Raw genomic sequence first — 144,179 nt, 5'->3', positions numbered from 1 at the left:
ACTTTATTTTTTTAATTATTTTTAAGTTTTTAAAAAAATGTTTATTTTTGAGAGAGAGAGAAACAGAGCGTGAGTCGGGGAGGGGCAGAGAGAGAGGGAGACACAGAATCCAAAGCAGGCCCCAGGCTCTTGAGCTGTCAGTACAGAGCCTTAACCGTGGGCTTGAACCCACGGACCACGGACCATGGGATCATGACCTGAGCTGAAGCCGGATGCTTAACCGACTGAGCCACCCAGGCGCCCCCAACAATTTTAATCAATTAGGGCTTAAAAAATGTTAATTGTCATTCATCTGAACACAGATAAGGAAGTATTTTACTTTTGTATTTTGAAATACCAATTATAGATTCTTGATCAGATGGTATATAAAAGCTGTGGGCACCCTTGTAGAAAGTAAAATACCAGACTTGGCCTGTTGCAGGCTGGCTCCATCTACTTGTCCCAGTCAAGGAGGATTGTAGAAATCCACAACAAATCCATTGTGCACTCTAAAGGCAGGCAGCTCTCTCTCATCTTCTATATGCTCTTGATCATGCTTTAAGCCAACACTTCCTTTTGTTTGGAGGATTTGAGACCTCAGTAAGGTTATAAAATATTGTGTTGTTGGGGCCAGATCTGCATGGTGATTGGAAGGTAGTGGAGGTTACTTCAGCTAGGGAGTGTATTTACACAATGTCTTTGGATTAAGCAGTATTTTCACTTGCCATTTCATTTGTTTGTGAAAAGGAAAGAAGGGAGGATTTTCCAGTGGTTTCTGTTGAGTGGTTATGTTATTATTCTCTGAATAATGTCTTTGGAAACCTAAGCCCAACTTGAAACTGGCTTTTCTCAAGAAGCTGAAATAAAAATGAGGATCATAACAATAATGATCATAATCATTAAAAGGGAGCTTCATTGTATGTGTATGTTGCGATTCAATTGATGTGCCATGTTGAAAGTATAAAAGTTGGACGGTAGGACACATCACAGGTTAAGAAGCTAAAGAAACCATTTCTCAACTTGTTAAAAATTGAACCATGGCATAAGGAGTGAAGCAACAAGAATGAACATTTATTCAAGTGGGCAATGAATTCCAAGGTTTCCATGATGTTTCCATTGCTCATTAACTATAGCAGTTCTATTATTCACCAAGTAGAGAATGTTAATGAGACTTTGCCTTCACTGGCAGGCCTTCACTGGTTTTTGTTTGTTTTGACTGGAAACATGTATGTAATATATTTTATATGTCAGACATCACTACTTTTTGATATTTAATTGTTCTTGAATATTTACAAATTCATGAATTGAGATATTAGTGCCACAAATAATGCATGAACAAAAGTATACATACATCCCGAAATGGCCTGTGGAAGTTGTGGTCTGTCACTCTTTATTGTTCAAGGTAATGCAAATCAGACCTCTTCTATTACGATCATACTTGAAGGCTTGCAGAAATGTCAGAGAATGTAATAAATGTGCATCAGTAAAGAGCGGTCTGCACTTTAAGAATTAGTGAAAATAGAACTGCTAATCCAATTTCCTATTAGATAGTGTGTAATGTGGTTCACCATGCATCTGTGATTTCCTAGAATTATTTCTTTAAAAAGATCTGTGTAATGAAAAGATGCTCAACGTCACTCCTCAGCAGGGAAATACAGATCAAAACCACAATGAGATACCACCTCCCACCTGTCAGAATGGTTAAATTAACACCACAAGAAAACAACAGGTGGTGAGGATGCTGAGAAAGGGGAACCCTCTTGCACTGTTAGTGGGTATGCAAACTGGTACGGCCACTCTGGAGAACAGTATGGGGGTTTCTAAAAAATTTAAAATAGAACTACCATACGATCCAGCAATTGCACTACTAGGTATTTACCCAAAGGACACAAAAATACAGATTTGAAGGGGTACATGCACTCCGAGGTTTACAACAGCATTATCAACAATAGCCAAACTATGGAGAGAGTCCAAATGTCCATTGACCGATGAATGGATAAAGAAGATGTAGTATGTTGGGGTGTGTGTGTGTGTGTGTGTGTGTGTGTGTGTGTGTGTGTGTAATGGAATATTAGCCATCAAAAATGAAATTTTGCCATTTGCAATGACATGGATGGAGCTAGAGTGTTTTATGCTACTTGAACTAAGTCAGTCAGAGAAAGACAAATACTACATGGTTTCACTTATATGTGGAATTTAAGAAACAAAACAGATGAATATATGGGAAGGGGAAAAAAGAAAAAAAAAGAGCAAGGGATACAAACCATAAGAGACTCTTAGCAATGGAGAACAAACTGAGGGTTGATGGGGACAGGTGGGTAGCAGATGGGCTAGATGGGTGATGGGTACTAAAGAGGGTACTTGTGATGAGCACCGAGTGTGGTATGTAAGTGCTGAATCACTGAATTCTATTCCTGAGACCAATACTGCACTCACTGTATGTTAAGTAACTAGGGTCAGCATCTTTTTGCTTTGATTTAATCTAATTAGGCAATTGCTTATTTGTGGGAATTTTCCTGTCAGGTAATAAGCCTGAAGGAGGAATCTTCCAAATGCACGGCATGCTCACTCCAACAAAGAGTTTTCTTTAGGGATAGCTTTTCTTTGGTTCCTGTGGTTTTTCCTAAAATTGAAAATATGGGATCTATTTACAAAATGCATTTGGAATCAATCTAGTTCCCACCTCTACGGTCTTCTGCACTAGCGAAATTCCTCGCATCTCTCATGTAGCTCAGGCAATGGACTGGTAACTGAGCTCTTGTTCCTTTCTTGTCTCTCACCCAATCCACCTCTCCCTTGGCTCCCTCGGCTGCTACTTGTAAAAGGATCATGGCTTCCAGTGTACTTGGAACAGAAGCAACACTGCCTGGCAAGACCTATAAGGAACTGCCTGATTGATTTTGTTTTCCCTTCCAACCACACCCCACACTCCATCCCTCTCTCTTGTGGCTTCTTTTGTTCTCCAAAAACCCTCAGTTATCTTCCTGCCTTAGGCCTTCACTCAGTTTCTTTCTCTCCTGACTGGCTTCTTCTCATTCATCAGGTGGTTGCTTATACAACCTTCTCAGAGAGGTCTTTACTTCCTACTCCCCACACTTGGGCACTCTTCTCCCATTATTATTATTATTTTTTTATCAGCCATTCCAGTTTGCTTCACGTATCGGTCTTAGCACCATATGTTAAGCTGCTTTTTATTGGTTGGATTGCTTTTATTGCCTTTCTCCACTACTTGGCTGTGAGCTCTATCAGGGAGGAATCATGTCTGTTTCATTTCATAGCATATCCCCAGGACGTTCCGGGGTGAACAAATGAATATATCTTTAAAAATTTTGTGCAAGTATACCTGCTGGATCAAAGGACACATACAATTCAAGTTTTTTAATAGATCGTCGTCCAAAACACTATACCAATTTGCATTCCTACTGACAGTGTAAGAAAATGCTGGTCCTTCCTCCCTGTCAGGCATAAAGTTTGTCACAGATAATTCTTTTCTGCTTCTTTTATGAGAAAATAGTAGTCTTATGGAAAAACATTTTTTTAAATCTCTGTTAAGATATTTAGATGTTGTTTATTTAAATTCTAATAATTTATTACATTATAATAAAATAAAGTTAAGATTCTGAATATAGCAATCTAGGGAACTGGATTCAGAGATAGGTAAGTTCTGGAGCTTGGTTAGATCCTGAGGACTTGGCATCCTTCCTGGATTTAACATCATCCTGTCTTTTCACTATCTCAAGTGATATGATGATAGGATAGGAAAGGAAATGATAAAACCAATATGCAGTCAAATATTAATTTACCATACTCTGTTGTATTGTTGTGATCACTTTATTTGTATATTTTAATCTTCCTTTTGATGATAAATAGCACATTTCACATATGTCCTCAAGTATTTTTATTTATTTATTTATTTTTGTTTTGTTTTAGAGAGAGAGAGCGGGGGAGACGGGCTAAGGGGGATGGAGAGAGAATCCTTAGCAGGCTTCATGCCTAGTGCAGAGCCCGATGTGGGACTTGATCATGACCTGAGCCAAAACCAAGAGTTGGATGCTTAACTGACTGACCCACCCAGGGTCCCTTGTCCTCAAGTATTTTTTTATTACATTTTTTTAAATGTTTATTTTTGAGAGAGAAAGACACACACAGAGTGTGAGTGGGGAAAGGGCAGAGAGAGGGAGACACAGAATCTGAAGCAGGCTCCAGGGTCCTAGCTGTCAGCACAGAGCCTGATGTGGGGCTAGAACTCATGAACCACAAGATCATGACCTGAGCTGAAGTTGGATGCCTAACCTACTGAGCCATCTAGGTGCCCCCGTCCTCAAGTATTTTTAAGTAAAATGGGAGCTGTATGTTTTGTTTTTCTAGCAATTAAATTGTACCGGTATTATTGGTAATTCCTAAGGAGGGAAAAAATTGTGATTGTTCTAACTGAAATGTCAACCCACCACTCCACCTGTGGGAAGAAATGTGGGGAATGCTCCACCAGCTTCCCGAGCCACGTGCCGCACACAGGGCGTGACTGCCAGTGGAAATGGATACACTGCATCTAAGCTCCCAGTTATGCTGCAGACACTAATCTGCAGAAAGATGGAATCTGAAAACAGCATGGAACATTTAAGAAAATGATCAAGGATTTCAGGAATGACTCTAGTTGAGAACTACTTGCTCTAGTGTGGTAAGGAAGGGAGATGCTTCTAAAAATGAGCAGCCTTGTTATTCTTCAGGGTCAGTGCATTTCTCTGCTACACTCATGTCTTACCAGCTTTTTACGTAGTGAGGCATCATGCACTGATACTTTTATGATTAGTAAGTTGCAAGTAAAGTTTGGAAAACCTGTAAAGCTTGTACAACTTCGTGTACTGTGCATTTTACAACTGGTGTCCTGATGAGCTACAAAACCTTCTGAAAAGATTAATTAAAGAGAACAGAAACTTCAAGTTTATTTTCCTGCTGCCATTTCTCCGGGGCAGAATAACTTTCGTATCATGTGGATCAGTTTTGTGTTCACATAGTACTTAGGGAAGCACTGAACTTTCAGTACAAACACATGAACATGCTTTTTCTTCAGTTTTGGGCATGTCTAATTGACCCTCCTTTGAATAAACACCATTATTCTATTCACTGATGTTAAGAAGAGGATCAGGTATTACCAGTACCTGAGCTGGTAATAAATCCATGTCTTACATAAAAATGTTTAGCCTATAGAATTTTTCCTATTTTTTTTATGTTGTATCACATTAACTTTTTTGAACATCATTTCAATTTACTTTCCTTTAGTGAATTTTCTGAAGATTCCATTGGGTTCATTTAGGCTGAACATTTCTCAAAGCATCTTTGCAGTGTGCATTTATGTTCTTTGATCCAGTGCTGGCGCAGCTGTGGTGTATGCTTATTTCTGAAAGAACACACCGAAAGACATTAAAGGTAGAGAAAACTCTGACTTATTCTATGAGTCACTTTGGGCTTCATTTTTGATGTGTTAGACACAAGGCCAATTTTATAGATGTTTGTGCATGCTGACTAACTTGTGAAACATGGTGATTTAACATTAATCTCTGATTCTCCGATGTAAAGTCGGGATTGACAGATTCTCGAAACACCTTTTGATTTCTTTAGACTTTGAAGTGATGCAATTTATAATACTTTGGGTTGGTTAGCCTACACTTGAAGGAAGTGATTTCTTCTTATGAAAATTACTCCAAGTTTCACTATATTGAAGTTCCTCAATATTCAGTTGGTCTGTTGAGGCTTTCCACTTTTGGGGGGGGGGACTGTATTTTGAGAGGGAACGGTATCTTTCAGTATTTTCAAATTTATTACCACACATTTGTCCATAGCACTTTTTTAAAAAGAAATTTTAAGGTGGGTTTTTCTAGAATAAATAAGTAACTATTCTTTACCTTAATAATAAGGATCTAGCAAGTAAAATGAGGTCAATAATCCAATCACAGTCTCAGTTAGAAACTGCAAAAACTTTCTTAAGAATGCACAAAAGAATATTAATGAAGGGCATAAAGTAAGATCTAAGAAAATAGAAAGACAGTATTATGTTCCTGGATGAAAAGAATTAGTTATAAAATGTCTTTTTCTCAAAGAAAAAAAATTAATGCAGTTCTCAGGCTTGATCCTTAGTTTATGTGACGGATAAAGACAGAGGAGTTCAGGGGCGCCTGGGTGGCGCAGTCGGTTAAGCGTCCGACTTCAGCCAGGTCACGATCTCGCGGTCCGGGAGTTCGAGCCCCGCGTCTGGGCTGATGGCTCAGAGCCTGGAGCCTGTTTCCGATTCTGTGTCTCCCTCTCTCTCTGCCCCTCCCCCGTTCATGCTCTGTCTCTCTCTGTCCCAAAAATAAATAAACGTTGAAAAAAAAAATTTAAAAAAAAAAAAAAAGACAGAGGAGTTCACAAAAAAAAATCTTAAAGTCCATATGGAAGAAAATATGTCTTCAACAGCTAATGAGAGAATGATTAGGAAGAATATTGAAGGGTCTTGTCTTATCAAATATCAAAAATAACTGTAATACTGCTTTTATTACCAAAAAAGAACTGTTAGATGCAGTTCTTGCTTCTGGACTCATGTTTTTATATGAGGGGGATTCAGCTACAGGAAAGCTGACCTTATTCTGCGTCTCTCCTATACTCCTATTTGTGGGTGCAGAACACATAATCTGATTAATGAACTTGGGAAAAGGAATTATGCACAATGGATTCAGCCTACCGCCCGCTCCTACCTCTTGACTTTCCAGCCAGGGTTTCCTGTTTTGGAGAAACTTCCAGCTATTGACAAGACACCTTTTCTGTTTTTCCTAGCTATAAGCTCACAGGAGCAGGCTCCATCCTTTGGTCCTGGTGGTGGGGGTTGTCTGTGACAGGGTGGGTAAGTTTAATTCTGGAGTAAATATTAGGGTACTCATCATGACTGCTCATTTCAACCACATCATCCACATCTACGTTGTTACAAATAATAAAACTGGTACGTATTTTTGTGTCTGTGTCTCCTCTACCTTATTTCTCAATTGCTTCTGATATAAGGAGGTGACTAAAGTTGACTCCCTAACAATTTAACAAATATGGGGTGTTCTAGGAATAGACAAATAGAATACAGAAAGTAGAATATTCTGCAGACAATAAAAAGATTAATTAAAGATATACCTATTGACTTAGAGATGTTTGTATGAGGTAAGAAAACAGCAAGATATCAAATGGTGTGTATAATATTGTTACGTGTATGTGTGTATGTCTGTGTGTATGTGTGTATATACATATTACTATAAATGATTATTTGAACATAGGGAAAAATATGACACACAAATACTACGCTGTTAGAATGGATTTTCATGCAAGAGAATACTACTACTGTTGTCCAGGAGTGGGAGGGATAATTAAGCTAAGGGAAAAATGTAAAAATCTGCACTGAAAATGTATCGTGACATCACATTTGTTAATTTGTGTCAAATTAAAAAAAATATGTAACATACTGCTTAAAAATATTTTGATTAAATATATGTTTAACATTTTTTCTTTCAAAGCATTAGCTATTAAGAAAGTAGGGATTTTACAATTTGATGTTTATACCATTTAGAAAAAAACCTGGCCAAAAACATGAGGAGTTATATATAATTAGTATTTTAGGGCTTTGTCTAGTAACAAAATTAGCATGAAATACTGAATTATTGAATTTTTTTGAGTCATGCGTTTTGCCCTAAATAAGAACAATGTGGTCTGAAAACACATGAATCAGCTATGCACATGCTGTTGAAGGTGTTGGCGAATTGACCAATTGTGTGCATTTTTTTCTGGTGTTACTGGTAGAGATGTACACTTGAATTGAAAGAGATGGGGCAAAAATAAGGAAAACCATTATTTTTAGTAGCAATTTGAAATGAAAAGCCCAGGGGTGCCTGGGTGGCGCAGTCGGTTAAGCGTCCGACTTCAGCCAGGTCACGATCTCGCGGTCCGTGAGTTCGAGCCCCGCGTCAGGCTCTGGGCTGATGGCTCGGAGCCTGGAGCCTGTTTCCGATTCTGTGTCTCCCTCTCTCTCTGCCCCTCCCCCGTTCATGCTCTGTCTCTCTCTGTCCCAAAAATAAATAAACGTTGAAAAAAAATTGAAATGAAAAGCCCAAATAGCATATTTAATTATTTTGGATATAACATTCCTAATGCTGAAGATAGAGGGAGAGCATTGCCGTTCTGGCAATGAGCATCAAAAAAAAAAAAAAAAAAAGTGACGTTACTAGTTGCACCGGGATTTATTGGCAATTTCTAGAAGCACGAATGATTTAAAAAAGTAATCCTTTGTGTCTTGGTTGGGGGGAGTCTGGCCTGGAGTAGGTGGGTAGTTCCTTGCAGATGACAGTGGGAGCAGCTGCCCTCATCACCAAGTCCAAGGGGACACTCTTGAAGCATCTAGTCAGCTGTGAGCCAGCATCTCCATTCAGTGGTTCACAAGGGTGGACAGTGGGGCCTCTAGGCGCTGGCCTCAGGTGGGTGACTCCATTGCAATTCAAGGCAGTCCTGAATTAATATAAGTAATTCAGGAAACAACACATAGCTCAAGAGAGTGGGTCTTCTTCACAAGGTCTAGACCACAAGCTTCAAGAGGGCAGGGGCTGCTTCTCCCCTGGTCTGCTGCTTGGCTCTCAATAGCCACTTGTTGAGTAAGTAAGTGGATGGATGAATGATTGGATGAGGAGGTAGAGACGAAAGGAATTGAATTGTGATTCTTTTTTTTTTTTTTTTTTTAATTTTTTTTTTTCAACATTTATTTATTTTTGGGACAGAGAGAGACAGAGCATGAACGGGGGAGGGGCAGAGAGAGAGGGAGACACAGAATCGGAAACAGGCTCCAGGCTCTGAGCCATCAGCCCAGAGCCCGACGCGGGGCTCGAACTCACTGACCGCGAGATCGTGACCTGGCTGAAGTCGGACGCTTAACCGACTGCGCCACCCAGGCGCCCTTTGAATTGTGATTCTTGAAGGGAGGGGCCAAGATGGCAGAACAGCATGGAAGTTGTTTTTGTGTCTCTCATCCCTGAAATGCAGCCAGATCAACGCTAAACCATCTTGCACTCCTGAATTGTGATTCTTAGTTTAGCTCCAGATTGAGCAGGAAAGCCAAATAAAAGCTGGAGGACCTGGTAGGGAATGAACAGCACCTAGTAGGGATCCCTAAGGAGGCTAGCTCATTGAATACCTAAACACACTTTCATTTCAGGCAGCAGGGGAATTGATATTTACTGAGTACCCTCTATGTGCTTAAATGTGGTACTATTTTCTTTATATTGTTTATTTAATTATTTTATTTACCCAAACACCCTGCAAGGAAGATATTATTAACCCCATTTTGCAGAAGAGACAACCAAAACTCAGTAAGGTTTTCAAGACCCTAAATACTATAGCTGAGATTTGAACCAGATCTGCCTGACCTCAAAGTTTATGCTTTTCCCACAACCCCAAGACTCTAAAAAGAAGGACATAAGGCGATGTGACTTCATAGAAGTTGAAAGGTACTGTACTTGCCTATTTCGTCTTCATTTTCTTCTTAATAAAAAAAACCAACTTTTTTTTTTTATTTTTTTTTTAATTTTTTTTTTTTTCAACGTTTATTTATTTTTGGGACAGAGAGAGACAGAGCATGAACGGGGGAGGGGCAGAGAGAGAGGGAGACACAGAATCGGAAACAGGCTCCAGGCTCTGAGCCATCAGCCCAGAGCCCGACGCGGGGCTCGAACTCACTGACCGCGAGATCGTGACCTGGCTGAAGTCGGACGCTTAACCGACTGCGCCACCCAGGCGCCCAAAAAAAAACTAACTTTTTATTATTATGTAAGTAGTAAACATACATTGTAGAAAGTTAGAAAATACAAGCAAGCAAAAAGAAAATCAAGTCACCAAATTTTGACCACCAAGAGATTAGTTCTATTAACAGCTTTCAAATACATGTCTCATTTGGAAAATGAGGCTAATTTCATTTTTTTTGCAGGTGTTTGGGAAAATCAAATGATGTAAACAAATTCCTAGCATAACATAGAAGTATGTAGAAGGTAAATATAAGTTTCCTTTCCTGCTTGAAATTCTTCCACTTACTTTTCTATTTACCTAAATTTGATTTTTTGTTTTAGACAAAAGGAGATTCAGCTGTACATGCTTTCTTTTTAAGTTTATTTATTTTGAGAGAGAGAGAGAGAGAGAGAGAGAGAGAAAGAGAAGGAGGGGGAGAGAGAGATGGGGAGAAAGAGACAAGCAGACTCTGCACGGTCAGAGCAGAGCCCAATGTGGGGCTCGAAATCATGAACCATGAGATCATCACCTGAGCCGAGATCAAGAGTTGGATGCTGAACCGACTGAGCCACTCACATGCCCCCACCATTTTTAAGTTTACTGTGCATGCTTTTTGTCACTTGCTTTTTGCCTATGTGTTCTCTGCCTTTCCATGTCAATAAGCATTATCTTTTCTAATACTCAGTCCATATTCAAATTTCCTCAAGTAAGCCAAAAAAAAAAGCTTTTAGAGGTGATCTTTCCAAATTAGAATCTAACTCAGGACTGCATTTCCACCTTAAGTTTATTTTACTCTAGCAGCATCCCCCACTGTTTTAAAATGGCACTAATTTGTTGAATAGGCTGAGCCAGTTATCTTATAAAATGTCCCACTTTTGGGTTGGTCTTGTGTTAAACTTGTCTCCCCATCCTTGAATTTCTAATCCCTTGTGTACTGTATCTAAAGGTTTGTCAGATTCAACCCAAACATTTTTGTCTAAAACCTGTCCTATGTATTTCAGGTACCATCTCTGACCTCCCAGACTAGCTGGGGCTCTGTGCCTGCATGCCCGTACATAGCATTTGGGTAGAGCTTTCTTAAAGATTATGTTGAAGTATTTGCTTAAGAGTTGATCCCTCTTACTATTCTGTAGCGTCCACAAGGGTGGAACTGTGTCTTGTTCCTCTTTGTAGCCCCGGTGCCTCGTCTGTTTATGGAAGATACTCAATAAATATTTGTTGAGATAAAATGAAATCAGTGGACTGAAAGTCAGCAAAATTGTGGGCTGGGAATCATGCATCTGAATGTTACCTTGAAAGGACAGATTACGGAGTCCTGGGGGATAAGCTAAGATGAGGTTCACAGATTCCAGGTCAGGCTGTGGGATGCAGGCAAGTTTCAGTGTCTGACAAAGTTCTTGTTATGTTAGCAGTCAGAAATCCAAGTCAGGTGAGAGGGACAAGCAGTCTGAATAAAAGCTGAGTTTGGCATTTAGGATTGGCATGAGAACAACACTAAGAAGAAGGAGAAGGCGATGGGGAAAGGGAAGGGGAAGAGGAGAAGGAAAAAGAAGAAGAAGGAGAAGAAGAAGAAGAAGGAGAAGAAGAAGGAGAAGAAGGAGAAGGAGAAGGAGAAGAAGAAGAGGAACAAGAATAAGAACAACAACAAGAACAACAAGAACAACAACAACAACAACAACAACAACAGGAATGGAGTAGAAAGTAGGAATAGGAATCAGATCAGGCAACTAGTCAGTTCATTGGCTCCAAACCAGGAAATGACTGTCTCTCCTAGAACAAGGGCTACCTCTGCTCTCCCTTGTGTGGGTTTCCTGGTGAGGTCAGAGATCAGGTTGGGCAGGTGTGGCAGGTTCCAGAGCACAGCGGGCATCTTAGGGCTAGTGAGCCAGGACAGGCTCCAAATCCCTTTTCAGGATATGTGCCTCCTCCAACCTGTCTCTCTGGATGCTGCCCACTCTCTCCTTTCTTGTTCCTTTCCCTCCTTCTAATCCTTCTCCCTCCTGCTTCTTTAGATTTTCCCCCTCTCTCTATCCATTCTTTCTTTTCTTTCCATTATTTCCCCCTTTTCTCTTTCCCCTCTTCTACATAACCTCTGGACAGAACGTAGCTCTGAAATGTGTGTTAGTCTGTTTATCAGAGGAAATTTTATGTTTTTTTTTCATTAGAACAAACCCCTGCATTGTTTTCTCACTCTTACAAGAAGAGCCAACTAAAGAAACAACCAAAAAGGAAGATCCAACTAATAAAATTGCTTACTGTTCCTTTTAATTTTATTAAACCCCACTCCACTACAGCATGAAGAAAAGCAAGCTATTGTGTATGTCTGGTGAGGGTGGGGGCAGTGGATGCATTGAGCCTAGTTCCCAGCCCCTAGCACATCCAGAAAGATAGCACAGGGAAAGGGAAACAAAAATCTCAAGGAATTCTGGAGGTTCTTTCAGAAAACTTATTGCTCAGGGTACAATAGTTCACTGCTCTCCAAGAGGCTTCATCCCCAACTTTCTCACTTGACCATAAGACCTCCTGGGGATTATATACATGTAGTTTTACTCACAGAGGATCCTCCAGAATTGGTTTCTTCTTGAACAGAATGCCTGGAATGCCTCAGGTCACTCTCATTTTAAGAAAGATTTAGTGTCTAATAGGGATTATCTTGTTAAGCAAGAGCAGTTAATACAATTTCATACCCAGGGACGTATGTTGTTCCAGAAACTCACATTTTGAAGGTGGTAGCCATGAAATCCAGAGAGGTAAGGGACTTGCCTACCATTGCCTACTATTAGGCAAGAAACACATCCCCAGCATCTAGGTTAGGATGATAAATTGCTACTGAGCAGAGATCATGGGCACATGTCTCAACATCTATAGAGTGCCATCTATTTCATACTCTAAAAGATGAAGATCAAAGCAAAGATTGTCAAAAGTGGGGTGTTGTAGATTCTGGGTCTGAAGTTCTCTCTTGTCCAGCAAAAGAGTGGGATGCAGGATTGAAAATGCGAGAAAGGCTAATATCCGAGAGTAGACAAGAGCCCCAAGTAAGGGTTCTTGCTTCTCCTTGCTCTGTTTTTATTAAGATCAGAAGGCTTACAAGTGTGATGGACGCGCACAAAGAGACGATGAAACCATGAACATTAACTCATGGGCATGGAAAAAGGGGGTCTTGGAGATTTACAGCTTAGGGATTTGGGTCAATACAAAACAAGATTCTGGTGCTGGGTGGAAGGTTGTTTACAGCAAACATGAGGTGCTACCTCTGTTTACCTGAACTGGTCTAGGGGATAAGAAAGAGCATGCTACCTCAGGGTCAACAAGGCACCTTTATTATGCTAATTAGATCTGCTCAGGGCAACTTTGCCCTGCTGTGGTCTAAAGTCCCATTTTCCTGTTTACCTATTTTGGTCCTTCCTTCCTGCGAAAGCAGCTTTCTGCTATTGTATTAAGTTGGGGCGCATTTCTGCCCTGAATACCTAATCTTGTTTACCTCATCTTGGATGTTTTCATCCTGAGATTCCCTATTCCTATGCCTTTGGCCTATACTGGGGGCCTTTGTGCGGTTTGCTTAATCTTGGATATTTTCATCTTGAGATTCTCTATTCCTGTATCTCTGTCCTATACTGGGGACCTTTGTCCCATTTACCCAATCTTGTTTACCCAAACATGGGTGTGTACATCCTATGGCTTTCTAATTCTTTATGCCTTGTTAACCCATCGATGCAAGCTTGGGGAATTCCTAAGCTTATTCCCCACAGTGGGGTTTGCTAGGTTCAATTTAATTGAAGATATGATGCACCAACAACCCACTGGCTTTTCTCCATGTAGACGAACTATCTTTCATTAGTAATAGTTATAATAGGTCTATGGTAGGTAAGGATCAAGTGCTCATTTTTACAAATTCTTCTGTAGTCTTCCAGGATCTGATAACTTCCTTGTTTTCCCAGTGTTTTCCAGGAAGAGGTATTCTATATAAAAGATCTACCCAGGACTTATTTTCATGTGATGCAAATAATATCAAGGGCACTAAGTTATCTCTCACTTGCACTGCTTTTGCTCTGCTCTAAGAGGCACTGCCCCTGTCCATTGCTCTGAGCTTCCTCATTTCTAGCACTAAAACCCTTCTTATTTCTCTTGCAACTTTTTCAGCATTTGAGAACCTGAGGACATTTTTTTTTTTTAATTTTTTTTTTCAACGTTTATTTATTTTTGGGACAGAGAGAGACAGAGCATGAACGGGGGAGGGGCAGAGAGAGAGGGAGACACAGAATCGGAAACAGGCTCCAGGCTCCGAGCCATCAGCCCAGAGCCTGACGCGGGGCTCGAACCCACGGACCGCGAGATCGTGACCTGGCTGAAGTCGGACGCTTAACCGACTGCGCCACCCAGGCGCCCCAAGAACCTGAGGACATTTAAGATGATCTAGTCTAGTAGTTTTCAAACGTCTTTTAACCATGGTCAAAAATATGGTGTATGTCACCAACCAATGCACATACTCTTACTATGTGTGATGTACTCTATTTCCTTTTCCTTTTTGTTCTGTTTAATTCCATTAAAGATGTTCATCTAGACAGGTATACTAAATTGACTTAATGACCCATCATTAGGGAGTATGACCCATAGTGTCATAGGGAGTATATACCATAGAAAAACAGTGGTATAATCCAATTCTCTAGTTTTACAAATAAGCCAAGTAAGGTAAACAGATTTAAGTGACTTATCCAAGAATTTGTCCTAAATGTGAATTCTCAGTACAGTTATTCAGAGCTGTAAGCCTTTATAGGTAGAAGGTGAATATCTAATTGTTTTTACCTCCTGGTAAGTTATTAATGTATGTTTTTTGATTTTATGATTTTTCTTTTAGAAAGCTGGATTCTCCTATAATCTACAGCTAGTAGAAGAGATAATTTTGAAAATAATATTAAGAATTGATTGAAGAAGGTAGTTTAATAAACAAGTATTCATTCCATGACATTATTGAGTGTGTAATATCTACCAGGCACAGTTTGAGCTTAGAGATACAAAGATGAATGAAATAGTGGTGGAATCTTGAATCAGGGTGTGCACATAGGCAAAGAAAGAAAATGACTAATTCATTTCATGTTGTGAAGGATTTTACATGACTCACTAGTTACGTGAAATTGACAAATATTTAATGAATACCTACAATGGTGACTGTATTTTCTAAAACTCAACTTGTCTAAGAAGAATGAGTATGTCAGTGGATAACAGGGAAATGATTTTAAGTTAAGACTGAAAGGGATGGTGATAATAATTGTGAACCTGTCCTGGAAATCCAGGAAGTATGGTTACTATTAATTATGCACCCAACCCTAAGAATCGCCAACTGCTTCAAATGACAAAACTCATTATAAAGCAGTTTTTATTTTGGCCAGATTTTCCAGTTGACAATGGGATGGATGTTTTTCTCTTTTATGTATTCACTGCTCATCAGTCTGTCATGGAGCTTAGTGGTTCCAACTTCAGATTTCACTTCTCAGCCTTTTTCCTGTTGAGCTACATGCTTTTCTGTCTTAGCTGAGGGCACTTAACAAATAAGTTGCCAAAACATGCAATGAACTGAACACACCCTTATTTCAGAGAAAGGACACCCCTTTTGATTCCATGTAAACCATCATACCTAAACCAGTGGGATTTTCTGTAGTCTTTTCTCCCTTCCCTTTCTTCTGCTCTCTAGGGGAAAGAGGAATCCTAGAGGAGTGTGCTGCCTTCTTGACCTTCTGGGTTTTCCTTTCTGAAGTAGCCCATGGTGTAGGGCAGAAAGGCACTGTTGACTTGGTGAGAGACTGGGAGAGGCTTGAATTACAGGAGGGTAGGTGTCCTGTTTCCTCCTGTTCCACTAAAGAACTGCTCCCTCTTTCAGATTCTCCTGCTTGCTTCCTCCCAATAGAAAGCAAGTCTACCATCAGAAAATCTGAAGATTGAGGGAAGACACTAAGTACTTAAACTAGTTGGTTACCAGAATATGGTAATGGATTTTTTCCTTTCCAATTCTTTAGATAATCACTTATTTTTCAATGATACATTTTATGAAATTGGGGTGGTGGAAAAGTGTTAAGGTTCCACTTGATTTTTTGTAGCACTTGCTGTGTGATATGGTCCTAAGGTACTGCTCAATTTTAGCAGTCAGTGGAAGCTCTTGGCTCTAGCCACGTTGTGAAGATTATGCTGTTGTTGAATAGATAACACCCATCAGCAAGAGTTCATGAATCTTATTAGCTTGTGATATATGTTTGAGAGGGAGGTTTGTTTGTAATTGTTGTTAAAGTGGTTACTGTCTAAGCTGAATGTTCCCTCCATGCCCAGATCTTCCATTTTCTCTGGTCAAGGGTTAACACAAAACATCGTATCTTAGTTTTTCAACATCGTTTGTCATGGTAGCTTCTCTCCTGCCAATATCTCAGTGCAGGTGAAACAGAGAATGTAAATTCCCTAAGTTACAGGAGGTGGGTGAGCAACATTGGTTTGAAACTATGGAAATGGAGAAGATCAGGAACAAGCTAGTACTTGAAATACACACATTGTGGAAGATTAGTCATAGTTTAATGTATTCCGGACAGTGTAAGAATCTCAATTTTTTTTGAAATTAAGAAGAAAGACAAGCATTAAGTGTCATTTCAGGATGGGATCTACAATCATCATGTCAGATCATGCTTTATCTTTGCTGGGAACAGTTTTTTTCCTCTAAAGCACATATTTAAATCTAAGGATCTTTCTTGGTGGATGGTGAACCTAGTTCTTTCAACCAGCTGACAGGTGGTACTTTGGAGATGCCAGTGTGGCATTGTAGTTTAGGTTTTCTCATACTCTTTTGGGAGGAGAGAGATTTTTTTTTCAGTGTTCAAATTGTTAGATGGTAATTTGGTACTTTCTTAGAAAATTATAGCATATAATTTTCGTTCTAGGATTACATTACACATAGATCAGGGCTGAAGACATAGATACATTGCCTTCACTCGAAAAAAATGAGTAAGTTCTAGGGCCATCAAAAGTAACCTGGTGAAATTTAAGCCTTGATAGCGGGGAGTATCTATCTAAATATTCTTCTATAATGCTGGCATCCTTACAAATGAATATGTATCATAATAATGTGATACATTTCTTGAATCCATGGTCTCTGTCACAGTACTGGAAGGGAAACTGGAACTTCAGAAGTTGAACAATATATACTATGGCTGTGATTATTGCACTTTGGTGTGTAAGGTATTTTTACAAACATTCAGGACTATCTTGTTAATGTGTTGTAATATACAGTTTCTTTAATTTTTTAAATAAAATTTTTTTAAATGTTTATTTTATTTATTTTTTTTTTTTTAGGGAAAAATAACATCTTTATTATGTTGAATCTTCCTATTCAAAAAACATAATAAGCTTTTCCTCTTGTTTAGGTTTCTTTTTTTTTTTTTTTTTTTGTTATATATGAAATTTATTGTCAAATTGGTTTCCATACAACACCCAGTGCTCATCCCAAAACGTGCCCTCCTCAGTACCCATCACCCACCCTCTCCTCCCTCCCACCCCCCTTCAACCCTTAGTTTGTTCTCAGTTCTCAACAGTCTCTTATGCTTTGGCTCTCTCCCACTCTAACCTCTTTTTTTTTTTTTTGTTCCCCTCCCCCATGGGTTTCTCTTAAGTTTCTCAGGATCCACATAAGAGTGAAACCATATGGTATCTGTCTTTCTCTGTATGGCTTATTTCACTTAGCATCACACTCTCCAGTTCCATCCACGTTGCTACAAAAGGCCATATTTCATTTTTTCTCATTGCCACGTAGTACTCCATTCTGTATATAAACCACAATTTCTTTATCCATTCATCAGTTGATGGACATTTAGGCTCTTTCCATAATTTGGCTATTGTTGAGAGTGCTGCTATGAACATTGGGGTACAAGTGCCCCTATGCATCAGTACTCCTGTGTCCCTTGGATAAATTCCTAGCAGTGCTATTGCTGGGTCATAGGGTAGGTCTATTTTTAATTTTCTGAGGAACCTCCACACTGCTTTCCAGAGCGGCTGCACCAATTTGCATTCCCACCAACAGTGCAAGAGGGTTCCCGTTTCTCCACATCCTCGCCAGCATCTATAGTCTCCTGATTTGTTCATTTTGGCCACTCTGACTGGCGTGAGGTGATACCTGAGTGTGGTTTTGATTTGTATTTCCCTGATAAGGAGCGACGCTGAACATCTTTTCATGTGCCTGTTGGCCATCCGGATGTCTTCTTTAGAGAAGTGTCTATTCATGTTTTCTGCCCATTTCTTCACTGGGTTATTTGCTTTTCGGGTGTGGAGTTTGGTGAGCTCTTTATAGATTTTGGAGACTAGCCCTTTGTCCGATATGTCATTGGCAAATATCTTTTCCCATTCCGTTGGTTGCCTTTTAGTTTTGTTGGTTGTTTCCTTTGCTCTGCAGAAGCTTTTTATCTTCATAAGGTCCCAGTAATTCACTTTTGCTTTTAATTCCTTTGCCTTTGGGGATGTGTCGAGTAAGAGATTGCTACGGCTGAGGTCAGAGAGGTCTTTTCCTGCTTTCTCCTCTAAGGTTTTGATGGTTTCCTGTCTCACATTCAGGTCCTTTATCCATTTTGAGTTTATTTTTGTGAATGGTGTGAGAAAGTGGTCTAGTTTCAACCTTCTGCATGTTGCTGTCCAGTTCTCCCAGCACCATTTGTTAAAGAGACTGTCTTTTTTCCATTGGATGTTCTTTCCTGCTTTGTCAAAGATGAGTTGGCCATACGTTTGTGGGTCTAGTTCTGGGGTTTCTATTCTATTCCATTGGTCTATGTGTCTGTTTTTGTGCCAATACCATGCTGTCTTGATGATGACAGCTTTGTAGTAGAGGCTAAAGTCTGGGATTGTGATGCCTCCTGCTTTGGTCTTCTTCTTCAAAATTCCTTTGGCTATTCGGGGCCTTTTGTGGTTCCATATGAATTTTAGGATTGCTTGTTCTAGTTTCGAGAAGAATGCTGGTGCAATTTTGATTGGGATTGCATTGAATGTGTAGATAGCTTTGGGTAGTATTGACATTTTGATAATATTTAATCTTCCAATCCATGAGCAGGGAATGTCTTTCCATTTCTTTAAATCTTCTTCAATTACCTTCATAAGCTTTCTATAGTTTTCAGCATACAGATCCTTTACATCTTTGGTTAGATTTATTCCTAGGTATTTTATGCTTCTTGGTGCAATTGTGAATGGGATCAGTTTCTTTATTTGTCTTTCTGTTGCTTCATTGTTAGTGTATAAGAATGCAACTGATTTCTGTACATTGATTTTGTATCCTGCAACTTTGCTGAATTCATGTATCAGTTCTAGCAGACTTTTGGTGGAGTCTATCGGATTTTCCATGTATAATATCATGTCATCTGCAAAGAGCGAAAGCTTGACTTCATCTTTGCCAATTTTGACGCCTTTGATTTCCTTTTGTTGTCTGATTGCTGATGCTAGAACTTCCAGCACTATGTTAAACAACAGCGGTGAGAGTGGGCATCCCTGTCATGTTCCTGATCTCAGGGAAAAAGCTCTCAGTTTTTCCCCGTTGAGGATGATGTTAGCTGTGGGCTTTTCATAAATGGCTTTTATGATCTTTAAGTATGTTCCTTCTATCCCGACTTTCTCAAGAGTTTTTATTAAGAAAGGGTGCTGGATTTTATCAAAGGCCTTTTCTGCATCGATTGACAGGATCATATGGTTCTTCTCTTTTTTTTTGTTAATGTGATGTATCACGTTGATTGATTTGCGAATGTTGAACCAGCCCCGCATCCCAGGAATGAATCCCACTTGATCATGGTGAATAATTCTTTTTATATGCCGTTGAATTCGATTTGCTAGTATCTTATTGAGAATTTTGGCATCCATATTCATCAGGGATATTGGCCTGTAGTTCTCTTTTTTTACTGGGTCTCTGTCTGGTTTAGGAATCAAAGTAATACTGGCTTCATAGAATGAGTCTGGAAGTTTTCCTTCCCTTTCTATTTCTTGGAATAGCTTGAGAAGGATAGGTATTATCTCTGCTTTAAACGTCTTGTAGAACTCCCCTGGGAAGCCATCTGGTCCTGGACTCTTATTTGTTGGGAGATTTTTGATAACCGATTCAATTTCTTCGCTGGTTATGGGTCTGTTCAAGCTTTCTATTTCCTCCTGATTGAGTTTTGGAAGAGTGTGGGTGTTCAGGAATTTGTCCATTTCTTCCAGGTTGTCCAATTTGTTGGCATATAATTTTTCATAGTATTCCCTGATAATTGTTTGTATCTCTGAGGGATTGGTTGTAATAATTCCATTTTCATTCATGATTTTATCTATTTGGGTCATCTCCCTTTTCTTTTTGAGAAGCCTGGCTAGAGGTTTGTCAATTTTGTTTATTTTTTCAAAAAACCAACTCTTGGTTTCGTTGATCTGCTCTACAGTTTTTTTAGATTCTATATTGTTTATTTCTGCTCTGATCTTTATTATTTCTCTTCTTCTGCTGGGTTTAGGCTGCCTTTGCTGTTCTGCTTCTAGTTCCTTTAGGTGTGCTGTTAGATTTTGTATTTGGGATTTTTCTTGTTTCTTGAGATAGGCCTGGATTGCAATGTATTTTCCTCTCAGGACTGCCTTTGCTGTGTCCCAAAGCGTTTGGATTGTTGTATTTTCATTTTCGTTTGTTTCCATATATTTTTTAATTTCTTCTCTAATTGCCTGGTTGACCCACTCATTCGTTAGTAGGGTGTTCTTTAACCTCCATGCTTTTGGAGGTTTTCCAGACTTTTTTCTGTGGTTGATTTCAAGCTTCATAGCATTGTGGTCTGAAAGTATGCATGGTATGATTTCAATTCTTGTAAACTTATGAAGGGCTGTTTTGTGACCCAGTATATGATCTATTTTGGAGAATGTTCCATGTGCACTCGAGAAGAAAGTATATTCTGTTGCTTTGGGATGCAGAGTTCTAAATATATCTGTCAAGTCCATCTGATCCAATGTCTCATTCAGGGCCCTTGTTTCTTTATTGACTGTGTGTCTAGATGATCTATCCATTTCTGTAAGTGGGGTGTTAAAGTCCCCTGCAATTACCACATTCTTCTCAATAAGGTTGCTTATGTTTATGAGTAATTGTTTTATATATTTGGGCGCTCCGGTATTCGGCGCATAGACATTTATAATTGTTAGCTCTTCCTGATGGATAGACCCTGTCACTATTATATAATGTCCTTCTTCATCTCTTGTTACAGCCTTTAATTTAAAGTCTAGTTTGTCTGATATAAGGATGGCTACTCCAGCTTTCTTTTGGCTTCCAGTAGCATGATAAATCGTTCTCCATCCCCTCACTCTCAATCTAAAGGTGTCCTCAGGTCTAAAATGAGTCTCTTGTAGACAGCAAATAGATGGGTCTTGTTTTTTTATCCATTCTGATACCCTATGTCTTTTGGTTGGCGCATTTAATCCATTTACATTCAGTGTTATTATAGAAAGATATGGGTTTAGAGTCATTGTGATGTCTGTATGTTTTATGCTTGTAGTGATGTCTCTGGTACTTTGTCTCACAGGGTCCCCCTTAGGATCTCTTGGAGGGCTGGTTTAGTGGTGACAAATTCCTTCAGTTTTTGTTTGTTTGGGAAGACCTTTATCTCTCCTTCTATTCTAAATGACAGACTTGCTGGATAAAGGATTCTCGGCTGCATATTTTTTCTGTCTAGCACACTGAAAATCTCGTGCCAATTCTTTCTGGCCTGCCAAGTTTCAAAAGAGAGATCAGTCACGAGTCTTATAGGTCTCCCTTTATATGTGAGGGCACGTTTACCCCTTGCTGCTTTCAGAATTTTCTCTTTATCCTTGTATTTTGCCAGTTTCACTATGATATGTCGTGCAGAAGATCGATTCAAGTTACGTCTGAAGGGAGTTCTCTGTGCCTCTTGGATTTCAATGCCTTTTTCCTTCCCCACTTCAGGGAAGTTCTCAGCTATTATTTCTTCAAGTACCCCTTCAGCACCTTTCCCTCTCTCTTCCTCCTCTGGGATACCAATTATGCGTATATTATTTCTTTTTAGTGTATCACTTAGTTCTCTAATTTTCCCCTCATATTCCTGGATTTTTTTATCTCTCTTTTTCTCAGCTTCCTCTTTTTCCATAACTTTATCTTCTAGTTCACCTATTCTCTCCTCTGCCTCTTCAATCCGGGCCGTGGTGGTTTCCATTTTGTTATGCATTTCGTTTAAAGCGTTTTTCAGCTCCTCGTGACTGTTCCTTAGGCCCTTGATCTCTGTAGCAAGAGATTCTCTGCTGTCAGCTATACTGTTTTCAAGCCCAGCGATTAATTTTATGACTATTATTCTAAATTCACTTTCTGTTATATTATTTAAATCCTTTTTGATCAGCTCATTAGCTGTTGTTATTTCCTGGAGATTCTTCTGAGGGGAATTCTTCCGCTTGGTCATTTTGGATAGTCCCTGGCGTGGTGAGGACCTGCAGGGCACTTCCCCTGTGCTGTGGTGTATAACTGGAGTTGGTGGGCGGAGCCGCAGTCAGACCTGCTGTCTGCCCCCAGCCCACCGCTGTGTCCACAGTCAGACTGGTGCGTGCCTTCTCTTCCCCTCTCCTAGGGGCGGGATTCACTGTGGGGTGGGGTGGCCTGTCTGGGCTACTTGCACACTGCCAGGCTTGTGATGCTGGGGATCTGGCGTCTTAGCTGGGGTGGGTAGGCAAGGTGCACAGGGGCAGGAGGGGCAGGCTTAGCTTGCTTCTCCTTAGGTGATCCACTTCAGGAGGGGCCCTGTGGCAGCAGGAGGGAGTCAGATCCGCTGCCGGAGGTTTGGCTCCGCAGAAGCCCAGAGTTGGGTGTTTGCGGGGAGCGAGCAAGTTCCCTGGCAGGAACTGGTTCTCTTTGGGATTTTGGCTGGGGGATGGGCGGGGGAGATGGCGCTGGCGAGCGCCTTTGTTCCCCACCAAACTGAGCTCTGTTGTCCGGGGGCTCAGCAGCTCTCCTTCCCTTTGTCCTCCAGCCTTCCCGCTTTCTGAGCAGAGCTGTTAACTTATGACCTCCCAGACGCTAAGTCGCGCTTGCTGTCGGAACACAGTCCGTCAGGCCCCTCCGCTTTTTGCAAGCCAGACTTGGGGGCTCTGCTTGGCCGGCGAGCCGCCCCTCTGCCCCGGCTCCCTCCCGCCAGTCCGTGGAGCGCGCACCGCCTCGCCGCCCTTCCTAGCCTCTTCCGTGGGCCTCTGGTCTGCACTTGGCTCCGGCGACTCCGTTCTGCTAATCCTCTGGTGGTTTTCTGGGTTATTTAGGCAGGTGTAGGTGGAATCTAAGTGATCAGCAGGACGCGCTGTGAGCCCAGCGTCTTCCTACGCCGCCATCTTCCCTAAGGCTCTTCTAAATGTTTATTTTAGAGAGAGAGAAAGAGAGAGAGAGAGAGAGACAAGAGTGTGAACAGGAGTGGGGCAGAGAGAGAGGGAGATACAGAATCTGAAGCAGGCTCCAGGCTCTGAGCTGTCAGCACAGAGTCCAATGTGGGAATGGAACCCATGAGATGGGAGATCATGACCTGAGCCGAAGTTGTCTGCTTAACCGACTGAGCCACCCAGGTGCCCCATAATATACAGTTTCTTAAGTGCATAGGTTTGTAGAAATTTAAATTCCAATGGAAATAATGTAAAATGCATGTAAAGTTCCACATCATTATTTACAATATGAAAAGAGTGGAAGAAACCTCAGCGCTCATTCATGGCATGAAATATCCCTTAAAATACTTTCATAAAGAATTTTAAATATAAAGTAGGCATGAGATTTTATATATCATAATCTCAACTTTAAAATGAGACGCAGTGGGGGCACCTGGGTGGCTCAGTCGGTTGAGCGACCGACTTCGGCTCAGGTCATGATCTCACAGCTCGTGGGTCCAAACCCTGTGTCGGGCTTTGTGCTGACAGCTCGGAGCCTGGAGCCTGCTTCTGATTCTGTGTCTCCCTCTCTCTCTGCCCTTCCCCCACTGTTGTCTCTGTCTCTCTCAAAAATAAATCAACATTAAAAAAATTAAAAAAAAATAAAATGAGACGCAGTGAGTAAGACTGTAGAGAAAGGATATAGAAGCTAGGTTTAACAGTCACGAGTTTGGGTTTCTTGGGCGTTAACCTGTCAGCTGAAGGGTAGAGCTGGGGAAACGTTAACTGAAAGGAAAACTATCATGGTGCTAGCAGAGGTTGTCTCTGGGTAATTGTATATGATTTCCGTTATCTTTTTGTATTTCCTAAATTTTCTACAATAGCTATACCCTAATTTTATCGTAGAAAATAATGAAAGCTGTACTAATAGCCAAACAAACAAACAAAAACAAGAAAAACCTTAAAATCTTAACACTGACCTATTTCAAATTTTTCATTTCTCTCCCTTATAAATGTAGAAAGCATTTTGTTCTTGAGATGAAAGTTTGGGCCTTAGTATCCATATTCTGCTCCTTTAGCAGATAGTCCTCCCGGGAGACACCTGTTTCAAGGGCATGTCCTGGGCTTGATGGCTTGAGGTTGCAGTGCCATCTTTGGGACATGGCTGGCATAGCTGGTTGTCACCATTTGTTGATGATGTGAGATACACAATTATAATATGGTTTTGTGATAGAGGCCATTAATACGGGCAGTTAATTGGTCCATTATCCCAAGGATTATGATGAGTGGATGAAACTCCAGTCATTCTCTCACTGTCTTGGTTCATTGAAATAGCTTCCTCATTGATCTCCTATTAACAGCCTCATTGTGCCCTTTGATCTGTACCAGAGCAAAGTTCACAAGTGATTTCTTTTTCTTTTTCAAAAAAAAATTATTTAAATTCAAATTAGTTAACCTACAGTGTAGTATTGGTTTCAGGAGTAGAACCCAGTGATTCATCTCTTACATAGAACACCCAGTGCTCATCCCAACAAGTGCCCTCCTTAATGCCCATCACCCATTTAGCTCATCCCCCTGCCCACCTCCCCTCCAGCAACTCTCAGTTTGTCTTCTGTGTTTAAGAGTCTCTTATGGTTTGCCTACCTCTCTGTTTTTACCTTATTTTTCCTTCCCTTCCTCTATCTTCATCTGTTGTGTTTGTTAAATTCCACATATGAGTGAAGTCATATGTTTGTCTTCCTCTGACTGACTTATTTCACTTAGCATAATACAGTCTAGTTCCATCCACATTGTTGCAAATGGCAAGATTTCATTCTTTTTGATTGCTGAGTAATATTCCTTAATGAGGAAAAACTGAGAGCTTTCTCCCTAATGTCCGGAACATGACAGGGATGTCCACTCTTACCACTATTGTTCACATAGTACTGGAAGTCCAAGCCTCAGCAATCAGACAAAAAAAGAAGAAAGAAAGAAAGAAAGAAAGAAAGAAAGAAAGAAAGAAAGAAGAAAGAAGAAAGAAAGAGAGAGAGAAAGAAAGAGAGAGAGAAAGAAAGAGAGAAAGAAAGAAAGAAAGAAAGAAAGAAAAGAAAAGAAAGAAAGAAAGAAAGAAAGAAAGAAAGAAAGAAAGAAAGAAAGAAAGAAAAGTTATCCAAATTAGCAAGGAAGAAATCAAACTTTCACTCTTCACAAATGACATGATACTCTATGTGGAAAACCTGAAAGACTCCACCAAAAAACTGCTAGAATTGATCCATGAATTCAGCAAAGTCACAGGATATAAAATCAACATACAGAAATCAGTTGTATTTCTATACACCAATAATGAAGCAGCAGAAAGAGAAATCAAGGAATCAATCTCATTTACAACAGCACTGAAACCCAAAGAATACCTAGGAATAAACCTAACCAAAGAGGTAAAAAGACCTTTATGCTTTAAACTATAGAAAGCCTATGGAAGAAATTGAAGAAAACACGAAGAAATGAAAAAACATTTCCATGCTCATGGATTGGAAGAACAAATATTGTTAAAATTTTGATAGTACCCAAAGCCATCTACACATTTAATGCAGTCTCTGTCAAAATAATACAAGCATTCTTCACAAAGCTAGAAAAAACAATTCTAAAATTTGTATGGAACCAGAAATGACCCCGAATAACCAAGGTAATGTTGAAAAAGAAAATCAAAGCTGGAGGCATCCCAATTCCAGACTTCAAACTACATTACAAAGTTTTACTCATCAAGACAATATGGTAGTGGCACGAAAACAGACACTCAGATCAGTGGAACAGAACAGAGAACCCAGAAATGGACCCACATACATATGGCCAACTAATTTTTGACAAAGCAGGAAATAGCATCCAATCAGCAAATGGTGTAGGGAAAACTGGACAGCAACATGCAGAAGAATGAACCTGGACCACTTTCTTATACCATACACAAAAATGAACTCAAAGTAGATGAAAGACATAAACATAAGACAGGAATTCGTCAAAGTCCTAGAGGAGACGACAGACAGCAATGTCTTTGACCTTGGTTGCAGCAGCTTCTTACTCAACACGTCTCCAGAGGCAAAGGAAACAAAAGCAAAAATGAACTATTGGGATCTCATCAAGATAAAGAGCTTCTTCACAGTGAAGGAAACACAAGTGATTTCAAATTCGGTGTTCTCCTTTAAATATTTCTGTGGTTTTCTTTAAGATAAAAATAAGAAATCCTTAGCATGTCATACATATTAGGCTTCTGACTTCTTGTCCGTACAAACTTCTCTCCAGCCTTACCAGATTACTTCCAGTTTTCAGAGGAGCTCATCTCTTTTTCCATGTCCCCTGTTTCTCTGTTTCTCTCCCATTCTAGCATGCCCTTCCCATTTCTTTATCTGGCTGTTTCCCATGGGTCCTTCCAGACTCAGGTGAAAGGCCACTGCTGAGAAGCTTTTCCCAGCTCCACTCAGCTGGGTGCCCCCAATCTTATTTATTCCCCTGGGTAACACTTGTCATACTGCATTTTAACTCTTTACTTCTTCCTGCATTGAATTGTGAGGTCCTTGGTGTCAAGGACCTTAGTTCACCTCTCTGCTCCTAGCAGTTAGCTCACAGGTAAATAGTGAAATGATCAAACATCATTGAATGAATGAATGAATGAGCTTTGGAATGAAGTCACGGTGTTCCTGTAACTTTTCTTTCTCTTAATTTTCTCCATCTATAAAGGAAGAACATAGGTGTATTAAATAAGAATATGTTTGAAAATCAACTAGCATAATGGCTGGCATATGATAATAAAGAAACATTTGGTTTTTTATTCTTCTCTCTTTACAACACCTCTCTAGTTTCATGTTTCTCACACCTGGTGGCTCATGTCTCACTGATACCAAAGTCCCCACCCAGTCAGTGCCTCCCGTGTATTCAAATGTGTAATGAAGTCTCCCCAGTCAACCAGTGGTTATGCTGATCACATGCATGTGCTATGACTTTTGTACCAACACCTCACCATCACTCACCACACATATTCACTGCCTCCCCGTTAAGCACACAGTCAGCATCTCTCTTACCTTTGACTTAGTCATCTTGCTAATCACAGAGAAACTCAGCTTTATGGATTCCTAACCTAAGTGTGACCCTCTTTTTGAGAAAAACTTTTCAATGCTGAGAGTTGGTCTTTTATGCCAACAACAGTAAATACAGGTTGTCCTCAGTTTTCATTTGTTCCACTTTGATTCAACCTACTTTATCCACATTATATATTGGCACCTTTATGTTGCCTTTCTGTGCACGGTTTCACCCACACAGGAGCTGATGAACAAGTACTTTGTGGTAGCACAGGATGCCTGCCTGCCTGCCGGCTGGCAGTTCAGGTCCCCACAATTGCTATCTCTGTCTGTAAAGGAGAATTTTTTATTTTTCTTTTAATTTTTTTTAACGTCTATTTATTTTTGGGACAGAGAGAGACAGAGCATGAACGGGGGAAGGGCAGAGAGAGAGGGAGACAAAGAATGTGAAACAGGCTCCAGGCTCTGAGCAGTCAGCACAGAGCCCGACGCGGGGCTCGAACTCACGGGCCGCGAGATCGTGACCTGAGCTGAAGTCGGACGCTCAACCGAGTGAGCCACCCAGGTGCCCCGTAAAGGAAAATTTATATTTGTAATTAATAGGGTTTTATTGCCTTTTCCTTTATTATTTTTTAAAATGATAAGACACTCACAGTCTTTTGTTTATTTACTTTCTTAGCAATCCACAAAAGCACCAGCACCCCCCTGCCAGGGATCCCTTCCCAATGTGAATTGTTTCTTCAGTCTTACTGTCATTTCAAACAAGTTGAAATAGAATTTAAAGAAGTTGTCTTAGCAAATTAATTTTCATTACCTGTGCTTCATATTTAGTCCATGTTTAAAATATTGTAACAACCATTTGAACATTGCAATGTTCAAGAAATTATACCATATTTAGTGACAGTAAATGAGTTTTTTTGGGAATGAGTTATTTTCCATGTAGCAAATAAGTGCAATTTTTAGGGTTCATTTATTTGATGTTCATGGTTGTTTTGATGAAAAGTTAAGAACCTTTATCTTAATACTAGGAACTCTATTTTTCTTGCTGTATACTCTATGACTTAGACACATATACACACACACACACACACACACACATTTTGTTACCAAACTTACATGGAATACATGGTTTTGAAAGAGAAAAAAACCCACAATCAATTGCTCTAATGAAGGTAACCTTATTATCAGCAGCCTCTCAAAGTTTCAGAAATTTTAACTTTCTTCTGAAGTATTTATCCTGCCTAAAATCTCTTTCTCTGTAACATTTTAACATTTATTTTATTCAGCTATAACATAGCTTCTTTCAAAAAGCACATAAGGTTTTCAATAGCTTTATTACTTTTTCTGCAAAAGGTAAATTTCTCCTGAAATTAACTGTCTTTGTGAGTTATATACTTGCATTTTCTTGCTAAGAGTGGCATTTACACAAGCATTTCAAAGATCATTCAAAGGGCTGCTATCAAGAGGCAATGTTGTTGAATTGCAGACATTTCCTTTTAGATGCCTGAGAGAATTGGACTATATTCTTCACTTCTTTTTTTTATATATATATATGAAATTTATTGTCAAATTTGTTTCCATACAACACCCAGTGCTCATCCCAAAAGATGCCCTCTTCAATGCCCCTCAGTTTGTTCTCAGTTTTTAAGAGTCTCTTATGCTTTGGCTCTCTCCCACTCTAACCTCATTTTCTTCACTTCTAAGATTAATGAGTGCATGCTGTGTCCTAGACATTCTGTTAATCCTGGAGAAAAGCAGTGCCCTTGTTCTCAAGGCGCTCATAGGCTGATAGGCATAGGGCAAATAGCGTGTTGCTGGTGGGAGTAAAGGAGACTTAGCTAAGCCAGCAGGTTGGGGCTGTGAAAGAGATATCAGGAAATGCTCCCAAGAAGTGGCAATGCTTGAGGTGAGTGTTGAAGGGTAAGGAGAAACAAGCTACTTAGATGAGGAGAGTGAAGAGGGCTCCAGGTAAAAGAACCAGGGAGGGGCAGAGTGACAGAGGTATGAAAAAGCATGCCCTATTCTAGAAACTGAAAATAGTACATGCACCTCACTTAAAGTTAAAAAAAAAAAAAAAAAAGTAAAAGGCATTCAGTGTGGAAAAACTTTGGAGTCACTTTAAATATTAACTGGGGTGCCTGGGTGGTTCAGTCAGTTAAGCCTCCGACTTCGGCTCAGGTCATGATCTCATGGCTTGTGAGTTCGAGTCCCACGTTGGGCTCTGCGCTGACAGCTTGGAGCCTGGAGCCTGCTTCAGATTCTGTGTCTCCCTCTCTTTACCCCTCCCTACTCGTGTTCTGTCTCTCCCTGTCTCAAAAATAAATAAACATTGAAAAAAAATTTTTTTAAATATTAAAAAAAAATTTTAGGTTTATTTAAAAGAGAGAGAGAGAGAGAGAGAGAGAGAGAGAGAGAGAAGCAGCATGAGCAGGGGAGGGGCAGAGAAAGAGAGAGGGAGAGAGAGAATCCCAAGCAGGTTCTACACTGTCAGCATAGAGTCTGACACAGGGCTCGATCCCACGAACTGTGAAATCATGACCTGAGCTGAAATCAAAAGTCAAATGTTCAACCGTATGAGCCACCCAGGCGCCCCTGATTGCGGTCACTTTAGACCACCCATCGTATATACCTGCTTATTGCAGTGGTCGTCCAAGAGGATCTCTGACGCGTTAGAGCCACCAGGCTCACCTTGGAATGTTGCCTTTTCATAAGATCCTAGGCTCTCTGCCTCAGTAATCTGGCCTCAAGGGCATCTCTGTAATCAACAACACACCAACTGTCATGAGGACTCCTGGTGGCTGCCCCAGTGTCATCTCATAAAATAACACCATTTGACCATTTACCAGCACACAAAATTTCGTTTGTTCCTCATTTCATACCAAGTTAAAACCAAACCCCTAATGGGATTCAAGATTCTTTACCATGTGCCTTTCTCACATATCCTTTCAGAATTAGGTCAAAAGAATTCGAAGCTTAAGAACAAGAGTAGGCCTGGGGCGCCTGGGTGGCTCAATCAGTTAAGCGTTCGACTTTAGCTCAGGTCATGATCTCGTAGTTCGTGAGTTCAAGCCCTGTGTCCGGCTTTGTGCTGACAGCTTGGATCCTGGAGACTGCTTCAGATTCTGTGTGTCCCTCTCTCTCTGCCCCTCCTGGCTCACGCTCTGTCTCCCTCTGTCAAAAATAAATAAACATTAAAAAATTAAAAAAAAATAATAAGAGTAGGCCATCCTGGGTTTGAATCTTAATCCTGCTACTCACTTAAGCTCTAACATAAAAATAGGAAATTCTTTTTGCTTTAGTGTCTTCATGTATGACGTGGACATCAGTCATACCGCGTGGTGTGGTTTTAAGAATTCAATAGGCTAGGGGCACCTGGGTGGCTCAGTCAGTTGGGCGGCCGACTTCGGCTCAGGTCATGATCTCACGGTCCGTGAGGGCTGTGAGTTCGAGCCCTGCGTTGGGCTCTGTGCTGACAGCTCGGAGCCTGGAGCCTGTTTCAGATTCTGTGTCTCCCTCTCTCTGACCCTCCCCCGTTCATGCTCTGTCTCTCTCTGTCTCAAAAATAAATAAATGGGGGCGCCTGGGTGGCGCAGTCGGTTAAGCGTCCGATTTCAGCCAGGTCACGATCTCGCGGTCCGTGGGTTCGAGCCCCGCGTCAGGCTCTGGGCTGATGACTCGGAGCCTGGAGCCTGTTTCCGATTCTGTGTCTCCTTCTCTCTCTGCCCCTCCCCTGTTCATGCTCTGTCTCTCTCTGTCCCAAAAATAAATAAAAGAAGTTGAAAAAAAAAATCAAAAATAAATAAATGTTATAAAAAAAATTAAAAAAAAAAAGAATTCAATAGGCTAATACATTTTGAGTAATTGGTATAGTAAACATCATATAAAATGGCTGACTATGAAATAATTTTATAATGCCTATTTTGTTTCAGACTTTTTTTATTATGTTTAATTTGACCACTTAATATTCTTTGAATATGCTGTTTTTAGTTTTTATGCCTTTGGAATCCCTGTCAGATGACATTCTATTTGGCCTAGCCCAGATCTCACCATCTTCAAGGAGCCTTCCTTAATTCCCCTTATTGAAATTAATTATTCTTTTCTTACTTCAACAGAAATTAGTACCTCTGGTAAAAGAGGAACAATAATGATAATTTTACTGAATTTAAATCCAGTGGGAAAAGAGGATATTTAATTCTGTAACACATACAATGTTTACAGCAATTTCTGGAATTTATTCAGTTGACTTGTTGACTAAACTAACGTTTATAGTGAGCATCTACTAAGAAAATAATGATTTTACTGAGAAATTTTACCATTGGTGAGTAAATGAATTATTCTGAATTTCATTTTACAAATGAATCCATGCTCCTGTATTATATACATCATGATAGAGATGATAATCACCTAGTAACACGATGGGAAAAAGGTTTTCTGGATGTATGTTTGCGTGTAGAACACTACATGCACCAAAGAGAAAATGAAATGTTTCTTTCCTTATCACATATTTTTTATTGAAGAAATATATAAAACACTATTACATTCAGGAATACATTGCAATCAGAAATATCTAATCCAAAAGAGGAAATTTTTTTAAATAATTTTTTTTTGGAAACAAGGTTATAAAATACTCTGTTTTCTTAATGTCTTCCTCTCCCTTCACCTAACAAGACTTTTCTGAGAGAACCCATTTATGCATTTGAATGCTTTCCCTACAGGTAATTGCATAGGGTAAGAGATATGACTGAAATTATACATTATTATATTTATTCATTAAATCTCATTTCTTGGGCTTCTGGGTTCATTTTCAAACCTTAAAATAAATGCTATATCAGCTTTATCTCCTACATAAATCAGTATCCTAGCTCTTCAGCAGTGAAGGGGAAATCTTGCTTTCCACTTTCTGTTTTGTTTGATATTTTAAAAATATACCAATTTCAGAGATTTAAGTCATATATGAGTGATACTGACCATCTTGGAATAATGGAGTTCTCCTCACTGATAATGTTAAAAGAGAAAATGAAATGGTTCTGGTCTTGTTTCCATGAATAGTATTAGGGAAAACATCCACCAGATGTACATTTTCTCTTTTGGAAGCACCCTTAAATCTTTGTGTATTGATGGAAGGAAAAGTTCACAAAGAAATTTTCTTACCCTTCTCACAAGAGATTTCGGTGAAATTCTTATGCTTAGTACTATTTTCTTAATTTCTCAGTCTTAAAGTATTTTCAGTTTTAATACTGTTAGCACCTTACATTTAATTATTCACTAGTTTTTTTCATAATTTATAAAATTATTGTCCCAATAACATGCACAGTTCAAAAGCAGAATATCCACATCAGGATATGCCACAGGACTGAGTGCATGTGAGATGTTACGTGGCTGGGAGTGTTAAAATGACCACGGTACTGATGCTCCTTGGCTACCCTATGGATTCGTCAAATTATGGAGTTATGAAATGTAGCAGAATCTTGGTTGTGAATAACTACGGTAAAGAATGACTATAACAACTGGTAACACACGTGATTTGGAAAAGATGAGAAAACATGTAAATAACCTTCTGGCATTATACCGTTCTAGCCATTCAGCATTTAAACTTCACAAAACCCATTTTTTTTTTTTTTTGAAAGATAGTTTTTCTTCCAAGTAGGAAACAGCAAAGACCCTGCAACAGACCAAACTAGATCCTCTCCGTGTCTGATGAAGTTATAACATTGAAACACTGGCCAGAATGCCCAAGCAATGGCCTCAAGGTTTTGTACCACAACCAGCAGGTTGTGGTCATTTTATCTCTCTAGTTCTAGATTCCTCTTCTGTCAAATAAGAGAATTGGGCAAGAGGTTATGTGTGATGCTCCAAATTCTACACTAGTTTTAGTTATAAAGGAACAAATCAAGAAGCAATGAGGTTATTTCCTTCCAAAAGGAATAAGCCCTGACAATAACTTTATTTCATTTACATTGTCTTACTGGTCATATTATAGTTACCACTATACAGTTTACATATTTTACAGAATTAAATAAAACTATCTTGCTAGAACCTCTCTTTCACAAGCCCACTTTATACCTACAAGGAGTAGCAATCTGTGCAAGTGTTTCCATTTCATTCATTCAGCAGAAGCAGCAATGTTAAAAAGAGAAACACAACTTGGTAGTGGACTTAAATATTTTGTTACTTATTCTTGGTAGGAACCCAAAGCTGTATCCCCAGGGTTTTAAGTCTAGAAATGAGTTAGAAGTTCTATGAAGTGAGAAATCATGTTTGTCTTCTTCCCCTATATATTCACGGAGACAAGACCAACACTCCACACATAATAGCTTCTAAGTAAATATTGTTGAATACGTGCATGACTACAGAGGTGCTTTGGAGACTATCTGATTGCCAAATGAAAGCTCTATGACTCAGGTCACTGAAACCGAGTAAACCATATTTCATATGGTTTTTTGACATAATTAGCAAGAATAGAGAAAACATTCCCCTTAAGAAGGAAATACTCTAATACTTTCCCTAAGAACTGTTTATACTCCATCATTGTCATAATTCTTTTGACTATCACAAATTATTTTACAGTTACTGATATAAATCAATAAAGTGCGATACACATTCATCCATATTGATTTATGTATATATGCATATCTATTTATATATATATAATTCTTTTCGGTGAACCATTTTCAGTGGTGCATTCAGCTGGCAAACACTCCCTGTATTATATTAACCATGCCCTAAATATTGCATATCTTGAGAAACCGAACAAATGACTTCAGATGTCTAATGATAGATGCTCTATTTTCCTCTTAAATCTTCTTTCAGAAATGTATACTTCATTCACTTTTTCAATTAAAAATTTTTAATAGAAATATTTCTCTAAAGGTATTTGCCTGGCAAATGCAGGCAATATTTCTTTTGCAACCTCTAAGAACAAGAGCATCCTGGTTCACATGACCAGTCCTATAGGGCTGAAGACCTCTAAGATTCACCTTATGAGTTATGTGCTATTTATTAGACAGTATCGAAGGATATAAAATATTTTCTTTAAGTTTTTTGGCACATTATTTAAAACCAGAAAGAATTACAAAAGGCTTATCTAAAGTGCTTAGCCATATTCTCCCCCCGCCCCAAAGATATATTCAAAGAGTGGCATTGATCTTAGAATGTTCAAATATTTGTCGGCTGCTAAAATGTTAAATATAGTACATTATACATCTTTGATGGATATGTTGGTGATCACTAGGTGCAAGGTGTCCATATAGAATACTGACCAAAAGCACTTACTGTTGGGAGTAATGTATGTTACTATATCGTGTTACTCTGTGTCGAGATGTCATTGGAGATGTGGAGCCAGTGGTTTGACTTACGTGAATGTTGGGACTCATCATTTGTGTCACTTGAATTTCTGGCCCTACCAAAATACTGCCACTCATTACAGGCCCCATACAGCCATCAGTCATGCTACCGTTGCTCGTGTCAGGCATACCAGGACTAGACAGCACTCTCTCGGCATAGATTACATTGTGCGTGTTGGCTAACTCAGCAGGTATGCAGATATTCCCTTGAACATCATAGACAGGTGCCATTACTGTTTCGGTCACTACAACATTGGGTGCAAGCTGAGGATCGAAAACAATTGTTGTGGGTTGCACACATGGGTCAGCTGTTGTGTAAGTCTCTGTCACTACGATATCCCCGTGGATCATGGGTTCCGGTATTGCCATTTCTGCCTGGAATTCAGCTTCTGAGAGGGTCATTCCTGAAGATTCATTAACAAAATAATTAGGCCCCAGCAAAGGCAGGTCAGTACTGATAGGTATACAGGCCTGCTGTGAAGGAAATGGTTCAATTTCTGTGTCTAAGCAGATTTCAGCCAGAGTCCTAAATTTTGGGTCTAAAGTTTCCATGTAGCTTTCATCTAAATCATCCACAATCCAACTGCAACAACCAATGGAGCCAACAGGAGACCCTACTCCCTCGTGGTCATAAATGAGCAAGCAGTCGTTTGCAGGCCGACATTCATCCTCATCTGCATAAGCATAGGCTTTCTAAAATTAGAGGAAAAACAGGAAGTTAAAAGTTACTTTTCCTTTAAAATAACCAAAGAATAACAACAGTGCTTTAGAGATGTCTGATCTGAGAAGATTATAATGGAATAAACTGAAAAAAACACGATTTTTCGCTGTATTTCTAAATAATTGGAATTTTTAAAGGAGATCAGAAGGCACTAATGGTGTACAGAATCTGAATCAATGTGAACTGCTCTTATTTGGAAGCTAACATTAATAGTTTCTGCACTTTATTCAGATTTTGGCAATCTGAATTTGTCAGACAATGTTTTAACTTTTTGGATTTATAGTCTTTTGTTTCTGAGGGGTCTAGAAATAACAAAATATATTTAGTTATGTTCAACATGTTATTTCTTTAAGGAGAGAGATATTTGATCAACTTGGAATAAAAGCATGTATAAAGATGTCAGTATCTTTAAGCTTCAGAGACTTATGTCCAAATGTTCAGTGGTTTTACATGACCGAAGCAAAGAGAGCCAAGATGTCTTTGGAGTTAGGTTAACAGGAAGAAGGCACTAAAGGTTATCTACTGTGATTTTCAAATTATTTTTAATGATGGACCCTTTGAATGTAATGCTAGGTAGGAGCCCTGCATATAGAACTAATGAAAGGGAACTTCTCTGTGGGAAGACGATGAGGTGGCTGCTCTCCTCCAGCTGCTATGGCTCTTGTTGGGTTCCGTGAAATCCTACGGGGCCTGACATAATCTTATCCCCTCTCTGTTTCATAAATAAGGTAACTGAAAGCCCAGAGAGAGTGAATGGCATGCCCCAGACTCAAATAATCATAGAATGCTACCTCAAATCCAACTACCCTCTTTACCCTACATCGTGCTGCTTACCCTCTGGTCTATGCGAGACTCTAAATTCTACCATTAGAAATGGATGGTTTTAAGTCTTGAAAGCAATTATTCATGAGTTTGGTATTACCATAAACATGCCGCTTAATATTTTCAAGTGACACCTCGGTAAGAGGATAATCCCCCTTGCCGGGGCACAAGTTGGCTGTGGGGGTGGAGGGTGGTGGTGTAAAACATGGCAGAAAAGAAACACTGTACATTCTGCAGAGGTTTTATCTTGTAGGGGGAGAGGCTGCATCTCACCACCTCTGAAACCTAGTGCCATTTTTTTAAAGTTTTTTGTTTGTTTGTTTTTGGGTTTTTTGTTTGTTTGTTTTGAGAGAGAGAGAGTGGGAGAGGGGCAGAGAGACAAAAGAATCCTAAGTAGACTGCTGCATTGTTAGTGCAGAGCGCAATGTGGGGTCAAACTTACAAACCCTGAGATTTAATGTATCAGGCACCAATTGTAATCAAAGGAAAAATTTTGAAAAATCAAAGGACATTAATGGTAAGGCTCTTTTAATGTTAGTGTGAATTTTATGAATGGTTCATTAAATATAATTTCTATGACATTTCTATGACACATAATTTGTGCCCATTTGTTGGATGTACTTAGTGATATCTATCACTCATCTAAATAATCAATACTGTTCATGTGATGGTATTTGTAATCACCAATTTTAAGGAATAGCTTACATTTACAACAACATCCTTAACATTTTTTGTTGTTGTTGTTAATAGCAGGTAATAACTCATGCATTACCATATACGGAATAAAATAGGCTAGTTGAAATATGAGATGAAATGGATTGCTATTAAATGAAATAAACATACTAACTAGGGATTCACAGGGGATTTATTTACCCTTTGTGCCACCCTGTCAGGCCAACCCAATGCCTATGGAGCTTTCTTCTTTGGGATGCTCAGACCCATGATCCCTTCTCTTAGTGAGGGACATGTATCCCTTGGGGATGGGGCACTGGATAGAGAATAGGAGACCAGGGTTCTAGGCCCTGATATATCACCAAGTCATGGTGATACTCTGTTTCTGAGTTATCATTCTCTTCCTTTCCCAGTCCTGGTTTTTAATTTATTTTTTTCTTCTTTCATTGGAGGTAACTGCAGGGTAGGAAGGACACCATAAAGAGAGGACATGCATACATTTTTTTTTTTTTTTTTTCTTGATCAGGATCTTCCTGTTTTGCTGCTGCTATGGGAAACAAAGTGCTAAAAGCAAGAGACAGAAGACAGAAAAATGGGAAAAAATGAAGTAGGGAATAATGAGAGATGCTAGCCTTTTCCACGATAGTAAGATGGATGTATGTCAATTGAATATGAAATGCTTTGGCAAATTGGCTTTCTGTATTCTAAGGAGAAATGAAATACTTTTTATTCAGGACTGGAATAGAGTTGAGAATAACTGAATATATTTCAGAAGAACCTATTGCCATCATTGTTATCACTCAGTCTCAAGACTATTTTGTATAACCGTGTGCAGGGGGATTACCTCAGAGAAATAACTGTCCAGGAAAGCCATGTTCAGGCCTGTGTCTGCATATTCCCACTGGGTTCCTGTTGTGGAACTCCTCCTCCGTCGAGCTCCTGCTGAACCTCCGGCCGCCATGCCAGCGGCTGTCACAAGGCCTGTGTTCAGTTCCACTCCTGACACACCCCCTTCAACCGTTCCTCCGCCCGCGTAGGTGTTAGTGTAGATTTCTGAAAGGACAGAGCATTCGTGGAACAGTGCTTGAGTGGTCCGCACTGTTCATCCACGTCAAACCCTGCTAGCCACTGTCTGCCATGTTGCACCACCACACATGTGAGTAGGTCCTGGAAAGCAAGGCCAGGAGCTATTTGAAATCTGCCCAGTCTTAGTTCCCTCATAAAATAAAAGTCAGTAAATGGTACAGAGGGAGCCAGCTTTTGGAATTGGCCTCTGATTTGCACAAAAATATCCCCTAGACTCACAGGTATGGAGCCACCCAAGGGGAGCAGGGCCTCTGCCTGTCTGCATCAGTCCTTCTGTCACTGCCTCTGGCAAGCTCCCTGGCCTGTGTGAGAGGGCTTGCACCCCCTCAGGACTGCTCCACAGCAAGGCCAGCAGAAACTGAAACAGTCCTCACTCACTCCGGTGCTGGAGGGACAGCTGGCTTTCACAGGAATGTTCAGCCACCTTAGACTCTGTATCAGAGTCTGGTTTGGAATACTGAGGAACCACTGCTGAGAAATCTCATGTTTGTTCTAGAATTGGACAACCTCTCTACTTCGTTCATTCATTGCCCACTAGTTGAGTATTTTACAGTATTCCTAGGTGTACATGGAACTGGTAAATTAGGAGAATGTAAGTCTGGTGAGGCAAATGCATGGATTGCATTGGCAGATATACTGTTTTTTTAAAGGTACTTATACATGAAATTAATCAAATGCAAATGCATGGATTTAAGAAGAATTCTTCAATGTATTATTAGAAGAGCATATTTGCTGCTTTTTCTTTTCTCTTATTATTATTATTTTTGAACAGCTTTATTACAAATAATGGCTCCGGTAGCTGTCTGTGCAAGGCATTGTTCTAATGTATATTTTTAATGTATATATACATATTTTTATGTACATGTATATGTGTATATTTTGTGATATATATTATATAAATTATTTATAGGTAACTTACATAATATATAGTAAGAACATTATATATCATACATAATATGTATATATGTCTGTGTATCGCTCTTTACAGGGACACCTTGAAGTAGGTGTTATCATAAACTAAGTCTCAAAGATAAGGAAATTAATTAATTAATTAATTAAGTGCTGGCCCAAGCACATAGCAGGGGATCAAACTCAAACACTCTGGTTCTAGAGTTTGCCTTTCAAATTGCTACGCCATACTCCACTGCCTGTAGTTTAAGAAAAGTAAAGCGATGACTTCAAACATGTTACTTGCCCTCTCATTATGCTATCATCCAAAAGTATTGGCAGATATACTGTTTTTTTAAAGGTACTTATACATGAAATTAATCAGGTTAAATAATTTTGCAAACTTTAACAAGAAACAGATTTTGGTGTCCACTGACCAGAAGAATCTATACGATCCTGGGTATTAGAGGCTGTCATTGGTACACATATATTTGACACATCCTGAAAAGAAAGAGAAACATTTTTGAAATAAATGCTTTATGTTAAACACATAACAAATGACATAGTTTTCTTTCTGTGTGTCGTACAATTATCAAGACATGCTCGCTTGCACTGAAATCCCACCCCGCTCTGGACCATGGCCATCCACTCACCCTGTCCTCCGGGCGGGCCCCTTCTATTCCCCAGGCCTGCATCACTCCATCTCCCCCCTCTGGCACGGGAGCAAACCTCGTCCCCAGGCCTTCGGGCTGTCTTCGTTTGCAGCAACACATGAGGAGCAGGAGGGGCGCCACTGCCCAAGAAAGTGGATAGAAACTTAACACATTGTTGCTCAATTTAGGAAGTCACTGAATATATCATTTTTTGAAACATGTGGAATTATATTTAGAACCAAAGGGATGAATACAAATATAAGAAAGCATCAGTTCTCCCTGAAGAGTTGAATATATAGATCCATGTTTATGAATACAAAACCACCAAATCACATAGACTTTTAGAGCTGGACTGAAGGGAATTTGGGATTATGTAACCGGAGTTCTCTACTGATAGATTAGAAAAATTAGGCCCTTTATACCCTCTATTCCAAGACTCCTAACTGGCTGCTGGCAGATCCAGGATTCTGATTCCTAGTCCCCCATGTGCATGCATGTGCATTTATATGTGCATATGCATGCACATATAGTCATCTGTATATGTATATGTATTTGCAAGCCTGTGTACACATATGAATAAATGTGTTCTTATCTCCAAGAGCATGTGTATAAGTGCAGGTGCCTATATATATATATGGACTATGTCTGTGGCTATGTATATGTGTGTGTGTATATATATATATATATATATATATATATATATATACACACATATATTTGCAAATCCATATAAAAACTGATATACACAAATCCGTGTAACCAAACATCATATATACACTATAAGTTAAATACATAATCAGTATATGTAATCAAAAGGATTGAATACAGGTTTCAGTTATAGGACCTAGAAATAGGACTCTTCCTCCACCCTTATACCAACCACATATCACCCTTAAAACCAACCACATATCACCCACCAAATTTAATTGAGCTGTTTACATTTATTTTAAGATCTTGTATACAAAATATAATGGAAACTTTACTTCAGTTCTACACTTTAATCCAGAAATTTACACATTTCTTAAGTTTTCTAAGATTCTCGAATACACTCAGTTTAGTTCTTTGGGTCCCCTCTAGTTGTTTTTTATACTTTTCAAATGCCCTAGTATAACATGCATTCCACTGAGTTAATTACAAGTATGGAAGAAAAAAATGTCAAAGCTGCTAAGTCAGCGCTTTTTACTGATTTCCCTGAAACAGTTAATCTCACTCAGAGCAAACATCAAAAGTCTTAAATGAAGGCCCTTTGAGAATATAAGTTTTGGGCAAGGACCTCTCCTCTCACTATCACACTGCACGCGCCCCCCCCCCCCCCCCCCCAAAACACAGCCTGGGCTTCTTCACTGAGAACTGATGACTTTGTCCAAAAGGGTCTTCCCCTCCTATTCTACAATCAACTTAACAACTCTTGTGCTTTCTTGGCCTGATTAAGGAACAGTCGTGAAATTTTGAGTGCTAGTCCACTGGGAATGTGGCTAATTCTGGGTGTTTATCCCTGAACTACACATTAGCTTCATTAGAAGGCTTAAACATGCCACAACTTGGGTCTCATTTTGAGTATTCCTGCTTGAACATGATTAATTAAAAGACCTCCAATGATTCTAATGTGCAGCTAGGATTGAGAACCTCTAGCTTAATTTTTTTTTAATGTTTATTTATTTTTGAGAGAGAGAGAGAGAGAGAGAGAGAGCGAGAGAGCATGAGCAGGCAGGGGCAGAGAGAAGGAGACATAGAATCTGAAGCAGGCTCCAGGCTCTGAGCTGTCAGCACAGAGTCCGATGTGGGGCTCGAACTCACAAACTGCGACATCATGCTCTGAGCAAAAGTCAGATACTTAATTGACTAAGCCACCCAGGCACCCTGAGACCTGCTGGCTTAAAGGCAAACTGATACCTCGACTCATCTGCTCTCGTCACGTTCTGGGAAAATATCTCCAGTATCATTATGATAATCACTCATGATCTTGGTATTATCTTACCAATTCATATTATTTTAAGAAATAAAGTTTGCCCAAAAGTCATTTGTTATTTTTTCATTCCTCAGAATGATAATGTTTTAGTTTGTACTTACGTATTGAAACATGTTAATGTTTTAGTTTGAAGGACTTAGTTAAATTGGATTTTAGAATCCAATTTTTGATTTCCACAAAATCTAAAGTATTGGGGCAGGGAACTAAAATGTGTTACTCCTCTGAGGGTCTACATGTTTTAAAACATGGTAGGGAGAGGAGGACACTTTTTGAAATGTTTGCATAGGGACTTAAACATCCCTGTGACCATGGTCCTACTTGCAGATACTCTTATCAAGAATCCGGAGGCTAATTCTCTCTTCTAGGCTCTTCTCCCTGCTTCCTGTTATACCAGAATGAACAGGTCACCTGATCTCACACAGCCTCACTGATTTCTCATGGCCTGTGGACCGAAGCCCAGAATGTTTGGCTTATCATGAACATTCCTGCAGACGGCTCCCAGCCTACCTTTTAGCCTGTCAACTTCCTGAGTGTTCTATGCCCTACCATCCCTCTCCCTGTTTATGATTGGGTTATTCCTTTCAGATTTCCCCAGATACCATCCTCCTTCTAAGAAAACCTTTAGCTTTTAGGGCCTGGCTTGAAGCCACCTTCTCCATAAAGACTCCCAACCTTCCCACTTGGACTTGATTGCTTCTACCTCTCTTAATGCACTTTGCTGAATTTTTCATTTTAGGATTTACTCTATGTTTTGCTATATTATACTTAGGAATTTGCTTGTGTTTTTCATCTTTATGACCCTCACTGACTCTAACTGTAACTATTGAACAAGCACATGCCCTTATTAGCCCCATTGTTTACTTCCAAATTCCCACAAGAATTGCTATAGATACCAAAAAGAAATGGCCAAATGAACCTAGGCATCCCAGTGAGCCTGGTTACATTCTTATTTTGAAGAAGTGCTGAAAAGGGAGATTCAATCCAGTACTTACAAAGCAGTAGTAAGAGTCCCAGGGCAATCATGCCAATCCCTGTTGGTCCAAGACCAACATTTGAACCCTCAATTTGGTCTTCAGTGATGGTCCCATCTATATCACTGGTAACCGAGCTGCCATCCCCTGTGTTGATGCCTGTGGTACTAGAGTACAAACATATGTGGTTGTAGTCACAATCACAGGCCTCTAACTCCACAATCTGTGGCAATTGACATGCTCTGTTAAAGCTGTCCTTCACGATGATTGGGATTTGGTAAACTGTGGCGTATAAAAGCTGCTCAGCCGTCAGGATTGCAGAAGTAGCTGAAAAGAAAGAGAGGAAAAAGAAAATAAATAGGAATTCCTTGGAATAATGCTTCCTAATACCCAAGACTAACCCAGGGCCTGAGTTTTTCATACTCTCTTAGTCATATGGCATCCTATACTTAATTTTTAAACATTTATAATGAATTGTTCAATACTTTTTGCTGCTTAATTATTTCTTTTTTTTTTTAAGTTTATTTTGAGAGAGAGAGAGGGAAAAGCAGAGAGGGAGGGATAGAGAGAATTCCAAGCAGGCTCCACACTGTCAGCAGAGAACCAGGCACGGGGGCTCAACGCTACGACCGTGAGATCAAGACCCGAGCCAAAGTCAAGAGTTGGACACTTAACTGACTGAGCCATCCAGGCATCCCTGAATTGTTATTTCTATGAAGCAGGCTGGGATCCTGTTGCTTATTTCCAAAACAACAATATTTGTCATATTATGTGTACTCAATAAATATTTGTCCAGTGAATGAAGAATAGAGTTGAAAGGAAATATTGGAAGTTTTCTATTTAGGATTACAGTTTGCAAATACCCTCCTGAAGACTATTGTTTATCTCTTATTCAAAATCGCTGTCCTATCATTTAAATTTAAATTATTCCAATAACTATTTTCCTAATTCTTTGTTACCATTGCCTATCAATTTGTATAGAAACTGTTGTTTAAAACATAGGTTGAAATTTATTTATCAACCCAAGGAGGGCTTAGAGATGATTAAGTGTACACCTAAATCATGAATATTAATTGATTAATCCATAACATGCAATAATTATAGGTATTATTATTTATTAATTTCATTTAGCTATATGATAAGCCAGCTATGTCTACCAAAATATAGCCTATGCACAAAGAGTTGAATGAGGTGATGCCATAGCACATTAAGTGAAAGTTGATTCCTTTCTTTAACACCAACATTGAAACAGGACTCTAGGAATATTCTCTCCAATGTGATTATATTTTTTTACTGGCAAATCTATTATATAATTTGAATACCTTTACAAACCTCCACATAGAACCTTTTTTTTTCTTAAATTTTTACTCATAATATCTAGGATCTTAATGAGGAAAAAGTGGTTAGTACTTGTTATTTACCAATGGGATATTGGACTTCATAGGAAGGGTGAATTCAAAGTTGTCTTGATTTTTGTTTCTTTTTTTTTTAAACTTTATTTTTTATTTTTTAAAATTTACATCCAAATTAGTTAGCATATAGTGAAGCAATGATTTTAGGAGTAGATTCCTTAGTTCACCTTACCCATTTAGCCCATCCCCCCTCCCGCCATGTTCCAGCAACCCTCAGTTTGTTCTCCATATTTATGAGTCTCTTCTGTTTTGTCCTCCTCCCTGTTTTTATATTATTTTTGTTTCCCTTCCCTTATGCTCATCTGTTTTGTCTCTTAAAGTCCTCATATGAATGAACTCATATGATTTCTGTCTTTCTCTGACTATTTCACTTAGCATAATACCCTCCAGTTTCATCCACGTAGTTGCAAATGGCAAGATTTCATTCTTTTTGATTGCCCAGTAATACTCCATTGTGTGTGTGTGTGTGTGTGTGTGTGTGTGTGTATATATATATATATATATATATATATATATATATATATATACCACATCTTCTTTATCCATTCATCCATCGATGGACATTTGGGCTCTTGCCCTACTTTGACTATTGTTAAATTTTTTTTTTTTCAACGTTTATTTATTTTTGGGACAGAGAGAGACAGAGCATGAATGGGGGAGGGGCAGAGAGAGAGGGAGACACAGAATCGGAAACAGGCTCCAGGCTCTGAGCCATCAGCCCAGAGCCCGACGCGGGGCTCGAACTCCCGGACCGCGAGATCGTGACCTGGCTGAAGTCGGACGCTTAACCGACTGCACCACCCAGGCGCCCCAACTTTGGCTATAGTTGATAGTGCTGCCATAAACACGGGGGTGCATGTGTCCCTTCGAAACAGCATACCTGTATCCCTGGGATAAATGCTTAGTAGTGCAGTTGCTGGGTCATAGGGTAGTTCTATTTTTAGTTTTTTTGAGGAACCTCCATACCGTTTTCCAGAGTGGCTGCACCAGCTTGCATTCCCACCAACAATGCAAAAGGGATCCTCTTTCTCCACATCCTCGCCAAAAGTTGTCTTGATTTTTAATGGGGTTACTTTAATGTGCTTAACTTTTTAAAATATTGAAATGATTTTGTGGAAAAGAGCCAAAAGGTTTTATTATGAAAACAAGTTGCCTAATTTCCTCTTTTGACTAAGTGCTTAATGGTGGTCTGTTTTCTGGCATCATCTTAGGGTTTCTCCATTCTACGAATGGAAAAGCTTAGTGGCCTCGGGAAATGGGACTCTCTGAGGACTGACTCCTCTAAAAATCTTTAACTGTTGCCTCAAATGAATATGAGATTAGGGAGCTATTGTAGCCCAAATGAGGTCCTCTTAATGGCATTTCATTTCTATGTATATTTAACATCTCAGGGAAATAGAACCTAAGGTATGTAAAACGTTATCTTCTCTGAAATTTACTTTCATTTTAAAAATCAATTTCAGGCATTTATTTTTACATAGCAACAGTTAGCACAAACATACATATTCCTTGGGTATCTTTACTCTTTAAGTACTTTGGTTTATGTATTTCCTTGTATCTAAATTCTCACATAATTTTTTTTTTTAATTTGCAAATTTTTTATTTTTTTAAGTTTTGTCTTTTTTTTTTTTTTTAAGTTTTTTTTTTTTTTCAACGTTTATTTATTTTTGGGACAGAGAGAGACAGAGCATGAACGGGAGAGGGGCAGAGAGAGAGGGAGACTCAGAATCGGAAACAGGCTCCAGGCTCTGAGCCATCAGCCCAGAGCATGACGCGGGGCTCGAACTCACGGACCGCGAGATCGTGACCTGGCTGAAGTCGGACGCTTAACCGACTGCGCCACCCAGGCGCCCCAAGTTTTGTCTTTTTTAAAAAAATTGTTTTTAATGCTTATTTTTGAGACAGAGAGAGACAGAGGATGAGTGGGGAAGGGGCAGAGAGAGAGACACGCACACCAGAATCTGAAGCAGGCTCCAGGCTCTGAGCTGTCAGCACGGAGCCCAATCCGGAGCTTGAGCTCAAAAACCGTGAGATCATGACCTGAGCTGAAGTCAGACACTTAACCAACTGAGCCACCCAGGCGTCCCAGTTCTCCCATAATTCTAATTTTAATTCCGTGTGTACTACACCTTAATAATATATATGTACTACTGTTTGCTTAACCATTCTTCTCATATTGAGCAATTTGGATTTAAATTTTTACCTTTACAGAGTCTGAGCTCATCATTATTTCTAAAAAAAATTTCATTGAACTTATGTGCATTGATCTTATGATATTAGAAAATATGTAATCGTATCTATGGGATACTTGAGTTGCAGAAACTTTTAAGTGATTTGCCTGAAATAATTTAGAGTAGGGAATTACGACATATGGTGAGTTAGTGAAGGACTCGATTTCAAACTGTTCAAATATTGGTTTAGCACACCATATGAAATGGCAAATAAACTGATATTTACATACTAATATTTGTAATTGCAGTATTGATAAAACATGTTTACTTTTATTTCAGTTTAAAATTTTTCCAAATATCCTAAGTGTGAATATGAAAGATTTTCTCATTTAATATGAATATGGCAAGAATCTTCGAAACAGAGATAGAAAGTATTACATAACTTGCCTAATTATTTGGTAATTGTTTTTGCTTTTGGTCTTAAAGTTTGAGCAAGTTTGGATTCCACTTACCATTTATTGATCTGATATCCCATAAGTCAGCTGTCCCTGGTGGCTGATCAGCCACACAGAAGGTAAAGGGAGCCCCGTAAGAATGATCATAAACAGAGATAAGGATCGATGGAGAGGCAATGCAGATGTATTTACTTTCAGCAAAAATGACTGGACAGTAATCATGAACATCAGGAACTTCGATACATATGGTTCCTGTTGCTGTTTTCCCAGAGCCATCTGAAATAGCAAAGCATCATGAGTATTGGGGTAAATGGTGTCAGGGAGAAAATCCTTTCTTATATTCTATGATGATGCCACAACATAGAGGAATAGCATGAATGACTCCTGAAGTGGTGCATGATGGGTTCCTGCTTACTTCAATGACCTGAAGCCACTCTTGTCTTTGCTCACTACCTTCCAGCCACACTGGTTTCTTTTTAATTCTTGAAACAAATTTCTTCCTAACCCAGGACTCTTGTGCATTCTATTCATTCTTCCCAAAATGTTTTTCACCTCCATTTCATTCAGCCAACTCCTACACATCCCAAGATGCAAAATTAAATGTCCTTCAAAACAGGCTTACAGTTTCTAGTCTCATGCTGTCCCCATAAACAAGACTCCCAGTCCAGTCTAGAGCCTTCCATTCAGGATGCTGATTGATTTCTGTATTTGTAGGAAAATAACCACAATTGAAATTAAAGAATTGTCTGTATGCTTTTTCTTTCTGTTTTACTATTTATTTTAATTCCATCCATTAGATGCTATTTCTCTCTGAAATGGCACTTCTGAAAACAAATATAAATCTATGAGGTTTTTTTCCCTCACCCATTCAAAACAAATTTTTGGTCAATATAATTAATTAGAAGGGCAGAAGAGCAAGAAATTTGAATCTGGACTTTTAGTTCACTTTTCCATCTGGATGGCTTGTGCCTATGCAGATACTCTGCTTAGGCAAGTAAACAATAGCCCTTGTTTTAGTTTTCTGTTGATACATTTTGACAGTTTTTTTCTCCCTCTTTATCACTTGATGACTAATTTTTATTCTAGTTATTGAAGATATTCACATATGACCAACATGCAAAGATAGGCTGTGATCAACATGGTTAGAGTCCTTTTAAGGAAGTGGCTTTCTAGTATGCTGATAACAAATAAGACTATAATATTTCTATAACTGACGCAGGTGTTAGAAGTGACACAGAATGAAGACCAGAATGTATGGACTATAATGACTTGGGGATTATCACGGTTTCTTTTAAAATCTTTTACTGCCCATTTATCTTTTTCTTTGGCTACTGTAGAGCTCAGACATAAACAATGCAAACCTACAGTATCTATCTTCTATTAGGTGTATATCTAGAACACCTATTTTCTTTCTTCTTTTCTAGTTACTGACCTTTTTCTGTTTTGTTCTGTAGTAGCTGGTTTCCTAGGCACTGTTCAGAGCATGATTAACTGTTGGTAAATAAATAAACTCCTGTTGCTATCACTAAAAAGGAATGCTTAATAGCTTTTCCCGTGAGAAGCAGCTCAGTTACAAGTTAGTTCAGTGCATCTGCTCTTATGACTTTTAATTTGGCTCTTCTATTTGGAATAACCTTGTGCTTTAACATCTTACTTTGGACATGTCTACTCAAGCAGCACTTACACAGGCCTCTCGTTGTAGCTCAGTTTTAGTGGTTCTAAAATAACTATACTCTGGGACACTGACTTTCTCCTAGGTCATTCCCAAATGAACTTTGCATACACCTTGTAGTGCTTCCTTTACGTAAACATTCCTAACATACTCTGAAAGTTGAATGAAGCGTCTCAAGAAATGAGGCCAGAAGCAGAAATTGAATTTTATTTATAGACTTAAACTTTTATGCTTTCTGCTGTAAGCCACATACTGTTCTTTTTTGGAAGTAGGTAAAATAAATTATGCTTAAATGTAAATAATGGTATGGGTGGACTGAATTCAGTTCTTGATCTAAGGTATTTAGAACTCTCTGTAAGTCTTGCAGACACACTAAATATGTTATTTGAGTCAATCTACTATAAATATTAGAATTACATTTATATTTAATGGAATAACAATAATTTTATTGAAATATTGAAAATAAATTTTCTTACCATCTACAGCCAGGATCTCTGCTGTGTATATCCCATTGGTAATATATTTTGACTTCTTATCAAATTCCCTAGACAACTGTAGCTCACCAGTCCTTGAATCTACTTTTAACCAGCTGCCTGCATCATGTCCTATGATATACCTGTTTTTAAATAAATAAGTTCATCATTTGCTTATGTGAAAGTTAATGATTTTAAGTCACATGCAATGCATTAAACTTAAATATAGTGTTTGTATGTTTTACAGTGATAATTGCCTTGGTTTATAAAATGTATATATATCAATAAAATTTTAGTGTTGAACATATTAATACACAGGTTCATAACAGAGTTTTAAAATTTCATACTTCTTACTCTTCTAGCTCTTAATATAATTGTTAGTAAAATGTATGAGTCTCTTTCAGGTTTGTTTATTGTAGCAATATCTACTGAGGGAATATACTTTATTCATTTTTACATGTGGTGCCCTTCGTTTTTCCTAGATTTTAAGGTGTATTAGTTTTAGGGTACCTTGCTGTTGGCCTGTTATGGGTTTTAGTATTATGTAAATAATATAATATAATAATATAATGTATTCAAAATGCTCGACCTTATTGAAAGAAGATCTGGCCTCTGTACCAGGTACAATTTCAAGTGTCCAAGGCACTTATTTGACACATCCTTTTTCTCTATCCCATACTGATAGACTTCATAATTTTTGTTGTCTATCTATTTGTTAACCTATTAAGTAATCAAATTGTTAATATCAAAGTAATTTACAAATCAATAGACTGTTGACTCCAAAAATATTAGGAGGAGGAAAGAAGAGAGACAAGGAAGGAGAATACACTTACATATTTCACTAGTCATTTTCCAGAATATCTTGTATAGATCTAATTCATGTATAATCTGTGTACCTAGTGCCTCTAATGCCTACCTTTCTACTTCTCCAGTTCTGAGTTTATACTCAATCAAATTTCTGAAACACCTGTGTTTTAGTTTCTATTATCTTTTTTCTTCCTCTTAAGCTGGTGGTTGAAATTAGTCCCAGAGTCATTAGATAACAGGTTTTAAGGAAACAAGCAGTGACTCATCTTTTATGAGGTCTTATAGTTTACAATATGGCTTACTCAGCCTGGGGCCAGGGTGGTAACAACTGGCCACAAAAAGATCAGAGAGACTCAGGGAGTCAGAATCTCCTAGTAGTTCTTTGACCTTATAGTTGCTCCCTGTACACAATTACCATTCTAACCTTTTGGAGTCCATATTGCAAAACTCAAGACGTATTTCAACCCACATACACTAGTACATTCTATATGAACTAACACTGGACAAAACCACATTTTATCACTTTGATATGAGCACAGTATTTGTGGTACCTGACATTTGTTGCAGGATTCCCCGTGTCCATATCTATAGCTGTATATGTGCCAAGCACATAATTCAATAAGGAATTTCCTTTTATTCCTTCTCGAATACTGAAGGTCATGGAATTTGGATGAAATGTGGGTCCTTCTCTCACATTAACAACCTGAATTCTCACAGGGGTTGAGTGCATTCGGAATTGAGAAGCAACTGAGTGGTGAAATTCAGCTTGGTTTTTAACTCCAATACTAAGATGAATATTAGGCATTTGTTCATAATCCAGCATCTGAAATGATAGGAAGTAAAAAACTCTGAAAAGACAAAAGAGCTCTCTTTTGGTAGAATAAGTAGCCATGATAAGAAAGCAACATGCTAGAGTGAATTCCAGGAGTTATGTTATTCAGATTTTGAATTGATAAAACTTTATTAATTACTGCATTAGACACTTCAGACATGTTATTCCCTTTATCTATTGGCATAAGCAGGTATATAGGTCATTTATACTTACACAGGTCATTTGGGCCTGTGACTTAGGTTGGACTCAGACTTCTTATATAAAAACCCTGAAGTCAAAAATGATTTCTTTCCAAATGAGAAAAATGAAAAATAAACTTAGAATGAAATAAAAAAATGTTCACAACTGGTGAATGAATAAATAGGACCCAGGTTTTCTTTGTAGAATTCACATCTAAGAAGCTCTTGAAATCAGCAGAATAAGGGAGCTTTATTAGTATAGTTGAACATGTAATTTAAAAAACAAATGAGGCAAACAACTTCTAAAGGAGAATTCATGATTATTATATGCAGCCCTAAACTATAATTTAATTGTGCTGGGTCTGGTGGACAAGAAGATTTCTTCACAGGGCACATTCAAATAAGCAAATAGCTTTCCCAGAGAAAAGTCACCTTTAAAATGGGTTGTTTGAATAAAAGGTGAATGGAATCTTTTGATCCCGAATGATTGATGTGGTGACATGAAAAGTCACCACCAACAATTCAGCATAAAGCCGACTGTGAATTGTGTACTAAAAAAATGGATTTTCAGTTGGAAGAGTTCCCTCTTATACAACAAGTGAAAAAGCAGTTGTGAAAAAGGGAGTCCTGGACAAAGACTGTTTAGAAGTGTTCCGGAAGATAACGTAGCATCCCTTATATCACATTTGCCAACAACAGTAGTTGACATAACAATGCCATCAATAAGACCCTGAGGTAAATCTCTGCTTCTCAAGGAAATTCTATGACATCATAAATATTTTCTCAGTAAATTTTAGTTAATTTCTTCACAAGAGCTAATAAGATGGAAATAGTCACAGGAATTCAGTTAGGTCCTTATTTGGGACTGGCTCACTATGGTTTACTTACATTTCAGCTCAAATCCTTCAGTTTTGGGATTTTGAGTCTTCTGTACATCTGTCCCCTCCCTGGTCCACACAATGCCTAGCACAGAGCTGACTATGAATGGTGTTCTCAAAAATAGATTTTCAACCAGAAGAGACCTGTCTTCTACAATTCAGTTTTTATTTTCTAGAATTCCACACTGTCTTTAAACAAATGAAAAATCTGAGATTCTTTTTTTCAGGTAGAGAAATCTCTTGGAGTTTTTGGTGCATACACACGTATGCGCTCTTTGTTAGAATAGTTCTCTCCCTTTTGAATAGAGGGTGGGGGAGAATATTAATATGTGTATAATGTTGTGTCAATTACAGATGTTCACAAAATATGGTGTGAGGAAATTGGTTGGGGAGCTAATCTTCCCTCCAGTAAGGAAGATAAAAAGCAGAGGAAAGACAGAAAGCCTCTCTAATATTCTTTGCAAATGGGATCTTTTATCAAGAGTTTTGCGATTGTGCAGAGGTCAGGGTTGTGCAAAAAGCAATAAAAACAACTACGAGTCTCTGCTTGGAGTTAGAAGAGAGAGGCTGGAACGAATCAAGTTTCTGTGGTTGAAGACCTGACTGAGGAATACTCATAAAGGATATGCTGATATGTGTTAAAAGGGTGGAGCTAGTCTTAGAGAGTCTACAGGGGGCTCAGGAAGGGCTCAGAATGAAGATGAGCCATCCAGAAATAGATTTGGCTTCTGGCAGGTTTTTTTGCTATTTAAAAAAAATTTTAAATTTTTAAAATTTAAAATTTTTAAATGCTTATTTATTTTTGACAGAGAGAGAGACAGAGCATGAGTTGGGGAGGGGCAGAGAGAGGAAGACACAGAATCCGAAGCAGGCTCCAGGCTCTGAGCTGTCAGCACAGAGTCCGATGCGGCTCGAACCCACGGACCATGAGGTCATGACCTGAGCCGAAGTTGGACGCTCAACCGACTGAGCCACCCAGGCGCCCCAGAGAAGTTAAGCTGTTAGAGTCTCCCATGCAATTTTGTATGTTTGGTTTTGGTTTTGGTTTAGGTCAACATGACCCTGCTATTTCCCAGAGGGGATGCCGGTTCATTTTAGAATTAAGTATGGAAAAAGGTAGATCAGCAGTGTGTATACAAAACAGGCAGTTTTTCCATGGCAATTCCCCATGAGGGAATTGTTAAATATCTGCCAGGGTGTGTATGTTCTCCTTTCTAGGAATTGACATTTTCTGGTGGAAGTGTGTCTGGGCGACATGAGCAGGGCACATGCAGTTGGGAAGGGGCACAGAGGTGAACAGAGGGAGATGTCTGAAGGTACTAGTTCTTGCTTCAAACTTGTTTGACTGGCCCCGGATTATACGGGGAGGCATGGAGGGGGCAGTTAAGTATGACTTTGGAATCAGAGAGCTCTGGTTGGATCTTGTCTTTGTCATTTGCCACCTGGCTGAACTTAAGGCAAGTTAGTTTTCCTCTTTTGATTTTGTTTCACTTTCTATAAAAAAAGAATCAAAATATTTTTCTCCCAGAGTTGTGACGGTTTTAAAACCTCTGTATACACAGTATGACTGACTAGCTGGTGTTTAGTGACTGCTTAATAAACATTAATTAAAATTATTATAAAAATAGAGAAGCAATATGTCTTTGTTAGAATTCCAATTGTAATATTTTGCTTGTCTTCTCAGTGTTGAAATGAATGTGTATACACACACACATATTATTTGTTACTTTTTCTGTATACATGTATTGATAAATAGTGAAAAGAAGTTATTGACAAGAGAAATTTTTTTTACCTTCTTAAAGATTTTCTCTTGTTAAACTACAAGTTCCTTGAGAACAAGGACCATGTCTTAGTCACCTTCATATCTCTAGCACATAGCAGTTCTCAATCCTTAGACTAAGAAAAGGGTTATAGAAAGCTCAGTCAAAAGCCCATGACTAAGAGGCCAGTTTCCATGAGGTTAAATAGCAGCTTGAGTGAAAATGGAGAGGGTACAGGACATTAGTGACCTTGTTCCAAATGCCAAATTCTGGAACTCGACACATATGTTCTCTAAATACATAGTTGTGGCTAAGTCCTGAAATACATACTGAGGCTTTAAATATCATTTTAATTAGCCTTTCCATATTATTTTGATGTTTTTAAACATACTTTTCCTGCTTTCTTTTTTTAAAATTATTTTTTAATGTTAATTTATTTTTGAGAGAGAGAGACAGAGTGGGAGCAGTGGGGAGGGGCAGAGATAGAGGCAGACACAGAATCTGAAGCAGGCTCCAGGTTCTGAGCTGTTAGCACGGAGCCCGACGCTGGGCTCAAACTCACAAACTGTGAGATCATGACCTAAGCTGAAGTCAGATGCTGAACCGACTGAGTCACCCAGGTGCCCTTCTGCTTTCTTTAATGGACTTGAGAAGTTATCATCCAGGAAAGAAAGATGGACACTGCATAACATCTAATATTGTCTTGACCAATTTTTCATGAACTTGAATTTCCCATAGTTGTGTGTGTGTGTGTGTGTGTGTGTGTGTGTGTGTGTGATGAACTGATTATATTTAAGAAACCCAAAACCCTTTAGCTCTCACAGAAGACACATTACGTAAGTAATAGTGCATTGCCCGCATTCTGAACATGTCTTCTTTTTCAGTTTTATAATTTTTTAGAAATTATGAATTATACAGTCAAGCTTGATGACTCGCATTTGGGTGAGAGCCTCACCATCCTCAATTTTTTGTGAGTTTCTACTATCTTCTGAACACTGGGCCGGATGCTAGGAATGGAAAGGTATTTAGATCAAGTTGTTTATATGCAAAGCTCTTACAATGTCTTTTAGTAGTTTCAGAGACAGACCAAAAGCAAAGAACAGTGACATGCTATAAGCTAAGAAGCTAAGTCAATGATTAAGATGGTAAGAAGATGGGTAAGAATTATCTGACATGTCTAGATCTTGATTTTTAGCTGAGATGCAAGGTTGAACAAATTCTATCCCTGAAAACAAACTTGACTAAATATTCAGAATTTGATAAGATGGTAAGTGACCTTTTGTCTCTCTTTTCCTTATCTATGTTAATTTGGCAATGGCTGTTTTTCTTGTTCCCTCATTTCCATTTTTACTGCTATTGTCTTAAATAAGGTTCTTATTACCTTAGGACTCAATTAATATAATAATTATTTTCTTAATTTTATTCTTTCCAGAGTTGAGCTCATAGTGTGACTGCTATTGAAAAAAAAAAAAATCCCAAAACTTTTCTTGGCCTATAAGTAGGGATTAGTAAAGATTTTTTGGTTAAGAGCAGAGAGTAAATAGTTTAGGTTTTGGAGGTCATTTACAGTTTTTGTCTTAAACATTCAACTCAGCCATTCGAGTGTGGAAACAGCCATAGAAAATAGTGAATGAATGAATGAGTGTGGTTGTTTTTTAATAACATTTTATGTGCAAAAAGCGACTATAGTCCATGGGCTATAGTCTGCTGACCTATGGCCTCAAGCAATGTTTCTCAAATAGGAAAGCTCTGGTATATTCTTCGAGTCCTTGTGTTCTCTTAAGAAATTTTGAAATTTTGTGGGTTCATTTGAATTACAATCTTAGAAAGTATACATAGACATTTTCCATAATTTTGATTACAACCTCATAAATTAATACACTGCATGATTTCAGTGCTAGTGTTTTGTGGTAAAGTAGTAATACTTCAGTTGCTCTAGAAAATTGCAAAGAGAACAGAAGGACTGTATAGAGAAATGATATGTTTGCATTAGAGGGAGGCTATATCAGGCTTCCTGATATACGGCAAATGGAATAAGGAAAAGTAGTAACGGAATGAAATAATTACAGGTCACTATGTACCAAATTAAATATGTGCATGTGTCTACCAGTATATACTTTCATAACTATGAGTTCTGTTTATGTTGTTTGTACTGATTTTGCTGAAGGAAAAAATTAAGTTCCCCGATCACATCAATGTTAATTTAAATCTTATTGGTTTGTAGTTTTAGTTGTTTCTTATTTGTAGTTTTAGATTTTATTGCTGTCCATAAGACAGATTAGATTTATTGCTCCATAAATCATAAAGTAGTTTAAGAAAAATTAATCGGTAGGAAAAAGTCAAGCCCTACATTCCAGTATTCAAGGTTCTCAGCAGACCCAACTCTAATCATCATCTTCGCTCTTGCATCTCATTGTTTCCCTCCATGAACATCTGATACAGCCCCCCAAATTGCTCGTGGTGTCCTGAGCATGCTTTCCTTTTCCTCCCCTCAACTTGTTTGCTCATTTCAGCTCTCACATTAGCAATCTCAGTTGTAAGGTCTTGCTTACACCGTCTTCTCTGCATGAAACCTTTTCAGACAAACCCAACTCAGAAAGACCTCACCTCTTAGAAATTATTTCATGTTTCACCCTTTCAGCCATTAATTATGTTTAACATTATAACATCTGTACAAGCACTTCTTTGTTTTTAACTCGTCTTATTATCTAATTCAGGAGTACATGCCTTGTTTTCTTAACTAGATATTGGGCACTGTGAGAACAAAACAGCCTCCTTAATTCTTACTTCTCTTGGTAACAAAGAGAGTGTTGCTGAGCTGGAAGGCTCAGACCGACATAGTGAGCTAACTTAGGGCACTAGTCATGTAAGTAGTATTCAAGGTTATAGAGTGTTTTTTTGGTAGCAAGATTCTGTCTGGAAGAGGAAATTAAAACTTCTTTAGAAGAAAATACTGCAGGGGCACCTGGGTGGCTCAGTTAGTTAACATCTGACTCTTGATCTCACGATTGGTGGGATTGGACCCCTTGTGGAGTTCATGCTGGCAGCATGAAGCCTGCTTGGGATTCTCTCTCTCCTGTGTCTCTCTGCTCCACCCCACCTCAAAGTAACTAAATAAACTTTAAAAAAAGAAGAAAATACTGCAGGTCCCAAACTGTACCTTGACGACTTTCAAAATGCCCTCATTGGTTCGTGGGTCTGTTTGAATATCGAACCAATTCCCATCATTTCCGGAGAGAATTAAATATTTTGCCAGCCAATTATCGGTGCCTTCTTCATCAAGATCAATTGCTTGTAATCGTATCAGCTCCGAATTTAGACAATTCTCTTCAATACTTGCTGAGTACTGAAAAGACATGGATCAATTTTATAATCAATAAAGTTTCAAAGGAGGAAAGATATTTACTAATACATAATTATCACTTAAGATACTAACAACAAACTATGTCAATAATTTTTGCACCATTATTAAAGGCCACACATTTCAATTAGAAATATAAGACTAGGAATATAAGATAATAAAACTGATTTTCTTGTGCTGTGTGTGAAGTCAAGGTCAAACTGGCACTTTATTTTATTTTCCTTGCTTATTTTTAATTTTCTGTAAGTTAGTCCCTCCTTTTCCTGTGAGGGGTCAGATGACATTATCTTAGGCTTTGTGGGCCAGAGAGTTCAGCTACAACTAGTCACCTCCGCTGCTGTAAGATCAAAGCAGCCGCAGACAGCATATAAAGGGATGAGTCAAGTTGTGATCCGATAAAACATTTTTTTTTAACCAAAATAGGTGGTGAGCCAGATTTGGCTTTGCTATTTTCAATGTTATGCTTCTTTGTGTCTAAAATGAAGATGAAAGTGGGAAATGTTTGGGACTCCTGTAGAATTAATTCAGCAAACATCAGGCCTATAAAGATACATCAATATTGTTACATGATTCCCAGCATTAGGTTAATAAAATCCCACATTTCTTTAAGTAGAGAGTATGGAGGAGTTGGTCTGCTGCTTTCATAGATGCAGGTTGTACAGAATAGTGACTCAAAGGCAAGCATGCACTATTAAGGTGTATTACTATTTTGTGATGAAATACGATTGAGATACAGTATCATTTTCGTTTAGCATACAACATAGTAAATCCATGTCTATATGTAATGTGACATGATCACCATAATAAGTCTAGTTACCATCTGTCACCATACAACGTGAGTACAATATTATTGACTGTATGAGGTATATTATTATTATACTTAATAAGTTCCAAGGTTTACACACAAAGCTGAGTCCATCCACACACATAACAGAACCAGGCTCACAAAGTAGCAGGAAAGCAAATCAGTTACTGACACTTAGGGGAAAAGGATTATAATAATAACAACTTACGGAAGTTTTCTCCAAAGTGGGGAAGTTATCATTGACATCTAAAACCTTGATTCTACAGTCGCACTCAGAAGACAGTCCGTCTGCAGCTCCGTCTCGATCTGAGCCCCTTACCACAAGATTATACATACTGTGTTGCTTAAAATGAAAAAGAATTGTAAGCCTTAGACCACGTGTTGAATGAAACACGACACATTCTGAAATTGTTCCCCTAATTTCCTTTTATAATTTTATGTAGTATTTTAATATAATTTTTTTCTTCTTATAATTTTCATTCAAAAGTCATGGTTAGATTATTTTTCCTTCCCTCCTTTACACTGGAGGAAAGGCATACTTGGATCATTTCATCTTTGCCTTTTGAAAATTGAGTTCTTTATTTCTTATCATTCATTCATAGAAGGCTTTACCTCTCTGTCAAGGAAACTGGACATCGTGCGGACTTCTCCAGTGTACCTGTTCAGGATGAACATTGGTGCCCCTGCTGGCTCTTGAGAGATGATCTTATAGGCTATTTTAGAATTCAGATGATTGTCTTCGTCTGCATCTGTGGCACTTAACTTTACAACCAGTGTGTCTAGAAATGAAGATGGAGGTGAAGAATGTTTGGGACTCTGCTGGGATCAGTTCAGCAAATCATCAGGCATAGGAAGAAAGAGTGGTTGGCCTTCCCTGAATTTTCTGTTTTAGTTTTCCACAAGAATGTATTACCATAATTTCAAACTACACCACTAATTGTAAAAATAATGGAATGGCGGTTTGCTCTATAAAATCCTTTAGTATATAAAGTACTTACACTCCTTAAGTGACTAAATGGTAAATCAGGAGCAAACTAGAGTAATTGTTAATGTATGAAAAAGAAGTTCCATAGCCTTTATCATAAATCTGAAAAACCGATTTTGTCAATTTGTGTTTACAGTGGTCTTGTGACATTAATTTAAAATGCTTAAGTAAGAAAGATTATAGCTTGGGATACCTGGATGTCTCAATCAGTTAAGCATTTGACTCTTGATTTCAGCTCAGGTCATGATATCACAGTTTGTGGGTTTGAGTCCCAGATTGGGCTCCGTGCTGACAATGTGGAGCCTTGGGATTTTTTTCTCTCCCTTTCTCTCTGCCCCTCCCCCACTGACTCTGTGTCTCTCAAAATAAATAAATAAACTTAAAAAATAGAAAGATTATAGCTTAATTAAATTCAATGTTAAGATTATTAATTGATCACCTATATTCTTTATTTTCATTCATCCAGAAAATGGAGAATTATTATTGGTTGCCTTGGAGGATGATAGCACTTGACTGAATAGTCAAGAACATATAACTATTGAAAAGAAGATTTGTCCACAGGAATAGAAAAAGTTGTTGATTATTCATAGGAACAAAGAACCAGCATCCTAGGCAATCCCCAAGGACATTAGCCCCTAGGACAGATTTTCCAGAGCTGGATGGTCCCTGATGTTTTTCTGCTTCCCAGCCAGTTTTCAAAGTGAAAAACTAGTACAGAGAACCAGGGACCCCTTGAATAAAAAAGCCAGGTTTCATGGAGTTCATAGTCTATGAAAATATGCCCTGGCCCTGTGGTTCACTCTCCTCACTTGAGGGAGCATTAATAAAACTGCTAATCAGCCGCCAAGTGGACGTGGACGTAGACGTGGACTTGGGTGTCGGTTTGAAGGCGGGCTTCACCTTTCCTCCCTTCACCAAGTTATGCTGAAGTATGTTAGTGATGAAACAATGATGGGCTTTGGAGACCCTCTGGGGCAAAACCTTCACTTTACTTCTGTATGTCCTCTTCTCCTATGCTATAAAGCATTTTGTGTTTCTTACTTTCCACATCATTCTTTTGGGGACTCTGAAGAAGTTCTCCAGACACCCCCTCTTGACTCCTGCCTTTTTACCTCTTCTTTCTCTCCTCCAGTACTTCTTGCCTCTTTCCTCTTTTCCTCCGAACTTCTCCATCCTTCTTTCTTTGACTGTCCATTAGTACCTCTAGTTTGCTTTCTATATGTCTTTCTTTCTGAAATTCCTTTTTTATATTCCCTTTTTCAAATTTAATCTCGAGGTACATGTGCAGACATAGATATGAAAGAAAAAGGAATATTAGAGGATTGGGGAAAGCAAGGGTCAGAAGGCAAGGGAGGGGAGAACAAAGGAAAGTACCAACATAGGAAAAGCAGAGAAAGGAAAGACATTCAGGAGAAGGGATAGAAAGAAGGAGAAGAGAGTATTGGAGCTGGAGATGGAATTAAACAGGATGGAAAAAGTGAAAAAAAAAAAAAAAAAGAGAGAGAGAGAATGTAATGTGGCTTGCCGTGTAGACTGTGAAGAACCAGAGATTACCCTTTGTGACCGACCTGATGGCTGCCGTCGGAGATGCACCCTCCGTCACTCTCTGATGTGCTTCAGCCCACAATTTGAGGGATAGATCAGCACAGAGACCTTTTCCATGCATGGAAAGCATCCATGGTTTCTTTTTCAGTTAACTCATTTGGTTTAAGTTAATCATGAACCAGTAATAATCTTTAAGGAAGGCGCTAAGCTCCTGCTAAATGACATGTACAAGGATCCTCCACAAACAAACAAGAGGATATGTAGCATTTTAGATATGATTTTTTTTCTAGGTCAGTTTTAAGTTAGAACTTGTGGGGCTTATTCAAAATACAAGTTTGACTTTTTCTGATCTTTAAATTACCTGTGTGTCAGTCTCCTACAGCTTTAGAGCAAGAGAAATCGACGTGATAATAATGCGGAGAAGTAGTGTCATCCACTTACTTGCATCACTGTTTTCTTCAATGCTGGCTGTGTACACATTTTGGGTAAAAACTGGAGGGTTATCATTTATGTCCATAACTTTGACTCTAAGCTCAAGAGGTCTTTCTAAGTCTTCACCCCGTGAATTCAGAGCCCGGCAATAGATCTGTGGAGAGTTGAGGGAAAAACTGTCTCTTTCTATCAAAGGAAATTAAGTAACATGATCAAAACCATTTCAGGAAATATGCAAAGAAACAATTTGCTTAGTGAATTCAGACAGATTAAAGTTTATTAATTTAAACATTATCAAGACATTTGATGGCATATCTATGCAACACTCTTGAACTATAAACTTATGTTTTCATACTCTTTTCATTGCTTTGGTCCCTATGTTTGGCTTCAGCTTTACTGTGTTTTAAATAGGGAAGAAAAATAATATGCATAAGTTAAAACACTACTGTGACTTACCAAGAAAAGTGGGGTTATCTCTCTGTCCACCACTGAAGTGATGTTAATTTCCCCAGTCCGAGGATTAATGGTGAACACTCCGTAAGGTGGTCGATCAATTCCTACCCCAGAGATGCGGTATGTAATCTTCTGGTTCGCTTCACAGTCTGATCGGATCTATGAGGAAAATGGTTAGGATTGTGATCTTATTTAAAGCAGATAATGAACCGTGGCGTGTAATAGAATGAGAAGGGAATAGCTTTGTAGCCAGATGGGCTTTGGATTCAAACAAGGCACCATGATTTAGGCCTGTGTGACCTTGGAAAATTCACTTAACTTTGCCAAGCACCAGCTTATAATGGGATAATACCACTTACATCCTAAGTTTGTTGTGGGGATTGTATGAGGTAGCATATATACACCATACCCCAATGCCTGGCATAAGGCACATACATGCTTGATGGGAGATTTGCTATTATTAATGGTACATTGTTCAATTCTCTGATTTTCTTTGCATATAAAGAGTTTGACAGAAGAAATCACCATCTTTAGTACTCATTGAAGGATCGTGTTATATTGATATGTACCCTGACTAGACTTTAAAGATTTAATCAAAATTATAGATAACTTAAGAAAACCACAAGAGAAATATAGTGTTTTGAGATACTGGGAATAATTTTATGAATTGAAACCTACCATATCACTCATCTGCCAAATAAAGTTTATGGCAAATATTCTGCCATGTAAGTTTTGTTTTAATAGTTTTATATCTATTGCTCATAAATTTGAACAAAGATAGTTTAAATTTTGGAATCTCACCTGTATACTAAAGATGAGAACATTCGGTAAAATACTAAGATTTGTTATCCAATACCCACAATTAAATAAAGACAACTGGAAACACAACTTGGAGTAGCTCCACTCTACTCCAGAGATCTTATTTATCTGGATGAAAATCCAGGAAATCCCCAAATGCAAATAAAAAGAAAAGAATACACCATACAGTGAAGTAACATAAAGCTATAACTGTGAGTTGAAAGGAAACAATAACAATTTAAATCTTTCCAAAAATTTCCAAAAATCGGAATACTCCTCTGACAGAATAATGTCTTCTTGAGTGGAGGTTGTATCTGTAATATCACTCACTGCTGATATTTACTATAGATAGGTAAAACTTCATATAAACATGCAAACAATATATAAATGTAAAGCTGTAAGGAGAGAATTCTGGTTGACTGCTCTGCTGTTTCACTAGTGGGGCAAGGCCAAGATGCCCCTTCCCAAGACCAAGTGAAACTGCTAACGTGGATCCCATCCTTCTTGGATCAATTTAGTACACTTTCTTCCCTTCACTCTCCTTCCTTTTTAATTACCATTATTTGGAATACTTTTTAAGACTCTACTAATTCTGGATATAGGAATCTAGTGGGAACTTTTGACACTTCCTTTCTTTCCTTTCTTGGAGAGAATTAATCAATACTGTAAACCTTTGATCTGGGGGAGGGATAGTCAGAAGATTATTACTACATGCATAAATTTTCTATAACATGTACCTATGACAGATAAGCAAGACACAAATGAACAGATAAAGCCCAGTTGTGCTGGAGATCCAGGTTTCTCTTCTAGGATCACTCAAAGACTCTGCTCTGTATCAGTTCCCACAAGGTAATATTCAAAACAGTGCCTCAGCAACATGAGCAAATGACTACCTGTCACCCCTCTTCCTAAGTCACTGTGGAGTAGTGAAGGCTGCAAATCCCCGAAATGTCTGAGGGCTTTCCTGCCCTGCAAATCATGTGTTATCAGCACCGCATACTCCTGTTCATTTCCTCACTTACTCTGGCAATCGGATTCCTCTTGGAGTTGTCCTCTCCTTCTCGACAGGCAGCAGCAAACTTGATCCACTCCCGCTTTTGTCTTCTGACTGTCTGCCATTTTGTAGTGCCATTTTCAACGTCTAATTCTTTCACCTTATGCAAAAATAGTTCACAATTTATACAGTGTTAGGACAGTTTTACTTAGTAAGGACATGTATTCAACATTGTAAGGTGCACCCAGAAGAAGCAAAGGTATTGAATTTGAGGAACAAAGAAAGTGTTCACTAATTCAAAACCCTTGGTGGATGTAGCCTGGTCACTTGCCTACCTACTTCTTTTGGAATCATCTCACTTGTAACTATATGATTCTAATGAAACAAATTTCATTAGCTATGTGTCGTGCTCATAATGTGTTTATATTGGATAATATGTTGTGTTTTTTTCTTTTTTTTTTTCAATCTTTCCTCACCCCTCTTTGGGCTCTGACCAGGCTTTCTGATCTCCAGAGTTGAAAAGATTGCTGGTGTTCCATTGAGTTCATCCTATGCAAAAGGAAAATTGTGCTGGTGGGTATGGTCACCTAAAAGAGGGAAGGGATTTTTTCTTTTCTTTTGGTAAGGACATCACTCTGGCTAAGCACCCAAATATATTATTGTAGGATTAGAAGAATATTTTAACTGAATTGATGGTACTTGCAATAATCCCATGGATAACTACGTGTCTTCTCAATGTTGTCCTTATTTATCCCTGCTTGCTATATGTTTTTCTCTTTGTGGTCTTATGTTACTATTGTTGGAGGAAGTCTAAGAATTTTAAAGTATTGAAGAGTTTAGAAATGTTACTACATGCATAAACATATTTGTATACATGCATAAATGTATGCATATATACATATATATAAATAAATTTTTAAGTGACTTACTTATTGAGGCCTAAATGATTGTAATGTTTGTTTAAGCTAATGCTTCATTTAATTACCACTTTGGGGAAGGAAACGTTCCCTGTGAATGGAGCTTATCCTTTCAAGAACCAAAGCTCATACACTTTCCCCCCATTTTGATACAACTTCCTGAAAAGTACCAGAGATCTCTTCATCAACAGGATTAGAAAAGTAATTTTATTTTCTTCAATGATTTGAGATTGATCATGATGAAAGGATCGAGGAATTTATTTCCTGAGTCCCACTCTTAATGGCACCGGATGCTCTGTTGTTCTATTGAGTTGTGTGTATATATATATATATACATATATATATATTATATATAATTTTTATATCTTTCCCTCGCTGAAAGGAGGAAATTGACCATTGGTTGTCTTTCTTAATGGTGTAACTGTCTAAAAATCTTCTTCTTATTCTAATGTATTACTGTGCTTCTTTAAGTTGAGAAATGTATGAATAAACTACTAATACAGTTTGGAAAGTAGGAGTTACTATGACATTGAGTTGTTACAAACTATGCCTGAAAACATGGATATTTAGAAGTATGGGTTTGCCATTGCTATTTTAGTTTGGCAGAAGTTCTTTCTCTTACCTTTTACTAAGTGATTATGATTTCAGTATTCTGATTTTTGATATACGATGCATTACAAAATTCCACTTTTCTTTCAATTTAAATTGAGAAAACAGTTTTAATATACATTACCTCAACAATAAATTCGCTGTTTACTTCTAGCACCACCTGTTATAGAAGGTACAACATTAGCAAAAAGTGCATAATTTAAGGGAAACTGTCATAAAACCATTGACAATCTTCTTTTGTTAATTCATTTCTTAAATCCACATTTTGTTAATAATATAGAATAAGCATGGGTAATACAAAATGAATAATACAGTCTCTTTGCCCTCCAAAGGCTTTTACACTTTTAGGGAAGAAAAAACACATAATTACAGCAAGACAGGTTAGGATATATGCTTTAGTGGAGGCACCGATGAGCTTGATGGATGGGTATAGCAGACAACTCAAGTGATCAAAGTGAATTTGGTAAGGACTTGTAGGAGACTAGGGACTGAAAGGGCTCTCAAGGATGAAGCTGCTTTGATAAGAAGAATTGATAAAAAGGAAAATTTCAGCCAGAGTAAAACATAAACACAGGACACTTTGGATGTTCCAGAAATGATAAATAATATTATTAGCTGGAAAGAAGTAGTAAAGAGACATGGGAAACAAGGTTTGGAATCTCAGTTTGGAGACATATCATGAAGTGCTTTATGTAGCAGATTAAGGAGTTTGAATTTCATTGGATAAGAGAGTAAGAGTGACAAAAGTAGTGTAATATACAGCATCGATACAAAGGGTGGAATGTAAAGGAAAAGCACTTGAAGTCAAGACATGTAGGAATTAGCAATTGCTGAGGTAAGGCATACTTAGAACACCAACATCAGTGTTGAAGTGGCACTGGAAAGGAGAGAAGATAGAAACATTCCCAAAGAACTGGTAGGGCTTATGGACCATGGGATGCCAGGAGGCGGAAGGTCAGATGGTGTAAGCTTGGCTTTCACGGACAATTGGAGTGCTAGTCATAGAAACAGAAAATTCAGCAGGAGAATGTCACTGCAGTGAGAGGGAGTCTGATGTTCGTTTTATTTTTGTAAATTTTTAATGTGATTCTAAAATTTGAGATAGAAAAGCTAAAGAAGTAGAATTTATCCAAACACGAGTGTTATTTGAAGTTAAAGGAAATGAGGCTATTACATGAGATGGTGTAAGGTAAGTGAAGTAGGCAAGGAACAGAATTTTATGGGAAGTGCTCATATCTGTGCAGGGTACAGAAGGAAGAAGTCTAAAAGTAGAGGGCTCCAAGAGCCCAAGGGAATAGAGCATCAGGGGACCAGGCTGTGGGTGCAGAGCGGATTCTCTCAGTGTCAGAATGCTACAAAGTGGTGGTGATTGTGGTGGTTGCGGTGGGTTGATGAGGAAGCTGAGTTCAGAAAGGAGAGATTGGATAACGAGGTGGAGAAGTAAGAAGAGAGGAAACAGAATCTCTGGAGTGGAATGATAAGAGGTTAGACAAAGAGGGAATATTTGATGGTTAATGTGCATAGCAAGGTGAAGGAGAATGGGAACTGAGAAGGTCATGGGTCATTGCCAACTTTTGCTGGTGACATATGCCAAATCATGGGAGTCAGGGAATGAGTTATTGAGAAAGTGGAAATAGTAATTGTAGGTTACACTTTCAGTTAGGAGATGAAGGAAATGTGGGAGGTAAGATGTAGTTTGAGGGGTTAATTAGATCAAGATATATTTTTTAAGTTTATTTATATTGAGAGAGAGAGAGAGAGATTGAGAGAGAGGGAGAGAGAGGAGGAGGGGCAGAGAGAGAAGGAGACAGAGAATCCTAAACAGAATCCGTGCTGTCAGCTGTTAGCGCAGAGCCCAATGCAGGCTCGATCCCATGAACCAAGAGATCATGACCTGAGCTGAAATCAAGAGTTGGATGCTTAACTGACTGAGCCACCTCAAGGCCTATTTTTTTAATGTTGGGAATTCATGACCAAATATACGATCTAAAGGCAGAGGAGAACGGGGGTATGGAGAAAAAGTGATAGGAGGAAAAAGGAGAAAGGGAGAGGAAAGAAATCAAGGAACAGTTACAATTGTGATTAAAAGAGAATAGGAATGGCTGGATCAAAACTGTGAATAAAAGACTTGGTAATGAATTAGATTGTTTCTTCCTTTGATACAAAAGATCAGAAGAATTCAATGAAGAGAGAAATCATTTTGAGGTGTAATTAGAGGACAATTATGCACATATCTCTTCCACAATTTTGTGGGGTTGGAGTGAGAAGAATGGGGAAGGGTGAGGGAAAGTGACAGGAAGCCAACTCATGCCATAAATGTTAGGGAACACTTGAGCACAGAAGGTTAGAAACAGAGGCAAGCAACTATTAGTCCATAGTTGATGAAGAGTTTGAAGAACAATTGAGATGAGAAAGCAAGAATATGATGTGCAGGCCATCTGTTTTGAGCATTTTTTTTTTTTAGTAGAACTTGACAGCCTAGGAACGGGGAAGAGAAGGAATGTTAGGGCTGTCCTCCGGTTGGGGATTGTTACCAAGGCTGACTGGAGATTCAGGGTGATGATAAGGTGCTATTGTGAACTCCGGTGAGTCAGGGAACAGAGTGAAACAGGGAGAGACTGGAGAGAGACTAGGACAGGTAGGCAGGGTGCAGAGCAGATCTGCAGGTATGTGTGTGTGTGTGTGTGTGTTGGGGGGGGGGGTGTATAAGAGGGAATGGGTGTGTGGTGGGGATTTGGAATGGCCCCTGAGCCCAGGAAGGGAAAAAATGCATATTAGAAATTTGGCAGTAGGGCATCGTGTTTCTTCTTAATTCACTTTCTTCCTCACGTGTACTTTTACTAGATATCAGCAAAATATCTAGATATAGAAAAGAAGTTCAGTATTTAATAGAAGATGGTTTTATTTGGGTGTGAAGGATGTTTTATTTCATACTAAATAATGTTCCTTGAGAGTCAGGTTTTTTGGTGTTAGAAAATTAGATGATTCTGGAAAGAGGGTAAGGACAAGTAAAAATCCCACTAAATCCCACTACTTGGAGATTGCCACTGCTAATATTTGGAGAATTCCTTTCAGGCTTTTTTTTTTTTCTTCCAAAAACACATACTCACATAAGTTGTAATATTTTTTTTTTGACCAAAGGAGAATTATATTATAATACACCATTTGGTAATTTGTTTTTTTCATCCGGTGATTATTGTGGTAGAGTTCCACATCAATGAATACATAAAGACATCATATATTTCGAAGGTTGCCTTATATATCACTTTAGTAGGTAGCTTCCATTCAGGTCATTGAGATGTTTGGAAAACAGAGAACGGATAGTGCTGTACTTTAAACTCTGATACGTGATTGTCAAGCACTGTCCTCCAGCGGGAGGTTAACTGGAAGCACTGCCTCGGTGGATGCCGGAAGGTTGGTGAGCCAGGCACGTGAGCCCTCATCTCATGTTAAGAGATTTTTGTTCCTCATCTTCAGCTTCCCACCTGTCTCTATTTTCTCCCTTCCCTCCACTTCTCTTCTTTCTCTCTCAAACATGGAATAGCTCTAAGGGGCGCCTGGGTGGCTCAGTCGGTTGAGCGTCCGACTTCAGCTCAGGTCATGATCTCGCGGTCCGTGAGTTCGAGCCCCGCGTCGGGCTCTGGGCTGATGGCTCAGAGCCTGGAGCCTGCTTCCATTCTGTGTCTCCCCCTCTCTCTGCCCCTCCCCCGTTCATGCTCTGTCTCTCTCTGTCTCAAAAATAAATAAAACGTTAAAAAAATAAAAAAAAAACATGGAATAGCTCTCTATTTAATTTTTCTAGAATTTCTCATGTATACCTTGTATATATTTTGTTAGATTGATACCTAACAGTTTAATTTGGGGGGGTATTAATTTAAATGTATTGTGTTTTAAATTTCAAATTCCACTTGTTCATTGCTGGTATATTAAAAAGCATTTGACTTTTGTATATTAACCTCCTATCCTGCAACCTTGTTGTAATTGCTTATTAGTTCCAGGAATTGTCTTGTCAATTCTTTTCGATTTTCTACATAGACAATCATGTCATTGCACTTGCGTTTAAAGAAAAGTTGGAAAAGCTTTCTTGCTTGCATAGAAGCTTATTTATTGTTAACTGATTAAGTGCATCTCCACTGAAAACTATTATACAAACATGTTTATTGTGGAGTATAATGTATAGCTTTTAGATATGTTCCTTAGGAGTACCAAATTTATTCTCGTTAAGGCTCTTTCCTAACTAGTTATCCCCAATTCTCTTAAGATTGGTACTACAGTTTGCAAAAGTTACCAAATACAAACCTTATTTAAATCTGATATTATGTATATAAGGTAAAATAGCTTAGGGGCCATATCACAGACTTTTTTGCAAGAGGCAAATAAAATACGACATGATAGCCAAGGCAATCTTTATAAAACACAATTTGGATTGGGGTGCCTGAGTGGTACAGTTGGTTAAGTGTCTGACTCTTGATTTCAGCTCAGGTTCGAGCCCCGCATGGGGCTCTGTGCTGATGGTCTGTCTCTCCTTCTCTCTGTGCCCGCCCCCCTCTCTCAAAATTGAAAATTAAAAAAAAAATTTAAAAATACCACAAATTGGATTGAGTCACTCCCTTGCTTCAAACTTGCAAGGCAACTTCCCATGGCCATTAGAATGGAATTTAGACTGCCTTCATAGCAAAGAGGCTCTATCTGATTTGGCCCTGCCCTTCTCCCAGCTCTGTCCTTTATCTCTGTCCCTGATGCTCTCTGTTCTAGGACTCAAGTGCTCCCTTGTCTCAGGTTACTGAATCACTGCTGGGAAAGCTCAAACTTCTGATTTTCTTTCTTTCTTTCTTTCTTTCTTTCTTTCTTTCTTTCTTTCTTTCTTTCTTTCTAATAAAAATTTTTAATGTTTATTTTTGAGAGAGCATGAGTGGGAGAAGGGCAGAGAGAGGGGGAGACACAGAATCTGAAGTAGGCTCCAGGCTCTGAGCTGTCAGCACAGAAGCCAACACGGGGCTTGAACCCACGAGCTGTGAAATCATGACCTGAGCCAAAGTCCAACGCTCAACCGACTGAGCCACCCAGGCATCCCATCAACCTTCTGATTTTCAAAACACTGGCCCTGTCTCTTTCTTAGTGAGATATACCCGAGTCCCCCATCCCCAAGCTCAGTCAGCATCCATGGCCACCCTTTGTCAATGGTTGTCAAATCCATCATTGTTACATCTTCCTCTGTAAGAGTCTTCCCAGCACTTTTTCAGTGTCTGATGTTATTTTGAAAAGTTAACCATTTACTTCTCTGTTATCTGTACCTGTCCACTACTCTACATGTTCCAAGAAAGTTGGGATTTTGGGGATCATGTTCCTACCCTCTCCTATCAGAATGCCCAGTGACTAGGCATGCAGTAAGTATTTGTTGTAGAAATGAATAGACCATCACTATAAAATTGATAAAGATACTAAGCCTTGCAAAAATCGAGGGTGGCATTACTGAAAATGTAGAAGATGTAAAGGGAAAAATATATGCAGATACACAGGTGTATGAGATAATCCACACAGTTCTTTGAGAGAAATTATTTCATGGTGGCTTTTGATATCTTTTCTTTTGGTTCATGATATGCATGTGGTCACTCACTATCCCTGCTCTTGGTTAAGCACTGAACTTGGAGCTGCCTCTGAATGGGTGGGCTGCCTTCCACGTGCACTCAGACACACTTCTGGGACTTACAGGGCTTGTTCCTTATCTTATGGAGAATTTTCTCTCCCTAATTTTAAGTGATTTCTTAGACTTTCCCATGCCTTAAATAGTAATCTTGTGAGATTTCTTTTCAACTTTTTACCTGATCTGTAAAACACTGATCTAATTATAAGTATGATAAATTTCCATGAGAAAATAACTATTTGATTAGCAGCACCCGAGAGAATGACTAAAATCATTTATGAGGCATTTGCACCATAGGACTTTTTTTTTAATGTTTACTTATTTACTTTTGAGAGAAAGAGAGAGAGAGAGTGTGTGTGTGTGAGCGGGGGAGGGGCAAAGGGAGAGTGAGACAGAGAATCTGAAGCAGGCTCTGTGCTGTTAGTGCAGCACAGAGCCCCACACGGGACTGGAACTCACAAACCATGAGATCATACCCTCAGCCGAAGTTGAACGCTTAACCGACTGAGCCACCAAGGCACCATAGGACTTTGAGCGTCAATGTGACTAAATTGTGTTTTTGTACAAATGGACAGATGATAGATTAGAAAACCAGTTGGGGAGCAGTGACTTCAACTCTACTCCTTGCAAATACATTGGCATGAGGATAAAACAGCTAGAGGGGACTGCCTCCTACAGACAGGGCCATATGCTGGATCTGTGGTATGATTAAGGTCTTATTACACTTGATTTTTGCCACAGGTCTATCTATTTAAGAAAAATGAAATAATAAGCTTTGTTTGAAACCTAGAAGTTGGTTTTGTTTGTAATCTGTGTTTACTTTGCAAATCCTTGGGTGATTTAAAAAAGGAAGACAGGGGCACCTGGGTGGCTCAGTCAGTTAAGCGTCCGACTTCGGCTCAGGTCATGATCTTGCAGTTTGTGGGTTTGAGCCCTGTGTTGGCTCTGTGCTGACAGCTCAGAGCCTGAAGGCTGTTTCGGATTCTGTGTCTCCCTTTCTCTCTGCCCCTCCCCCACTCACACTCTGTCTCTTTCCTTCAAAAACAAATAAACATTAAAAAAAATGAACATTTTCAAAAAAAAAAAGGAGGACAAAATAATATTTGTAATTTATCACTGTCTCTTATTTAATGTTTTGTGTTCATAAAATTAGTTCTACCACATATACAGACTAGATGAAAAATGTAAGATCGATCATTATGGAGCCTTTTGTGCTTCAAATTGTGCAGGTATGGAAAGTTACACGGAGATATATGTTGTAAGTGAAAGTCTTGTTCTGATCTAAAAGGAGGACACAATAGATATTTTACTTTTGCTGAGTGATGATCTGGAATTTATTGCTAATCATGAATCTGCCAGAGGCTTTAGTGTTTAAAAATATTTTAAAATCTTTGAAGAAATAGAATATATGTGTAAAATTTAAGAGAACAAAATTTTACTTTCATCTTCTTTCTTTATATTTCCAAAATAAATCTTTGGATTTAGTGCGTTCTTATAAGTGATCTTGCAATAGCAGACAATTTTGAACATTAACATTGCCACGGAGAGTAACGTTTTTACAGTATTTTGAATTTTTGAGAATGTTTAATAATGTTTCATCTATTGTTAAAAATGATTTATAATGACCTATACACTGGCAACCCTATTGGGTCCTCTTTTAATATTGTTGAAAATAAATAATTGAAGATCATATGACTTGTAAGAGGACACTATGAGTTTTAGAGTCAATTCTTTCTCAGTTCTGATATGGATATTTTGAATTATTGCTTGGCTCAGTGCCCCAGATACTTTTGCAATCCATTGCAGTGCAACTTAGCAATGTTTGCCATGTGTGAGAGGTGTGACTTTTTTTAAAGGGAGATTTGGGAGAGGTCAGCTTGATACTTCAGGTTCAGGTACATGTTCATCATGTTGACGTAAGGAAAGAATATATATGTGGAAGCTGAGTATGTAGTGAATGATTCATTTAAAACTATCTGTGCACTTATACCTCTGTATAAGTATGATCATGTGTCTCAGGGATACACGAGAAGCATGATCATGTATCTCAGGGATATGTGTACCCCAAATGAAGATTATTGTTATAGCAGCAATTAGGCTGATATCAAGTTTCTGAAATCTGTGTATATTTCTTTTTTCAATTATTTATTTATTTGTTTTTGAAAGAGAGAGAAAGAGAGAGAGAGAGAGAAAGAGGCAGAAAGAGGAGAGAGAAAATCCCAAGCAGGCTCCATGCTGTCAGTGCAGAGCCCGACACAGGGCTTGAACTCATGAGCCATGAGATCATGACCTGAGCCAAAATCAAGAGTCAGACACTCAACTGACTGAGCCACCCCGGCACCCCAAATCTGTGTATATTTCTAAGTCAAATAGTTTCTGTCTCAAAATGGATATGTAGCACTAAGTTATAGTTTAGCTTCATAAAAAGCAATGTGGTTTAGACACAATGGAGGCAGAAGAACTGAGGACGTGTCTTGACTTTGTTTACCAGCTATGTGACCTTGGATAAATCTCCTAGCCTCTCTCTGTTTCAGGTTCTGATCTAAAACGAATAAAAAGTGTGAAAGTGATAGGCACAGGAAATGCACAGTGTGTTCATAAAGAGGAAGAAAAGTGAAAGAGTTTTCTTCTGTGCTTTAGAGGGTATGTTCACAGCACACCCTGTCATATAAAAGTACTAGTCACTCATTTTTAAAGACTTGAAATTAGCCACATCAACCTGATTAGTCCTCAGTTTAAAGGGATAAAAGGAGTGTTTGGAGTTTATTTTATTTGCTCTTGTCCTCTTTACAGAACCTAGCTCAACTGAAGGATAGCAATGATCCATGGTTGCCCTGCGAATCTGTGAGTAGAAGCTCCTTTTCATCCTCTTGCTGTCCCCGACATTTTTTGTTTTTTAATTTCGGGAGGTTGCAACGTTAGATCCCGGGTTCTTATCTAGGAGAACTTATATCGTGCCTGTTGGAGGTGGTACACATCTGGTATTTCTGCTTCCTACTCAGCTGGCTCTACTGATGAGGGTCCCAATAGCCACGCTCTCCAAATCCTGTCCCTTTAAGGACAGGTGTTCTTGCAGGAACTCTGCAGGTTTTATTCTCAGGCCCTATGAAATCATGAGCCCTGTCAGGAGGCTCCTCACTTTCCATACCTGGGAATGGGTGTATTGGAAGAAACATGAAATGACATTGTCTTCCTAAGTTGCACACAGTAGCCTAACTGTGTGAACCTCAATTAAACTGTGCAGAATAGTTATGGGCTCCTGGATAATTGCAGAAATTCCTTGCCTATAAAAGTTGCCATTTTGGAGCCTATGTAGGTCACGCACCATTCTAAGGTGTGGTTTGGTCTGAGGGCCTGGCTAAAAGGCATCACAGAAAATGGAGACTGTTGGACTAGTTACCATGATGGTGGAGTACATGAAAAAGGGAGTTAGAGGCACCTGCAGTTGAGGGAGCAGAAATAACCCAGAGAGATGTTTGGTATCCTGGGTGTGCTATGCTCTCTCTGGCCTAGTTGATGAGAAGGTTTCCCATCTTCCTTTTTCCTTTGGATGTCCTTACAATAAATTGAATTAACTGAAGTAACCTGAATAGGCCTTTTTCTGGCAATATAAATGTGCCTCAGAAGCTAAAACATAGCACCCGTGCTACTTACTCTCCCAGAATGAAAACTAAGATAGAGTATCTGCCCAGAAAGGGCTCTCACGTTCAAAGAAAGAGGAAAGCAGATATAAAAAGATACTGGAATGTTACAGACCCTGTAAAAGAAGCATGGGTGGGATACAGCATTGGCCCAGTTGAGAGAAGGAGTCAAATCAGGAAGAGTGGATAAAGTTTTGGACGTGTAATATTCGGTTCAAATTACACCTGTACCACTTATGGTACATTTATGAATCATTTATGTCCTAAAGTTTATTTGTAAAATGACGTTACTTCTGTTTATCCTTTAGGACTTTTGTTATGCGTGTGAAATGACTTTGTTAACTGTAAAATGTTTTGTAGTGTAAGGGGGTGAGACGAGCATGCAGTTCCAGACCAAACCCCTGAGATCCAACTCCTTGGTTGTCTCCATTTTAAACCATCAAGCTGGCTTTATAGGTCACTAAACCACATTAAAGTTGCCTATTAGCTGATAAGTGGGAAATATGGAGAAGTGACTTGGTTAGAAAGATGCATTAGAAACAAAATCCATTCATTCATTTAAGATTTTTCATTGATACATATTATGTGACAGGTACTGTTTTTTTTTCTGTGGGAGACACATTCCAACCTGTTATGATGTACCCATTCTAGGGAGAATAATAGGTTATATATACAATATCCAGTGGCCATCTAACTTTTGGCAAATTACTGAAGTTTTTCTGGGCCTGTTTGTCAGTACTTTCTCCTACAGAAAATACAGTGATTTTATACAAGATATTGGAATCTAAGTCATTATGTGTACTAACTGCAATATTAGACTACATACCATTCTTTTCCATGCTGAGTGTATTTAAAGTAGTAGCTACTGAACCAGGATGTTTTTCATTTTTGTGACTTACCTTTTTGAAGTCAGTTTTTGAAGTCATTTGCACACCTCAGACTAACTTATTAATAAGCAGTTCTCTCCTGAATAATACTTATAAAAATAATTGAGTAAAGCAATTGGTATCCTCATAGGGATATGTCAGAGATGCCAAGTTCAAGCCTAATTATACCACTTTTGTTTATAATTGAAGGTATATCAAGTAGTGGCATTTTAGTTTATAAGCTGTGTAATTTTCCAGGTAGAAAGGAAAGGCAAATATTTCTCATGCAGATCATATCTGAAGGTTTCACCCAGGTCACTCCTTCCAGAAACCCTTTCATAAGAGGTGTTCTCTGTGTGTGAAATATTCCAATATTCCAGCTGCGCTCCCACCTGGGAAAGGGAAGGAAGTATCCCTGCAACTCAAACAACAGTTTCATTACTTTGTAAGGAACTCCTGCCTGGATACTTAGGGACTAAAAAGGAGGCAGCTACTACTCAGGGTTGAGAAGTTCTCTAAAAAAGAAAAATATCTTTGAAAAAGGGAAAACATCATTGAGTCTCAAGAACCATGGAATATTTTCAGGGCAGGATTTTTATCCTACAACTACATCTACATAATATCTACAAGGTAGATATTATTGAGAAGACTCTATTAAAATCACAGGTCATGTTATGGTAATAATACTAGACATCTCCTGGGATATAACATTTTTTTGTAGCCCAATGTGAAGTTTGTAGGAATCTGAAGGCAAAAGTAACGATTTGCCTACTGGGATTAAAGTATATACTGTAATTCTCTAGTCAGTTATATTGACAACAACAAAAATAATAGAGGTGAGATTTGCTTCCATGGAACCTTTAGTGTTACATGTTGAAAGAGGGAGGAAAGCAGGTAAGTGAAAAAAGATACTAGAATGTAATAGACAATGTAAAAGAAGCATGGATAGGATACAGCATTGGCCAAATTGGGACGTCAAGGTTTTTGTAACAAGCAGTATTAAAACCAGTCACTTAATGCTACTTAGGGTATTCTATTTAGCACAAATAAAAACCAAAATCAGATAATGTGTTTTTGTTGTGGTGGTTGTTAGTGGTGGTATTCCCATAAGTCTATACACCTAGAGATTTGTCTGACAATAAAATAAAAAACAAATGACTGTTCTATATGGCAGAATCACATTGTTTTATGTGAGAACTAAATTGATAAGTGGCTAGGTTAGTTCTAAATATGTTTTTAAATTTTGGTGTCTGTTTTCAACTTACAGTGAGATAATATTTATATACTTAGCTACCTACCTGCTTTATTTTCCAAGAGCAAGAATACTTAGTTGAAATGTTTACATCTCATAGGTAGCATATGATCATGCTATATGTACCCAAAAATTCTTATCTGATAGAAACTACCTAGCTGTTTTTTTTTTTTTTATGATATCATCTACTGGATAGAATACAGGTCTCTTACAGCTAATTAACTGTTCTGCCTTAAGTGATTCTTTCTTAGTAAAACTTATACAATCCATAGCATGACCCAAATCTGTAGATTCTTCGACTAAAGGTATGAAAATAGTATTTGTGAGCCAGATGCAAACTTCTGCTACATAACTCTTCAGTAGAGGCAACTAAAGAATCTCAGAGTTTCTGCATTGGCAGGAGCTTAGTGACATCATGTCTAACAGTGTTTCCTGACATGGGGCACGATGAGGCCCTGAAAGGTTGGGTGCTTTGGCCAAAGGTACACAGCCCCTTTGAGGGGAAGCTGTGACTCAACCCTGAGGCTTCTGAGTCTCAGTTCAGTGTTGACTGTACCTGACTACCTCAATCCATTTTACAGGAGAACATGATGAACATCCTTAGGAAGACGATGCCAAAGGGCTTACATGATAAAATGGGACGCCCTATTGTAGCCTTGAGTTTTGGGTACCATTTATAGATCATGCCAGCCAAAATCTTGTTTAAAGTACCTTGTGGATGAGATATAGATGACATAAAGTACCCATCTCTGAGAAGCTGCCACACCCTCATTAGTGTGACCTGCAATGATGCCCAGATAGCCTTTGATTTGGTTAATGAAAAAAGGACAGAGTTCAAGAAACAAAAGACAACTAGGTGTGCCTATTTTCCACAACATCCATAATATTATATTGACTTTCCTTAACTTGTTCTAATCTTGAAACATTCTAGAAGTTTCTACTTCCTAATTGCAAAAGTTATTAAGTGATATGTTAAAAGATCTATTAGAAATAGAAAATACCTTAAGTCTATCACAATTACTAAGAAATGCAAAACACAAATACTTTAGTATCAGTGGGGAGTAGGGGGAAATTAAGTATCAAAAACCTGAAAATTAGTAAGGATAATAAATCAATACTACCTAAGAGAGATGCTGAGAATCTGAAATATAATACCCTTTTAAGATCAAGGAGAAGAAAAATGAACTCAATAAAATTAAATGGTCATAAAACATGCCTATGCGGAGAATAGGAGGCAAAATTTAATGCTCAGAAGTACCCTTTAAAATCTTGATACATGCAATGAGTTTTCCTTACAAAAACAAAAGATTTGTCTGAGTTGAAAGGCATGGAGATAACCCATAGAAATATAGCAATAGGTCTAGACTGATGATTCTTAATTTCTATTAAAAATTGAATCAGATTCTTTCCTTTTGTAATGCAAATAAATAATGATCATTATTACAGGGCATCACACTTCTATTTGGAGTTTTTCAGTTGACAAATATTTTTCAAAAACGGTCTTATTTAATAATCTGTCTCCCAAGCTCAGAGAACGGAATGTTCTACCGCTGTTTCCTTCCAAGTTTGGGCTGTGTGACCTTTGGCAGTGTTAGGCTGCTCCACCACTTTGCAAGCTCAGGGAATTGTAAATTCCAGAAGAATGGCACCTGCCGGGGCAAGTGGACAGCAATGTGTTCCCTTATCTCCCTAGCATTGGCTGCCCTCTGCCTTTTAGAACTGATGTTCAAAATAAATCCTATATAGAGCCACTTGCCGGAGAATATGGTGGAAATCATTTTCCAAGGTCATGTCCTAGCATCACTGTGGACATTCCTAGGAGACTGAGAGGCAGCCAAAAATAGGGTATTTGCCTTTGTTTGCTTTGAAAAAAATGTCCAATTTTCCTAATAATTCCCTCCTCTTATCATTCCCTTTATTTTTTGAACTCTTTGACTGAATTGTTCTGTCATTTGACATTCAATAGACTTATGTCTAATGTAATCTAATTTTCTTTAAATGTTTATTTTCAGAAAGAGAGAGAAAGAAAGAAAGAAATAAAAAGAGAGAGCAAGCGAGCGTGCAGGAGGAGGTTCAGAGAGAGAGAGAGAGAGGGAGAGAGAGAATCCCAAGCGGGGCTCCATCCCATGAACCATGAGATCATGACATGAGCCGAGATCAAAAGTTGGATTCTTAACTGACTGAGCTCTCCAGGCACCCCTTAATTGATTTTTAAAAATAGATTTTTTTCTAATTGAATTGGCATAGTTTGGTGAATTGACCGACCTGATCTCTGTTCCTCTAGGAATCCAGAATTAGAAGCTCCCTTACCTTTTTCAAGGGTAGGACACTTGCTATACGTGATACCTATCTGGAAAGCACTTTATGCTTTGAGCACCAAAGGAGGAAAGTAGTATAATAACCAAAATTCCATGTTTATTTTAAATAAATATATCATCTAAATAGTTCCTTCCTGGACTGTAGGAATGCTTTAATAATCCCAGATAGGGTTCATCTTGATGGCTTGGTTTTCTTCACTTTCTTTAGCCATTTCTGATAGGAAAAAATTCTCATATGACTTAAATATTTCATGGTTAGTTACAATGTAATTTTGAGATAGCTAACATTACTTCGCCTTGAAACAAACTCACAGGGAAATAACTGTATAAAAGAAATGGGCTTGACCAACTTACTTCCCTACACATGTAGGGTTTTGGTTTAAGTATAAATAAAAGAAAATGGAAAATAATTTTGTTTCTGATTATAAGTTTTAGAATTGTTACGGCATTTAATCTGAATTAGATTATGTCTGTGACGCCATGGAAGTCTAGTTCAGCCAAATTCTCACCCTGCTTTTCTATGGCATTTGGTCCCTCAAGCATGGAGAGTCCTTTGAAGTCACCATAGGCTGAACTCATAGAACTCTTTTTTATAGGAACAGGTTTAAAAATGGAATAAATCCCATATAGAAACTCTGACAACTGACAGAAGAGATAAGGCCTTAAGGCTGCATTTCCTTCCCTAGGCCTTTAAATTCTACTTACCATTAAAATGATCAAAAGGCAGATGTTCCTGAAAAGGAGCCAATCCATTCCTTCAGGTCTTTCTTGCACACGAACCCGGATGAAATTTGATTTTAGTCCTAGTCTTCTGGGTTCTGAATTCGGCTCTGCAGCAAGATGTGCTTTAAGATGCCCTTTTAGGAGGGCATGGGTGATAACTCTGGTGCTTTCTGGGCAGAGGAATGAAGATGTTCTATAATGACTCTGTTTCCCCACCCCAAACTCTTGGGCTGGTCTGGAAGGCTGGCATTGTTTGAGCTCTGGGTAAGAACATAGACACACCTTGATTCTTATTGCAATGAAACCCTTTGTTGGACACCAAAGAAAAATCTTACAGAGGGAGGACAAGATTTACAGGGAAGATACCCAATGAATAATAAATTACTCACAACATGAAAAATAATTAAGATGTTAGGGCCTATCATCATGCTGAATAAAATTAGTAGGCTTCTTCTTCTGCCAACATCATAAAAGCAAAATTATATATACTAACAACACACACACATATGTACACTACAGAACCAACTTCAAGGACTGACACTTGGAGCAGAGGACATTGTGAAGAGGCATCAGGCCCAAAGGATGGTGTAGGGAGAGAGATAGAATAATGAAACTCTCATCTCTTAAGGTGATTCCTGCTTCCCTCCTTAAGAAGTCCTGTGATCAAACTGCATTCCTCAAGTTTAAAGATGTTCTGAAAAATAAGGTTAGGACAGAAAGACTCTGATTTCACTAGTATGTTTTTTTTGCACATTTTAGCATATTCTTTCCTCCATATACAGTTGAGCCTGTTATATATGATATGACATTAACTAAACTGGCTTAAGGTAACTGCAGTACAGAGTTTGGTCACTCTTCGTGGCATATCCACTGATAAAAAAGTACATAATATGAGTGAGTAACACATTTGAAACCCTCATAAATATTTATTGAGAAGAAGCTGAGACAGGGAACCTGAGAATTTAAGGGCAAAAGACCAGAGCAGTATCTGGATGTTTCAGAATATCATTTCCCTTTTTTCATTTCTCTCTTATCCTTTGTTAGTGTGGATTTAGAATAGGTATAGCTCCCCTGTGAAAAAAATTGCAGGCTGGCAAGCATTGTAAACAAATATAAAAAGAGAAGGTAGTTGAATGTTCTCTAACTGCTAATATACGTTGGTTGGAGAATTTGAAAGGGGGATTGCATCATTGCTGCATCTCAGAAACAAGATGGGCTCTATTGCTAGGAATGGAATGTATTCTAAACAGCATTCAGTCTTTGGGAATCTTAGTTTGACATTTTTTGGAGCATAGGAGAGAGTCTAAGCAATTAGAGCACTGGCATAGTATCCTAAAATGAAGATAAATGAATTATATGTTGAAAATATCTCTAAGAAAGAGAGCAGGAAATTATACGGAAGTAATGGAAAAAGTGAATTGTTACAAAAAGGCAGTATTTGGATATATCTGCCTAAGCCAAATATTATATTTGGGGATATCTATATTTATAATTCAAAAATGTATAAGCTGAGCTAATAAAGCATATGTGTGATATCAAGTTTTAAAGTACATCAAGTGGTCCTCTAGATATTAATTTACTATTTCATTGTATGTTAGATAAGTCTTTAAAACAAGAGTTATGGAAAGCTATGCTTGAGTAAATAAGTTTTAAAAATCTAGGGGTGCCTGGGTGGCTCAGTCGGTTGAGTGTCCAACTTTGGCCTAGGTCATGATCTCATGGTCTGTGGGTTCAAGCCCCGTGTCGGGCTCTGTGCTGACAGCTTTGGAGTCTGTGTCTCCCTCTCTCTCTCTGTCCCTCCCTTGCTTGTGCTATGTCTCCCTCTCTTAAAAACAAACATTAAAAAAATTTTTTTTTAAAAAAAAAGGTCTTTTGCGAGGCATCTGGGTGGCTCAGTTGGTTAAGCATCCGACTCTTTTTTTTTTTTTAACGTTTATTTTTGAGACAGAGAGAGACAGAGCACGAATGGGGGAAGGTCAGAGAGAAAGGGAGACACAGAATCCAAAACAGGCTCCAGGCTCTGAGCTGTCAGTACAGAGCCCAATGCGGGGCTCAAACTCACAGACTATGAGATCATGGCCTGAGCCGGAGTCCGACGCTTAACCGACTGAGCCACCCAGGCACCCCAGGCATTTGACTCTTGCTATCAGCTTAGGTCTTGATCTCAGGGTTGTGAGTTCAAGCCCCACACTGGGCTCTATGCTGTGTGTTGAGCCTAGTTAAAAAAAATTCTTTTGCAACTGTTTTACATGCAACTGAGCTTTGATACTTCTTTGTTTTCATGAATTGTTGTTCAGAGGTTTGAAATGTGACAATTGCATCCACCATGGAAAAATTCTGTTTTATAGCTAGGTTAAAACAGCATTGAATTAAATACTTTTGCTCTTGAAATATATCCTCCATCAATAGTGCCAGCGAGCTTTGGGCTTTGGGGATGCAGTGGAATTTTCCCTGTGTTCTTCTACATGTGTGAAGTATAACGGACGTTGTTGCTTGAAATGAGTTCCAAGAGACAGGGTGGTTGGAAGTATTTCCCTCCCAGCCAGCCTACCAAAGACCTTTTCATTGATTATAACTGTGCTGTGACTTTGTTTTTATTTTTGTACAAAGCATTTGAATTATTCCGGAATAAAGGAGGAAGAACAATGAGAATTTGTGCTTTATCAGTGAGTAGAGATAGTCCTGGGCTGTGTGCATTTCTATCCCTAGAAACACGCTATAAACAGCTATGAAGATTGTTTGTGTCTTGTGGAAATTTAATGTGCCCTGTTGCTTCAGATTTGAATTATAGACACGTAAGAGGAGAATGTAAAATATCTCAAATAAATGGAATTTTAGACTTTAAAAAATACATGACTGACACCCTTTTCCTAGGTGCCTCCCAGTTTACCATGGCCCCTGTACATAAAATTGTTTTTGGTGTCCGTATCCAATGGAGAGTATGAGGGAAGAGAAAAGAATGTATAATTTCAGTGCTTTCAGTATGATGCTCTGGGCCATCAAACAGAAATAAATCTGAGGGACCTTTTATTGCCATGGGAGTCACTGCAGAACAGTAGAGAATGGGAGAAGCCAGTAAGGATTCTTTAGCAGATTTATGGCTATAAACAATGGGTCAGTCAGAGCTTAAGAAAGTACTAAGGGATGAGGGAGAAGTCAGTGGTTGTCATGATGGTTTTATTTCCATCACTATTTCCAAGCAGGCTCTGAGTCAACATGTAACAGCGCATTATATTAATATGCAAGGTAGGGCAAGTTGATTATCGTTTAGCCAGCTAAAGAAATTCATTTTTGTTTTATTTCAGTTAATATTGAATTAGAATAATTTAATATGCATTAGAGAATTAATGAAACAGATCTAGAGTGTTCTTGCTTTTCACAAGGGGAAAATTACACTCTTCCCTGGCTATATCTGATAGAGATATTTGCAAGACTTTCTACCTTTTGTTTACATCATGTCGGGTTGATTTCTTCTGAAATGTAAAATTTCCTACTTACCTGAATTGCTATTCTTAGGGTGAGTTTCAAGAAAAGAAAGTAAGAAAGAAAGAAAAGAAAGAAAGAAAGAAAGAGAAAGAAAGAAAGAAAGAAAGAGAAAGAAAGAAAGAAAGAAAGAAAGAAAGAAAGAAAGAAAGAAAGAAAGAAAGAAGAAAGAAAAAATGAAAAGAAAAGAAAGGAAAAGAAAAGAAACAGCAAACAGTAGAAGTAGGTACTAGGTCTTTTACGTGATTCCTCCAGATTTCCCCATTTATAACTCCTGAACTCAGTGATTCAGAATTTGAATCTGGTGATTATGATTATACGCAGATTTAAAAGACTTTGCAATAACTGAGAAGTGGACAGTTGATGTCCCATCACCTCATTTGTACTTCTGGGGGGAATTATGGAAGTGATCTCAAAATAGAATCCTGAAAGGATTTCAGTTAGTGAAATCCTTTTCTTGGCAAAACTTAGGTCATGATTTTGACTTAGGTAGATAAAGAACAGCTACTTTTGTTTCTCTTGTGGGGTACCAGCCATCATTAAAACGGAGCGTGAAATCATTAATGCTTAAAAATACCCTAGAGATGGGGCGCCTGGATAGCTCAGTTGTTTGGGCATCCAACTCTTGATTTTGGCTCAGGTCATGATCCCATGGTTGTGGGATCCTGCCCCGTGTCGGGCCCCGTGCTCAGCTTAAGATTCTCTCTCTGTGTCTGCCCCTCTTGCACTCTCTCTCTCTCTCTAAAATAATGAAAAAAAAAATACCCTAGAGATGATCTAATGCAATCTCTCCTTTCTCCCTTCTCTCCAATCCATGTTATAGGTATAACCCTGAGAGACTATAGAGTTTAAGTGCCAAAGTTGGGCAAGAGTTCTACCTCCTGATTGTAGTCAATTTATATAAATACCAAACCACTATCCAGTGTTGGCTGGATACATGAAAGCAAAATATAAAAAAGAGGTGATGGCTGAATCCTATTATCTTTTACAAAAACTCTTCAAATAGTTTAGAGTTTACTGAACTATTAGGTTTAGTAGCTGGCTCTGCATGCAGGATTCGAAAAGTAAGTTTGTCCTATTGTTTATGTGTGATATCCTATTTCATTTGCTATTATGAAAGTACGCATAGAATTTCAGGGATGTTCTAGATATTTAATTATTGTTCTGTGCTTCTGTAATATTGTCATACTGCTTTTAAAGTAGTGGGACTGGGGCGCCTGGGTGGCGCAGTCGGTTAAGCGTCCGACTTCAGCCAGGTCACGATCTCACGGTCCGTGAGTTCGAGCCCCGCGTCGGGCTCTGGGCTGATGGCTCAGAGCCTGGAGCCTGTTTCTGATTCTGTGTCTCCCTCTCTCTCTGCCCCTCCCCCATTCATGCTCTGTCTCTCTCTGTCCCAAAAATAAATAAACGTTGAAAAAAAAAAAAATTTAAAGTAGTGGGACATTTTCATTCCATACATCATGTCCATCTGAAAGAGCAAGTATTTTAACACTTACATTTTTTATTTTATTTATTTATTTTTTAATTTTTTTTCAACGTTTTTATTTATTTTTGGGACAGAGAGAGACAGAGCATGAACGGGGGAGGGGCAGAGAGAGAGGGAGACACAGAATCGGAAACAGGCTCCAAGCTCCGAGCCATCAGCCCAGAGCCTGACGCGGGGCTCGAACTCACGGACCGCGAGATCGTGACCTGGCTGAAGTCGGACGCTTAACCGACTGCGCCACCCAGGCGCCCCAACACTTACATTTTTTTTTTTTTTTTAATTTTTTTTTAACGTTTATTTATTTTTTTGGGACAGAGAGAGACAGAGCATGAACGGGGGAGGGTCAGAGAGAGAGGGAGACACAGAATCAGAAACAGGCTCCAGGCTCTGAGTCATCAGCCCAGAGCCCGACGCGGGGCTCGAACTCACGGACCGCGAGATCGTGACCTGGCTGAAGTCAGCCGCTTAACCGACTGCGCCACCCAGGCGCCCCAACATTTTTTAAAAGTAATGCATAACTTAATGCATGCCAGTACAAATTCTTTTTGAAAAAAGAAATGTAATCTGTTCAGGCCAAATATTGTGAACATGATGGTAAGGCAGCATTTTTCTATCAAGTAATCAGTTTAGGGTTACTGGTGAATATTGCTTAAGTATCCAAGGGCAGCTTTATTTCTTGATAGCAGGTGTTAGAGGAAAGGAAATTTTAAAAATATTCATGGTCCTAAACCATGTTTGTCAAATGCAGTAGGCAAGTAGGTTTCAGAGTTGACTCAGGCAAAAGGGTTTTCATTAGCCTGGGCCTGGGGGGATGAACACAATGTAAACAAACTTGTCTTGGTTTTGACCTAGAGCAGTGCTGTGAACACACCTCTGACTGTCCACCTTGAGTTAATGGCACTGAAGATAAACGACCTGTTTCCTTGTTAAAGCCAATTTATGTATGGAAACCATGGTGCCTGCAAACCAGGTTATTTAATGGGTGTTGGAAATCACAGAGATTAAATGTCAGTTTCCTAAAGGGTTATGTTAATACCATAGGATGATGTTAGTTTACACCCTAAAATCATACTTACATCCTGACAGAGGTGCCTTGTTGATTCTCTCTGTGATGTCATGTGCTTGGTGTGGGATGTCTTCTAAGTAAGTGCAGAAAGAATAGTGTGGCTTCTCGCCCTGTGTTAATTAAAGCGTGTACTTACATGTTTATTGCATATTTGCTGCATACTTATCCCCTCAAAATGTCATCTTAGTCTGTCCCCTGACTCCTGATCATGATGACAGTGGCATCATCCGCACTATGATAATTACTTCAGTGTCATGCTGACTACTGCAATGGCACTGGCAGTACCCCCTCTTTGGCAAAGTTGTTTCATGTATATAGTTTACCTTTTGTGCTATTAGTCATGCATCTAGCAGACTCTGAAATGGGCTGTGGGCTTAGGTTGTTTAGGAAGAAATTCAGGGATAAGAAGTTCGAGATAAGCAGTGCATGTACCCAAATTATATGGTCCAGTACATAGGAAATACAGATTTCTTGGCTTCAGACTTACTGAATCTGAATGTCTGGACATGGCACCTGGAATTATTTATTCTTAACATGCTCTTCCCATAATTCTGGAGTTGCATGCTGGTTTTAAGAGGTTAAGAGTTTATTGAGTCAGGGTAATTAACCTAGACCTGTGGTTGGCGCGGGGAGAAATGGCAGCAGATAAACATATTTTTCTAATACGACAAAAATAGCATCTCTTCATGGGGGGTTGGTATTGACTATTTGTGTTTCCTTTTAGGTGAAAAGTTTACTTCCTTTTTTTCCCTCCACTGTGTTACTGATGCTTTTAGTATGGATTTGTAAATATTCTTCATATTTAAGGGAAATGAACTTCTGTTAAATGTGTTGAAACTATTTTTTACTTTGTTTTTTTTTCTCTTTTGAGTTTGTTTTGGATTTTTCTTTCTCTTTTGCATCTGAGAATGATTATGGTTTTATTTGGAATAAGCTGTTCTAAACAGTCCTGCTATCTATTAGTTTCCTGTTGCTGTGGTAATAAACTATCACAAACTTAGTGACTGAAAACAACACAAATTCATGGTCTTACTAGTATAAATGATATATTTTCTTTAATTGCAGTTTCTAACATTTATTTTCTTACATATAGGAGTATAATTGATTTTGGCCTTTTGATTTTTATATCCAGCAGTTTTGCTAAGCCTGCATTATTGATTGACTGAAGTATAGTTGACCTACAATGTTACATTAGTTTCAAATACAGTAGAGCGATTCAACAACTCTGTATGTTGTTATGTGCCGACCACAAGCGTAGCTACCATCTGTCACCATCCAACACTAATCCAGTACCATCGATTACGTGCCCTATACTGAATCTTGCATCCCCATTAGATTCATTGCATCTGGAAGCCTGTACCTCCCACTGCCCCAAACAGAATTTCCATCCGTGTTCATGTATGGAATTAATATGTAATTTTCCCTTCTTATGCTGATCTAGTCGAACTTGTCAAAAAGTTATGCTAGCCTTATAAAATGAGCTAAGGATTGTAAGCCTTATTCTCTTATGTAGAACAGTTGTATAAGATGGAAATTCTTTCTTTCTTGAGTCTTTGGCTCTTGAAAGTTTGGGTCAATGGTACTTTTTACTATGAATTTGTCTACTTCCTCTAAATCTTTTAATTGATTGGCCACAAATTATTTGTAATTTCCTCTTATTTCATTAATGTCTGTGAAATCCACAGTCATACCCTATTTTAAAGAACTCTTGATATTATTTGTGCCTTCTCTTTTGTGTTGATCAGTCTTACTAGGTATATACTAGGTATTACTAGTTATATACTAGGTATTACTAGGTATATAAATTTTATTAGATTTATTAGATTGTTTGATAGTAAATCCCTGATGATTTTAATATATGAAGTCTTTTTTAAGTCTTTTTCAGCTTTCCCTTGTTTCTGTTGGGTTTAACTCATGAGATCTAGTTGGGATTGGTCCCTGAGTTACCTTGGACGTACTGCTGTGTTCTCTCTCTTTGTGCTTCTGCATCCTGCTCATATCCAAAGATCTCTATGGGAGAGGAAGCTTAGTTACAGAAAATAAAGGTGACATCTTTAAGGAATCTGCTTTTCAGCTTCAACTCCCCTATTGACCAATGATGCGGAACTGGTTCCAGCACTAGATCTTGAAAGAATGTGTCATTATATCACATTTGTTAGCTTTTATTATGTAGAAGTTAATTTTATTACATAGTTTATTTTATTTATGTAGCTTATCCCTAATTATAACTTCTAGTTTGTCATGCTTATAGACTTAGCTATTTATATTTAAGGTAAATGTGTAATGCCTGCGTAGCATATTGAAATGGATAAAGATGCAGATCTGGCTCAAATTCCAGAAATTCCACTCATTTAGTTTGTTTCTATGAGTGAGTTAATTTATCTTTGTAAATTGCAATTACCTCATCTATTTCCTTCCCTGGCAGATTCTGGGAGTTAAATTAGATACATTTATAGAGAGAAACTAACACATAGTACACTCTCTTTGAGTAGTATTCTTTCTTCATAATTTCTAGAGTGTATATGTCTGTAACAGACTTGCCATTGATTACAGTCTATAGCATTAAGTATAGATATGCTATTTTTTTCTATATAATAATATTTAATTTTTAGTGAGTCAGTCAATAAATATGGTTTTCTTTATTGCCTGTTCCTCTAGTTTATAGCATTTTGATTTGACAGTTTTTTTTACCTGTGTTTGAAATGCTATTCAATCTAATTATTTCTTGTAAAATTTTTTTTAAGTTTATTTATTTATTTTTGAGAGAGAGAGAGCACAAGAAGGGGTGGGACAGAGAGAGAGAGGAGACACAGAATCTGAAGCAGGCTCCAGGCTCTGAGCTGTCTGCACAGTGTCCAACACGGGACTGAAACCCACAAACCGTGTGATCATGACATGAGCTGAAGTAGGATGCTCAACCCACTGAGCTACCCAAGCACCCTATTTAATTGGTTTCTAATTCTCATTTTTAATTTTTTAAATTTTTTTAATGTTTTATTTATTTTTGAGAGAGAGAGAGAGAGTACGAGCGGGAGAGGTGCAGAGAGAGAGGGAGACAATCCACAAAGCAGTCTCTAGGCTCTGAGCGGTCAGCAAAGATCCCGACGGGGGGCTCAAACCTGTGAACCACGAGATCATGACCTGAGCCGAAGTCGGATGCTCAGCTGACTGAGCCACCAAGGCGCCCCCTTGTTTTGGTTTTAATGATTTTTAGAATACATTGTACATCTTTTGAAAAATCTGGCTCATTATCCTTACTTCATAAATAACAGTGTTTTAGAAGGAGTGCTTTTAGGTCATCAATAATAAGAGCAAAGAGAAATCCAGCCAGATAGGCACCCAAATTGGACCCATTAATTGCCTAACTTAAATTGAGTTCCCCATTTCAAGCTTTACATCCAAGCTTTCTAACCTCACATTATTTTCGCCTTTATATTGAAAGTAGATCAGCGGGCACCTGGGTGGCTCCACCTGGGTGGCTCCACCTGGGTGGACAGTTAAGTGTCCAACTTTGGCTCAAGTCATGATCTCACAGTTCGTAGGTTTGAGCCCTGCATCAGGCCGTGTTGACAGCTCAGAGCCTGGAGCTTACTTCAGATTCTGTCTCTCTCTCTCTCTCTCTGTCCCTCCCCCACTTGCACTCTGTCTCTCTCAAAAATGAATAAATGTTAAAAAAAAGAAAGAAAGAAAGAAAGTAGATCAGTTTTCCTGGTGATTGATGCTCAGTCATCATCTTTGTAGAAGGTGATTTATGAAATAAAATATTTATTAATTTTCAATGGGGTGAGTTTCCCATGGCAGGATAACTATAAAGTTCATATTTTGTCTCTAAATGCCCTCCACTTACTCTAGCAATCCAGGTACTAGCTCAAAAATGTTTATTGGGTGTGAATGGAAAGCAAAGGTGGATAGATATTTTGACATGCCTTTCCTCTAAGCTGCAGGGGTATCTAGTAAAATATTCTTTCTCCAGGAGAAAAAATACCTTTATTTATTCTCTCAGAGAATAGCATGTGGAAAGGCCTGAGCTTTTACATATATTTGATTTAATCTACCAGGTGATATATTTTAGAAAAAATGAGTAGTGAATGGATTGCATTTATTTATGTCTCCCACAAATAACTATTAAGTTCCTACTTGTTGGTTGGCCAGCCTCATAGAGTTCTGGGAGTAGTTTTCTACTACCACCATGACCTTTGTCATGTGAAGAAAAGTTCCATTTCATTGTTTTAGGACTCTGTTTTCCAAATATTTTTCATTTAAAAAAATGTTTGGTTATGTTTGAAAATAAACTACTTTTCTTTAGTTTACACTTTGATTCTCACTACCTCCTAGTAGGATCTAATTTTTTATATACCTTATCTTTTCCCAAAGCATATTTAAGATAATTGGTCAAAATATATTTTGCAATCTAACAAATTTAAACTGTATTGCCCCTCATTTTAAAGAGGAATCATCATGGCAAAGAATAATTTCAAAGGAGAAGTTCTATTGGGAATGGTGGTATTTGACAAGCAATATAATAGAATTTGGGGCTTGGTCAGTTCTTATATAGACCATCAGTGCAAAGATGGGTTTTAGAAAAGTTGAGTAGTGAATGCATTGCATTTATGTATGTATTCAACAAATAATTATTGAGTTTCTGCTTATTGCTGTGCTGACCTCTGTGTATCACACATAAATTCTTTTTTTTTTTTTCATTTGGAACATATTTTTTTTTTCAATATATGAAGTTTATTGTCAAATTGGTTTCCATACAACACCCAGTGCTCATCCCAAAAGGTACCCTCCTCAATCCCCATCACACATTAATTCTAAATGTGTTATTTAATTTCTTCCATATCCAAATAGTGATCATACAGTTTTTGGTGTCCCTTTTTAAATAAGCTAGGTGCAAGAACCTGTCTTAGAAACTGAGTGAGTTAACATCATGTTGCTGGAAATAAGCTATTAAAATGTTGGGCTGTGTATACAAAAAATGATGACTTTAATTGACTCATGACCCTTCTTTCTAGTAGTAAATAGACATCAAAACCAATTATCTATCAAGGTCACTCCTAAATTTGTAACAGTAAAGCTAAGTCATCTCTTATAGGAGAATGATTATATGTCTAAACACTTTACAGGGACAGGCATCTAATTAACATGAATCATATAATATCATAAAGGTATAAATTAACACCAAGGGGGACTTGAAGACTTTCCTATTTTACACCACATGGTTTTGTCATCTATTTTATCAATATATTAATTTATGATCCATTCTTATTTACAGTGGAATGTGTAGGGAAGGCCTGTGAAATCAGAAAAATTTGAGGTTTCTTAGAGCATATCTCACCAGAGTGCTGCTGAGTATACCAGCGGTTGCAACAGATGCCATCGGTGCTGTCTCTCTATACTTTGCCCTTATATTTCAGGACCCACACACCCAATTTCTAACTGCCAGCTATTGTGTATTTTCGCCGATGTTATAGCCACTTTGCCCACTCACACAGCAGGCACAGGTAGTCTCTAACTATGAACTGATGGTAGCTGTTGTCTAAATATACAATCTCCCTCATGTCTGAGATGGTTTAACTCTGCAGTGCATGCCCTACACCGACTTCCAACATTTTCCCTAGGAGAGCTGACCTTCAATTGCCCATGGGGGTAACTGGCCTTTGTTAGCTATTTTCCCTTCTCTATTTCATTTCCCAGTTATTAACCAGTAGTTCCTTTATATCCATCCCCTTCCTCCCTAGATTGCCCACAAGTCCTGTCTCTCAGCGTCTAATCTAGGTAAACCCAATCTCAGATGTGATCAAAACAAATTGAGAAGCCCAGGTCAGTAATTTATCGAGTAGAAACACATACAGTTTGAAAAAGATAGCTATTAATTTGAATACAGCAAGTATTTTCCACTGAAAAATATGACAAATTACATTCTGGCTCCAACCAGATATGACCTTTGACAAGGATTAGAGCCTGACATTTTGAGCAGTTGTGAGAAAGGTTTTGAGGTAAGGGCTCTTCCCCCTAGATTTTATTCAGTTTGTTTATTTTTATTTTAATTCCAGTATAATTAACATAGGTGTTATATTAGTTTCAGGCATTCAATATAGTGATTCAACAATTCTGTACATTACTCCGTGCTCATCATGATAAGTGTACTCTTATCACTCCTATTTCACCCATCCCCCACTTGCCTCCCTTCTGGCAACCACCAGTTTGTTTTCTATATTTAAGAGTCCGTTTTTGTTTGTTTGTCTCCTTTTTCTTTGTTTGTTTTGTTTCTTAAACTCCACATATGAGTGAAATTATGGTATTTGTCTTTCTCTGACTGACATTTCACTTAGCATTATACCCTCTAGATCCTTCTGTATTGTTGCAATTATGGCTTAGTAATATTCCTTTATATATATTATATAATATAGCAATTAAATATATATTATATATATTTGAAAATTTGGATTTGAAAAGAGATGTATAGAATATATTGTATATATAATATATACTATATATTTTTATATAATATATCTATATCTGTATCCTTATCTATCTTTTCAAATTAGTGTTTTTATATTTTTTGGGTAAATACCCAGTAGTGCAATTACTGGATCATATAGTAATTCTATTTTCAATTTTTTGAGAAGCCTCCATACTGTTTTCCAGTGTGGTTGTACCAGTTTGCATTCCCACCAACAGTCCATGAAGGTTGCTTTTTCTCCACATCCTTCCAATGCTTGTTGTTTCTTGTGTTTTTGATTTTTGCTATTCTGATGGATATGAGGTGATATCTCATTGTGGTTTTGATTTTCATTTCCCTGACAATGAGTGATGTTAATCATCTTTTCATGTATCTGTGGACAACCTGTATGTCTTCTTTGGAGAAATGTCTGTTCATGTTTTTTGACCATTTTAAAATTGTGTTATTTGTGGGTTTTTTGGTGTTGAGTTGCATAAATTATTTCTATATTTTGCAGACTAATCCTTTATCAGATATATTATTTGCAAATATCTTCTCCCATTTAGCAGATTATCTTTTAGTTTTGTTGATTGTTTCCTTTGCTGTGCAGAAGCTTTTTATTTTGATGTGGTCCCAATAGTTTATTTTTGCTCTTGTTTTCCTGCCTCAGGAGACATATCTGGAAAAATGTTGCTACAGCCAATGTCAGAGAAATTACTGACTGCGTTCTCTTATGGAGTTGTATGGTTTCAGATCTCACATTTAGGTCTTTAATCCATTTTGAGTTTATTTTTGTGTATGGTGTAAGAGGTCCAGTCTCATTCTTTCGCATGGAGCTGTCCAGTTTTTCTAACACTTGTGTTGAAAAGATTGTCTTTTTTCCATGGCATATTCTTGCCTCCTTTGTCAAAGTTTAATTGGCTATATAATTGTGAATTTATTTCTGGGCTCTCTGTTCCATTGATGTATGTGTCTGTTTTTGTGCCAGTACAATACTGTTTGACTCCAGCTTGGTAGTATATCTTGAAATCTGGGATTATCATACCTCTGGTTTTGTTTTTCTTTTCAAGATCGCTTTGGCTATTCAGGATCTTTTGTGGTTCCATACAACTTTGAGGATTATTTGTTCTAGTTCTGTGAAAAATACTGTTGGTTTTTTTTATAAGGATTGCATTGAATCTGTAGATTTCTTTGTGTGGTGTGCCCTTCTCCCTATGTTTTTTATTTTTTTTAAATTTTTTTTAACATTTATTTATTTTTGAGACAGAGAGAGACAGAGCATGAATGGGGGAGGGGCAGAGAGAGAGGGAGACACAGAATCGGAAGCAGGCTCCAGGCTCTGAGCCATCAGCCCAGAGCCTGACGTGGGGCTCGAACTCACGGACCGCCAGATCGTGACCTGAGCTGAAGTCGGACGCTCAACCGACTGAGCCACCCAGGCGCCTCACCCTACGTTTTTTATAAGGATTAGCACATTAGGCACAGAACAGACAGATATATACTAAGTTTCTCATAATTAAGTTTTGTTTGTAAAGTTAGGAAAATAAGGGTCACTTAGAGTTTGTCTTATTTGAACTTAGTCACTAAGTACATGCCTGGCTCATTTTCAAACCTTTTGACGAATGTTATATCTCCACTTGTGTTTATTATGACTGAGTTTTTTCAAGACACTTTATAATGAGATTTGAATTTAATCTATTTCTCAAGGTCCTTTTTAAATTTCTTTTTTAATGCTGCTTTATTCAGCTGTCTAGGGTTTTCTTTTATTTTTGTCGCTCGTTTTGCTATCAAACTACAAGGTCCAACCAGGTAGCAGGAGTCCTTCATGAAGAGAGCTAGCTATAGATTATCTTTTAAAAATAATGTTGTTTTTTTGTTTTTTGTTTTTTTTTTTTTTTTTTTGAGGAGTGCTCTGCCCAGGCTTTCTGATAGCTTTCTATTTCACTTGTGATTAAGTCAGAATTCTTACAATGGTCTGAAAGGTCAAAGTTAGTCTCATTCCTTGTTACTTCTCGGATTTCATTTCTTAATGCTTTCCTTCTTTCATTCTCTGCAGTCACATGGGTCTCCTGTTCCTCCTTCAGTAACCCATGCCTGTATCTACCTCAGAATTTTTGTAGTTTTATAGTTTCCTTTGCCCGGAATATCCTGGACCCAGAGAGCCACATGATTTGTTCCCTAAGGGTGTCTACTCAATAGGCATCTATTACTGCCATGTAGCACACTATCTATTTTCTTGTTTATTGTTAGACCTCCTTCACCCCACTCCCTATCCTGAATGTAAGGTCAGGAAAAGGAACTTATCTGTTTTTTTTCCCTGTTATATCAACGCTGCTTGGCACAAGTGTTAGGCATTCATTAATTATCTGTGGAATATTGGATGAATGAGTGAATGGTTTGGTCAAGGAGAATTTCTGGGAAAATGGTACTTAATTGCTACCTAAAAGATCAAAGGATATAACCATATGAAAATAAAGAGGAAAATGTGCCATACAGAGTGCATACCAATTGCAAAGCCCAAAGAATTTCCTTAATCCATTTCTTTTGCACCTTCTCCATTACAACTATCCTAGTCCAAACCACCATTATCTTTCCACCATCATCTTTCATACCAGGTCAGGTGGGTTCCTGTAGGCTATTCTAGGACATGCAATGGAAAGCCATTACAATTCTTAAAATAAGGGATTGGCTTAATCTAACTTACATTTTATGAGGCCACATAGGCTCATCTGTAGAAAATTATTTGAAGAAGGCCAGTATGGAAGTAGAGAGACTATTGAAGAGACAGTTCAAGTAGGGTGGGGCAGATGGGGTTGGAAGCTGTTAGATAGCTGGAGATATATTTTGGTTATAAAATCAGCCAAAGCCATTTGCACTTACCAATGGATGAAATGGAGGAGGGGGATATGAGGGAAGGGATGAAATCAAGGAGGAGTACTTAGTTTCTGTCTTGAGAAATGGATCAGTGGGGTCATATTTATTGGAATGGGGGATATTGGGAGAGTAAAAGTATGTTTAATTTTGAACACTTTAAAAGGGGCCTCGGGGTGCCTGGGTGGCTCAGTCAGTTAAATGTCTGACTTTGGCTCAGGTCATGATCTCACGGTTCATGAGTTCCAGCCCCACTTTGGGCTCTGTGCTGATAGCTCAGAGCCTGGAGCCTGCTTCAGATTCTGTGTCTCCGTCTCTTTCTGCCCTTCTCCTGCTCATACTCTGTCTCTCTCTCTCTCTCTGAAAAATAAATAAATATTTTTAAAAAATTTAAAAGGGGGCTTGATGGGGTCTCATAGTGACATTGTAGAGTGTTAAGAGCAGAGGTCATGGGGCCAAACTTTAGGGAGAACATCACCATTTAATAGTTGGGTAGATGGGGAAGAAACAAAACAGAATAAGAGAGAGAGGCCAATGAAATGTAAGCTACATCCTTAAAGGATGGTATAAAAGCCAAGAAAGAAAAGTGTTTCAAGGAAGAGAGAATAGTTTTTTCAGATTCTTCCCAGAGGTTAAAAAAGACGAGGACAGAAAATTGGGCCATGTGTTTGGCAACCTATAGGTCTTGGACAAACTTGACAAGAGCCATTCTGGTGGATTGATGGGATGGGGTTGAAGTTTGATAAGACATGTGAAAGAAAAGAAGGCATGTGTACATGACTCTTAAGAAGTTTAGTGAAAACAAACAAAAAATAAGTCAGGGAAGGGTGCTAATGAAAATGATCAAAACAGAGAGAGAGAGAGAGAGAGAGAGAGAGAGAGAGAGAGATGATTTCAAAAAAGGCACTATTAGGGAAGGAACAAAGTCCTTGAGCACAAGTGGGGGATTGTCTTTTTATATAAATAGGACACTAACTCCATTGTAATAAGGCAGGGGGGAAAGAGTCCAAGTACAGGTGGATGTGTAGGCCTGGTGAACAATAGGATTAGGTCATCAACTAAGAATGAGGAGGAGAGAAGAGGTGTGGAAGTTTTGAGGACAGAGAAGGTATGGAGTAGTAATCTAGTATAATGAGATGGGAAGTCTATCAGAGAAGCAGGTAGGATTGTAGAGAAGCATTTGATATTAATCTGACAATTGAGATTGAGTATTAAAAATGAAAAAAAGGGGCGCCTGGGTGGCGCAGTCGGTTAAACATCCGACTTCAGCCAGGTCACGATCTCGCGGTCCGTGAGTTCGAGCCCCGCGTCGGGCTCTGGGCTGATGTCTCGGAGCCTGGAGCCTGTTTCCGATTCTGTGTCTCCCTCTCTCTCTGCCCCTCCGCCGTTCATGCTCTGTCTCTCTCTGTCCCAAAAATAAATAAACGTTGAAAAAAAAAATGAAAAAAAAAAAATGAAAAAAAAAGTCAGTTTACTTGAATCACTTGTTTAGCTGTTTGTGTGAGGACAGAGATGGAGGGTGAAAGATTTGGGATATGAAAGGGGAGAGCAGGGCAAGGAGTTTGAAGGCATGCCCCAAGAGGCAGTGTGGTTGAACTCATGAAGCTTGATTAGACAACGAGGAACATGGGGTGGCAGATAGGGGAAAGTAGGAGGAGTCAAAACATGGCAGCTTTGATTGAATTGGAGGAGTTGCACAATCAGAATACTTCAGCACATAAGCTGGAAGAGTCAGGAGGAAGTGGTCAGAGGCTGTGAAGGCTGGAACAGGCATCCACAGAAGTGCCCTGCTCGGTTATGACAAGGCTGCATGTGGCTAAAGTGGGACGGAGAAAAAGGGGGTCTAAGGACTGAGAATTTCAGGTGTTGGGTGTCATCCAGGTGGTCGCTTAAGTCACTGTGAATCCTCACAGGAGTTGGAAAGTTTACAGCAGACTGTGGGCCAGAATATGAGTCTTCAGTAAAAGCGAGGATACTGTTGGGCGTTCCGTGAATAACACAAGCGGAAGAGAGGGAGAGGAATACAAGCAGATCATACGAGTCTGAAAAGGGTAAGGTTTCATGTAAGATGAAGGTGATAGTGTTCTGAAAGTGGCATTAGGTGGGGGCAAAAAGTACTCCCAATAAAGATGGAAGGGCATGATTTTAAAGGCAAAGAAGAAGAAAATCCATTTTAAAAGAAATATAATGCTAGTGTAAGCAAAAATAAAAATTAGAGTATGAAAGAGAGAAAGAAAAGTATGAAGATGCCAAAAGTATCAGAAGGAAGTTTAAAAGGCCAACTATTTATCACTTAATGTATTTGTGCGAGGCGGCTCAAGCCTGTGCTCTGATCTGCTGAAAAGCACTCTGGAGAGGAGGCTCCTTAGTAAACACAGAAGAAAAAAAAGAGCTAGAAAATGGAAAAGGAAAATAAGTTTTAAAGTGTGAAAATAAAATATTTTTTCCCTCATATGGGCTGAAAATAGTCATTAGACTTGATAACCTCTAATTATTCCTTACAGTCTCAACCTCCCCACCTATACAATTCAGAAAAGATCATGGAGGCATACCAATCATTTTATTGCTGTAAATATGTCTTTGGAAATTACAAACCGACTTGTAATAGCCAACGGAGGACCAAGCAAGGAACTAGCACCAAAATAAACCAAGAACTTTTATATTGAAACCTGAAAGCACCTTGTTTTAAACATCACCAAAGATGAATATTAGAGTTTAAAAATACTTGTAAAATAGCAAAAGAAAAATAAGTTAGACTAGGTACAGCTTGATGATAAAGTGTTTAGTAATTCAAATATAATCAAATGGAAGGAATATAGACAAACAGTAGAATATTCCTTGTTTTAAAATTCTTTGATGGATAATAGGTTGATACATTCATGCGTTTGTCCTAACATAAATTGAACAATCTAGAACTGGAAGGCGGATTCTATTTAATGGGGGCCAGTAATCTCTGTGGACTGTGTACTGCAGTGCAAAGTGAAGTAAGTCTTAAAAATACCAGAAATCTTACAAAAGGTTGCAATTTATTAAATGGGCATGGGAAAACGTGGCTAATACTTCTAAAAGTTTGTTTTGGGTTTCAAGTGTCTTTCTTATACAGCCATGACTATTTTAGCCAATGATTATAAAACCTTTACCCAAGTCAAAGGGTATCATATGTGTTATACCCTGGTTGACATTCAGAGGTTGGTATAAATTCAGAAAGTAATTGGGTATTTAACTAAAAACATCCAGTTGGAGTGTGAATATGTACGTTTTGGAGCTATATAGTTAAAATTCTGTCAAGGAACTACATTGAGTGGAGATTATAAGGCTAAAAACTATATGCAAATGTAGAATAGATGTCCAGATGAAGGCCTAAAAGTCTCCCCAAATAGATAATTTTTCCGTAAATTTTTCGTGTGTATACAATTACATCAGGTAATATACATAGAAGCTAATAATATATAGCAGATATAACTGGGATTCAGTGTCAAAATTAGCTAAAGATGGTGTTTCGGTTGATATTAAATTATAAAGTATTTATGATCCAATAATTTTTGACCCTAAGTACCACCTCTTTAGAAAGTCAGATATTTTATAAACATTAAACACACTGTTTTCAAATTATATACACATAATCTCTAAATTGCTGCTTCTTCCTTTTCTCTTTTGTTGAGAGCATGTTGATCTGGTATTCAGCTTGCAATATAGATTTGAATTATAACGATTCACTTATAAAATAACTTCCATATCTTAGATCTGTAGAATGACCTATGGTCCATGAGTTAGAGTAAAGCATGTACAGAGTAGAACTAATTTCTCCCCCAAGGTTCTTTATTGAAAAAATGACGTGCCTTTAAATGATTGTTAGAATGGTATCTTTAAAAAGATAATTTTAAGACTTAAGAATGAAGAGTTAGAACATCAGTGTGTTATCCTGGAAAAAATTTATTTGAAAGTGGCTTCCTAGAAAGATCGACAACTAATACTGTCATTTTTTATATCTCCCATGGCTTTATGTAACTAATGGATCTTAATAACAACAGTTATTAAAGATGGTCAATCTAGCATTCGTTAGACAACCTAAAAAACTTTGTTGGAAGATATCAGGAATCTTTAAAAACACTTCTGATGATATGTCAAATCAAATTCTTTTTTATTGATTCTTTTTTTATTAATTAACTAATAACTAACTAGTAATTATTTTCCTTCAAACTCCTGGACCCAGCTTATCTCAATAAATGCCTTTTGACTTTATTTCTGGAAAGATTCCATCATTAATGGAAGACCCCCCAAATGGGAGAAAGAAATAAAAGAAGAGTCCCTGTGAATGACTTTATTTACACCTCTGTATTTGGGCATGCTACACATTATCAACATTTCACATACTCTACATATGGAATAGGATGTATCTTTTGGCTTTGAAAGTATTGACACCATCTGCTATAACACTGAGAAAAATAGCTCTAATAAAATAGTTCACTCCCTCGCCTCCTTTGACAAGTGTTGGAAGTTGAGTGACTGTTCTTTGATCTTGTAATACCCTGAGAAATTTGGGTCATCGGTGGGAATGATCCTTAAAAAATGTTGTCATAAGTTTCACTTTAGTGAGCTCACATTAACACTGAATTTAGAAAAGAGAAAAAAATTCCTCTAACTTGCTACAGTAAATTTACCCCTGTCTAAGAATGCTTTGATTCTATTTAGAGATTTTTAAACCAGGTAATACTATATAGCAAACACGTAGAAATGACATACCATAAATAATACATTATTAAATTTTGAAGCTAGAAAAATATATCATACTGCATAATTTGGGAACTACCTATAAACTGGAGCATATATCAACCAAGAGCTTATTGACAAATCAAATCAGGGACATAACATTTACTCTAGTGAGAACATTTAGTTAGGGAGTGAGATAGACGAATGAAATGGGGTGGTTGAGAACAATTTCATTTGTATTAACACAATATCATCAACTCTGTTAAAAGTTTTTAATTGACCCCTTCAAAATAGCAGCAGAGGGTTATTTAAAAAAGTAAATTAAAACTATTAGTGGTGTTACTTTTACGCAACAATTCTAACTTTTCCCATTAAACATTTTACATGTTCTAAAAACTTCTTTTGGATCCCCTTAAAAAAATTTCCCCCAAAGCTTAACCATACTGCAGGCTTTTTTTTTTTCCACAGCTCAGCTTAAGTAAATTATTTTAACTTAGGAGATGTATAATAAAGAGCTGATGTGGATGAGTAACACTTATAAAACACACATCTGAAAATACAATGTGGTTTCCATCTGCTTCCTTGGAAGGCAATTTACCACTAAGGATGACAACCATGTCAGGTGTTACTTGCTTTGGTCAGAGAAGTACACTCGGCAAGTTTTCCGTTATTAGGTCAGCCACAGTTATAAGAAGGAGTGCGATATCCTGCAACCTCACCAGCATGCAATATTTGTGAATCTTGCACCTTCCACTAAACACAAACTAGAGTCAGAAAACTTGTCTCCATGGGAATTTCAGCTGAAGCCCCATCTCAAGATTCAGGTTTAGACATTGCCAGTTTTCCCCAATAGAATCTTACCCGGTTGCCTTATGGAAGTAAGGTTTCTCTTATGGAAATTTCCTCCCAGGAAACGTTTCCTAATATGAGGTTTATTTTATCTAGTGCAGTTATTAAGCTTGGTGGCTTGTGAATTTGGTTGTGTAGTCAGACTTTTTTCTTTAACGGTTAATCATGGTCTGAATGTATGGTTGGATTTTTATTTCTATTATCTGTGAAATTGACAGGGTGCCTGGCACGTATTTCAAATTCTTCCTACATACATGAGCACATATTGCATGTTTAGTCCTTTTTCAATATTGCCTGAGCTACATGGCAAGTCAAAACAGGGCAAGGAGAATTGTGCCAATTGCCGTCTTAAGGCCAGTGCTTTGCGTGACTCAGCTTAATTTATTCCATGTGCTGGAGATACATGACAGGCCACACAGAAGCAAAGAAGACCCTACAGGCCATACAGGCACAAAGAAGATGCTGTCTCAAGTTTTAGTTCACTGTCGCGATCCCATTATTATTAATGTAAGAAAAAAGTTTACAAATGCTCAGGAGAGCTCTTGCCCAACAGCACTGTTTCCATCTATTTTCCCCATTGTGGTTTCTCACTTTGCTCCACGGTTTCTTAGCACCTAGTTGTGCATCACAAATCACATCGTTAGTTTTTTGGTGGTGGGAACTGGATCTGAATCACCATTACTGAGAACAAGTGTGCTGGGATCCTGGCTACTTCGTATATTGTACTGTACTGTATTTTGTGATTCGACTTCGGGCTGTACTAGGGGAGGCAGATCCAAGGGTCTGGCTAAAGTGATGGTCAGAGGAGCTCCTCATGTGGCCAATGGTGGCTGTCCCCCCCATGCTGCTACCCAGGCCCCCACCTCCTCCCAGGCTGCTCTGCCCAATGCCACTGCCACTTACTCCAGCTGCACTGCCAACCAGGCCACTGCCTCCACTTATCCCAGCGGGGCCACTAATTCCGCTTATGCCAGAGCCGGAAACAACCCTCTCTGTCACAATCACATTTTGGGCATTTGATAACTCAGGGTGTATACTTAGATTGCCCATCATGCCAGAAACCGGTCGGATGACTCTTTCTGTCACTACCACATTTGATGACTCTCTAGGATCAGGCATGGTCAAAGAGGTGGGTAGACTTGAACTTGGTGCTATTACCCTTTCTGTCACTATAACATTTGACCCATCTCTCAAGTCAGGCATCTCTAACATTCCATGCAGATCAGTGCCAGAGATTGGGCCAACCACCCTCTCGGTCACCACTACGTTTGCTGCATGTCGGTTATCATGAACATGGACAGAGGGCTTCAGAGTGCCAGAGGTGGTGTAAGATTCTGTCACAGTGACATTACCATAGCCCAGAGGATCAGGAATAGGCATAGGATGCTGTACACCAGGTCCTGAGGGGTAGGTGCTCTCAGAGATGACAGTTGTAGTGCCGAAATGTGGGGAGATGGGTGGGTGTCCACCAATGACGGGCTCTGTTCCCTGCTGAGGGCAGATCGGTTCGGTGCTCTCAGGTGGCCAAGACGGATCAGGGTCTGGATATGGTTCAGCTTCTTTTCCCAGGCTGATATCTGCCAGCTTCTTAAATTTAGGCCCCAGTGTGTCCAAAAAGCTGTCGTCCACGTCTTCTCCGATGAAGCTACAGCAGCCCACAGAGCCAGCAGGGGAACCTACACCTTCAATATCATATATGAGCAAGCAGTCATTGGATGGGCGTCCTTCGTCTTCATCCGCATAAGCATATGCTTTCTGGATTTGCAGAGAGAAGAGAAAATGAAATTATGGATACATATTTAGCAATAATAGAAATCTTTATCCCTTTTTTTCTTCCAGGGCACTACCCAAAGAAGAATATATAAAACAAAATTCCAAGATGTTTTAAAAATCATTATATAATTGCTTGAAAGATTTGGTTAGAAATTATTTTAGCTGTTACTCTGATAATACATTTCGACTTTTAAAATCATCGTAGGTGCACTTTAGATACAAAAGCACAAGTAAAATATCGCATAAATTCTTTTGTAACCAAGTTAGAAGGTACTTAAAAGTCCTGAACTTGAAATACACCAATCTTTTCCCTTGGTTTGTAGAAAAGAAGGTAGTTCATAGTTGTTTCAGGTTCATCCAGGACTGTGCTTTCCTTCCTTAGTGGAGTGAATTTGGAGGTTCAGTGAAGATTTATTTGAATGTGGCTTTTTTAGCAAAACAACAGGAACATTTGACTCTGGCTCCATGCCATTTGGGGATTTAAAACTGAAGGTTTTTAGAAATCAGATCTCCTTCAATTCAAAGTGAAAGCCCACAGACATGTGCACCTTTATTTCATTTTTTATCATTTGTAATATTGGATTGCAAACTTTCAGGTTAAGTATCAGAAATACTTTTCTTAGCAAACCAAATCGTTGTGCCGTTTCATTCAAAAATATTTTTTAGTCCTTACCATTTGCCAGACCCTCTATTAGGAACTTGGCAATACAGCAGTGAACAAAAACACTTGAAGTCTCTCTCTCATTAGACTTACCTTGTACTAGGATGAGACAGACAACATATAAGGTATTTATCAGGAGGTGGTGAGTGCAGGGCCAAGGGACAGAGTGACAGAATAGCCACGGGCAGCATCTCAGAAAATGATATTTGATCAGAGGTTAGAATAAAGCAGTGGGGGTAAATAAAGCACACAGTGTGTCCTGGGCGGGAGGAGTGGTAAGATGCACAAGTTTTGAGGCAGAAATATACTTTTCATGAAAATAACATTCATTTGTAGGGACATGGATAGGAAGTATTCCTGTGGGTTTCAACAACAGTTCTCTTATTATTATCTACTGCTATTTGAAAGGCTTTATCAGTGTTTTCTTTCAAGATATCAGCCACCCTCTAAGCCAATAGGAGAGTTAAAGAAAATATTTTAGGCCAGGATGTAGAAGGATGTAAATCTATCAGAGATAAGACAGTTTCAGAGATAGAAAATCCCTGAAAGTTTAAGTAGTTACAGACAGTCTCTACCTGGGGATGGCAAAATTAATTCCTGCTTGTTCTTAGAATGTTTTGGAAGTGTCTGTGGCTCTTGAACTCACACTTACTGAACGTTTACTATATGCCTGGAACTGAGTTAGGTACTGGTAACATGATGTAGAGAACATATGGACAGGGCACTAAAAACCATGGTAGACATATAAACATATTTTACCAATATAAATGATATATTCTATAAGGCGTATACACAGAGCACTACAGAAATATAGATAAAGAAACATCAATTTTGTTTTAGACATGAGGGTTAACAGTAAATGCTTCAGAGAGGCAGTGTTATTTGAGTTGAGTCTTAAAAGATGAGTATGAGATAATGGATAAAATCATCCCAGGAGGGGCACAGCATAGGCGAAGGCATGGAGGGGAATAGACCAGTGTGAATGAGGCAAAGACATGTGGTATGTGGGATTGGCGGTAAGGAGTAATTGGAGATGAGGGAAGGGGTCAATTTATGAATAATCTTAATTGTCATGGTAAGGAGTTTGGACTTCATGCCTTGGACAAATAGAGCTGGGAGCCACTGGCTGTTTTTAAGGAGAGCAGTAAAGTGATCAGTTCAGAATTACGGAAATTTTATCCAGCAGCAGTATGTTTGTCAGGCATAGACTAGAGGCTGGGAAACTGCTAGAGCCCTGCTGGGGACTAGTGGCAGCCTGGAGTAGAGCCGGGGACACAGGATGGAAAGGAAGGCATGGGGCTAAAGACCTTACCTGACAGAAGTAACTTTCCATGAAGTTCATATTCAGACCTCCTTCTCTACATTCTCTCATAGAATTTCTTCTTAATGTTCCAGAATATTCTTGACATATCTCAGGTACTCCTGGTGTTTTAACTCCTTCTGTTAGTTCAAAGCCTGTTGTTCTTTCTCCTCCTCCTAGATCTTGCATTTCTCTGCCGCCATACTCATTTGTGTAAACCCCTAAAGGTTGTTGATAAAATCAAGTTTACTTTCTCTAGTGTCTTGTAGACTAAAAATTAATAACTTTCTATAATGTATGGTTTCTTCATTTAAATCAAATAAAGACAAAACATAAGGAGCTGTAAATATGATATTGAGTTCAAAATAATATTATTAATCAGTTTGTTAATTTGTTAATTGATGTTAACTATTTGTGGTAATTGTGTCATGCTGGAGGCGGTGCATAGAGGTTATAAAAACATATGCTTTAGAGAGTTTGATTTCAAATTGAGGAAGTCTGGGGGGGAAACACCGAAATTCTAAAAGTTAAATAGTATAAGAATACTCCAACATGTTAGAAGCACAGGGTGTCCAGAAGAACGCCCAAGAACCACTGGCTTCAGAGGAGAGGCCATGGCTGTGGTGAGGAAAGGTTTACTTGGAGAACCTTGGTTTTCACTTGGATGTGATGGGCGGATAGAAGCTTGTTACAATATTCAAGGTAGGTTAGATAAAATCATGGGTCAGACTATGGAAGAGCCATGGAGAGGGAAAGTGTTGACTATGGGATAAATGCCTCATGGCTTTAATATTTTAAAGATCTTGATTTTAGGGACAGTGTGTTTTTTATACTTTTATGACTCTGGTGCCTCTCATTGTGCTTTGTTCTAGATTTGTGTAAAGGTTTATAGATGTAATGAAGGGATAAATGTGTAAGTAAATCCTGATAGACTGATGATTTGACAAGTCTTGAGAACAGAGTGGGTGTCAAGGATAGGGAGATAGAGGGATGCCTGGGTGGCTCAGTCGACTGAGCTTCTGATTCTTGATTTCAGCTCCAGTCATGATCTCGTGGTTCATGGTTTCAAGCTCCATGTCAGGCTCTGCACTGGCAGTGGGGACCCTGCTTGGGATCCTCTCTCTTCCTTTCTCTCTGCCCCTCCCTGGCCTGCATGTGTACCCTGCCCCCCAAATAAATAAATAAACTTAAAAAAAAAGAATAAAAAGATAGAAGAGTCAACCAGCTTCTGCTTTTGAGGTGAGGGGATGTTGGTGTCATTAACAAAAATGGAGACATTGGGAGGAGAGATAGGTTTAAAGGCTAGTGTGTCTAGTACTTTGGATAAGGTACATTTCTACAAGCTGTGAGCATTCCTGTGCCTCTCCCATTTTAAAGAGTTCAAAGTAGGGGGGCGCCTGGGTGGTTCAGTCAGTTAAGCGTCCAACTTCGGCTCAGGTCATGATCTCATGGTTCATGGGTTCGAGCCCCATGTCCAGCTCTGTCCTGATAGCTTGGAGCCTGAAGCCTGCTTTGGATTCCGTGTCTCCCTCTCCTCTCTGCCCCTCCCCAGTTCACACTCTGTTTCTCTCTCTCTCTCAAAAATAAATACACATTTGAAAAGAAAGAGAGTTCTAAGTAGGAAAGTAACGATAACAAATTTGAAAAAGACGGAGAGAAAAATAAGAGAATCACTAACTTTGTTTACTTTGAGAAAAGGCAAGATGGTACAAGTGTTTTCAAAGTTATGAAAAATTAAAAAAAAAAAAAACCTTTATTTTTACTAGCATGGTAGCTATCCCTTTGCTGTAAAATTCTAATTGTTCCCTCATTTCTGCCTGTGAACTGGACTACACCCCTGTTTTAAGGCGTGTCATAGTTATAATTTTGGTTAACGGTGTGCAAGGAAAAACTCCCATCACCTGTACACAGCCTCAGCTGAGAATGTGGAAAGATTCTGATGGTGTTTCATCCACTTACTTTCAATTTAAGAAACCAGACAAGTCTTTTTAGGTCAACCTTTATGCTCATGCTGAGAATGGATGCAGTTTTTTTCTTTGTCATGATAGTGGCTAAGTCAGAGTAGTTTTGAATCATTCATGAATTGTGAAGGTAGATTTTAGCCTCCAGAAATGAGCACAGATCTATTTTAATTGGGTCATACGTTGGGGAGTTTGGGTGGCTCAGTTGGTTAGGTGCCTGACCCTTGATTTCGGCTCTTGATTGAGGTCATGATTTCATGGTTCGTGGGATTGAGCCTCACATAGAGCCCAGCGTTGAGCTCTGCACTGACAGCATGGAACCTGCTTGGGATTCTCTCTCTCCCTCTCTCTCTCTGCCCCTCCCCCACTTGTGCTCTCTTTCTCACTCTCAAAATAAATAAACTTAAAAAAATTGGGTTGTATGTTAATTCTAATTAGTACAGTTGACCCTTCATGGGCTTGAATGCAGATTTTTTTAATGAATAAGTTCAGTAATGTAAATGTATTATTTCTTTCTTATGATTTCTTAAAAACTATTTCTCTAGCTCACTTTATTGTAAGAATACAGTATTATATATATATTATATATATCCATATATATATATCCATATATATATATATCCATATATATATCCATATCCATATATATGGATATATATATATCCATATATATATATCCATATATATATCCATATATATATGGATACAGTATTATATATATATTATATATATCCATATAGATATATATGGATATATATATATATGGATATATCCATATATATATCCATATATATATATATATATATATATCATGCAAACTATGTGTTAATTAACTGTTTATGCTAGCAGTAAGGCTTCTGGTCAGCAGCAGACTATTAGTAGTTAAGTTTTGGGGGAGCCAAAAGTTAATACTTGTATTTTTGACTGCACAGGGGTCGACATCTCTAACACTGTGTTGTTCAGGGGTCAACTGTATTTTTTTGGACCTGGACCAAACTTGACTTGTGGCTACATTTCAGTTCTTCTCTCCTATTTGTAGAGGTCCTAATAGAGTCGTCTCATAAGTGCTCTCTAATCATTGAGGAAGATTTTAAAAATTCAACATATAAAAATAATAATTACTATAGGCTTTTCCTTACCATTGAATTTGCAAATTAGTCATTTAAAAGTGAATGATAGAAATAATTTTAAAGATTAATAAGATAATTGAGAACTGATATGGTATGCAAAGACAAAACAGAATTCCTTCTTACGTCATTTGAGCTGTTAAAATTAACAAAACAAAACAAAACCCAAAAAACTTCTTACCTGAGGTGTCAATGCATTCAATCAGATTTCCATTACTAGGTAGTACCGGTGGTACGCAGACAGTGGATCCACTCTAAAAGACAAGAAACATTTCCCCATTTTAATGGCTCTTTTGCTTCTATCATTATACTTCGGGTTTGTTCTCAAATTACCTCAGGTTCTAAAAGAACACTATTTATGAAACTTCTGAAATCCATTTAAAACCTGAACCTCATTTCGAAAGCCTTTCCTGGTTACTTCCATCTGATTTCGATGTACCTTTGATTTCTCTTCATTTTCCACATTGGCTGTCCCAGAACAAAGAACAGCACAGACCACAAGTGATGGCCAACGTCTTGGCTCCAGTGCATGAGGGTGAGGGTCGGTGACTGCCAAAGGCCATTTGTTACAAGTTAGCACTTACTATGGGAGGCGGTTGTGGTCCTTCTACTGCCCATGAGTGAATTGCTCCATCTGAACATTCGGGGACAGGCTCAAAGCCAGCGCCCCCACGAGGGGCGCCGCCGCAGTCACAACAGATCAACAAAAACGGGACCACTGACGGGGAAAGGATAGGAATATTGGAATTAGCCGCAGAGCCACATTAAAATAAAACAACTTGCTTTTTATGAATAAATTTGAACCTCTAATATAATGGCACTTGATTTTAAAATTACTGTGAAAGCTTCAGAAAACAAACTGATTGATGGTCAGATACCAAAATCAGTGCGAGCTTCAGTATTCTAGGCTGTGATGAACTTTTTAATTTGTTATCTAGTATTCAAATTATAGATATTGTTACACCATTAAAACAGATGAGTCTTTTTGCTGTCATTACTCAGGAAAATATTAAAGGAGACAAAAAAGAGAGCTGCAGAGGACAGACAATGTGTTTGAGTCTTTGTGTTCCCTCCTCCACGCCTTTATTTTTTTCCTTTCACACATGCGTGCTTTTTTTATTTCAGCAGTAAAATCTTAACCCATGCTTCAAGTAATTATTCCCTAAAGACTTCCTCCACATGGAATTTTTTCTTGAGTTTATTCACACACAAATAGAGAATATTATGCTACCTAACAAGGTCTTTCTGGTAATTATTTGGGTTTTCTTATTCATTTAAGTAAGTTTCTAGCACGGAGTTTTTTATATAATATAATCTTGATAAATGATTTGGAATGAACGGATGGATGAAGTAAAGGCTATGTAAGTCGAAAATATGACAAAGGATGGAAAGACACAATAAGCAAGGTAGAGAGGAGGGAACATAGTAAGGATAGTAATAAGGGGAGGGATAGTAAGAGAGGGGAAAAAGAATGAAAGGAGGGAAAGAATCCTGTATATTTCACTTTCTTGAAAATTTGCTGGGTTTAGAGATAGCTTTGTATCTAGGGGTATTTGACCCCAAAGCCCATGCACAATTTTTAAATCTGTTACCAACTACACTACACAAAGGTAATCAACAATATAAAAAACAAGCTCAAAGTGAAAGTCATCTATTACTTGCAGTAGAGATAAACAATGCCTGAGTAAGTTACTTTTATAAAGTACCTAATTTTAGGGGTGCCTGGGTGGCTCAGTTGGTAAAGCGTCCGATTTCGGCTTAGGTCATGATCTCACAATTCATGAGTTCGAACCCCGTTGGGCTCTATGGGGACAGTTCAGAGCCTGGAGCCTGCTTTGGATTCTGTGTCTCCCTCGTCTCTCTGCCCCTCCCCTGCTCATACTCTGTCTCTGTCTCTCTGTCTCTCAATAAATAAATAAAGAAGCATTATAAAATACTTAAAGTTTTAAAATGTTGGTTAATAATTACTATGGCTAAAAAAGTGAAATTAGAGAATTAGCTCTTCTCATAAATTTTATGTTACATTCTGCAAGTTTGCTTTTTCCGTGTAGCCTTTTCTGATTGTTCGGATCTTTTCTGATTGTCTTCTTCACTCAAATAGCAGTCTGAACCTGCCTGTTATGGCACTTTCCCATTGCACTGAGATTGAATGCAAGGAACTTTTTGTCCTCCATTGCACTTTGACTTTCTTATCTTATTAACCCAACAGCAAACAGGCATTTCTTGATACGTGCACAAAATAAGAATTTGGAAAGTACCTTTCATCAAAGGATCAGAAAGCTTATCTCCTCCCCATAATTTGAGGGAGGGGGATGCCTATGAATAAGATTGTTAAAAGTACTTACATCCTAGGACCAAGAATCCCATGATGAGTAGTCCAATGCCAGCAGGACCAAAATGGACATTATCTAAGGGATTTCTCTGGTAACCACCACCTGTTTGGTCATAGGTGTTGCTGTCTGTATTGGTACCACCGCCGTAATCAGTGGAAGTTTTGTCGGCTGTGTTAGTACTGGTGTCACCTCCGGTGTCACCTCCGGTGTCACCTCCAGTGGCACCTCCAGTGGCACTTCCACCGCCGTCAATTCCACCGTCTTCAGTAGTGGTTCCCTGATTACTTTTATCATCCTGTTTCCAGCCGGAACCGTCAAGGTTAATATTAATTGTTCCAGTACAAGTTCTTTGAAGAGTATCTGTAACAAGATTTAAAATGGAAGAAATATCTAATACACATACTGTAATAATTGTTGAACAACACAAAGCCATTTTTTGAATCAATAACTTATTTCAATGTTTTTCTTCTCATCAATTCAGTAACTTCCCAAATCGTCTCTTGTTTGTGACTGAGTTTTTAAATAAGACAAAGATGAATATTTAAAACAAATTTTTTTAAATGTTTACTTACTTTTGAGAGAGAGAAAGAGAGAAAGAGAGAGAGAGAGAGAGCTCGAGTAGGAGAGGGGCAGAGAGAGAGGGAGACACAGAATCTGAAGCAGGCTGCAGGCTCTGAGCTGTCAGCACAGACCCCCACATGGGGCAGGAATTCATGAGCTGTGAGATCACGACCTAAGCCAAAGTCGGACACTTAACTGACTGAGCCACCCAGGACAACCCGAGACCAAGGTGAATATTAGTGCTCTCCTGAAAAACTGTCCCATACGTTGAGAAGCATAAACAATAAATGCCATGTTATGTATTTGCCAGTGGTGTGTGATAAGCCACAGTGGAGTCATTTTTAGACAATGTTTTACACACTTCTCGATATTTTAGACCTAGATTTTATTTGTTGTTTTACGGTCTTTCATTTTTTTTTTTTAAGTTTTTATTTACGTATTCTCTACACGCCATGTGGGACTTGAACCCCTGAACATGAGATCATGACCTGAGCTGAAGTCAGATGCTTAACCGACTAAGTCACCTGGGCACTGTTGTATTATCTTTTAACCTTAATTATAATGCCTAAAATTTGTTACTTATTTATGTTATATTGACAGATCATATGGCTCATTCCATTTTATATTTTTTTAATTTGCATTGTGAGAATTCTTCCATACGTCAATAAACTTTTCATTATATAGTTTTTTTATGGCTACATAATTTCACATCAAGTGGACCATAGTTTACCTACACATATTACCTGTTAATTATTATAGATAATGCTATAATTAACATCTCTGTACATTCAGACTTTTATAGTTAGGACTTCTCCTAAGATTATTAAAATTGGGTAAACACATAGGAATGATTTTGTTTGAAGTCATTGTTTTTATCTCTATGATAGAAATGTGAGCTCTGTGTCAGACTTTGTTCATTGATATAACCCTAGAACCTGGCACAATGGCTGGCATTTCATCAGGATTCAATATATAGTTTTTGAATAAATGAAGAAACATCACAGAGACAAGTTTAAATTCAGTCTATCCAATATCAAAGCCCATGCCCTTTCAGCTCAGCTGTGCTGATTCTGCTATTGCTGTTGTTTTTGTTGTTATTTTTATCATTATCATTGCATACGCTACATATAAGTTTGCATTTTTTGAAGACAAAAGGAATGCTCTCTATTTGCCCTAAGTCTAATAATTTCATAAGCAGAAGTTCCAGTTTCTTCATGTATCTAATTAAGCTTGATGTTGGCTGTCTGCAAAAGGAGTAAAGTAGCAATTGCTTAAGATAATTTCAGCACTGAATCAAAACAAGTTTTATCTATAGATTAAATCAGCATTTCTATTTGTAATGTATATTTTTAAAACCACATTTATTTTTGGTGTGCCTGAGTGGCTCAGTCAGTTAAGAATCTGACCCTTGGGGCGGGGGGGGGGGGGGGGGGTGTGCCTGGGTGGCTCAGTCGGTTGAGCGTCTGACTTTGGCTCAGGTCATGATCTCGCAGTCCTAGAGTTCTAGTCTCGCAACAGGCTCTGTGCTGACAGCTCAGAGCCTGGAGCTTGCTTCGGATTCTGTGTCTCCCTCTCTCTCTCTGCCCCTCCCCCGCTTGTGCGCTCCCTCTCTCTCTCTCTCTCTCTCTCTCTCTCTCAAAAATAAATAAACATTAAAAAAGTTAAAAAAAAAAAAAAGAATCCAACTCTTGGTCTTGGCTCAGGTCATGATATCAAAGTTCGTGGGTTCCAGACCCATGTGGAGTTCTGCACTCACAGCACAGAGCCTGCTTGGAATTCTCTTTCTCTCTCTTTCCCTCTGCCCCTCCCCTGCTCCTGCTCTCTCTCTGTCTCTCTCTCTCTCAAAATAAATAAATAAAGAAATACTTTTCTTAAAACTATATTTATTTTGACTAATTATGATAAAAAACCAGTATAATTTGGTAAATTTCTGAATTGTTGAAACACTTCAAACTTATGGTTTCTTTTCAAAGTTTATTTATTTTAAGAGAGAGTGCATGCAACAGAGTGTACACAAACTCACAAGCAGGGGAGGGGCAGACAAAGGGGGAGAAAGAGAATCCCAAGCAGGCCCCAGGCTGCCATTGCTCAATCTCACAAACTATGAGATCATGACCTGAGCTGAGATCAAGAGGCAGACAGATGCTTAACCAACTGGGCCACCTTGTTGAATGACTTTAAAGACATGCTATTTCATTTGTTTTTAATCTGTAAAGCAAGTGTAAATTGTCAACCCCTGTCTAGGACAATCAAAAGAGACAAGAGAGAGAGAAAAGGGGAGAAATAGAAAGTCAAGAAGAGGAACTGAATTAGCAAATATTGCTTAGTGGAATTAGTCTCGGACTTCTCTCCTCTTGTGGCCAACCTAATTTTAATTCTGTTGGTTTGGCAAAGTAATATAAGCATGCTACTTCCAAATTGTTCACATGAAGTTGTATATCACCTTTCCAAAAAAATTATGTAAAGTCATGTCAACTTTTCTTTTGGACTAATTATTTGAAAGTAATTTAAGAATACAAGTTAAAATTTTCATTTGAAATGAATAAGAACTAATATCTATTGAATGTCAGCACTTTTCTAAGTGCTTTACATGTTAATAATTCTTTTAATATCTCTAGATCCATAATGTTAGTGTCCCATTTTACAGAAGAAAAGACTGAGGAATAAATGGGTTAAGTAACTTCTTTAAAATCTTATTGCTACTAAGGGATGGTGAAAGATACCAATCCAGTCTCACTCCAGAGCTCATGGGCTTAGCCACTGAGTTACACTGTTTCTCATATTATTAAAAATTTGAATCTATAATAGCCAGTATGATTTTTCTGTTGGGAAAGGATTATTTCAAAATATAACAATTAAAATTTTAATATTCGAGTGTATATATAATTTCCTCTAGAAGGGAAAAAAAGTTAAGTTGATTTCTTACCATCTATAGATAGAATTGTTCCTTGGTATTTCCCCCCAAGCATTTTATATTGTTCCATGGTAACTGCATTTCTCAAAGTAATTATGCCTGTTCTTGAGTCAATATCAAGTAGGTTAGCAGGATTATTTCCCATTACATATCTGTATTTGAAGAAAACAGTACAAATTAATGTTAGCTATCTAAAAGAGAAACAGAGAGACAGAGATTTTGATTATAAAACACATATTTCAAGTCAGTAGTTATAACCCCTGGATATTATTTTCGATTATTAGAGACTTTATTTTTTATCAGGGAAGTGCCACCACATTCAGAAATAGAAAAGGTTTGGGGTGCCTGGGTGGCTCAGCTAGTTGAGCATCAAACTCTTGATTTTGGCTCGGGTCATGAACCCAGGGTGGTGTGGGATCAAGCCCCGAGTCAGGCTCCTTGCTGAGTGTGGAGCCTGTTTAAGATTCTCTCTCTCTCTCTCTCTCTCTCTCTCTCTCTCTCTTTTTCTTCCCCCCTGCTCTTCTCCCCCATTCTCTCTCTCTCTAAAAATTTTTTTTAAAAAATAAATAGGAAAGGTTTAAATTTAAGAAAAATAAATTGCTGGCAGCCATTTCTAATGGAATATCTCTTATGCCCACTTGGATGTCAGAATCATCTTTGATGCTTGAAGTCTCATTTTCATTTGGTTTTGGTAGCATCAGAACTATCCTGGAAGACCCAGATCCTGGAACTCCCTGGCTGCTTCTAATTCTAAACTGTTCTCTTCCCTAAGAAGTTAAGTTACTTCTCCATCAGTTTGTGGTTTCATTCTCTCCCAATTTTTACTCTCCCTTCTCATATTCACAATGACTTTATAGGGCTTCTGTTGAATTTCCTTCTCATTTACATATTTGTTAAACATTGCTTAGATAACTCTGTCTCAAGCACTGTGAAACTCAAAGACTAGATGGGAGGGGAAGGGGAGGGATGGTCCACCCTCAATGAACTCACATCTGTGGGGTACAAAGAGAGTGTATCATTATTCAATGCTGATTATAATTTTTTTTTCAACGTTTATTTATTTTTGGGACAGAGAGAGACAGAGCATGAACGGGGGAGGGGCAGAGAGAGAGGGAGACACAGAATCGGAAACAGGCTCCAGGCTCCGAGCCATCAGCCCAGAGCCTGACGCGGGGCTCGAACTCCCGGACCGCGAGATCGTGACCTGGCTGAAGTCGGACGCTTAACCGACTGCGCCACCCAGGCGCCCCTATTCAATGCTGATTATAAAGTGAAGAGAGTAGCTGAAAAGAGCTAACTAAATCTAATTGATTTCAATCTGGGCAGATCTGCAATGGGAAAATCAGTCCATCAGATCTTCTGGGAGAATAACCATGATATGTGGTAATCAGCTAATTGGTCAATAAAATACATAAACACAGAAATGTCAAACTTCCAATATTTTCCACATTTTACACCTTTACTTTTTTTGCATCTTACATTTGCACAATTTTTTATGTTTTCTTAAGTTAAAAGCTCTAAATTAAACAACAATTCAGTAGTTAGTACTTTTTATGATTGAATGATGGTTTCAAAAATAAAGAAAAGTATTTAATTTGGAAAGTTAAAATTTCTAAAGAGAACACACTGTATTGAAGTTCAATATATGGAAAAAGTTATTTGGAGAATATCAGTCTTACCTAACAGTTGTTGAAGCTACACCTGTGTCAAGGTCAGTAGCTATAAAGTCTCCCACTTTATAATTTTGTCCCATGTTGCTAGTCACTACATATGTCTTTGAACCTGGACGGAACACTGCGCCTTCAATTACATTTAACACAGTCACAGAGATGGCGGTTGCTGTGAGTTTGTATTGAGACATAACTGAATGATGAAATTCAGCTTTATTTCTGACACCAATACTAAGTTGCAAATTCTTCATATCTTCATAATCTAGGGGCTAGAAATGACAGAGTGAAATAGTTTTACTATAAGGAAAAAACATTTTGGAAGAAAGACAAATCCTTTGATAATAGGCCAGAAAACTCTTACATCTCTTTCTTTAATTAAATATAAATACATATACATACACGCTCTATTCTTTCTTTAATTCAATACAAACACATGAAAATATAGCAAGAAAAAATCCAATTGTCCTAGGTCCTTTGTCAAAACAGTTGGTAATATATGACATGAATTTTAATTATACATAAAGCAAATTAAAAACAAAATATGTAGATGCATTTTGTCTTTTGTCTTTTGCATTTTGTAGCAAAGAGACAGTTTATGTTAGCTTCTATCATTTCATTTTTCTCAAAAAGTAGATATAGGGGCACTTGGGTGGCTGAGTTGGTTAAGTGTTCAACTCTTGATTTCAGCTCAGGTCATGATCACATGGTTTGTGGAATTGAGCCCTGCGAACCCCACATGGGGCTCTGCTGTGACTTCACAGGGTCTGCTTGGGATTCTCTCTCTCCCTCTTTCTTTGCCCCTCTCCTTCTTAAGCATACATACTCTCTCTCTCTCAAAAATAAACATTTTTTTAAAGTAGCCTTATTTATTACAAAGTATGGACCAAATATATAGTGCATTCAATCATTTGACTTTTTATCCATAAAGTACTATTTAGAAGAAATTTTATTTCTATAAATGTGACTTCTTTCAATAAGTCTAGTAATCAAACAGTATAAAAATAATAAAAATCCTTATTTTCTTCAGTATATTCTGGAAAAAATTTATTTCGTATTATAAAATAATCAAGTAGTCATTTTCATTATGAAAGTTGGTGTCAATTCACCACTTATGAAATTCACAAACAACTATGCATTATGCCCATAAGTTCCAAGTGTATTTTTCTAAATTTTCATATGGGAGTAATTTAGATGACCATCGATTCATACATCAAACTCTTCACTTAGTGCATTTTTTTTGAATTTGTTTAATGTTTATTTATTTTTGAGAGAGAGAGAGAGAGAGAGAGAGAGAGAGAAAATGAGTGGGAGAGGGGCAGAGAGGGAGGGAGGCACAGAATCTGAAACAGGCTCCAGGCTCTGAGCTGTCAGCACAGCCTGACATGGGGCTCAAACTAGGGAACAGTGAGATCATGACTTAGGCTGAAGTGGGATGCTTAGCCAACTGAGCCACCCAGGCACCCCTCCATTTAGTACAATTTTTAATCCTTGCTATAATGTTGGCTTCATTTGTAATTCCAAGAAAGTCTATAATATCATGTATACATATATATTACACATAATTATAATAAAGTAATTAATATAGGATGTCATGCCTGGAAGAAAAATCAACATTATTCCTATTTTATAGATAGAGATATTGAGGATAAATAGACTAATTTTTAAAAGTAATGTAGTTATTTGGGATGAAAAAGATTAGGACTCATTTTCCCCAGTATGGAATCCTAGATAGAACAGAGGAGACAGGGGCGCCTGGGTGGCGCAGTCGGTTAAGCGTCCGACTTCAGCCAGGTCACGATCTCGCGGTCCGTGAGTTCGAGCCCCGCGTCGGGCTCTGGGCTGATGGCTCAGAGCCTGGAGCCTGTTTCCGATTCTGTTTCTCCCTCTCTCTCTGCCCCTTCCCTGTTCATGCTCTGTCTCTCTCTGTCCCAAAAATAAATAAACATTGAAAAAAAAAATTAAAAAAAAAAAAAAAGAACAGAGGAGACAATATGAACTTATAGCTAGAGAAACTTATGTTTGAATGTCAGCCATACCACTTACTAGCTATTAGAACTCAAACAGGTTACATACTGTCTCTGAACCTTAGTGTATTTATCTGCAATATGGGCATATAACCTAATTTGCAGGGATGCTGTGAGGAATAAACTAAAGCATCTGCATCCTGCGTCAGGAAATAGAAGCTATAGGCATAGTGACACTTTATGAAGACATGAGATAAATGATCGCACATTCTTATGCGGACAGAATTCTTAGAAGTCTGTTTCCCAGGACTATTCTGAAAGAAGGAAATAGTTTTAAAAATGACTATGTTTTGCCATAAAGAATGCATACAATCCATCTTCTAGCACAGGCTGAAACCTTCACTATCAGCTCCCCAGGAGTCACATTCTCTTTTTCTCACATCTTAGAGGAAATTCTATTAAATTTCCACATGTGGTGGGTCATCAATGTAGGGGGGACATAGGAGAATTCTGTTGACTTGGACCAAATCTTTGTTGCTTGGACCAAATCTCTAGTATATTTGTGTTCATAATAAGCCTTGGTCAGCAGCCACAGGGAGATGGGACTGTGATAATTCTATAATGACAGTAATTTAATTTTAATTTTATAAAAACACACTGGAGAACTAAACTTTTAATTACATGATAAATATTCTTAGTGCATATTAATTAATGTACATTATTGACACAGACACATTTTTATAAGGCCATGTTCAATCTGCTTAAAAATATTCTTCAAATGTCTGAAACTGAACCTTAAGGGTTACTCATACTTTGTTGTGAGTATAAAATAAGATTCATTTTTAGAATTCTCTTAATTTATATGATCTGTGAAGGCATAGTGTATTAATAGAAGAGACTGTCAAGTTCAAGTTTAATGCCTGGCTTCATAAAGTGATATAAGCGGAAAAATGGTAAAAAAGCTCTATGTCATATATCATTTTAAAACACTGTATTTTATTCTTTTACTCAATTTTGTGAGATGTTAACATTTTAAGATTAACATTTTGAAAAAGACTAAAAAACTAAATTATTTAGGGTAATTATACCATACCTTAACAACCTTTAAAATTCCCACATTTGTTCTTTCATTCATTTCTATGTCAAACCAACCTCCTTCATTTCCAGAGATAAAGAAAATGACTGCTATCCAGTTAGCTGAGTACTCTTCGTCCAAGTCAATTACTCTAATCTGGGCCAAATTTGAATGTAGAGCATTTTCTTCAATACTAGCAGAATACTGAAAGAAGAAGGAAAAAAAATTTAACACCAACTGTGTAAGTGAGAGAAGAACTATACCAGATTTTCAGAGAATGTTTATGGTCATTCATTATTTAGAAAAGAGATCTGTGTTTATAGTCTCATGCTTCGTTGTCCAAATACATATATTTTGCCCAGGTATTATGTACACAAACACAAGACAATGTACGTGTTTGTTTACATTCGGGTTTTATGTGACTAAAACTATCACGTGTCCCTATGAATAGAATTATTTGAACAAATTTTAGAATTAAAGTTACTAATTCCAAGGACAAACACTTACTGAAGACTGTTCCATGTACGGGATGTTATCATTAACGTCAAGGATTTTAATGTTGCATTCACACTCTGCTGACATGCCATCTGCCCCACCGTCTCGGTCTGAGCCTCTCACAGCAAGGGAATACTGGCTGTATTGCTAAAAGCACACATATCAAAACACATTACAAAACATATCACAGTTGATCTAGACAGTCCTGATTCTGCCTCATGCAAAGTAATTTTAGAATGTTAATTCAACGTAAATCTATGATTAAAACAGGGTAACAGAGAATATTGAAAATCTGCAGATCTCAATGAATCAATATAGCAGTTGGTACTTCTCTCTTTCTCTCTTTCTTTCTTTCTGTCTTTCTTTCTGTCTTTCTTTCTTTCTTATTTTTGAGACAGAGAGAGACAGGGCATGAGCAGGGGAGGGGCAGAGAGAGAGGGAGACACAGAATCGGAAGCAGGCTCCAGGCTCCGAGCTGTCAGCACAGAGCCCGACGCGGGCTCGAACTCAGGGACTGTGAGATCATGACCTGAGCCGAAGTCAGACACTCAACCGACTGAGCCACCCAGGCGCCCCAAGCAGTTGGTACTTCTATTTCCAGCAATGCTTATCCAGCGTCATTTAAAAGAAACAAAGCTTTTAAAGGCCTCATTCCTTATTATATGTCCAGGGTTGAAAAAGTTTATAAAGTGACCAAAAGTTTATAAAATGACCAAAATGGTCAGGAGGAGAGAGATTAAGGTTTACCAAGAATTAATGGCATGAAAATTCCAAACCGTAAATAATCAGCCTTGGAATGTGCAAGAAGAGTAAAGACCTAAGAAATGATTTGCATTTCTGGGAGGTGGGAGTGGTAGGTGGAAGCAGTGGCCTTATTGATGATCCGTCTTCTTGATTCTACTCAGTGGTGCTTAAATTTTTACAAGCTAGAAAAAACCGTGAAGCCTTTTCCAGACACATGCATACACACATCCTCATTCAAAATTGTGGATATCATTTTATAGGATTCATAGTTAGAGACATCATGAGGGCTCTCCGTGGTCTCTACGTTAAAAAATATCTGCTCTGGTGGCCTGCCAGTGACTGCAGAGTTCCTTTAATATTTAGGGCTCTTCACCACTAAAAGTCTTGTGACATTAAAGGAATTCCACTGGGCTCTTTAAGAAAGTTTAAGAGGGGCGCCTGGGTGGCGCAGTCGGTTGAGCGTCCGACTTCAGCCAGGTCACGATCTCGCGGTCTGTGAGTTCGAGCCCCGCATCGGGCTCTGGGCTGATGGCTCAGAGCCTGGAGCCTGTTTCTGATTCTGTGTCTCCCTCTCTCTCTGCCCCTCCCCCGTTCATGCTCTGTCTCTCTCTGTCCCAAAAATAAATAAACGTTGAAAAAAAAAAAAAAATTTAAAATGCAAAAAAAAAAAAAAAAAAAAAAAGAAAGTTTAAGAAAATGTTAATAGTTAATTTCTTCTGATGGTTGTTTTCAAACAAGTGAAAAAGGAGATACAGGTGATTTAGGAACTGATAGTTTTGGGATTATTAAACAGTGTGAAAATAATCTCCTTTATCCTAAATGTAGGAGTCATTAATAGGGGAATCATCATTTCAAAATAACTGTAATAATTAAACTAAAATTTAATTAACTATCCATTCAAAAATAAAACTTCTTCATTTATATCCCCCAAATACATACAGACCTGGTAAATCCTATCAATATTTTTTAAAAGATGAAAATGTTGATACTTTTATGTTAAATAATGGGACCACATGGCATTAATAGATTCTAACTTGATTCTAACTTGCTAACAATCACTAATTATTTTCTTATTGGTAAATGAGAAGGTTGGTCTGGATGTTACTCAATTCCTTTCCATCATACTGATTCTGTGATTCATTTCCCAAAGTAATCAGTGGTCTGTCAGTAGGTGAGATATAGGAAGGAAAAAGAAGAGTTCTGTTGTCAGATGAGCTTAGGATATTCTGGGCTAAAAGAAAGATAAACAAGTTTCTTAGCTTGTAGGAATTCTTAGAGCTTCTACCATGTTCATGCACTGTGGCTCGCCAAGATGGGGGATGTAATAGCAATTGTTTCTTAAATCTATTTCATTATAGAACACATTAAAAAATAGAGCTTTTAGGGGTGCCTGGATGACTCAGTCGATTAAGCATCTGAGTTTGGCTCAGGTCATGATTTCTCAGTTTGTGAGTTCGAGCCCCGTGTCAGGCTTCGTGCTGACAGCTCAGAGCCTGGAGCCTGCTTTGGATTCTGTGTCTCCCTCTCTCTCTGCCCCTCCCCCACTCATGCTCTGTCCCTCAAAAATAAATAAACATTAAAAAATAGAAAAAAATAGAGCCTTTTTGCCTCTGCCTTATGGATATTCTCATGTACTTTCAGAATCTAGTTGTCTTAAATTGAGGTAATTCTTAGGTAAGATTGAATGAAAAGTGACAGTTTAAAATGTATTTGTGGAATTCTCATTTTTTTCATTTTGAAGATATTTGTTATACCATTACCATTACGTGAAAATTTAAACATATTGCTTTCTTTTTCTTTCTTAGATACTCTTGCTTTTAGAGTCACTTCCTTGGAAACTAACAAACCAATCAAAGAAAAAGAATATTACCTCTCTGTCTAGAAAATTATTCATTGTTCGAATTTCTCCAGTGTTTCTATTGATAATAAACATTGGTGAATCAGAAGGTTCCTGTCTTATGATCTTGAAGGCTATTTTTGAGTTCAAATTATTTGGTTCATCTGCATCAGTAGCATTGAGTCTCATCACCAGTGTATCTAGAAATCAAGAAAAATTGGTTGGGAATGGACAGTTTGCATTTTTGTTATAATACAGTATATTGCTTTTTTAACAAGTGTTAAAGTTGGTTGGTCCGTATAAGGTATGCTCTACCATTTTCCCTGTCTACTTCAACAGCTTAGCTCCTTTCTAAACTTTTGCCTATACAAAAAGATCACATTTTCCCAGGAACTTACACATTTCTGACAGTTAGAAAACAAAGATATGTTTTATTCTGTGTTTCCTTTTCATGTTCTAGTATTATCCTTTTTTTAAAGCCTACTGTGGTGAAACAAATGATATCAAGGCCAGACCAACTTTTTCCCAACTATAGAACTTACTAGCTATATAATCTTGGCTTCAGTGTCCACCCCTAGAAATGGGGAAGATCATAGTACTGTGTTCATTGAGCTCATGAGAGAATTAAACAGTTTAATGAGAAAAAATTATAGGAAGGTCCCATTGGCCGAGTTGTGTTTTGCATGGTCCTTAGTGAAGCGGTAGGTAACAAATAGGTTTAAAGAGATGCTTAACTACATACTTTGTCTTATCCCTTATCTTTTCCGTGAATCTTATAAACAGTTTTGATGAAGGACACTAGAGAAGGAAAAGCTGCCAGTGTTCATGAGCTAGAATTCTTCTTTACACTCAAAGTCTTTTTTTAGCACAAGTGCCTTGTCTGTAAACACAAATGCAAGAGATATCTCCCTTCTCACTGTGTGCACACACACGCACTTGCCTCTCAAGAATGGTACTAAGGAAAACAAACAGTGGATTTCGATTCCATTTTTCTTTTCTATATTGTGTGAATTTTTACAACAAACATTTTTAGAATGATATTTTAGAAGGGATACTATTCAAAGTATACATATAGTATTTTAATAAATAAAAGTACACTGTAAGGATTTTTGGAATTTATAGTAAATTATACCACTCAAAGGTCAAAAGTAACTATGGTGAGATGAAGTTTTGAATTTAAATGAGAAATCATCACTGCTGTTTTAAATATATTTAGGACAATCTTCCCTGGTGTGCTAGGCAGTTAATTTTCCCAAGTGACTCAATATTTGGCAGTTAAAATGTTGCCATTTACAGTAATCCATGAGGAGGACATTATACCTTCAGATAGTCAAAACTCTTACAAATAAATGGTCTGCCAAGTTTATAGGTTTTCTGGTGCCCCGTAACTAACCACTTGGGACCATCAGCTTTCACTATGCATGGAGGGGACAAACAAGGTTAAGGTTATAGTACATTCCAAATACATAAAATAAGTAATTTGAGTAAAAAGCAAGGAAAACCTATATTTATGACATCATATATAAAAAGGGAAAACAAGTTTTGCTTTGTGTTTATTTACTGTCAACAAAAACTCTTGAAGATTGTGGCCACAAAATAGATGGCCTGGAAGTGATTTCTACTAACGACTTGAAAGTAGGTTAACAAAAAAAAAAAAAAAAAAAAAAAAAAAAAAAAAAAAAAAAGGCAGCATGAACAGAAGTGGATGAGATTTGCCCTTCAGAACAGCTGGGCTGGGAGGCTAAATTCTCCCAGTGCCCTTGCCACCACCGTACAAAGTACTTTTGGGATTTCTCCCGAGGGGTCTACAACTGAGCTGGTGCGTGAGTTACATGAGAAGACCCTTCTCATTTCTTTGGAGTTGTTCCTTGTGTGTGCCAGATTGGAGCTACTTCCATAGTTAAAGGGAAGCCATTATGGAGACTTCTCGTGCTTTTCTGTTCTGGTTGCTTTTCTATACTTAATCTTTTACATTCATGATGACGTAGTACCTTCACATAGTTTGGCCTCTCGTTGCTTGGCTGTGAAGAGTGATCTGGAAGTCAGTATATTCTTGTTTACTTCATAAAATGAATTACTTACTTGCATTAGAATTTTCTTCTATTTGTCCCAGAAAAGTAGACATAGAAAATACTGGAGGGTTGTCATTTATATCCAAAACCCTGACTCTGAGCTCGAGAGGCCTCTCTAAATCTTGACCCAGGGAATTCAGAGCCCGGCAATAGATCTAGGGGAGAAGATAAGAATAATTATTTGGCGCAACAGATACTTATTAAGTTTTTATTTTGTTTGGTCACTATGCTAGGTGTTGTGGGTAACCAAAAAAAAAAAAAAAAAAAAGACCTATTATTTGCTACAGAAGGTAGATGCAAGCAGTACTTAGAATCAATAAGGGGAGGCAAACACAAACTCAAAATACCATTTGAGAAAAGGTAACGTGATAAGTTATTTAGAAGAAGACTTAGCATACTGTAACATTAAAGGGGGATGTAATTATTGAGAGAGATCTTGAAGGAGAATTTCAGCAAGTGGAACTGGGAATTGGCAAGATGTTCCAAGCAAAGGGTTTTATGTGAGGAAAGAAGCAGAGTAATGACAATGCATTCTTTGAAATTAAGAGTCAGGGCTATTGGCTTTGAGGATGGGGTAAAGGAGGCATCAAAGAAAGGGAGTATTTGGTAAGCTTAAGTGGTGACTATGTGGGTGTCTGTATTATTATTGTTGCTGCTGTTATTGTTATTATTCATATATGATGTGTACATAAGTATAATGGATGCTATTTTACCCATGTGGTATATCATATAAAAATGCATTGTGTTTCAAGAAAAGCTAATAGGTTGGCATGGTGACTCAGAGGTTTTGTGAGTAAACATTGTCAGAGGTAAGGCAGGAGTATAGATTTGGAATAGAAGGCTAAGGAATTGAAATAGCCCAAAGAGTACAAACAGGCAGTGTGACTGAAAGCACAAACATCCATTACTATTTGAAGGTGTTTGGGCATATGGGTTGATGGGGATTTTTTAATGTTTATTTATTTATTTTGAGAGAGAGACAGAGTGCAAGGGAGCACGAGTGGGGGAGGGGCAGACAGAGGGAGAGAGAGAATCCCAAGTAGTCTCAGAACTGACAGCACAGAGCCCCTTGTGGGTCTCGATCTCTCAAGCCGTGAGATCATGACCTGAGCAGAAATCAAGTTGGACCCCAGGCACCCCTGGATTGAAGGGGCTTTAACCGAGCGAGCTTACAAGATCAAGGAAGGTTTTCTTTATTTCCTTTTTATTTTAAGTATTAATAAGTGTTGATCATGATGATAAATGGACGTGGAAGCAGCCAATGGAGAAAGCAGAAGAGAGATGAAAACAAAGTTGATAGAATAAGGTTCTTGAAGAAACAGATAATTATGGAACAATGGATATCTTGGGGATAAACTCTGGGGAAAAAGCAGAAAATTAATTTTATTTTTGGATTTAATGCAGAACATTTCTGAGCTGGGGGAGAGAGAATTAATTGTGGGAATGTTTGACGGAAGGCTTCACACTTTTTAATGAAGTTGGTCATCAGGTCAGCTGCTTAAAGTGCAAATGAGGCTGAGGGTTTGGACTTTTGTCCCAGCCACTCTCAAGAATGGAAGTGTGATTCAGTTAAGGATGGATCAGAGTATTTCCAAAGCACGTTCTGAGCTCGGGTGAGACTGAGCAATGTGAATTTATAATAAAGTTGTTTATTCAGAAAAGGCTCCCTTAGTAACTCAAAAATAATCTCTCAGGATCAGAGTTAAAGAGAAGCAATTATTCTCAACTGAATTAAAGAAAAAGAAATAAGGGGGCACCTGGGTGGCTCGGTCAGTTAAGCGTCTGACTCAGGCTCAGGTCATGATCTCATGGTTTGTGAGTTCAATCCCGCGTCGGGCTCTGTGCTGACAGCCCAGAGCCTGGAGCCTGCTTTGGATTCTGTGTCTCCCTCTCTCTCTGTCCCTCCCCTGCTCTCATTGTGTCTTGCTCTCTCTCAAGAATAAATAAAAATATTTAAAAAAAAAAAGAGTAAGAGTTAGGTACTTGCCCTCCCAAACAAATATTCTAGCTTGCCACTGGAGACAGACCAGAGGCTAACATTTTTGGTAAGGCATTTTATAAAGGCGTTTCTCCTAATCTTACTTTGGTTCCGTTGGGTCATGAGATGCTCATGAATTGAGACAATCAAAAATGTCTCATATTGGGATTCCTGAAATCAAATCAAATGATCTGAGCTTAAGGTATTCCAAAAATAATTTGAGCCCGAACATATGTATTACATGGAGCCCACTTACAATGAAAAAAGGGGTGACCTCTCGATCAACTATGGATGTTATATTAATTTCACCAGTTTTTTGATTAATAATGAAGATTCCATAAGGTGGCTGATCAATTCCTACTCCAGAGATGCGGTATGTAACTTGCTGGTTTGCAGCACAATCTGAGTGAATCTGCAGAGAGAGCACAGGTGAAAATATTACAGAGAGCAAATAGAAAGTGTTATGTTTGATAAACAACAGCCATCTTTCCCAAGAACTATTGAATGTGAGTAGCTGTTTTCTTTTGGGAAATGCTGGAAATAGATATTTTTCTAGTTATAGCTATAGTATTTTCCATAATAACTGGCAGTGTAATAAAAGAAATTCAATTCCATTTCTACCAAATAAGAAAATAATAAAATATCACCTTAATAAATGCAGGACTATGCAGTCACCATTCATTCATTCATTCAACATTTACAATTGTCTGTGTTATTTTCAGGTTCTGTGCTAGCACTGGCTCTAGAGTAGGGAACTCCTTGCCCTCTCAAGGAGTTTAGCAATGTTGTCATCATATAACTTTGGTCTCCTGATTCAAAATGTTTTTTAAATGTAAAGTTTCAGAAGAGAATTTGAAGTAGATTTGTGTAGGTAACAAGAGTTATCTGACGCTTTGTAGAAGTTCTTAATTCTGAAAATGGGGAGGATGTGATATCAGAAAAGTAAGGAGATCATCCCAAATAAATGACTTGTAGAAACTGGGATTCTTTCTTTGAAATAAAATATTATAGGACTCTATGCAACTCTAACTGGGGAGTCTGTATATCTATCTGAATGTGTGTATATTTGTATATGTGTTTATGTATGTATATATATTTTTGTCTGTGAATCTGTGTGTGGGGATGTATTTATGAGTGTGTGTGTGTGTGTGTGTCTTTGTACAAAGGAAGATATACAAGAGAATATGAAAGAGAGTGCATTGTGAATTCTTACTTAAAAAGCCAAAAGTAGGTATTCAATTCTTATCAATCAAGGCAGAAAGAATACACATTGAAATAGTCCCTCTGAGTATGCTGAGTGTTAAATTCATTATTTAAATCACTATATTTTGGGGGGCGCATTGTGGCTCAGTCAGTTAAGTGACTGATTTTGGCTCAGGTCATGATCTCATGGTTCATGGGTTTAAACCCTGCTAGGGGCTCTGTGCTGACAACTCAGAGCCTGGAGTCTGCTTCCGATTCTGTCTCCCTCTCTCTCTGCCCCACCCCTGCTCATGCTCTGCCTCTCTCTGCCTCTCAAAAATAAATAAAAAATGTTAAAAAAAATTAAATCACTATATTTTTCTACCTAGAATTTGGGATAACATATGGTCACTTGTATTTATTTTACCAATGAAGTTAGTCAATGTTTGTTTACCCATGTGCCTAAATTTCTTAATTTATCCTTTTAGTGGTTCAGTTTTCATAATCTAAGTGACTATAATTCTGTTTTGTGTTATAACTTCTTGGTGGTTTATATTCATAAAATATTTAAAAGGCATTTTCTTTTGAGCTTTAACCACCCCATCCATTCTGACTTTCGATTCTATGCTTTGGGGTGGATACTTACTTTGGCAATTGGGTTCCTCTTTGAATTGTCTTCACCTTCACGACAGGCTGCAGCGAACTTGATCCATTCACGTTTTTGCCTCCTGATTGAATGCCACTTGATGGTGCCATTTTTGGTGTTGTAATCTCTTACCTTGAATGGGCAGGATAAAGTAGTAGTATCTATTAACTTTTATTCAGAATTCTCATTCCACTGAAGGTTTTGGAGGAGAGGGTATGTAATGTCAGAGAGGATGTTTAACTGGGAAAATTTTTTGATACTCTATTAATTTTAGCATAACATTCATTTTACTTATACGGGTGAATTTTCTTTGGAAAATATGTTGTGACTCCCAAACCATTTTCTCAATTTTTAATTTGGAAAAAAATAGATTTGCTGTATATTACCTGGATTCGAAATTCACTGTTAACTTCCACCACCACCTATAAGAAAACAATATAATCACAACAGTTAATTTTTAATTAAGTGCTTTATAATTCATGTTATCCAATCACTTAAAAAAATCAAACAAGTGTTGTGAGTCATTAGAATTATTTTATCATTCTGGATAGCAGATGGATCTTTCTTAACTCTCAGGTCTCGTGATGACACTGTGGATTCCTTTTCATTTTGTGTTTACTTTTCGGTTATGCTTTTCTTCTTTTTAATTTCTTTTATTTTTTAACCTCTTTTTCATTCTTCACCTACACAGATACTCATTATCATATGAACTAGGACATTGAACCCAGGAGGAGTGAGCGTTGGAAATTTAGGCTTTCTTAGTAAATCTTGTGCCTGAAAAGCTGGATACTCTAATGCTGTTCAGTGATATTCAACAGTAAGGTATGATACTTAAACTTTTGTTTATAGTTTCAGGATCTGACTAGTCATAGATGGAATAGAAAAAAAATGTTTTGGAGTGAAGAAAGGATATGAAACAGGAAGTATCTGAAAAGTTTCAGAATTTTTGCTCCTTCACATTCTAATCCTAAATGGGAGATTTTCGAGTGTTTTTATTTTTATTTATTTTTTATTTTTTAAAAAATCTTTATTTATTTTTGGGAGAGACAGAGAGGGGGAGAGAGAGAGAGAGAGCATGAGCAGGGGAGGGGCAGAGAGAGAGGGAGACAGAGAATCTGAAGCGGGCTCCAGGCTCTGAGCTGTCAGCACAGAGCCCGACGTGGGGCTCGAACTCACAGACAGTGAGATCATGACCTGAGCCAAGGAAGCTTAACTGACTGAGCCACCCAGGTGCCCCTCAAGTGTTTTTGAAAGTCTTAAGATGGTATATTTGCTTTGAGATATGAGAATAAATAGGCCTACGATAAAAGCAAAGAATTTCTTTCCTCTGTAAAATGAGTTCCTGTTTGATGTTTCATGCTAACACTAAAAAAAAAAAAAAAAAAAAAAAAAAAAAGAAGTGATATAAATGCATCCTCCCATAGCAAGAAGAAATTGCAGGCATTTAGGGACAAATTAGTGGGTAGCAGTTTCCATTAGTCTTTTCTTCAGATTTAAGCAATTTCCCTGTCCAACAAACAACTACTCAGGCAGAGCTCTGCCTCATTTTGGCTCTGGCCTCAATCGTTACATATGATTTGTAAGTGAAAGATCAGGATAATTTAAATTACTTTTCTCTAAAACCCTAAAACATTTCTAAAAAGACAGACACTTATATATTAAGTTTAATATATCAATTATCTAAAAACTTAGTGTATTTGAAGGCTAGTTGCAGTTATTAAGTTTTAACTTGCACTTAGAATCATTAAAGTTGGTGTAAACCCTTGTGTTTATTTCTCTCTAAATAAGAAATTTTCAACTTCTATTTCAATTTTTTCAGAATTGCAAAGGATGAAAATTATTATCACGATTAGATTTCATCTGTATCATTGATAAAAGAAATTATAGCTGCATTATAATATACTAATAATAGTAATTTTAAAATATAATAAATTACTTTTTATAGTTTCAGTCTCACCACTAGATAAAAATAAAATTTCTAAGTACCTGTTGTTAAAAATTATTATAAATGATACTTCAGGAAAATATGTATTTTTTGGTTAATGAGAGTAGTGTAAAGAGATAATTTTTTATAGGACTGATATATTCATTGTGTATTATTTTTAATGTTGATTATTATTATCACTGTTACAATTCACTGAATGGTGACTAATTACTAGACAACATATTTAGAGAAATCCATGCATTCAATCTTCAGAAATACATGTGGTCAGTACTATAATTTAATTATCTCTATTTTGCAGATGAAGAAATTGAGTTTTGGACATTAATTTATGGCTAAATACCCTCCACAACAATTCAGCGTAAATTTGTGCTTGAGGTGTGGGTTTTACAATAAAATATAAGATAGTCTGTTCCAACTAAATTACTAAATACAATATACTGCAAAGAATTGACGTTACAACTTTGAGAAGTCAAAACATTCTGATTTTAATCTAATCTCATATTAGCCTTATGATTAGGAATATTTATGTATAATAATAACAATAATAATAGTGATTCTGGGCAGAAAAAAGTAGATGGCCCAAATGGTTTGGACAAGTAACTGAAAAGTTAGTATAGAGTCCCTCGCGGGTGCAGAATTAAGCTGATGTTACTTTTTGCTACTTGTGAACTCATGGGCACTCTTTTCTCTCTCATTTGTGGGTGTGGGATGGGGGTGTGGAGATGCCTTATTTGTCTATTTGGAAGCCGTTTCTTCATAGCTACAGAAGTGTGTAGGCATCTGTTATCTGTCTTGTACTTCCCTGACCACACTGCAGTGTCAGAGCTTACTGTTTGTTTTGGAGAACTATGCCAGATGACTAACAAACCTTCCAACTTTATGAAGCTGGGTCATTCTTTTTCCCATGAGAGGCAATTTAGGCAGAAGACCAAGTAGGTTTCACCATAGTGTCAGCCTCTCAATTGAATCAGTAATTAAAAAACTGCCAAGTCTGCTTAAAAATATGTTGTGTTGACATAGCCTTATTGTCTTTTGCTCAGTGTCTAGAATAAATGCTGAAACGAAGTCACTACTGGATATTCAAAGGCAAAATAATGAGATAAAAAGAGTACTTGGTAGAGTCAGAAAGCTTTCAATGTACTTCCCAAATTCTCTAAGCCTTAGTTTTCTCATTTTTAAAATGACAGGGGTAGACTAAATTATATACAGTTACCTTTCCAGTTCTAACACTAAATCTCTGTGTGCAGTTGGAAAATATCAAAGTTTTTTGATCACGGAAAAGGCATGATAAAATTGTGGATTTAAAAGATTACTCTGACCACAGGTGGTGGCAAGAGACAGGATTATAGGCCACAAGCAGTGGAGTGTTCCACATCAAATCAGGCCAGAGATGAGGAAGAGCCGAAGCCGAATAGGAGCAGTGGCAGTGGTAACGGACCAGAAAGATCAAGAGAGAGATTCCACACGGTTGAATTTGACAAGCTCTGAGAGTCAAGAGAAGGAAGAAGCTCAAATGATGGCCATTAAAAAAAATTTTTTTTTAACATTTATTTATTTTAAGAGACAGAGAGAGGCAGAGCATGAGCAGGGGAGGGGGAGAGAGAGAGAGAGATACAGAATCTGAAGCAGGCTCCAGGCTCTGAGCTGTTTGTTAGCACAGAGCCTGACATGGGGCTCGAACTCACGAACTGCAAGACCATGGCCTGAGCTGAAGTCGGACACTCAACTGACAGAGCCACCAGGCGCCGCCCCCCGCCCAAATGATGGCCATTTTAAACCAAGAGATGAGGGGCAAGGCAGTTGCAGAATTTATCAGGTTAGAATGCATTGATTTTGAGATGCTAGAGAAATGGCCGGGTGAAGGTGCTTAGCAATTTGATATACGTATCAGCACCATGAACAGTAGTTCAGGCCTCATACACAGATTTGAGGGACATCTGCTTGGGTAAGGCAGTTTAAATCATGGGAGAATTTGAAGACCCAAAGGAGGAAATACAACAAAGAAACAGCCTGTGGCTGAGCGTGAAACTAGGGGAATTCCTACATTGATGGAATAGGGAACAGTGACAGAAACAAGTGACAAAGAAAAAGAGAAGAGAAATAGCCAAAGAAATGGGAAGAAAATATAATGCAGTGTCACAGATGTCAAAGGAAGAGAGAAATGAAGGAGAGATCGGATGTGAACAAGTGTCAGGTGGCATAAAAGACTTGAGCAAAGTGAATCCTGAGAATGCCTGTGACCTTCAGGAGAATCCTTCCCGCTGGATGGAACAGGTCCCTCCTGACTGAAAGGATTAGGGAATAAGATGGAGGGGAAGCGAACGTAAAGATGGCCACTTTCCTGGGTGATTTGTTTATAAAAGGAAACAAAAATGGTATCATAGAATTAGATGTGGTGTCCAAGGAAATATTCTGGGAGAGGGAGAAATGGATTTTTGAAGGTGAAGAAAATAGATTTTGATTTGAGAGAGAGGTTCAAAAAGAAATTAGTTGGTAGAAGTGTAATGGAGAGAGCAGGAGGGAATAGGCAAAAAAAAAAAAAGGGCTCTGAACACAGACGAAGGAAGAGAAAAGATCAGAGATTAAAATCAATAGACTATGAGAGGAAGTTAAAGAAAATCGTCTGATTGATCTAGACCTTGTCCATACAGTAAGGATAAGGTGGTTTTCTGTCAGAGTACTTTGGATTCCTAAATAAATTGGAAATATATGCTGTGGAGGCTTGCGATGGAAATTCACTTAGAAATGAATACATTTTTAGTTTTCTTCTTTTGATAGTGAGGTTTACATTTCTTTGCAAATAATAAAATGGTCTTGAAAGTATTAAGTGATTTTTACAAGGAAACCTCTCGTATATAATAATTGGGAGGTTGTCTTCCACAGCCACTTGTTAATCATTAAGTATGAACTGCTAATGTATTGGATAACTGTATATTACATCCCAAGGATGAACCTGAGACAAAGCTAAAATATAATAATTTGCTTCTTTGGAAAAACCTCCTCTTGTGTCTTTGTATTACTATCAGTTTGGAGTTGACAACACCTTGATAGGTTGATTTCTCTTATTTGTTCATTGGTTTATTTATTTATTTGACAAATTTGTATCGAATGTATATTATGGGGATCCAAGGCTGGATTAAGTCTTTTAAAGGGCATAAGCTCTAAAAATACGATAGTAAACTTTAGGTGAAATGTAAAGTAAATGTAATAAAACACCATAGAAATAAGTGTTGGGGAAATTCAACCTGATTGTTTCCATGTTTAATTTCTTGATTTTTTCGGAATGTGTAGGGAAAGAAAAATATCAATTATCCCACAAATGCCTTTGGTTGCTCTTGCTTTGTGTAATTGAACATCTGTTGAGCAATCTTGCATTATGGTGCAAGGGCACTATGAAGGATCCAAAAGTAAATCAGACACAGAATCTGCCCTCAAATAACTTACAGTCAGGTAGTTTTATGAGCAACAGGCAGCCATTAATTTGTGGAGATGTGGTTTTTCATTAGGCAAGTATAAAAGGCTGCACCCTATTCTCGTAGACCAATTGAGAATATAAATCAGCAGCCAATGGCACTTAAACTAATTCGACCTGCCTAAATCCATTAAAGGAATTTGCATAGCAAGCATAACCAACAAGAGTGGCCTGTCCCAGCACTCTGCAAGGGCGTTCCCTCACTGATGGAAGCATAATAAATAACTACAGTGATGAGCATACTTTCTGCCTTTTCGTTAGGCAATGCATGTTTGGACATGGGAATACTCAGCACCAATGTCCTTGAAGAATGTAGAGTGGACAGAGTTATCAGAAACTAAGTACTCTGGGTATACACAAGAGTGTTTTTTTCTATATTCATAAGACTTATTAAATAGGTGGATCTTGTCCCTTGCGGGCCAAACCTTCAAATTTATTGAGACGGCATTCTCGGTGCTTCAGGTTCTTCTGTTACCTAAATCAGGCATGGCAAAATGTTTATCTTCTTTGGCAACTCAAACTAGTTAAATGATGATAAATTTGTAGTCCCTGTTTTCACAAAGGTGCAAGAAGACTCTGATCCTAAATCCACAGTCAAGAACACTGTGTAAATGGAAATTATTTTCTTAAATAGAATTTGTAAATCTTACTGAGCAGGTGAACAGAAATATTTCCATTTTCTATAAAATATTTTACTGATGTACAATTATCTATAATATATATCACTGTAAATCACTATATGCACAAGAAAGCATGAAGAATCCTCTCTTTTGCTTGTCTTCTGTTTGGTCTGTACTAGTTTGTTAATCCCTCTCTTGTTTTATGCATCAGTGAACACAATTACGGGAATTGAAGATGTCCAGTTCAAATAAGTTGATGAACTATGTAGTAAAATATGTATTGTTTTCTGTGTATTTTAGCCTGTGCTGAGAAATACTCTGAAAAACTCCTGCTTATATTCCAAATGATTTCAGCTAAGTTCAAATTGTGGAGCAGGGTTATCAGGTGGTCAGAGGTTTTCTTTTGAAAGGAAATAGTAACCATGGAAAGAGCAGCAGCCAGGCTGGTATTATAAGCTGTGCAAATTGGGTTATTCTTGGTAATTGATAAAGATAGGCTTACTTGTTCTTTGAGTGTGAGTTGCAGAAGTTTTGCCTCTATAGAATTTGACACCTTGAGATTTGTATTGATTTGTGTTGACTAATTGAATCTGGCAAAGTTGCAAGTAATTTTCAGAAATCATTAGAACTATAGAAAGTCTACTGGTTCTATTTTACTTTCCTACAGTGGCCCTGCCATACATTTTCTTATTGTCACAACCATTCACAGAGATCTCTTGTATTTGGTACATAGGCAACATTGTTCTCTAGCCTAGAATATATTCCATATACCTCCCCCTCCCCCCCCCCAACAATGCACTAACTTCATGGAAACAGAAAAGAAAGAACAATAAATGAGGGGTCAATAGCATTTCTTTGGCTTGCAGAATGTTAACAGGTATAAGCCATTGCCTGTCTAGGCGGCTTGTCTAAATAATGGAATAGTGGTGTGGCAGTCTTGCTTGTTGTAAGAGCAGATTCATCAGCTTTCTTCTCCCTGATGTAACCCACTAATCTGAACAAGGTCTAAAACGTTCAGGTATATTAAACAGACTATGCAAAATACACATAAACAGATGGTTGCTCAGCTCACAAATGGATTTGCATTAAATATATTGCCTGTTTAAACGTCTTAAAGGTTTTGGGGCACCTGGGTGGCTCAGTCGGTTAAGCGTCCAACTTCGGCTTGGGTCACGATCTCTGTTTGTGAGTTCGAGTCCTGCATTGCGCTTTGTACTGACAGCTCAGAGCCTGGAGCCTGCTTTGGATTCTGTCTCCCTCTCTCTCTGCCCCTCCCCCACTCGTAGTCTGTCTCTCTCAAAAATAAATAAACATTAAAAAATGTCTTAAAGCTTTTTAAAATTGCCTAAGTATGCTCTCTACTGTAGATTTTTACTTATTCTAGACTTTGAGTGGAGAAGAATAAAGACCTCACATAGATTTTTTTCCTTTCTTTTTTTTTTCTTTTTTTTTTTCCGGTGAGAGCATACATTCATAGTGAGGCTAGCCATAAGCTAAAGTAGAAGAATTTGCTATCAAGGTAGTTAATTTTCAGGGGAAAAAAAAAGTATTTTGTAGCAGAAATAGATTGTATAACTACAAAGGATATTTATCCAGATCATCTGGTAAAATCTGCAGTAAGAATAAATTATGATTTTTCAAACCCTAGAAAGCAAAATGTTTTGCCAGAAAAGTTACAATAACAGGAAAAAGAAATGTTTTAATTCATTATGCAGTAAGTTCTTTGAGAAATACGTCTCATAAGACAAATGAGAAATTTGTGACTGATTCCAAGGTAAAATATAGCAACAAACAAACAATCCACAAAGAAAAAAACAAAACTATCCAAATTCAGAAAATAAAGCACAAATGTCCAGAAACATCTCTACAAAGAAGAAAGGTCAATGAGGATACATGATTTTGATAAAATGATACATTTTACTGAAGAATGACTAATTAGACAATGACTGTTTAAAGGAGTTTCATAGGATGTAATTAATTAGAAATAATCATAAAAATAAAGAAATAAGGTATATTATGCATTAAATGAAAGCACATAAGCATCTGAATAAACTAATCAAATTAAACTGTAATAGGCCTTAATGGACCAGATTTAAATGAAATTAAAAATAAAAATATTTGAGGGGCGCCTGAGTGGATCAGTCGGTTAAGCATTTTAGTTCGGCTCAGGTCATGATCTCGGAGTTCATGAGTTTGAGCCCCACATTGGGCTCTGTGCTGATAGCTCAGAGCCTGGAGCCTATTTCGGATTCTGTGCCTCCCTCTCTCTCTCTGCCCCTCCCCCACTCACGCTGTCTCTCAAAAATGAATAGTCGCCAGCAAAAATTTAAAAATAAACAAAAAATAAAAACATTTGATTACTCGGCAATACACAGATGCTCCTATACAAGTGCTCATTAATCCTTACTCACCCCAAATTATATTAACTGATCCTAAAGATCTATTAAAAATTCCATGGAATAGGGCTAGTCTTCGAAGGGCAGCTTGGAACTAAAGCTACCAGCTTATTGATGCTTATTCATAACAAATCCACTGCTATGACCGTTTTTACTTAATAAACTGAATTCAGACCAACCGGCATGTTTGAATCAAAGGTCTGACTTGTTATTGTAGAAACCCAACAATCCAGTTCAAAACTTAAGCAAGTAGAAACAAATATGACCCACAGGACTATATGCTGCCAAATTGGAGGGTGATTTGCCTGGTACTTGCCTCTTTGGATAACATTAACCTTACTGTGAGAAAGACTCTGATTTTAAAATTCCCAACAGAAGTGAAACTGGATGCAGCAACTCAGTGTTATCTTTATTATCTCTAAAAAGAGAAAATTAATGATGTGTAAGGGAGACGGTGATAAAACATCTCATTACATTTGTCTGACCATCAAACACAACTTTCATATCGCAGTCATTGCTCATTTTCCAGTAGTAAGAACCAGTATCATAATAATTATACTCACTCCTTAATTATAGCTATTCCTTCACTTATTATATCATCTACAAATCTCCCATATTGTCATGGTTTTTGACATTAAAAAATGTTTTCAGTAAATCATAGCTTAGCAGTGTGGGGCTTTTGATGTTAGTGATATGAATCCCAAACATATCTGGAACCAATGAGACAGTTTGGATTGTGAGGCCAGTCGCAAATTGCTATGCTTTTTAATTTATATGTATCCTATTTTTATAGTGAATTTGCCAGCAGAGTTACCCAAAGAATGGAAAAATGTTTAGGGTAAAAATCAGGACACACCTGTGATATTAGCTTAAGAGCCCCCCTGCAAAAAGGAATTTGAACAACCAAATGCTATCAAGCAGCGATGAGACTTCCCCAAATTCAGTATTTTCCCGGCATGACTTAGCACTGACTTCAGTATCAGAGATGTGATAGGGTGAGTTGACACTGATGCATTAATATGCTCGAGTCTTCAATTAAGGAGAGAAACACTATTTAAAAATCTAGTTCATAAAATCACCTTGTCATTAACATAAACTTTTAATGGGTTTAGGTTAGAAATAACACTAAATAACACTTTCTAAAAAAGTTCTCACTTGTTCACAATGAGCATGATTATGAGGGTTTTTTTAACAGAATCCACTTACCAGAAAAATGAACAGCACTGCAGCTGTTCTAACAAAGTGCCAGTCCATTGCAGCTGGGTTCTCTTACATCCAAGACCAAGGGAGTTTTGTTTGTTCTTCTCTGTTCTTTTTCTTTCCCCCACTCAGCTGGTGTCTGATTAAAATAATTTCTCAGTAGATGTTCTTACATGCAGGCTTTGAGGTGTTTCTGCCTTCTCTGGGAGAAGAACTGAAGGTACGTATAACCAGTCTAGATCCCCACCCTAAAAACTTGGGCTGGTCTCACTGAAATGCTTGACAAGATCATCATTGCTCCCAGGTAAAAGCTTAGGGACACACCCTTCTTCCAGTTGAAAGGCAGCTCTCTGTGGGGCTGGAAGATTCACTTCTTTAATGAAGGTTTTCAGTGTCAAGCATCTAAAATGATCAGACGTATGGAGAGTTATACACTTGATAGGGGCTTTCCCTGTGCTTTATTTATAAGCTGTTTAAGCTTCTCTCTTAAACAGGCAAGTGTAGTCTGGATACTGATATTATTCAAAAAGGATTATCTGGTTCAGACTAATAATAGTAAGAACCTTCAGGTCATAGTCAAAAATCATAAACTTTCCATTTCAGTGGATGTTAGAAAATATTCAGTCATTTTTTTAAGTTATTGTAAAAGAAACAGAAAATTTGCTGATGTTAAGAGTGAGGATTTTTTTAAAAAGTGTTAATCCAAACAAGCAAAACTATGATACTTACTGTTATAAGGTCCTCTGCATATGTCACAGTTCCCTTTAAGCAGACAGCTGGAGTCCAGGAAGCCTCTCTTTTCTCTCTAACCGAGTGTCTTCTCTCCTCAAGTACTTTTCCCTTTTTAAGGTTCTGCCCTTATCAAATGTAGCAAAACAAAATTTAAAATATCTCTAAGCCAGATTAAATGTAAAAATCAAGATCACCAATTAAAATCTTGTCAGTAGTTTTACAAATGAAGATCACTGCCTGAAATGCTAATGAAAATCCAGAGACAGCTGCTCTGCAGGTGAGGTGGGTGAAAAGTCAATGACGAGTCCGAAGCACAAAGCCAAGAATCCGGATAGCGAGCCAATTAGAACATGGGGAATACACTGAAGAAATGGCTGCCCACACATGCAAATGGGAGACTGAAGGCAGCCCTGGAATTTATGAAAATAGTGACTCTCACAGGGCAACACTGAAAGTGTTCTTGGGTTATGCTGTCTTCACCTGGCAGTGTATAGCATACACATCGTGAGTGGTGGGAAATCTTGAAATGGCAGTGTGGAACAAGAGATCCAGCTGAGAAGATGTTGATTATGGTCAAAAAGACACAAAGCATATCTCAGAAAGAGAGGATATCTCTGAGGGTCCGAGGCTCTACCAAATGCAGTCATTTCACTACAGATGTGTGGCAAAGAAGGTCCCTCAATGGTGGTTTGAAATTTCATGCCGTTCCTCATGGAGCTTAGAGAGAAGGAAATGCAATGCCTGTATGTAGTTTCAGTGAATAAGAATGCTAATGATAAGAATTGATCGTTATGAATAAATGAAATAAGAGGAATAGTCTCAGGCCAAATTTCTCTTAGGGGAGTAAGATAGAATGTGAGTGTTGACCTATGACTTAGTGTGAGCAAGATATTAGTAGTAGGACTGTATGACTGTGAATGACTGAAAACTCACTGAGCACCAGAGATGAGAGGATCTTCTCTTTCACCTTTCCAGTGGCAAGTGAATGTTTTATCCACCTTGAATTTTGGGCATGGTGCTAGGCTATGCACAGGCCCTCTTCATCCATTGAATGCCCTTTCCCCAGGCCCAACCCTGGCTCCACCCCTAACTCAAAGCCCTACTCCCAGAGTCCCAGCACCAAGAGCCTTTGTCGGCGGTGATCTCTCCAGCAGCTCTCTGGAGAGGAGGTGTGACAGAACCTTAATGTTGCAGAGCAGCGGCTATCCTGACTGTCCCATGAGAACTAGTGACATTAAGCACAAGTAGGAAAGGGAGTTTATGAATCATCATTCCTCCTTCTTCACTTCTTTCCCTGCCTTTTCCTCTTTCCTACTATCTTCGTCTCCTTAGAACGGTGTTGTCTAATAGAACTTTCTGAAACATGGAAGGAAGTGTTCTCTATCTGTGCTATCCAGTGCAGTAGTCACTAACCATCTGTGGCTACTGAGCATTTGAGATGTAGCTAATATGACTGAATTTTTAACTTCATTTAATAGCTAATTTAAGTTTAAATAACCACATGTGGCCAGTGGTTAACATATTGCACAGTGTAGAGAGGTGAGAGCATCATTGCTTTTATTATCTTCTGTCTCGTCCTAAGCCTTAATGCTTGTTCTTTAGAAATTTAACTCCCTTTAATTAAATCTGCTATATTCCTTTTCTCATATGGGAGACTTCTAGCTTTCTGAGTTTCCATTTAATGCCTTTTGCTTCCCTTTCCTTTATGAACTCTTATTATGTGAGTTTACCCAGTCCCTTTTCCTCCTTAGTGATCCTATTTCTTGATGACAATGAGTTAAGATACTCTAAAACACAGTCAACACAAACCCCTCCCATTTCTATATTCACATTTTCTCAATTATTTCTTCCAGCCACTTTATCTGTGATTTCATATCACACTGTCACATAACATTGCTACACAAGTTGGTTTCTGGTCTCACCAGACCCTGTTTCTATCTGAATATTGGTTAGTGTGGGAGTTACCACATATATACCAACAGTTCTTGTTTCTAGAAATTTTACGAAATTTGGGGTAATTTCTGTATTTGGAATTTCCCTGAGAAGCTGACAGATTTTTCTGACAGGGATCAAAGTTCTCCTGGGAAGGGATTTTCCTCTCTCTCATGAGGCACTGCAAACTCTAGAATGTCTTCTTAAGTGCCTACTTTGTATATTTGTTCACAGTTTGAGATACTGTAATACCTTCTTGAAAGACAAAATAATCAGCATCTTTCACTAAAGGTGATGGATTCTATGAATCTAGAATGTCTTAAGCCTAATTAAAGTAACTGACCATTCTATCCCCCTTCATATGCATAATACCCATAGCATGGATTCATATATTTCAGAGAAACCCTATGAAATATGCTTTGATGTCATATGTGGAACTCTGCTTTCATATATGTGTCAAATTACCCTAATCAGCTCCACAAATTGTTTAAAAAAATAAGGGAAATAAAATAAATCTTAAAAATAGAGAAATTGAGGTAACTATATTAAGGATACTATAAACAAAAATGTTTGTATTTGTCTCTATATTAATGTTCCTTTGAGATGTATTGATTTCAGATCTTGTTCACATTTTTTTTTTTAATTTTTTTTTTTTCAACATTTATTTATTTTTGGGACAGAGAGAGACAGAGCATGAATGGGGGAGGGGCAGAGAGAGAGGGAGACACAGAATCGGAAACAGGCTCCAGGCTCTGAGCCATCAGCCCAGAGCCCGACGCAGGGCTCGAACTCGCGGACCGCGAGATCGTGACCTGGCTGAAGTCGGACGCTTAACCGACTGCGCCACCCAGGCGCCCCTGTTCACATTTTTTAAAATCACAGTATTTCTCAGTAAGTCACACGAAAGTCTGGGGGGATGGAGGCTGCTATTATTTTTTTTAAAGCTATTTATTTTTAAGAGAAAAAGCGTGCAACAGAGAAAGAGGAAGACATAGAATCCCAAGCAGGCTCAGCACTGTCAGCACAGAGCCTGACGTGGGGCTTGAACCCACGAACTGTGAGATCATGCCCTGAGCTGAAACCAAGAGTCGGATGCTTAACTGACTGAGCCACCCAGGCGCCCTTGGAGGCTGCTGTTTAGATTAAAAGATACTTTTCTTTTAATATGTAACAACCAAATATAATGTCTGACCCTTCATTAGATCCCTGATTTGAACAAAACAGCTATAGAAATAACTTTGGAGATATTTGGCAAAATTTAAATATAGACAGGGAATTATTATACATTTTATTAGGTTATGTAGTAATATGTCTTTATTTTTAAAGACACTGCTAAATTATGCATGGGCAAAACTGGTGACAGAAATTTTCCTTATGGTACAGGTGCCTAGGTGGCACAGTCGGTTAAGTGTCTAACCCTGGATTTCGCCTCAGGTCATGATCTCATGGTTCGTGAGTTCCAGCCCCGAGTTGGGCTCCACGCTATCAGTGCAGAGCCTGCTTGGGATTTTCTCTCCCTCTCTCTCTGCCCCTCCACAGCTTGTGCACTCTCTCTCTCTCGCACACAAAATGAATACATAAACTTAAAAAGAAAAGAAATTTTCCTTACGGTAATTTAGCAATAACATAGGGTGAATGTGGAAAAATGTTAATTGTTAAATCTAAATAATAGTATATGGTTTTCTCTTTGATTTTCTGTATATTTGAAAATTTTCACAGTGACATTTAAAATAATGGTTTGAAGTAGGTGTTGACAAATTATAGCCATGGGCCAAATTGGTCCCACTGCCTTTTTTCTTATTTTATTGAAAAAAATTGCTTACTTGCTTATGTATTGTCTGTGGCTACTTTTCCTCTGTTGCAGCAGAATTGAGTAGTTAGGACAGAGTGGCCTGCAAACCCTAAAATAACTACTTACCTGGCTTTTTACACAAGTTTTCTGACCCCTGCACTAGGTGAACAAATTATAATTTGTAATACAAAATATGACTCATTAATAAATTAGTTGTCTTAGGAGAATCCACAAAGTTGATTCAAAGTGTATGAGCAGAAATCCTGACTGGAAGTAACCACCAACGTTAATGCAGTTAATCACCGAGGAAAAGATACATCTTTATAATAGAAATATATTTTTAGTTTTATGTTTTCAGAAAGACTGTTTAATTGCCTAGAATAACCTATGGCCCAACTCTTCTGCCTTTCTTTTAAACCAGATTTAAGGAAAATCTTAATTTTATTTTTTTCTAGTCAATTCTAGAATAAGAATTTGATAGCATGACATCTTAACGTATTTTTCTCTATATAGAAAGAATGTTCATGAACAGGGAAAAAATGTCAGATGATTTTGAGGTCCTTGGGATGTATCTTAAAACTTAAATATTTTATGATAAAATAACAGTGGTTAAAGACTAAGCTATTATTAAAAAATTAAAAAAATAATTTTAATTGTGCATCCACTTCATTTTCATTGCTATGCTAGGCATTGTGGAACATTCAAAATCATTTTGAACTTTGCCTTACAGAGGTTACTCTGTAGCTGCAAACATACTGAAATAGAACTATTGTTACTCTCTTCTGGAAGGCTTTCTTACTCACATACCTGTATATATTGGCTACCACCCCTGTGGACTGGATTTCATGTGCAAGTTCAGTCCTTCATTTTACTTACAGTAAATTATCATCAGTACAGTTCTACCACACACACACACACACACACACACACATGCATATATACACACGCACACATGTATACACACACACGCATATATATATATATATATTTTTTTTTTTTTTTTCTACTACATACTTTGACTATACTAGGAACTGGGGTTACAAAGATGAATATCCCATGGTTCTTGCCCTCACATGGCTCCAGGCTAGCTGGAATGGGAAAGACAACAGATTTTCCCCCGACTTGCTAAATAGAAACAAACATGGGGTACATTGGGAACCTTTAGCCCTGTTTTGTTGGAGATGATGTTGGAGAAATCTTACAATGTTTAAGACTACACCTGTATGACATAATAAAGTTGATTTTTATTTATTTTTTTATTTTATTATTTATTTTTTTAAATTTTTATTTATTTTTGAGATAGAGAAGAGCATGAACGGAGGAGGGTCAGAGAGAGGGAGACACAGAATCTGAAGTGGGCTCCAGACTCTGAGCTGTCAGCGCAGAGCCCGACGTGGGGCTCGAACTCACGGACTGTGAGATCATGACCTGAGCCGAAGTCGGATGCCTAACCGACTGAGCCACCCAGGCGCCCCTAAAGTTGATTTTTAAAATTCTTGATTTCTTCTTTTCAATTCATGTTATATTTTCAAATTTATATCTCCTTTTGATTCAATGTTGCCTTTCTGTCTTCATTTCTGCTGTAGACCCTCTCAAGGCCCTCTTCACGTGGCATTCTGTGCCACACTTCTAATGGTATGTCTGCACTTGCCCTTTTAATACATATTGCATTCATTTTCCAGAATAGTGTTTCTGAAACATTGTTCTCCTTATGTCACACCTCTTTTAAAAAACTCTCATAAATTCATATTTCCTTCTAGATAAAAATGTCTTCATATTGGAACCCCTTGGCAGCAAATTTATGTCTCCAGGTTATTTATTATTTTTGGTGTAAACAAAGTACAGTCACTCTGCACATTCTTTTTTTTTTTTTTAATTTTTTTTCAACGTTTATTTATTTTTTGGGGGACAGAGAGAGAGCATGAACGGGGGAGGGGCAGAGAGAGAGGGAGACACAGAATCGGAAACAGGCTCCAGGCTCTGAGCCATCAGCCCAGAGCCTGACGCGGGGCTCGAACTCACGGACCGCGAGATCGTGACCTGGCTGAAGTCGGACGCTTAACCGACTGCGCCACCCAGGCGCCCCTGAAGACCCTGCTTTTGATGAGGGTGGTATTAATATGTTTCAGGATAATATACTGATTGAAATTTGTCTAGAGTATTTTCCATTTAGGGGTGTGTATACAGTCTATGAGTACATTAAAAGTTTACTTTGTCATTTTCAGAAACTTTTGGTGACTGTAGTTTTCAAAATTCAATTCTACCAATATTTCTTGAGGCCTACTAGGTACTATGCTGGCTGTCAGGAGAGATGAAAATAGGTAATAGAACTTTCTATCTTTAAGAAGGCTATAACTTTGACTGGATCTCAAAAGGAGTGATGGGGCTTGTCTTGTCTCTATGACGAGACACATTGATGTATGTGCTGTAGGAAAGGTCTGTAGCATTTTATGAGCCCTGAGAAAAAGGAGATAATTTCTACATTAAGGGAATTGGAGAACTCGTCATGGAAGAGGTATAATTTGAAATTTTCGGTTGAATACATTCTCAACAAATGGAGACGTAGCTGGGAAAGAAAGTAGAGGGGAACATGCATTTTTCCGGCCAAAATGGAATAAAATTGGACCTATGTGGACTATTTGTGAGAGGTAGCAGGGCTGATGTGTTAACAGAATGTGGAAGACTTTAAATGCCCTGCTCAGGTATTTGGATGATCTTCTATGGCAAAGAACTACTGTGGGCTTTGAGCAAGGTATGGACCAAAGTCATACCTGCTTTGGGAATTTGTCCTGGAACTGTTGGAATGGATAGAGAAGAGACACCAGAGAAAGGTGAATTTGGAGGCCACCATAATAGTTTAAGTGATGAACCTGAAATAGTTTGGTTTCAGTAGGAAAGGAAAAGGATATAGAAGTGTGACAAAAGTAAAATAAACCAGCAGACAGGTTGGATGATGGTGAAGCAATAGGGTGATGGGGACTGGAGGGAAACACTTCCTTCTCATATTCGGTGAAATGGAAGAAAAAGGAACCTGACGTTTTGATGTAAGAACTAAGCAATTTTTAACATTTTGTCTGTCTTGTTCTGTTCCTTTTCTGATTAAAAAAATTCAACCTTCATCCAAATTTGAAATTTGCTAATGCTTTTTTCACATTAGCTCTCTGTTCATATACACATACATTTTGGAAGGTATATTTTGTATAGTTTGTGTATTTACATGCTTTGAATAATTTGGAAGTAAGTTGTGTATATCATGACACAATACCATGACTATATATATCTACTAATAACAAAGTCCTCTGCTATGTAACCATAGTTTGTGCCTTTGATGCAAAAAGGATCAAAAAGAATAATGCTACAAATGAGCTCTGAATAAAAAAGAATACATGAGCCCATAGTGTTCCTCAAAAGGGTAGTGGGGTGGACAGTAAGTTCCTCTTTAGAAAGATTGCCAGCTAATAAATATAGGGGGGATAAAGTAGAATTAGATTATTTTAATAGTGTACCCAGCAAAATAATAACTGATTCAGGTGAAGATCATCAATGAATGTTAATACTGTTGAATGGAAATTTGTTGGGAACTGGGCATTTACATGATCTCAAAATATCATACCATTTCACCAACTGATCAAATTAATCATTTCCAGTAATGGGAGAAACTGACAATGTGTGCCTCCTTGCATGATGCTATAAAAACTATATATAATGTCACCTATATAGTATTCTTGTCCAACATATTTAACCTGAATCATTAAATGAGAAACCAATCAGAAAAATGTCAGTTTGGGAATGTTCTATAGTAAAATGGCCTGGAACCTTTAAAAATGTCAGTTATGATATACAAAATATAATGCTGGCTTGTATCAGATTATAAGGCGACATAAACTAAACATAATTTTTGATTCTTTGTTCTGAATCATAGAATGTTCAATGATAATGAAGATTAGCAATAAAGAACTTTTTTATGGGACAATTGAAAAATTTTGATTTGGGCATTTTAACCCTAGAAATTATAATGTTTTTAATGTCTATTTTTTAAATGTTTTATTTTATTTTATTTTATTTTATTTTATTTTATTTTATTTTATTTTATTTTATTTTATTTTATTTTATTTTATTTTATTTTTTTGAGAGAGAGAGAGAGAGGGAGAGAGAGAGAGACAACGCATGAGTGAGGGAAGGGCAGAAGAGAGGGAGACACAGGATCCAAAGCAGGCTCCAGACTCCAGGCTGTCAGCACAGAGCCTGAAACGGGGCCGAAGTCACGAATCACGAGATCATGACCTGAGCTGAAGTTGCACTGAGTAAGCCACCCAGTGCCCCTGATGTCTATTTTTATAAATAGTTTCACCACCAGTGTATACAAAACAAAAAATTAGGAATAGCGTTATAAATTTTTGATGAAATATAGTTTAATTGACATAATTAAAAAAAAATAATTAAATATCATGAAGAATATTTGTCATGAAAATTCAGTCATTGTCAAGAACCTTTCTTAATCAAGTCAAAATAGCATAGCATGCTCTAAGGGAAAAAAGGCAGGGGAAATAGAACTAAGAGATTTTCATTTATAACGTTAGTCATTGGCTGATTATAAAGATATAATTCTGAAAATA

At 38.0% G+C, this 144,179-nt stretch overlaps 2 protein-coding genes across 2 annotated transcripts; both read right to left on the bottom strand.

The window, feature by feature from the left end:
* Window positions 1-32,764: 32,764 nt before the first annotated feature.
* Window positions 32,765-78,565, bottom strand: DSG4 (desmoglein 4). Its single transcript, XM_086682676.1, has 16 exons — window positions 78,254-78,565; window positions 63,952-63,987; window positions 62,330-62,461; window positions 60,513-60,668; window positions 60,066-60,210; window positions 57,707-57,873; window positions 57,303-57,437; window positions 56,089-56,274; window positions 49,831-50,102; window positions 48,476-48,615; window positions 46,385-46,603; window positions 42,311-42,616; window positions 39,350-39,489; window positions 39,134-39,197; window positions 37,567-37,775; window positions 32,765-35,200 (listed from the first exon to the last, which is right to left on the bottom strand). The coding sequence occupies exons 1-16, from the start codon at window positions 78,299-78,301 to the stop codon at window positions 34,433-34,435; spliced, it is 3,123 nt and encodes a 1,040-aa protein (XP_086538802.1). The 5' UTR covers window positions 78,302-78,565; the 3' UTR covers window positions 32,765-34,432.
* A 17,598-nt stretch (window positions 78,566-96,163) lies between these two features.
* Window positions 96,164-136,108, bottom strand: DSG1 (desmoglein 1). Its single transcript, XM_086682675.1, has 16 exons — window positions 135,837-136,108; window positions 135,114-135,509; window positions 125,861-125,896; window positions 125,475-125,606; window positions 123,903-124,058; window positions 121,679-121,823; window positions 119,630-119,796; window positions 117,028-117,162; window positions 116,539-116,724; window positions 113,491-113,750; window positions 111,824-111,963; window positions 108,349-108,696; window positions 106,588-106,721; window positions 106,185-106,257; window positions 102,928-103,136; window positions 96,164-100,936 (listed from the first exon to the last, which is right to left on the bottom strand). Exons 2-16 carry the CDS (start codon window positions 135,159-135,161, stop codon window positions 99,890-99,892), a joined length of 3,216 nt encoding a protein of 1,071 aa, XP_086538801.1. The 5' UTR covers window positions 135,162-135,509; window positions 135,837-136,108; the 3' UTR covers window positions 96,164-99,889.
* Window positions 136,109-144,179: the final 8,071 nt, after the last annotated feature.

The sequence above is a fragment of the Puma concolor genome, chromosome D3 (assembly GCF_028749965.1).
Source record: "Puma concolor isolate L17-30 chromosome D3, mPumCon1.1.hap2, whole genome shotgun sequence".
In the NCBI taxonomy this organism is placed as follows: domain Eukaryota; kingdom Metazoa; phylum Chordata; class Mammalia; order Carnivora; family Felidae; genus Puma; species Puma concolor.
Note: the sequence above shows the minus strand (reverse complement) of the source record. Positions and strands in the feature narration are given on the sequence as shown.

Bases quoted from the DNA above. Each gene is read 5' to 3' on its own strand.
- DSG1 (XM_086682675.1), bottom strand. From the start codon at position 135,161: ATGGACTGGCACTTTGTTAGAACAGCTGCAGTGCTGTTCATTTTTCTG. The intron at 121,824-123,902 runs GTAAGTGGGCTC...CTTCTCCCCTAG, and splicing joins AGGTCACCCCTTTTTTCATT to ATCTATTGCCGGGCTCTGAA. The intron at 106,258-106,587 runs GTAAGTGCTAAC...CTTGTCTTTTAG, and splicing joins GACCACAACCGCCTCCCATA to AGTGGATCCACTGTCTGCGT.
- DSG4 (XM_086682676.1), bottom strand. From the start codon at position 78,301: ATGGATTGGCTCCTTTTCAGGAACATCTGCCTTTTGATCATTTTAATG. The intron at 60,211-60,512 runs GTAAGTCACAGT...AACTCTCCACAG, and splicing joins AGATAACCCCACTTTTCTTG to ATCTATTGCCGGGCTCTGAA. The intron at 42,617-46,384 runs GTAAGTGGAATC...CTTTCTTTTCAG, and splicing joins GGATATCAGATCAATAAATG to CTACTTCTGCAATCCTGACG.